Source organism: Mandrillus leucophaeus, unplaced genomic scaffold (assembly GCF_000951045.1).
Source record: "Mandrillus leucophaeus isolate KB7577 unplaced genomic scaffold, Mleu.le_1.0 Scaffold282, whole genome shotgun sequence".
NCBI lineage: Eukaryota > Metazoa > Chordata > Mammalia > Primates > Cercopithecidae > Mandrillus > Mandrillus leucophaeus.
This window is the reverse complement of record NW_012102943.1, coordinates 3108886-3234071: the sequence shown is the minus strand read 5'-3', so window position 1 is coordinate 3234071 and position 125186 is coordinate 3108886. Positions and strand designations below refer to the sequence as shown.

General features: G+C 41.4%; 1 protein-coding gene across 1 annotated transcript; it reads right to left on the bottom strand.

The window, feature by feature from the left end:
- Nucleotides 1-18994: 18994 nt before the first annotated feature.
- On the bottom strand, nt 18995-80731 carry SH3TC2 (SH3 domain and tetratricopeptide repeats 2). The gene is made up of 17 exons (XM_011985392.1): nt 80528-80731; nt 69702-69800; nt 65390-65517; nt 62031-62136; nt 60186-60329; nt 58903-59104; nt 58065-58138; nt 55721-55916; nt 48977-49110; nt 46112-46153; nt 44295-45989; nt 44007-44187; nt 30831-30981; nt 28525-28647; nt 26802-26952; nt 24509-24705; nt 18995-22538 (listed from the first exon to the last, which is right to left on the bottom strand). The coding sequence occupies exons 1-17, from the start codon at nt 80577-80579 to the stop codon at nt 22347-22349; spliced, it is 3867 nt and encodes a 1288-aa protein (XP_011840782.1). The 5' UTR covers nt 80580-80731; the 3' UTR covers nt 18995-22346.
- Nucleotides 80732-125186: the final 44455 nt, after the last annotated feature.

The following is a 125186-nucleotide window of genomic DNA, read 5'->3' as shown; positions in this document are numbered from 1 at the left end:
CCCACCAACAGTGTGAAAGTGTTCCTATTTCTCCACATCCTCTCCAGCACCTGTTGTTTCCTGACTTTTTAAGGATTGCCATTCTAACTGGTGTGAGATGGTATCTCATTGTGGTTTTGATTTCTAGCAGGTATTTTAAATATCTCTTGCTAGTCTCATCTTCTGGGATCTAATCTGTGGCTACGCTTTACTTAATTTGGCTTAAAGCACATGCTGTATAAAATATGTCCTGCTAAAAGCATTTTGAGTACTGTATTTTTTGTTACTTTGCTTCATTCATTTGTTTGTTTGTTTTTCAAATTGTCACTTACCATTTTTAGTACAAATTCCTTTTAAAAATCTCCCACCTTGTCTCTCCGAAGAGGGGCACTTGGGTGTCATGAATACACCTGTGGCCTGAGATATGGTAATGGAGGGAACAGACCAGGTTCTGAGTGGATGAAAACAGCTCAAAAGGAGATAGCAAGGAGCACAAAGAAAAAATTTACTGGGAATAGGAGCATCCTGTTAGATGCATGCTGAACCCCTGAACTCAGTTTATCCAGGTGGAGGTCCCAAGAAACCAAATGCAGCTCCCTTTTTTACAGTTCTGCATATGTGGGAGCTAAATTGCATATCGGTTTCATCTTGCTGAAATGCACATTCCCCTTCCAGTAACAGCAATCTTGTTTCCTATTTTGGGGTTTCCTTGCCCCCACCTGTCCCCCATTAGCTCCTGTCTGTGTTCTCTATCCCTGAATTCAGATGTCCCAGGCTGGTTAAACAATGGTATTCTACTTCCCTGTCACAAATGGCCATCATGTCCAGAGCTTTTGTCCAAAGTGCTAGGGAATAAGACACTCTTTTTTCTGTTCCAGTCAAACCCAGGGGAGAGGGAAGATAAGATGTAAGCTCCTGGTCACCACCTGAAACTGCATGAAGCTTAGGAATGAACAGGGAAAGCACATCCAAGAGATGGTGACATCTTTGAGGTACTATCAACCTGCCCCTGGAACCAGTGTGGTTTTTAAGTCACTTGAACCAATACATTTTCTTTAAATTACTTAAGCCAGTTTGAGTTTCACTTTCTGTTTCTCAAAGTGAAAAGAACCTGCATACAGCTTCTTGTACATGAATATTGATATCTCTTCACAGATTTGGGATGTTTTCAGCTATTATTTCTTTAGATAGGCTTTGTGTCCCTTTATCTCTCTCTTCTCTTTCTGAAATTGCATATGTAAATATTAGTTCTCTTCATGGTTTCCCATAGATCCCATAGACTTCTTTTATTCTTTTTTCTTTTTGTTCCTTCAACTGGATAATTTCAAGTGTCCTATCTTTTAGTTCACTTATTCTTTCTTCTGCTTAATTGAACCTACTGTGGAAACTTTCTATTGAATTTTTCAGTTTATTCATTATACCTTATAAATATATACAATTGTTATTTATCAATTAAAAATAAATTTTAAAAGGAACAAATGCCATATAAATAGCAACTCCACTTGACTTATAGTGACTTCCTGAATAACTATATTGAGAAAAACCCTGGGGCCTTGTTTGGGCTCAAGACTCATGAGGAAGGTATGCAGGAAGAGGGAAAAGGTGAAAATTGAGCATTCCTTGACTAAGTCGAAACCCCTGACTCAGTCTTCTGTCTCACTCTGGACCAGGCAATGCTTCATATATCTCCAAGGCTTGGTCTTTCAGGTTAGCATATAGGAAGGAATTTGTCAGCATGTATCCCTGAAGGGTAAATGTCCACATTTGCTTAGATGTTTAGTGGGCGTTCCAGCCCTCAAAGAGCTGTGCTTGATGCCATAAACAAATTTGTGCCTAGTGTCTGACCTAAGAGAACGTATACTCGGAAGGAGAAATCTGCTCGTACATCACCTTGAAGGGTAGGTACTCCACTCACTTCTTTGACCTCAAACAATTTGTAATATGCAAATAGTCAAAGTGAGCAATGACGCCAAAAAGCATAATGGATTAAAGAGGTACCATTTACAAAGTGTATAAAGCAGGACAGGAAGCAAATCCTAGGGATCAAAGCAATGGAAGATTACTCCCATTATTTTTAATCTGGTTTTCATGGTTCCACCAACCTGGGCAAGTTAATCTGGTTAACTGAGACTCTTCTTGAAAGAACTTTTATTGGTTCTGACCCCACTTGACATCCTCAGAAAATAAACACTGAATAATAATGAGCTACTTTTCTGGAAAAAACAAAAAACTATTCACTCAAAGCACTTAAAATCAAAACACACACAAAAATATATTACTACTCGTTTGAGGGTATCCTGTTATGAAGGTATAATTTAAATATAATAAAATTCATTCTCTTTTAGTTACAGAGTTCTATGAGTTTTGGCAAATGTATTCAGTGCCATCACTACTACAATTAAGATATAGAACAGCTCCATCACTTCAAACAATTTTCTTGTGTCTTTTTTCATCAATTCTTCCTCCGACTCACAGCACAAATCTGTTTGCTGATCCTATAGTTTTTAAAATGCCATATGGATGATATACAGTATGCAGCATTTTAAGTCTGACTTCCTCTAATTAGCGTAATGCATTTGATATAACTCCAAGTTGTTGCATATATTGGGTATTCATTTCTTTTAATTACTGAGTAGTATTCCGTTGTATGAATACACCATAGTTTGTTTATCCATTTCCCGGTTGGAAGACATTGGGTTGTTCCAATTTTTGGCAACTATGAATAAATCCACTCTAAACATTTGTATACAGGCTTTTGTATACATACGTTTTCATTTCTTTGATATAAATACCTAGGAGTAGGAATTCTGAGTCATTTTGTAAGTGTATGTTTAATTTGTAAGAAACTGCCAAAGCATTTTCCAAAACAGCTGTTTCATTTTGCATTCCCAGCAGCAATAGCCACTTTTATTTTTCAATGTGTAGAATGTCATTTTATATAGATTTGGCACACTATCACATCTCCATTAGGGCTCAAAAGACTTCACGTCTGTGTTGGGAGCAAAGTAACCTATAGATATCACTCGATCATTTTTCTGACATGAGACTTACAGAGCATCATCCCTAGGGTGATTTTTGAAAAACACATAAATGCAGAATGTTGGTGTTTAAAAGGAAATTATAACTCACTAGTTTAACATCTTTAAGCAGGGCTGTTTTGATCCAATTATAATCAATTATCACTCACAAAGGCCCTGCTTAATAGCCTTATTTTACTGCCCATGTGAAATTGGGTATGTTACATAACTGCCTTAAACCACAGTTTCTTCATCTCTACACGGTTTTTGTAAGAACAAGAGAAAAAAATGTATCTGAAATCAGAAAGCAATTAAACATTGTGCTAATTAGAAAACAGACATTGCTAGTGAGTGTTCTTAAAACCTAATAGCACAAATCATGTGATTACTAAATGTTAGAACTAAAAGAACCTTAGAGATCTTCCATTAGGTCCCAGCCCTTAATGATAGACTTAGTGAGAAAACAGAGGCCCTGGAAAGCCAGGGTCAGATAAAGTTACTAATGGCAAAGCTAGTTAGAGAATTCAGAACTTCTGACCCTCTGCTCAGGTCTCTCATTATTCTGTACTGCTCCCTTCTAAAGGCTGGTTTAAACAAAACTCAGACATAACCAGCCTTTAAACAATTACACCAGGTCAGTCCTCATTATGATTGACGACCACCCAACTTAAAGTAACCCCACTCACTCCCTATTACATCTCCTTGTCTTACTTTTATCATAGCACTCATTTTTCTGCTGTCTCTCTGACCCTTTGTGAGTTAAGATCTGCTGGGGTAGCAACCTCTATCAACCACATTGCTTAGAACACAATCAGTTCTTAATAAATGCTTGTTGAATTATCATTTTAAAAGTGAACTTCAATTAGATTATTCATACTCAACAGGTTTGACTACATGACAGATACTTTTTTTGACAAATTATTAAGCCACTTGTTAGGGTGACTTGTAGGCATCATAATAAGCCAAATCAGAGCATAAGAATTGCTCAGTCAACCAAATGTGAGGAGCCTAAATCCCATTCCCATGCTGTAATCTCCCAGTCCTGTTCTGTCTTGCTCCTCCAAGGGACACGTTGTATAAACAGCATCAAGTGTTAACTTGTTAAAACAGTTACACCCAGAAAATGTTAAGATTATTTAACAATGCAATAATATGAGGTCATATCAAGAATTCCAAGGAGAGGCAGAGTTTTCAAAGACTCCAATTCAATGCCAGGGAGCTATTGTTTCTAAAATGATTTTTGGAAAACGAAATATTAATTCTCCAGCTAATGTATTTCATGGTAGTTCATTGTGCTTAATTTTCTAATCTGAAATTCTTTATTTTAGATCCATTTCAAAATCATCTTATTAGTCTCACACTTTAGAAGAAATGTGTAAATCAAATGCTTCTAAATTTAATTTGATTTAAATTATATTTTAACCACTGTAATCCCTCTGTGGGGAGAGGAGAAAAAGCACATTTTTGCCAATGGTCTTTTTTCTGAACAAAGATTGGTTCTATCTGTCACCATTGGGAATGTTCAGGAATATTCTCACTGGATTGTAAGTGCCGAGAGGACAAGAACTTTATGAGTTTTTTTCATTGATCTATTGCCAGGCACATAGAAGGAATCTAACAACTATTGATTGAGTACATAAGTAAATTTGAGAAGATAAGATGTTGAAACTCTCCCAGGCCTTATTCAGAAGAGATCAGGCTGAGCTTCCAGCTAACAGTTCTATCCCACAGCAGACCTGTGTGGTCTTTACATCTATAGTCTTGGGCATATTCCATAAGACTTCCACATGTTTGACTGGGTTTCTCACCTATAGCATTTTCAGAGAGGCTCACTATGTACAAACACTGAAATAACTAAGTGCCAGGAATGACTACAGAAACAAGGGGAAACCTTATAATGAGTGTGGTGGAGTGATTCAGTGAAGATCATCAGATTAGGATTGAGAAGAACAAAATTGTGGTCACTCTCCCACCACTTAACAAGTGTGGCAAGCTCACCAAGTCATGTCCTCACTCTAGGCCTCATTCAAAATCCGTGTGTGTGTGTGTGTGTGTGTGTGTGTTCTGTAGATTGTGAAACTTCTCATCTGAAAATCTCCACTCTGTGGCCCAGAGTAAGTTTACATAGTGAGTGCACCCAAAGGTGAGCCATCTCCACTTTGGCCACTTCTCCAGATGCCCACAAGGAAGTGCTGAGAATACTGTTGTACCTCCTCTGGCCAAGGACAGAGTCACGTCATCTGCCCACTTGGGGACAGAGAAGATGACTTGCCTAATATCTTTCCTGCATATCTTAAGGACAAGGCTGGGTTCTTTTGGCCTCACTGGGTAATAAAAACTCTATGCACGCAGGCTAGAAGTTGAGTGGTGGAAGATTCAAGAGAACAAGATAGATTTTCTGAAAAGTGGGTAACAAAGCATCTTTACTCCTTTTCCCATGGACATGAAAATCATTATCAAAAATCCTACCCCAGATGGGAGTGTTATCCAGTCTTGTAAAGCTGCCTTACTATCTAGTCCCCAAGATAGCCCCAAGTGAACCTGGCTTCCCAGTGCTCATGCCATTGAGTAATCCCCTCCTATACCAGCTCTAGGCTGGCCTTGTGTAACCAATAAAATGTAGCAGATGTGACACTGTGTGACTTCTGAGGCCAGGTCATAGGAAGCTTTGCAGCTCCCAGTTTAATCTCCTGGAATGCTAGCTCTTGGAATGCACTCTCTTGGAACTCAGCCACCATGCTGTAAGAAGGCCAAGCCACATGGAGTGGACATGGCTCATGGCTCCAGTTGATCACAGCCCCAGCTGAGCTCCCAACCAACCGCAAGCATCAATTGCCAGCCCCGTGAGGAAGCCATCTTCGACGCCCAGCCCAGAGGAGCCTTCAATGACTCCAGCTCCAGCCATTATGGGACTGCAACCACAGGAAAGAACCCAAGTGAGAATTGCCTGGGTGAGCCCAGCCAATCCATCAGATGAACAGATGATAAGCTGTTTTAAGTCAGAAACTTTTGGGGTGGTTTGTTATGTCACTTGTTCCATCTTATGCTTCAAAAACATGATCCCCATAACTTTAATGTTCAAGGGTTATTGTTTTGCTTTCTTCTTTGGATTTGAGATGTCATTTCCAAGCAACCCTTTCTCTCACTCAAAATGTTTCCTTTATCTGGTCTAGTTGTGCCCTACTGAGCCCAAACATGAGTGAAATAAAAAAACAACCACCAACCACACACTCATATAACACACACAACACACACAAAACAATGTCTTGGATTGTGGAAAAATTTGCTATTGTCATTGTTTTTTAACTTATTTTCTTCATATTTCTTTGAGTTCCTTTTGGAGTCACTGAATTCCCTTTCTGAGTCTTTTTTCCAAGATTACAGGCTCAAGTCATGGTTTTAAAAATAGCCATAATATATTAACAACCTATTACATTCCAGTCACCATGCTAACTTCTTCAGACATATTAACTCATTAATTTTACAACAACTTTGCAATATAGGTATTTATTATCCCCATTTTACAATTGAAAGAGCCATGGCTCAGAAACATAAAGTGATTCGTTAATGCCACACAGATACTAAGCACTTTGAGACAAGATTTGAACCTAGGTCTACCTTAACCAGCATAAATGTGGCTGAGGAATATCTGAATTCATTCACATCCAGAAATCACATTGTAGTTGTTGAATCCTTTGGCAGGAGCTATACCTGGATCAGAGAGCAAAAGGAGTTCAGCAGAACTGTGTACCTTTGAAAATCACTCTGAAGGAAGGACTTACATGTGAGTTTTGGGGATTGCAAAGTATTGACATTTTCAGACTAACTCTGTATATTGCTACAGATGTTGGTACAATTCTGTATTGTTCAGTTTGCACTGATAATAAGACAGTCTGATAAAATCTTATGCCATCCTTCCAGAATATGAATACTGGAACCACTCATTCAAGGGGATCTGGAGAGTGACAAAGGATAGAGTGAGTCACACAGACCCAAGAGCTTCAACAGTCTGGAACTCAGAACAGCTGGAATGAACTGGAAGAGAAGAACTACATAGCAACCAGGGCATTTAGGAAATGTCCCTATGAATCAATCCATCTGCACTGGGGAAAAATGAGATACATAATGGAAAAGAATGAGTTCTTGGGGTGTGGGGATACACATGTGTGTGCACATTTGTGTGTATGTGTGTGTGTTTGATGCGGTGGGGGCTGCTTCTTTTCTAGGAGTCATTTGCAAGCAACCTCTCCTCTCACTCAAAACGTAGCTCCCTTAAGCCAGTTTTCCCTGCTTTCTCTCATAGGTGAACCATCCTGGGGAAACTGAGATAGCCCCAAAGTAGATTTCATGATGGTATGCTCTGGGGTGGGGTGGGCTGCTCTGTTTTGTTCTCTGATTTATTCTTGTCTCTGCTTGCACTTGCAGTTCCTTTCTCCTACTAGGACATTGGTCATTTAAAATATATTCATAGTAAGATGACAAACAGTTCCCCTTTAGAAGTACAGATATATGGCTCTCTGAGCCTTAGTTTCCTCATCTGTGTATATTCACACCTCCCATCATAAGCAAGCTGGCCTTTGTCAACACACACACATACCCACACAATGTTGTGCTGCCACGTGGTTCATAGGGGAGGACTTGAGGGGAAGACCAAGTTAACCTAAAGACAACCATGCTGATGAAGCCAAGTCAGGAGTGAAAGGAGATCAGAGCAGCTTGGTGGCAAAGAGCATGGGCCCTTGGACGAGATCAACTGAATGCAAATTCTGCCCCTGCTACTCACAAGCTATTGGACCTCAAACAAATTACTGAATTCTCCAAGACCTCGTTTCCTCACCTATAAAATGGGCATGTTAATAATACCACCCTTGAGGTTGTTGTGAACATAGAAAATGAAATCCTGCATTCAAAGAATTTAATCCAATACTTTATATCTCATAAATGCTCAGTAAACATTAGCTGTGTTATTTATTATAGAGTACAAAGAATACAAAATATAAGCGCAATTATATATTAAATATTTGCAATAAGCAAGGCCCTGAGTTAAGTATTCTAAGTACATTACCTCTTTTCATTTTCAGAGCAACTTTGTAAGGCAAGTTCTAGGATAACCCATTTGACAGGTGAGAAAACTGAGACCCAGAGAGGTTAAGTCACGTCTCCAAGGTCCCAAAGCTGCCAAATGTCAGAGTCCAGGCTATCTGACTCCAAGCCTTGAGGTCCCAGTCAAGTCCACAAACTTCATTTCCCAAAACCCAGAATTAGATCACTTGTTGAACATCTGTTGACACTTTCCAGGGGACTTTCAAAACCCCAATCCCTCAGAAGCCCCAAAACCTTTAATATCACCCTTTAAAACACCAGGAACATTCACAGCAAAAGACCAATAACTACACATGGGGTAGAAATTAACATATGTAGAGGACTGTTTCTTCTCCATACAAAAGCTTTTACCCATGTACCACATTGGGTGTGAGAGTGAATATACTGTAAGAATACTGTACTTCCTGCAGCTGAAACCAGCAGGGCAAAGAAGATGCTTTCAGTAGAGTAATGTGTACCCCTTGCTGTGCTCTGAAGAAGAGGGTCAATTTCTTTGTGGGGAGTAGCAACACATATCATCCCACCAGCAATAAAATCCACAGTTCCCTTGGCAACAAAGCTAACTTTAGCCATATGGGCTCATCCTGTATTTCCCAGGACCCAGGAGTCTTTGGAAGTTTCTTGAGTGGGCTTCCACCTTAGCTTTTGCTTTCTGTCAGATAATACAGCGGTTATGTCTGAAGGTTTTCCCCCAGGATCTCCAGTTCTTTTAGTGGTGGTAACATCAAGCAGTCTCCAGACATTGCAGCTGGGTGGTTGAAATGCTTACTCTGGGAGGGGTAGCCAGTCAGCTGGGGTCACAAAAGCCTTGTAATTAGAATCAGTGTGACTAATTTCCAGGTAGAATGACAGGCTCTTACAAACTGCTTTTGTAGAAATTATACTCACTGGTGTCCAAGCAGCCCTGAATCACTCTATACTCACAACAGAAACAGCTGGTGTCAGAGAACTCTACAAATATGGCAGATCATCACATGGGACTTTATCCGTGGAGGTGAGCTCCTTTTGCACTGGAAGCTGGTATGTTGATGATGTCATGGTGGCTCAACTTTCTTGGTGTCTAAGGGGAGTGTCAGAGAGCAACCCTAACATGTGTTGGGTGACCGTGGGTAAGGCTTTCCCTTTTCTAGTTCACCTTTCGTATAATAACAGAGACTGAGCTAGAGGGTCTCCAAAGCCCACCAGCTGCCACTTTGTATGACACAAAGTTATCAGAACATGAATTCAATCATGAGGTAATAAGCGGTAACAATTGAACATTTAGCTGTTTCATCCAACAGCCATATGATGTGGTTATCATTAATACTCCCATATTACGGGTACAGAAATGGAGGCCCAGAATGGTTAAGTGCCTTGCCCAAGATCATGCACAGAGTGGGGATTTTTACCCAGGTAGCATAATCCCAAGGTTTATGCTCTTAACCATTCACAATATTAATGAAAACACTAAGAAACCAACAATGCATACACAGGGTTCCAGATCCTACTTTTCTAGATGTCTCCATTTTTATCCATAAACAGTGTGTGTGTCAGTTCTCAGGCATCACCTGGAGGATACATATATAACACCTACCTAAGCCCTAGCATGTCAACCCTGGACAGGTCCTGACAGATTAAAGAGGCTGAGGTTTTTAACTCATCATCCTTGGGCGTGCATTAAAGGGTCCATGAGCCCTTTGAAAGTATGTGTAAATATGGGTGTGCATACATAATTCCAAGAAGAGATTTCATAGGTTTTTTTTGTGTTTTTTTGTTTTGTTTTGTTTTGTTTTGTTTTTAGATTTTTGAAGGGGTCTATGAACTTTTAGAGCAATCTTTTGACAGTTGGTAAAACTGAGACCTCAGGTGGGAAATGGACTTGTCCCATTACACACAAGGAGTGACAGAACTGGGTTCAGACCCCAGATCACCTGACCCCAATCCCACTGCTCTTTGACTACATCACATGGAGCTAACTCATCCCTGCAACATGCACCAAGAGTCTTCTAGGATTAAACTGCTGGGTATAACGTGCACAGCTCATAGGGTTTGGGAATGGTTTGGAAAATCATCATGCTTCACATATATCATTGACTTTAACCTTGGGCCTCTGTATCTCGTCATTTCTTTGAAGTTTGTATCATTGATAGTTACCCCTGATCTGCCACTCTGCCCATCTTCTGTGAATGAAAACTTAGCCCACAGTGTTTCATTCAGATCTGGTCTAGTGTGCCTTTACCTGGCCTCACTCCTGGCTTCCATAGATGCTTAATGTGATTAGGCATTTGTCCCTCACTGTTTTAGTTGAAATAATCAGTTCAAAATAAAACTGACAACAGCTAACCTACATAAAGAATGTGTTAATGGGTAAACATTCACAGGGGAATAAAATTATCCCAATAAAATTCAAATCAATCAAATATGAACCAGGAAAATTTGACTTAGTAGAAACAAAATTACAATGGAAAATTCACAGTGGCAGAAGCCAAAATTTGACCCAAATAAATTATTGTCAATAAATTACAAGCCATCATTGTAAAATTTCAAATGCAAAAGAATTAATCTCCATAAAATGATTTTGATAAAATAAAAAAGAAGATAGAGAAAGGTAGAAATTGTTTAACCACTCTGTATTGAACATTTATCTTGGAGTAAAAATGATTGAGTAAGCATTAATTAGGAAAATACTTTCTTGAGAAAAATTCAGCTATTATTGGTGTTTTTAATGTTGTACTTATAAGCATGAGTCAAAACACCCTCAGCAATAAATCACAGAGGTCAAAATATCTGCCAGACTAAACATAGGTTCAAAATGACAGCTCCAATAAAGGGAGGTCACAACTTCCTGTGCCTGTGCTTGGTAAGTGATGGAGGCAATCATTCGCAGATGATGCTCTGACAAGGGACGCAGACTGAGACCATCACTGTCATATGTTCACTTGAACAGCCAAGCGTCTAGCCCAGATTACATTCCTCTAAGCATGCCTTAACCCCACAAGTTCAACAAAGAGGTGTTCATTAACTTCTTCACCCAAACAAGTACTCTTCTGAAACGTCTGTCAGCACAATAACAATAATAGCCAAACTTATATAACATGGGCCAGGCACTTTACATATATTTACACATTTGATCCACACAACAGTCTCATGAGATAAGTACTATTATCATCTCCATTTGCCAGTGATGAACATGAAGCACCAAGACCTTAACAACTTGCCTGAGGTCACACATTTGATAAGCAGTGGAGCTGTTCAGTGGTACCACCATGCATCCCAGACAGGATGTTCAGGTGAACAAGATCTTTCTAGCTTAAGTTCCATAAAATTTATCTAAATTTCAGCTGAGGTTTTATGAAATACTTGCAATATAGATAAGGCTTGGACTGGTGTCCTGACACTGCCACTCTCTATCCACAGGACTTTGGGTAACAATTAATCTCTTAACCTCTTTGAACTCATTTCTTCACATGTTAAGTGAATAATTATACAATACAATTACTTCTTGCAGGTAGGAGAAATTAAGAGAAGTCAATGATATAATAAGAGTATAACCTTTAGTACAGTGTTTGAGGTATAAGTGCTCAAATCTAAGCTGTGATGGTAAGAATAATAGGTAAGTTTATCAGAGGATTCTGACTTGCCCTGGAGCCCATAGGACTTCTGAAGTCAGGGACTGTCATTATCTTGCTCACTGGATTGTGAGTTTAGCACATAAGAGGTGTTGAATATTGGTTGGTTGGTTGGTTGGTTGATTAGTTGGTTGGGTATGTGGGTGGTTGGGTGGTTAGATGCTTGGTTGGTTGGTTGGTTGGTTGGTTGGTTGGCCGGTTGGTTGGTTAATTGGCTGGTCGGATAAATGAATGGATGGATGGATGGATGGATGGATGGAAGGATGGGTGGATGGATGGATGGATGGATGGATGGATGGATGGATGGATGGATGAATAGATCGATGAATAGATGTATAACCATCTGCCTCCTTTGTCTCAGAGGAGCTAAACTCAGACTTTTCCTCCTAGTGCTTTGCATATATGCATCCAATCTCCCCCAAACAGACTGACAGATACTCAAGGGTAAGGATGAGCTTTTTATCCTGCATCCCACAATACCATGAACTTACGATTTCCCCAAGGAAAGAGACTTGGGATTCTGAAACAATACTCTGGACCACTCAGGCCTCAAAATACCTTAAAGGTACTGCTTATCCCCTGGCTCTTTATTCCATAGAACATTCATCACTGAAGGTATTTCCTGTGGTATTTGGTGCAATACTGATTATATAAGCCAAGGTCCCTGCCCCCTAGATTTTCTATCTCCCTCCTCCTTAAGACAAAGGGAAACATTCAAATGTTCAAAAGAGAAATATTTATCTTGAAGATCCTAAGTTCTGAAAGAGAAAACGTGTAACTAGAATTACATAATTATGTAAAGCACTGACTTTTCAGGTCAGACAAAACTGGTTTTGAATCTCTGCAAACGTCTGAAGTACTTTGAACCTTGATTCCATCACCTGAAAAGGGGAGATAAGGTCACTTTCTTTGGGATCATTTGGAGGATCAAATCCTATACTGTGGGTAAATTACTTACACAATGACCATGACAGCTTCAGTAAAAGACCATGATTATCCCTGGCCAAACTACTATCTGTTTGAAAATTAAGAAAAGACCTACCACATCTATAGCAACTTATTCTAAACAAACAAAAATGATGCTTATTATTCTCAATAAACTTTTGCTGAATACCTGCTATACACGTAAGCCGCCCTATCACCTGATTTCTCAATCACTCATGAGCAATAAGTAGTTCTATTATAGTTTTAAAACTTTCTCCCTAAAGGTCAAAACCCAAGCCCAACATTTCATTCCTTTATTTTTTTATTCACCCATTCAACAAATCTTTATTGAGAGCCTGCCATGCATCAGACACTGGGCTGGGCTCTGGAAATACAGAGCTGAGTGGCCCAAATGAGATTCCTGCTTTCATGGAACTCCCAATCTAGGTGGTGCACATGGATTATTTAAAAATAAAAATAAAAACTTACTCACATAAAGTATACTTTTAAACTATGATAAGCACTTTGAAGGAAAAGTACAGGGACAAATGAGCACAAGCAAAAGGGAGATGCTAAAGACATGAGGAAAAAGAAAAAAGAGACAAAATGGCCAGGCGCCATGGCTCACACCTGTTACCCCAGCACTTTGGGAGGCTGAGGTGGGTGGATGATTTGAGCCCAGGAGTTTGAGACTAGCATGGGCAACATGGTGAAAACCCATCTCTATAAAAGCTACCAAAAAACAATTAGCTGGGCGTGGCTGTACATGCCTATAGTCCCAGCTACTCGGGAGGCTGAAGTGGGAGGATCACCTGAGCACCTGAGTCTAGAAGGTCGAGGCTGCAGTGAACCATGGCCACACCACTGCACTCCAGCCTGGGCAGCAGAGTGAGACTCTGCCTAAATGAGAGAGAGAGAGAGACAGAGAGAGACAAAGACAGAGACAGAGACAGAGAGAAACAGACAGATGGACTTTACACAACTTTGAAAGAAAGAAAAGAATGCCACAGGACTTGGAAGAGGATCAGAATATCAGTTTGTATAAGCTCTTAGGCCTTTAAAACAACTGGAAATGAAAATCCTCCAAGTAATCTTTCTGTTTGCTATCCTTTCTCTCCACCCACTACAGCCCCAAAGCTACATGTTCTAGAACAGACAAAAGTTTTTTGTTTTGTTTTGTTTTGTTTTGTTTTGTTTTGTTTTATGAATAAGTAGCTTTTTGGTCACCAGGATTATCATGCAGCTGTTATTTCAGCTTAGCCCGTGGCAACTCCCCTGAGAAGGAAAGCAGATGTAGCCATTGTCACTGCTTGCTCTCTGGTACAATATTCAAAGAATTCAGGGGCATTCCTGTGAATGTCTCTATGAAGTAGATGTCAGATATATCCCCAGATGAACAAACATCAGAAGTTCTCTATGTGCAAGAAAGTTCAATAACAACAAAAAGTCACCTTCACACATATTTGGTCTGGGCAAGGAAGATCAAGTAGTTGAGAATCATACAGATCATGTTTAAATATGGTCCGCTAGATTTGAAAGGTTAAAATAAAACACAGAAGCGAGGTATCTATTTTCAAAATCCTTTTCATAGATAATGTCATAATGTGTGACCCTAAATAAAAATACAGTAAAATGAAAGGTTAGGGAAGTAGATAATTAAGCATTTCTGAATACTGAGTGAATAAAAAAGTGCTACTATCAACATTTATGCATAAGAAATAAAGCATCTCTAATGAACATGGGCTCTTCCCAGGCTATTTGTTTTGTAACACATATTTGGAGGAGAAGGATGATCCTAACAGCTTTTTCCATGATGTCAAAAGTAGGCTCTTCTCTCATGTCCATGATCTTTCTTCTGCTACCACCACTGGAGCTATGGGTACTATGATGGGTGAGACCCACAAAACTCCACCTGGCTGCTTCCCTTGCTTCCCTTCCTCAGATGTCCATAGTCTCCTATTATTGGCTCTGGAGTCTCTTGCAAGTTTCCCTCATTCACCTTACTCCCAACCTGGAATCTTCTTCAAAACATAACTTACAGATCTTATAATCTGTTTTGACCAATCACTACTATAGGTCAAAGCTTTCTGTTCCTCCTATTTTCCATTTGGGAAATACAGTCTCTCTTTTTTTCTAGGCTAAGTTACCTGACTGTGGTCAACAATAACACCAGTTTTTTGTTTTTTTGTTTTGTTTTGTTTTTTTAAGACCTCCCGGAAAGTCAGTTCTCTCTGATCCTGTTCTAAAGTAACCAATTTTGATTGATTCAGTTACACCAGAATCACTGTGTTGATTTCAGCCCAGTATTTCAGACTGATGAAACAAGTTTTAACCTAATGCTCCCATTGATGATCATATTAGTGATAGCATTTCTCTCAGAGATGTGTCACCTGACAGAAACACAATATAATATAATGGTTTCATTTTCTAGCTCCAGTATCAGAGAGACATGAGTTCAAATCTCACCTTGGTCACCACTAACTGTGGACTTAGTCAAGCCACATCAATTCTCTAAACCTCTGGAGATAAAAATAATAGTAACTACACCAAAATGTTGTTTGATTACATGAGAGTCATGACAAAGGTTTTGCATAGGACTTTATGCATAACACACATTCAACCTCAACTATTATTTATTTTGAGATGTACACATTCTCTGGTCTCAAAAAGAAGTAAGATATCCATCAAATAATACATAGAAAAGAACGAAGGCCAGAGCCCTCCCGCACTTTTTTAGAGACCTCCCTCCAGGTCAGTACTTTTCAAACTACAGGTTAATGAATGAGAAATTCATTTGGTGAGTCATACATTTGATAGTTTTTAACTAGAATAGAATGCTAATGAATAGAATAGAATAGAATGAATAGAACAGAAAAATGAATAGAATCGAACAGAACAGAATGTATCAGTGCATTTCTCTATGTTGCTGCATATGCACAAACATATGCACATGAGGATATAACATAAACTGCATTTCTTACTGTGGGCCACAACAACAACAACCTAACAACAAAAAAGGATTTGAAAGCCACTACCCTCGTCTGATTCAGAGCTATTAATATTAAACACATTCTTTACCAATGGTATACTATTTAGGAAGACATCACTGCCCCCTACTGGAACTCTTGGATTTCTCACAGAAAAGGACAGCAATCGATTAGCCTGTCTTTTCATTATCCATGTGACAACCATCCTCTCACCTACCCTGTCTGGAAGCTCACCTCAAAGAGCCTCATCCCTCAAGCTAGTGTGATGCCCTGGACAAGGAGTCAAAGGCAGCACTAGAAGTGGCATCTGGGTTCTCACCTTTAAAATCGTTTTGAAAGCACAGCATCCTTCCCTCTCACCTGCCTCACAGAGTCTCTGCTGGGAAGCCAAGCCAAGCAGCCCCATTGCGCAGTTCTGGCCACGCATGTTATTCTTGATCCTGCACCATGGCAGCTGGGGAGAATCCTCACCCCCTAAGCAGCCACTTGTCTCTGTTTCTCTGGGGAGAAACACCCCTTAGAGGAAGGTGAACGAAGTGCACATTCCCAGAGCCAGCACTTCCAGCAGCCTCCATCCTCAGGTCCCCTGAGTTCTGGAATAATCAGACAGAGTTGGGAGAGAGGGGATACATATCAGGAAAGATATGCCATCCCACTGAAGAGGGAAGACCGCCAAGTGAAAGGCCCAGTAGCAAAGAGCACCCCTAACATACACACCCTCCCACTTACGGTGTGGGAGCCAGGAATAGATGTGCGTACTAATAATCTACTCAGTTCTGCTTCATTGTGACAGCTACCACCAACTGAGCATTCATACCAAGTCATCCATACATCTCATCTCAGTTAAAAGTCTGAGCAGAGGAATAATCGAAGCTTAAAGAGGTAAAGTAAATTGCTCAGGTCACTCAGTGATGAAAAGGAGAAGGAGCTTCAGACCCAAGTGTCCCTGAATGTAGGATCAGGATGCCCGGCCACACCTCTAGGTTTGGCTGCACTTCTCAATGTCAAGGCTTACATGCCCCCAAAGATGAATTTGCTTTAGCCATTTCCTTGTCTATGACATAAATAAGTCTGATATAATTCCGACAGAACTGGGCTCAGGGAAGTTAATTAATTTGCAGTACACACAGCTAGTAAGAAACAGATTCTAACCCAAGTATGCCCAACTCCAAAACACATTCCATTGCCCCCACCTGAGCTGCCACCCGAGTGAGTGCAGAGCCCCATTCCCTTGAATTTCTTCCTTCTTTGCCCCTGTCCACACCTCTCAATGGGAGCAATTAAAAGAGGAAAAGAGACCAAAACTGTCAAGGTCATGAAAAACAAGGAAAGGCAGAAACTGTGATAGACCAAAGATGCATAGGGAAATATGGTAACTAAATCCAATGTGGGATCAGAAGGAGAACATTAGTGGGGAAAACTGGTGATATCTGAATCAAGGCTGGAGTGTTTCGTTGCAATAGCCACCTCCACTGCTGCCCTAATCCAGTCTCATGCTGCTTTCAGAATCATCTTTCCAAAGCACAAATCTGACCATGTTTCTTTCAACTGCTTATAACCCTTCTATACATTCCCTTCAACCTCCAGGTAGAATCCAAACCCTCTTTGCTTCCCTGAATCTGCTCCAGCCTCACTGCACTCACTGCTGTTCTCAGAAAACATTACGCCCTGTCCACCCTCTGGACCTTTGCTTGACACATGCACTGTCTGTCAATAGCAACCTGCTGGTCTGCAGTTAGAATTAAGTAGGTATCCTTTTCAGAACTCAGTTTGGATGTCACGTCCTCCAGAAAGCCCTTCCTGATGCCCGTAACCCTGTCTGGGTAAAATCCCTTCCCCTCAGTACCCGTAACATCCTGTAATTAACTCCAATCACAGTGCTTCTGATACTGAATCATATTACATAATATATCATTTGCCCCTTTCCTGTCACCCAGCTGAATCCCCACTTCCCCGCAGTGTGTGCCCAAACCTGGCATTGAATGACACTGACCCTCATCGGAATGAGCTCAGTCCTCCTCCCTGCTTAGTCCATTTCTCTGAGTGCCCAAGGAAAAAGTGGTTGGTGCTAGTCTGTCATCTACACTCTCTGCCACTTATTAATCTCTCTGTTTTCAAACAATGCCAGATAAGGCCTAGACTGGGTGCTTGCAATGAGCAACATGACCTAGCTTGAAGTTAATGCGTTGTTTTATTTTCATTGTATTTGCCGTTATTTACAGAATTCTGTTTATGGAAAACAATACAAGTTTTTCTTCTATATAGACTAGTCATCCTTTATACAAATAAGTTAATATGGCCGGGCGTGGTGGCTCATACCTGTAATCTCAGCACTTTGGGAGGCCAAGGTGGGCGGATCACGAGGTCAGGAGATCGAGACCATCCCGGCTAACATGGTGAAACCCCGTCTCTACTAAAAATACAAAAAAAATTAGCCAGGTGTGGTGGCAGGTGCCTGTAGTCCCAGCTACTCTGGAGGCTGAGGCAGGAGAATGGTGTGAACCCAGGAGGCAGAGCTTGCAGTGAGCTGAGGTGCGCCACTGCACTCCAGCCTGGGCAAGAGAGTGAGACTCCGTCTCAAAAAAAAAAAAAATAAGTTAATATGAGTAAAAGAAGTAAATCAATTTAGAAAATGTTTTGTAAAGGCTCTTTGGTGCATATCATGATAAACGCATGCATACATACACACACGTGTACATATATACATACAACTGTGAAGGCACCCCAAAACAGCAGAAATCCTGTCATTTGTACAACTAAGTCCTTGAATCATGAGACCCTTGCCTCAACTACCGCTGTCTTTGCCACTAACTACCAATGTGTCTGGGAGAATGTTACCCTTCTGTTCCTCAGTTTACTCACCTGTAAAAAGAAGAGAATATAATTGGGCTATACAATTATATTATTTCATCTCTCCAATACTATTTCTCATCCTGTTCATACAGTATAAAAATAGCACTGCTGAAAAACCCAGAGGTGAGGTTCTTTTATCAGAGGACAAATATCTGAGATGTGCAGAGGTTAAGTGACTTGCCCAAGGTTGCACTGCAATCTAATGTCAAAATCAAGACCAAAATCCAGGTTCCCTTTAGTGACAGGCTTCCTGATCCCTCATCCTAACACCCTCCATTTCTGCATATTCCCTTCCTCAAATAAACTTCTGCCAAATGAGGTGCATTATATTTACAAAGAGGAAGAAAATGAACACACACGCATACATATATATACACATGCACAATATAAAGGCATCTTAAAATAATGGAAACGTAAATAAGAAAAGGACAAAAGCAATATTGGATTTCAAAGTGTTAATACTGTTGGACAGGGAACTAGTATACCTGAAAGCTGAGAAAACATGTTACAGGGTTTTCCACAATGTTGCAATGCCCTCCTTGTTCTTTATTTAAATTAGATGTAAGGAGCCAGCAGCCACACAGCCCATATAAGTTTTGAGGGAACAATTAGAATAAAGAGGGTAACTAGATCATCTTTGGCTACGATACACTTTTTTTTTTTACAATGTTTAAGTAGAGACCAGATCCAATCACCACTTTACTCTCTGCGGATCATGAAAAAAAGGTAGCATCAACATGTTTCCAAAGGGAATAGTTGGCTCACATTTTAAAAATGAAATCTTTAAACACTTTTTAAAAGAGTTTTAGCAAGAGATTTACATATAGAATGTAGTAATTGCAATGATATCACACAATGTTTTTCTTATTTTTAAAAAAATATAGTCTTACCCTTGTCTTTGGAAACATGCTGAACATTTTGATAACTGACCTGGATACAGGTAAATTCATCAGATTTACAGGTAAATCAAAGTGCACAGAATCGGGGAATTTTAGCTAAAATCTCCAGTGAAATGTAACATGAATAGACACAATGCTCTTCACATATGTGTGTATGTGTATGCATATGCAAATGCATATGTATATTTGCAGCAGTTGAGAAAGATCTGTCCAAATAGAAGTTCAAGTCAGAAGACACAGAAGTTTCCATTAATTATATAGCTCAATGGAAGCCAAGGACAGATGTGGTTGCTGGGGAGAGGAAGAATCAAATTAAGTATAGTAACATCCCTCTGTACTCTTCACCCACCAGCCAATGTCAAAAGCCTGGTGCAGTTATGGAAATCGCTCTTTCAGAGAAACAGAAACAAATCTGGCCAGAGGAGAGTGAGTGGTCAGTGGGAAAAGGGAGGGGATCTGTAACCTGAGTCAGATAGGGAATGGCCAATGGCATGGTTTCCAGGGCTGTGTGAGCCTTCTTCAAATATACGATGTGTAACTGTTCTGGAATGCGTGTGCCCCTGACTGTCTCCCAGGAATGTTGTTGAAAGGACTATGCATGGGAGATTAGACTGGATAGTCTCAACCACAACATCCCTCCCAGCTTGGGGCTTTTACAGCTTGTGGTAGGGGCAAAACCGCATCTATTCTGCATGGTAGTGGATTAGATAATTTTACTAATTAGACAATTAGAAGCTTCTCCTTCCTGGGAATACTCTCTAGAGTAGACAGCCTTTCGACAACCAACCACATCTCTAAGAGAAAATATGTGCCAATACGTAGATAACCTTGATGACTAGAAGATACAATCGTGGCTCAACTCACCACTCCCATCTCACCCTGCCATATAACTAACCATCTGGTCAGTCCAAGAAGCTAGAAATTAAGGGCAGATGGTCTGATAATAAAAGCTAAACTGATGGGCATCAGATGCAGGGAATTATGTCTGGTCTCCTTGTGGTTCACACAAGGAGCAAGGGTGAACCACCTGCACCAGGCTTGCTTGAGTTGCTTGATAAAATGCATGTTCCTGGGATATATCCCAGATATACTGAATCAGAATTAGACATAGAAACCAGGAAGTTCATGTTCAACAACCTTACCAGGTAATAGGTATGCACACTATCTGAGGGTTCTTACCCTGCAGTGGTGCTTCCCATATTTCAGGGTGCATTAAAACCACCAGGAAAGCTTGCACAAGCCAGGGTTCTGGGATCCAGAGATTCTGATTCAGAGACCATAGGTGGGGCTGCAGATTTTCATTTCAATCTCACAGGTGATGCTGATGCTGCTGGTTAGTGGACCATATTTTCAGTTCGCTATCTTAGAGAATTCCTGATTTCGTTATCAAAGAACTCAGATACTGTGGTAGGTCACTTCTGAAATGATCCCCAGTGATTCCTCACCATTTGGTATTCAAGCTGTTGATAAACACCCTCCTCTTGTGGGAGCTGGACCTAGTGACTCACTTATTATGAATTGAATAGGCAAGACTAAGGAGATGTCACTTCTGTGATTAGGTTATGGAAAGACAGTGACTTCCTTCTCTCCTGCTCACTCTGGTTCTTGCTCCTCTTGTTTGCTCCCTCTAGTGAAGCATGGTGCCATGTTGTGACTGCCCCGCAGAGAGGCCCACGTGGCAAGTGGCTGCAGGAAGCCTCTGGCCAACAGCTAGCCAAAAAACTGACTCCTAACAACAACTCTGTGGGTGAGCTGGGAAGCCCATCCTTCTCTAGTTAAAGTTGAGATAACTGCAGCCCTGGCTGATTGTAGCCTGTGAACCACCCTAAGCCAGAGGACTCAGCTAAGTCATGCTTGGATTCCTGCCCTGCAGAAACCATGAGATTATAAGCATTTCAGGCCACTCAGTGTGCTATGCAGTGATAGGTCATTAATAGAGATGCTTTGCAAAGCAGCTACCCTGAAATCAACAAGATGCCCTGTAGTTGGGTGTGGTGGCACATGCCTGTAGTTCCAGCTACTCAGGAGGTTGACACTGGAGGATCACTTGAGCCCCAGAGTCTGAGGTTGTAGTGAGCCCTGACTGTACCACTGAACTCCAACCTGGGCAACAGAGGAGACACTGTCTCAAAAAAAAAAAAAAAAAAAAATGACATGTCTTGGTATTCTCACCCATCCTTCAAGTCCTCCATCTCATCTGTCCCCATTGTGGATGAGAAAAAATGTGTGTGTAAATGTAACTGGACAATATTTAATCATATATACTATTTATATGTAATTTATGCCATAATTTTCTTAACACTCAATTTCCAAGCCTTGGCTCTTAGAAAGCTTCCCTGGAGCTTGTTATGTGGGAGCACAGCCTTATGGCAGGAGGAAGATAGTGAATCCAAGTCGGGTTTCGTGCTATCCATCTGGCCATTCTGAGGCTGTGTCTTTTGAGCTAAGAGCCTGGTGAATTCTCTCCTGCCCATCTCTGTGAGCATGAGGAGTGATACACACTTTGGTTCTGAAGAAAGAAATGGAAAAAACTACAGGTTCCTCTGCTGGCAAGCGGAAGGGGTCTTTCCCTGAGAAAATTGGTGAAGAGCACAAATTCCAATCGGCTTGGCTTTGCACCAGTGCAGTGACTGATTTCCTCACTGGGGGAGGAAGGAAGGTTCCTGGAGGGCAAGATTCCTCATCTTCTCCAGAATTATGTATGGAGAAAGTGCTTTTCAGAGGCTGTTTGTGTGGAAGGCAACAGTCAACTGGTAAAGACTCCAGATGCAAAGCTTGGAACCAGGAATTCTCATCGCTGCACCAGCAAATCTTTCTGTGACCTGCAATGAGCCTTCCAGACTTCATTCTTCTCATTGTAAAATGAGGGGGCTGGGCCAGGTAATGACTCGGACCCTCCCAATGCGTATTTAAGAGCCTAGGGCAGTGGGGTCAGAGTCTGGCCATGCCAAATGTCCAGAGACAGGACAGCTTTTCTCAGAGGGCCAGGCCACCGCCACTCAGCCACCGTGCCCTCTCTGAGGAGCACCCAGAGGGGCTGCTGTGCCACAGGGGGCTCTGGCAGATGTTGTCCAGCCTGCTCCTAATGGTGTCCTGAAGCTCGTCGTCACCCAGCAGGACCGCTGCTGCCAGGGCCAGCAGGAAGTACTCAGTGGCATCATGGGCATCCTAACCCCATGATGTGGGGCAAAGACAAGACAGCATTAGCAAACACTTCCAGGACAGGCTAGGAGGCTGTGCTGGCCCCTCTAGCTTTTTTTTTTTTTTGCCCAACATCCCATCCCCATCTCCTGCGTCCTTAGGGGAGCTCCTCTCTCCCTCCACTGTGGTCCTTGGAGCACTGCTAATCACAGTGCCCTGCACTCCAGGCACAGAGGTGGTCCCTTGCTGAGGCTCAGCCAATCATGAAACATCATTGCCCTGGGCACGGTGCTTCAGGGATGTGTACATGACCCAAACTTGGCCTATATCTGCCACTCCCTGGGACTTTCCACTGTGTCTCAATAAGGAAAAAGGTCCCTCTGAAGTGGCAGGTTCAGAGGTGGACTTAAACTGCCAGTAGCTAGAAGGGGAAAAGGCCAAAAAAGGAAGCAAAGTAGAAACATACAGAGTCAAGAAATACAATGAGAGGTGGGGAAATCCCTGATGACAATTGAGAAACAGGATCCAGAGCTATCTGCAGTTAAATTTGTAGCTCAGCTTTCACATTCTTTGAGCCAGTAAGTTGCCTTTTTTGCTTAAGGAAGTTTGAATTGAGTTTTTCCCTTTACAATCTATAGAGTTCTTGGTTGACATGATCAGATCACACACTTTGTCCCTGAACCACTTCGTGGGAGCTGTGGGGCAGAGGCAAGATGGCTCTTCACCATCTTGAGGGTCCTTCACTAGCCCCTGGACCTCCCTACTTGGTAAAGATGAGAAACAGATGCTTCTTTGGGTGAGACTCAAAAGGCTGCCTGGTTTCCATTAACCCTCATAAATCAGTAATTAATTCAGGCCAGAAGCAAAGCCTGGCAAATAAGAAACGGACAGCAGAGCTGCCCTGAGGGTTCCCTGGGGGCCAAACACAGGACTGACTCAGAAACCACTATATTAAGAGATTAAGGGTCGTGCTTCAGGGGACAGGGACCTCTGGTAAAAGGAAGCCAAATCTAGGGACATAGTTTGAGGGTCAGGGTTGTAACAGAGACTTGCAACCAACACAACTCTAGAAGACACCAAAAATATAAGAAGTTCTGGGATGGGCATGATGGCCTACTACAACTGTAATCCCACCATTTTGGGAGGCCGAGGCTGGCGGATTGCTTGAGTCCAGTAGTTTGAGACCGGCCTAGGCAACATGACGAAACCCCATCTCTACAAAAAATACAAAAATTAGCCAGGTGTGGTTGCATGCACCTGTGGTCCCAGCTTCTAAGGAGGCTGAAGTAGAAGGATTGCTTGAGCCCCAGATGCAGAGGCTGTAGTGAGCCAAGACTGAGCCATGCTACTCCAGCCTGGGCTACACAGCAAGACCCTGTCTCAAAAAAATAAAGCAAGCAAAAAAAGAAGTTCTAGATTCAGCAAGCAAGAGAAGCAGGGCTAAAGCCCTCTTAAGATCTAAGTATACTTAGTTTAAAGGCCCCATACCTCATTATCTCAAACATGTTAATATGCACCCACATTTCTCATAAAATGTTCTTTTATATTACTTTATAAGAAATGAGTTGCAGTTGACTAGCTGGTCTGTAACATTTTATGGACATGCTCTTAAGTATTCATTTTAATCTTCATTTTAGACCTTAGAGTTGTTTTGGCGTCTTGTATATTTCCATAGGCCCTTGAGAGACTCACAGGCAATGTGCCTAGAGTATCTGACAGATAAAGCAGCCACAGACATGGTGACAAGGCAAGGAGAAAGAGGAACCATGGTCTATTCCTCAGCGAAGATGGGAGCACCTTTGAGGTCTTCAGCTGGGCTAACTGGAAAGAGCCTCCATGTCCCCTGTAGAGCCACTCCTCACCCAATGAAACAAGACTCCTCATCTTGGCACTCTGGTTTTCTCAGCTCCACCCCAAAGGCTCCTCATTGTCTTTGCGTCAGGAAGGAGAATGGTTGGGTAGTGGCTCTCAGGAAATCTTGGAAGTCTGGCTCTTACCTTCAGCTGGCAGAAGGTGAGTCGGCCCAGGCGATAATACACCTTGGCATAGTACAGGGCCTCCTTGGGACTCTGCAGCCAGGGTGGACAGAGGGACAGGGTCTTCAGGTAGCAGTCCTCAGCCATCTCATACATGTGCAGGGAGTAGTACACTGTAGCCAGGCGGTGAAAGGCCACCAGCTCCTGCCTCCGATCTCCTAAGAATTGGAAGACTGAGAGAGATACCCTGCAGCCAACACTTTGCAGCATTTGTTCACTCATTCATTCCATAAAACTTTTTGAAGGTCTACTAGATGTCAGGGACTGTGCTGGGGCATAGGGAATAAGACAGAAGAGGTGCCTGTACTCATAAAGCTTATTGTCTCACATGACAGACATTCCTTAAATAATCCCACAAACAAATGTAACATTACACGTGTCATAAATGCTACAAAAGAAAATGCAGGGCTCTATGAGAGTGACTTAGTAGAGGATGGGTGCTGGTCAAGGTTTCCTGGGGTGATTCCCAGAAGAAAATTGTCTCCTTATTGCAGATGCTACTGTAATGCAGGATTCTGGGAAGGAATTCTTCTTAAACCCTTTTACTGGGACATGGTGACAAGTCTAGCTTGATGGCGTAGCTAAGAATTGCAATGAATAGCTGTGTGTAATAAATGTCTTCCTCACACACAAGTCTCTCTCTTCAGAGAGCTCTCTTGGGTACCCCCATGCAGCAGTCTCTGCTTGGCCCCGTTACCCATTGTCAGTCTCAGATAAGCTGTAAACACCTGTTCACCCTTAAACCGTGCTTTAGAATGTTGGTTTCTAATGGGTCTATTACTTGTTGTTTGGTGGATTTGTTTTAATACAGAACGAACTTTTACAGGAAACAAAGGCTTACAATCATGTCTTTGGAATATTTGCAAGGTGACTGTTGGATACCATCTAAAAACATCACTTTAAAGCTTCAAAGAGCCAAAAGCCAAAATTAAAAGAGAAAATCTTAGAGAGAGAAAATTCTCTGATATGGAAAAGTCAACCACGGGGGAAGTACCTATAGAAAGGATGCATGCAGCCTCCCTTCAGCTCCCGACCAGTGAGAGATAAAAAGTGCTCAGAGGAGCTGCCTGGGGCCTCCAAGGCCTTTCCTGAGATTAGCACACAGTCACTCAGATGAGACCTTATGCAATAAGGAAAAAGGTAGGGAAAAGACAGAAGGAGCTCTCAAGAGTGCAATTAGACACAATAAAGTCCAGTATCATCCACATCCGATGCCCTTGAAAATGCCCAGAAGTCCCTCCTGGAATCATCACAGAATATTCCATTTACCCTTACATCTAATCAAGGCTTCTCTAATCAAACCTGCTTTTCTTCAAACACCAACATTCAAGATGAGGGGTTTTTTAATCTTTTTATTCTGCCATTTATCTGTTCTGATGATTTTTTTTTTTTTTTTTTTTTTTTTTTGAGACAGAGTCTTGCTCTGTTGCCCAGACTGGCATGCAGAGGCGCAATCTTGGCTCACTGCAAGCTCCACCTCCCAGATTCACGCCATTCTCCTGCTTCAGCCTCCGGAGTAGCTGGGACTACAGGCGTGCGCCACCACGCTCGGCTAATTGTTTGTATTTTTAGTAGAGACGAGGTTTCACCATGTTAGCCAGGATGGTCTCCATCTGCTGACCTCATGATCTGCCCACCTCGGCCTCCCAAAGTGCTGAGATTACAGGCGTGAGCCACCGCACCCGGCCTCTGATAACTTTTATTGTTTTCCACTAGCTTTTGACATAAACACAAGATATTCAGCTATGTTCTGACTTAGGGTAACGGGAACCTGACCTTCATTTACATTTTAGCTTCATGGAAAAATGCACTTTTGACTAAAAATTAACTAATTTAAAATTTAGGGCGCAGTCCTTTTGCAATGGGAACATAGCCTACACAGAGAATAAAATACCATTTACTTTACACTTGGGGAACAGCAGCAACTGTAATATAATAATTAGTGTGGCACAGGCAACACTTACCAAGGACTTACCATGTACCCAGCATTGTGCTGTGGCCGTTACATGGATAATCACTGGTCTTCATAACAACGACCATGAGGCGGGCACTATTTTTAATCCTGATTTGGTGATGACAAGCTTGAGGCTTACAGAAGTTAGGCAGCTTGCTTAACTAAGGTATCCCTGACAGTTGGCCCTGGGATTTGAACCCACACAGTCTGACTCCAAAGCCTGTGCTGTTATTGCTTTGCTGTCTATCCTTGACCAGTCACCTCTCCCATTCAACACACCCGACAGTGAAGACCACCAACCTGTGACTGTGCTGAGCCTGGCGGCCAGGGTGGCAAATTCCAAAGCCTTCTCATAGCCTTCGAGGCTGATCTGCAGCTCTGTCAGCTTGTTGAAAATCCGGAGCTCAGTTCTCACCGCCTTCAACCTCCTTGCTAAAGGAACAGCTCCAGCCTAAGAACAGAGGCCCAAGGAACCTTAGTCTAGCTAGGAATCATCAGTGCATACCATAGCTAGGAGGCTTATCTTCTACAGGCAGGGGTTGGGGGATGGCAGTGGACTAAAACAAACGGGGGTCAGCCATGTTTCCTTGTGTGCCTTTACTCAACTCTCTCCTGGACCTTGCTCATGATGTTTTGCCCAGATCTTAAAGAAGTAGAGGGCATTGGGCCTCCTAAAATTGGGGAAACCTGGAGCAGAAAAGGGAAGTGGCTTTTCCCAAGGTCACGTGGAAAGTCGTTCCCTTCTCAGCTGTGTGCTCTCAGCTGTGCATCCCTGTGGATAGCATCCATGGCGCTATCTATGAAGTACACATGAGTACACACAGTGTGGGAATATCTCAAAAAGTGGTCATTTCTATGTTTTTATTATGATAGAATTTCAGGCAAATCCCTTCATCTTTCTGAACCTTAGTTTTCTCATCTACAAAATGCATATGAAAATAAGCCCCCCAATAGTCAGAGATGCGTTCCCTGTTCTTCTCCACCCAGCTCAGTGCCTGGCACAGACTGGGTGTTTGCTAACGTTTGATGACTGAATAAACAACTGAACAAATAAATAAATGAATATCTGAATGAATAAAATTTTAGGATCAAATTAGATAATGAGAATTCCTAAACTTCAGTCAGTGATGAAAAACAATCACAATCTTTGACATATCCGCTTAATATCTGGACATTCATTTAATTTGTGTTATTCTTAACATCAACTCTTTTTCTTGCCTCATGCGTTGCAATACTATCTGAAATCATAGGTTTAATGAGCTCACATTATGTTTTTCATTTAAAAAGATATATTTTTTTTTTTTGAGATGGAGTTTCGCCCTTGTTGCCCAGGCTGGAGTGCAATGGTGCTATCTCAGCTCACTGCAACCTCCGCCTCCCAGGTTCAAGTGATTCTCCTGCCTCAGCCTCTCAAGTAGCTGGGATTACAGGCAGGTGCCACCATGCCCAGCTAATTTTTGTATTTTTAGTAGAGACAGGGTTTCACTATGTTGGTCAGGCTGGTCTCGAACTCCTGACCTCAGGTGATCCGCCCACCTCGGCCTCCCAAAGTGCTGGGATTACAGGCGTGAGCCACTGCGCCCGGCCTAAAAAATATATTTTAATACATGCTTATTAAAAATATGATCAAACAAAAGCACTCATCTACATAACCCTTTAAATAATCTCCCACCGCACTCCCAGTAGTAAGTGCGAAACACTGGTAAACTCGAAAGTGTGCTGCAAACTGTAAAGTACCATGCACCCAAGAGTTCGAGATGGTCTTGAACTCCTGGACTCAATTATTTTGATGTATTATCCCAAGAAGGATAACTTATCAAGCCTGAGAATGACTAAGTTTATCAGAACCTTCCCTGAGCTCCCGCTAGATTGAAGAGAGGGTGAGTAGGTGGGCACTGGACAAGAAAGAGAAAAATGAAATACAAGCAAGAGAGGAGAAGAGGGACCCAGGTCGAAGTCCAGCCTGACCCTGCCCATGCCTGTGCCAGGACTTGTCCCAGCAAACTGCACAGCTTGGACTTACTCTGTAGTACTCTACTGCATGATGCCTGTGGCGGGTCCCATTGAAGAACACATCACCTGCTTCTTCATAAAGTTTGAGAGCCAGTAAAGGCTCCTCTGACTTCAGGGCTGTCTGGATGGCTGCCTAGTGGGGACAGAGACAGCTGTTAAAGGCAGAGAGGAGGGCTTCCAGACCTCCACAGGACTGGCAGAGCTAAGATGCAGACCACCTAAATCAATTAATCCTCTGCTAAAGTCCCCCAAATCCTAAATTGGTCTTCACACTCATAAGGCTGGTAAGAGGACTTTAGAGATTCTCCAGTCTGGCATTTCCTCATCCTGGTATGAGAGATTGCTTTTGGTGGTGCTAGATTATTTTTAATGGTATATAGAAAAACATTTTGTTTTACTAGTTAAGTATTTATTTTGATGTGTTTTAGAAAAAAAAAAAAAACTAATAGTGCATCCAACCTGCAACTTTAGATAGTATTGTGTAGAATAAGGCTAAGTGTAAAAAAAAGCTACATTGATTTGATGTTGAGTCAAAGAAGAAGAAGTAAACAATGGTATAGATGGTACATGTGTATAGCAAAACCATGAATTTAATATGTAAATAACTGAAATGGAAAAATAATGATCCAGTTCAACACCTTACACTTTCCAGATGGAGATAGTGTGGCTCAGAAAGAAAATAGAACCTCCCCAGTTTCACGCCAATAGTCACTGGCAAACAAATGTTGGTGTCTTCCATCCCAATACCCTAGCCTCCAGAGCTTCTTTATCTCTAGCAAGCTATTTTGGATTGCATCTACACCAAATGTGCTAAGGAAGTTGAAGAGTAAAGAATATACTGCTGCATCTGCAGCAGTTACAGGATCTCAAATAGCTTCAGGTCCAGAATGATTCACTTCCATGGAAATGACCCTGCACAACATCAATTAGGTGGCAGCCTGGGATTGGGTGAGGCCTGGGACCAGTTCTGGCCAGTGAACATTTCATCGCTGGGGCAAGACGCTGCAGTTGCTGTGTTATTGCATGGGCAGCTACAGAGAGGGGGCCAGTGAGATGGAATCCTGGAGTCAGGACCACCAAAACAATGCACAATCGGAACAGTGCCCTCTGGGCTTCAGTATCCCACAACATGAAAGGAGAAGAGTGAATTGTCTGCTCTCCGGAAATGCTTTCAGCCCTTAAATCGCAAGGCAGATGGCATAAAGGCTGAGAGTGAAGGCTCTACGTCACACTGTGTGCAGTTCTCAGCTCCACCACTTACCAGCTGTATCACCTTGGGCAAATTACTCAGCCTCTCTGAGCTTCATCTGTAAAATGGAAATTATAATGGAAACTCCTATTGCATTTATAATGAGGGTTAAACTACATCATGCAAGTGAGGTGTTTAGCAAAGTCTCCCGTACATAGGAAGCATGCAATCAGTGTTATGCAGCCATTATTAAGTCTCAGTAGAAGTGAATTTGTGCAAGTTTATGTGCTAGTATAAGGAGAAGTAAAAAGAGAGAAAACAAAACATGGGAAAGAAACATAAATTGGTACATTTTTGTAGAATTAAACATCTTACATATCATCACAGTACAATATTGTACAGATAGTAATAAAACACTAAAATATCATGTATTAAACATTTACTAAGTTCTGAGCACTTAATAAATGCTTACTATGCATTTACTACTACGCAAGTGCGATATATAAATTTTTGTTTTACTAATCCTTATGTTAAAAGACAGCGTTCAGTTCCCCCATAAAGAAACTGAATCCCAGAGATGTCATATGGCAAGCCCAAAGTCACGCAGTCAGTCCATATGTAATGGCCCTGGGATTTGACTCTAGGCTTTTCTCTCTTCAAAGCCTAGGCTTTTAACCACTACACTGTACCACATCTCTGATATTAAAAGTATGCAAACCAAAAAAAAAATAAGAGAATAATATTGTTAATACCCCACATACACACCAACCTTGCCTCAAACTGCAGCAAAACCCTAAAGTCAAGGTGTATGTTGAGCTTTGGAAAGACGGGTATACTTAATGGGACAAATGACGTTACAGGTGATATGTCAGTCTCCCCTCACATTCTCCCAGGGTGCACATGTATATATGGGTCTCAGCGACTGGCCCTTTGCTACCTGTACTCAGCTTGCCGGACCACCCTGGTTTCCACCACATGTTCAGGGAGCAGCCCAGTGTTGACCCCCTCTCCACGGGCTTAGGTGAACATCATTCCTCTCTGGTTCCAGCTGGTCAATTTGGAGGGTACAGCTGCCTCCCCATATGACCCAAGTCAACAACTCCCAGAGAGCTCTGCAGGAGGCCTACCTGCAGGTACAGCTCCACCAGCTCGTCTTCCTGCATGAGGTAGTGGAGTCGCCCCGCCCCAAGCCAGGCCTCGGCAGCCTTGTCTCTCTCCCCCAGGTCAATGAAGATACGCAGGCTCTCCTTGATGCATGTGAGTGACCTCCTGAGAGACCTGGGGACAGACATGAACTTGTGAGGTGCTAGAGCTCAAAGGGCCCTCAGGGTCCACTCAGCACAGAATGAAACAGAAGCTCTGAGCAGGAACAGCCACGTCCCACATCACACAGGGAGGTGGGCCTGACTGAATCCCAGCTCTACCCCAATCAGCTGTGTGACTTTGAGAACGTACAGGATCCTTCCTGCTTTGGTTTGCTTACCTGTAAAACAGGCCTGTAATTGTGCCCACCTGAGCAGATTGTTGTGAGGATTAAATGAGATAAAACTAGAGTGCTTAGAACAGTGCCTATTACGTCCTTGGCCCCTGATGAATGTTTAAAGATCACTTATAATTATTATTATTACTGATGCATGGTCCATCAACCCTTTGACTGCTCTATAACCTTTTTTGGTGTTATGTTATTGCAATGGTTTGTCTCTGTCCCCACCCAAATCTCACCTTGAATTGTAGCTCCCATAATCCCCACGTGTTGTGGGAGGCACCCAGTGGGAGGTAATTGAATCATGGGGCCATTACCCGCATGCTGCTGTTCTCATGATAGTGAGTCTCACGAGATCTGAAGGTTGTATAGAAGGCAGTTCTTTTGCCATTTAAGATGTGCCTTTGCTCTGCCTTTGCCTTCAGTCATGATTGTGAGGCCTCCCCAGCCATATGGAACTGTGAGTCCATTAAACATCCTTTCCTTTATAGATTACCCAGTCTCAAGTATGTCTTTATTAGCAGTATGAGAATGACCTATTACAGTTACTAACACAAAGTAGACACCAAACGCATACCTATTGAGTGAATGCATGAATGAGTGACAACAGTGGTAACTTTAAGTCATCAGAAAGATTTTGATGTTTTGTTTATAAAGAAAATCAAAGCAGGGTGAAAGTTTTAACAGGTTGCTGCTTAACGGGTGCCCTTTAATTATTTGGAAAATTGTATTTTGTAGAAAACTCTCCCTCCACGACAATGGAGGGACCAATGAAGAAATGAGACATAGGTAATATATTTTCTCATAGACGATTCAGTATTCAAAAACAAGGAAAGAACACTGTGCATCATCCAGATAGTAGTTCTCAGTCCCAGAAACAACTAGAGTCACCTGGAAGCATTTTAAACTTGTACACTGCCACACTCTTTCCCAGTGTGTTGCAACGTCGTGATAGCCTGAGCACCGGGCTCTCAGAGTATGGCTCAGGCACAAGCACTGTGTCTAAGTTCTCCATGTAATTCTGTCGTGCAGTTTGGCTTGAGACTTGCCAATCTAGTCCAATATTCTTATTTTATAGAGGAAACAAGCCCAGAAATGGGAAATAACTTACATATGTTTGCACAGCACATTAGGGGAAGATCCAAGGCCAGAACTCCCTTCTGAGTAGCAGCCTAGGACTCGTCCCATAACACTCATATTTCCTAAAACATGATTTGTGGCCCACCTGCATCAGCATTTCCTAGGGACCTTATTTAAAGCACAGAACCCCCACCCCAGAACTACCTCAGACTGACTAAAAAAGATTCATTACAGTTGCAATCCAGGAACCTGAATTCCTGAGACACACCCAGGTTACACTCCTGCATAGCGAAGTTTGAGAACCACTGCAGCAAACCACGCAACTCTTCCCAGAAACACTGATGATCATCAACCACATCTGTGGACACTTAAGTAGAAAGTCCTCAACAAACGTGGTTACCACTTGATCACAGACCTCTCAGCCGCCAGGCCCCTTTGTGCACCATGAGGGAAACAAGCATTGCTCTCAACTCCTAAGGCCCAGATCCTTATTGGCAATGAGGCAGCTGTTGGCCTTCTGGAGAGAGTGCCAGGCACTTGGCCTTTGTAAGAAACAGAAAGAAAAAACTCAAGCTTTCTCTTCTGCCCTGCTCTTAACATGAGATTTATTGACATCCCAGATGGGCCCTGGCCACCCTTCCACAGGTTTTAAAATGTGAAACTTCCTCTGAGAATGCAATGAGCTCAAAAACTCCATACCATGCTGCAGTGATCACCAACCTCCTCGGCTCAGCTACAGTAACCACAGGCATCTTTCACTATAGGAAGCCCTGCCCTTCTCTCCCCACTTTGTACCCTGCAAACTCAAGCCGGGTTCAGATTCAGCAGGCCTGACCTCCACAGCTCTCCTCACTCTCACTGGAGCAGTTGATGAGGATAAGACCCATAAATCTCATCCTCATCCTATTTCCTGCTCTGTTTTTTTATATTACCATTTACTGTCCTGGGATGCCCTTGGGCTACTACAGTTGTTTTCTCCAGACCTTCAGGGAACAAGATTTAGGTTATTACAGACAGGCCAACTAACAGAGCCAGCATTTGCTTCTTGTACTTTCTCCCTCTGAGTTCATTATGACTGTGGAAGAGAGGAGATCTCTATTTCTTTCCAAGAAACACCCCATCAGGGGAAGGCGAGACTTACGGAGACCTGGTGGCTTACACAGCACCATTGAGACTCCTTGCAAATGGAAGATTTTCCAAAGGCACTGCGTCTCACCAAGACTTGCCCATGATCTATGATCTCCAGTAAGAAACAAGTGCTTTCGTGGTCTAAAACTGGGCAGTAGTCCAGCTTCCTTGGTTCCCTCCTATCACCACTCACCCCCATTACTTTACATCTGCCAGTGGCCAAGCAGTGTCACCTACCAGTTGAGCACCAGATGGCCCAGCATGCCAATTCCTCCAGCCACCACTCGCAGACTCTAGGTTTGGTTTGGCTTCCAAAGCCAAAGAAGCAAGGAGCACTGCTGGTGGGCCAGCACTGCGTCAGCCTTGTGTACTTCTGGGTCTCCTGTGCCTGTGTTCCAGCATGTTATCTCCTCTCCTTTCCAGTCTTGACTCATCTCTTTCTCTCATTTTTCCTGTCCTCAAGTTCAGTCTCTGGGGCTAAGTCTTTGTTTCTTCTTCCCTGCCTGAACATCAGCCACGAGCCCATGGCCAAGTGACCCCAATACACCTGCATTTCCAGACTTCCTCTTACCACCCCCTGCTGGGGCTTCCCGGATCCCTGCCCTGCCTGAATGAGTCTGTCTGATCTCTGTCCAAAGCCCAACCTCTGCTAATTGATCTTGTCCTATTTTTATGATAAAGATGGCCAAAAACTGAGGACTGACTCTGTGTGAGGCATTGGATATATACTTTCAGTAGGCATTTTCTCATTGAATCCCCACAGAAACCCCAAGCCATTAGAATTCTTAGTCAATTTTGCAAATAAAGAAATCCAGTAGGATGTTGTTGTTTTGATCTGTCTTTTGAAACGTATCTAAGTTTTCCTGCACGTTTCCAAAGCCTTATTTTGATGTCTCAACTGCTTTGTCTTCTAATAGTAACAATGCAGTATTATTACCGGACATCTATTGAGCACTTAGTGTGTACTAGGTACTTTACATGCAAAATCTCATGTAATCATCACAACAGCCCCAAGAGATCAGTACTATTATTATATTCATTTTACTAATAGAAAAAAAAAAAAAAAAGACTTGGTAAGGGTGACTATCTTGGACCAAGTAATAAACCCTGTTTAAAACAGGATCTAACTCTCAGAGTCTGACCCAGACCCTTACATTTACACCCTCAAGCAGTGCCTAATTCCTGGCTCAGATATCAGCACTTGGGAAGACTTTTGTTTCATTTACCACTTTAAAAATCCTGATGTTTTAAAAGACATAAGCTATTTTAAACCTTGAACAAAGTCTCCTCATGTGTGAAACTGGGGTGGTAGTGTACATTATAGCCTTGTGATCAGATGAGGACATTTCAGGAAAAGCAATTCTTTCCTTATTTACAACAAAAATGAGGAAAGAATTGCTTCTGTGTTAGGGATTAACATATTAATTATATTTTTTAAAACATAGCACTTTTTTCAGTTCCAGAAAAATAAGAAGCATAAATATAAGAAGAGAAGCCAGGAGCAATGGCTGCTAGGCTACTGTTGTATTCACATGCACAGAATTAATCATTATTTTGAGAGGACCTATTATACACAAGGCATCCCTTCTTTCTAAAAATAATAATATGCACATCCTTTGTGGCACTTACCACAATTTATATGATACCTTTAGTGGCTATTTATACGTTTATTTTCTGTACCATTCTGTTATTGTGAGCTCAGGAACTATTATCACCCTTGTTCAGTTTTTAGCACAGTGCCTAGGCGATAGTAAATGCTCAGTAAATATTTGTTGAATTGATTTAATAGATTTCATAGAGCCACGGAGTTCTCACGGACCCCCATCTGGCTCAGTTCTATGGCCAGTCTGTGTTGTGTCACCTCAAGACAGAAGACAAGACTCCCTCAGATCCCTCCCATTGAGAGATTGCAAGCCTTTATCAAGCTAAATTCTGTAGTTGTCCCCTGGAAGGCAGAGAAGGCATGATCCTGCAGATATTACACAAAGGGAGAGAAAAGTGTCCCAGAGTAAAAACCTGAAGGCTGGGACAAAGTCTTCAATATCTGCCTGTGCCCCACCAGCAACCACCCCCCTCCCCAACACACACACACCATAACCCACTTCTAAACCCTAGAGAAAATCTTTCAAACAAGAGAAATTAAAATCAGTAAAAAGGCAACATGAGATCGTAAAATTGAGAAGTCAAGGATCTGAGCTAGTACCAATGAAACCAAGTGGTGAAATTGTCTGGACCCTCTGTGTCAGGCAGGGGACAGACTGATGAAAAACGAGGTCCCTCCATACAATTCTACAAGGTTGCACTCTATAGCCTTCCATACCTATTTCTTTTGTCTAAGGCAAAAATTATTGGCTGGGTGGACAGAATACATAGAGTGCTTAAGACTATGCATTTTAGATCAGGAGTTGTTAAACTATGGTCCATGAGCCGAATACAGCTTTCAATCTGCTTTTGTAAATAAAGTTTTATTGGAACACAGCCACATTTATTCATTTATGTATTATCTATTTTCATACTACAACTGCAGAGTGGAGTACTTGTGGCAGAGATCATATGGCCCACAAGGCCTAAAACGCTATATGATTCTTTATTTAAAAAGCTTGCTAACCCTGCTCTAGATTCACACTGTTTGGATATCAATCCCTGCTGGGAAGCCTCATGCAAGTTGTTTGGCTTCTTTAGTTCTCAATTTCCACAATTCTGTCTACTTCACAAGGTGGTCCTGAGAGTTACATATGGCTTAGTAAACAATGCATGCACACTGAAGGCTATTATGGCCATCATTTTCACTATGGATGTTCACTGTACAGATCTGGATGCCCAATGTAACCCCTCGCCCCCATGCCTACCAACCTCAATATCTCCTTCTAGGGAAGAAGTTGAGTCTTCATTGCACCTATGTTAGTCCATTTTCCCACTGCTGATAAAAACATACCCAAGACTGGGTAAATTATAAAGAAAAAGAAGTTTAATGGACTCTCAGTTCCATGTGGTTGGGAAGGCCTCACAATCACGGTAGAAGGTGAAAGGCACTTCTCACATGGCAGAAGGCAAGAGAGAGAATGAGAGCCAAGCAAAAGGGGTTTCCTGTTATAAAATCATCAGATCTCATGAGACTTATTCACTACCACGAGAAGAGTATGGGGGAAACCACGCCATAACTCAATTACCTCCCACCAGACCCCTCCCACAACACATGGGAATTATGTGAGCAACAATTCGAGATAAGATTTGGGTGGGGACACAGCCAAACCATGTCACTACCCATAGCCAACTGATCACCAAAACCTATCTGTTAAATCTACAAAATGTCTTTCAAATGTGTCCTGACCTCTCCATGCCTACTGCTATTCCCTCCACCTAAAACCTACCCTTCTCCACTTTTCAAAATATTACTTATCCTTCAAGGGCCTCCTCAAATGCTACTGCCTTGATAAAGTCTTCCCTGACAGATCACCCCCCTCCTTTGCTTGAAAGCATTGTCTTCTTTCCCTCCAAACCTGCCCCTACAGAAGCCTGCCGCTTCTTCCAGTGAACACTTCCTGCTTTTGCTTGCTGTGGCTTTGAGCTTTGTGAGAATGCAAATCCCTAGAGGGGAATTTAGTTGAAGAAATCTGTCCATTACATCAAGACCCACTTAATAAATTCCTCCTAAGCAATCTGTGCCAGGAAAAAAATTGCTCCAACAGACACATGTGTTTATGTTCTTTTGTCAGACAGTGAGAACCTCATACAGCTTTCCCCTTTTTACTCAGCTACCAGGAAGCTTAGTGCTAATTTACAGTAACCACCCCCAGGTACATAGAAACACCCGTTTATCTGCATCTGTAGTTGGTCTTTGTTCTTTTATATTTTTTTTAAGTGTTCTGTAGGAAAAGGTGATTTACACATGCTAAATAAATACAGCATCACAGTATGTTTTCTTCGTTGAACTGGCCATTCTGCAAAGGGACAATGACCTTATGTGTACAGGGGTTTCCTCTAACACCTAAAGTATTTCCCAATCTTCCATTCAGTATCACTCATATTAGTGGTAAAGGAAAAGTAGATATTTATTTCCTCCCAATTGTACAAATAGTAATCTTGGAGTTTAAAACTATAAACTATTCAAATTAAAAATCATAATCTAGATCAATTTACAGAACAATGGAGTAAAAATTTCCAAAAATTTACTCCTCTATAAAAGCAATGAGAACAGGCAATAATTATCTAAATAAAATTTTTCAGAACTCTGGATATTAAGCAAAGGTTTGCAAGGAGTGTTTATTCAGGAAAACGGCTGAATCTTGTTATGAAAGTGAGCTTCATTGCTTTTCAACTTGCCTTAGAGACATCTTGCTTGTCCCTAGCTCTGTGGTACACTTAAAAACAAACAGCCTCACAATAATGGTAGCTGGAAAAACCAGCAACCTAGCAACCACTGAAGGAGACAATGAGCTTGAAATCCCCCAAAGTTCCATCCCCAGGGAACTGTTACTGTTTGATCTGTTTGGAAGTTCCCTGGAAGCCTCTGCTCACAGGGCTTGTTTTCATTTAACCTCACTCAGAGCTCACTCAGTGAAGAACAGCCTTTTCCCTGAGGCATATGTCAAAAATAATCAGCAGCAATTGTTTAATATGGTCACTGCCTTAGGTGGTGAAAACATTCAGAGCAAACAAGAAAAGGTCAAAAAAAACCAACACACACACGAGAGGAAAAGTTGGGAAATGAGAGGTCCATAAAAAGTCTTAAAAGTTCTAACATATTCCTGGGAATCTAGAAGACCACATGCATGTGCAGGGCTGTGGGCATGACCAGGAAACGGCTAAGATTTTTATTTTTTAAAAAAAAGCTAATTATTATCCCAGAGTAACCATTAAGAAAATAACTGAAAGAAATACAGGATAAGAAATAACAAGGAAATTAAAATAATATACAAGAAAAAATCTATTTAACACAAAAGAATGCAGTAATGGAGAAACAGAAAAACAAAAAGATATAAGCTATTAATATAGAGAAAAAATAGCAAAATTGCAGACATAAATCCTGTCTTACTTGTAATTAAATGTAAATGTATTAAACACTCTAGTTAAAAGACAAACATTGAAGAACAGAGAGGAAAGAAAATGTTTCTACTATATGCTGCCTACAAGAGACATACTTTAGATTCAAAGACACAAATAGACTAAAAGCATAGACCATGTTAACAGTAATCAAAGAGAGCTAGAGTGGCTATGCTAATATCAGATAAAAAGATCAAAATTGTTATTAAAGACAATGAAGGACATTTTATAATGATAATAGACTCAATCCATCAAAAAGGTATAATTATAAACATACATACAGCACCTAATAACAATGCCCCAAAATACATATAGAAAAAGCTGACAGAATGGAAGGGAGAAATAGACAACTCAACAACAATTAGAGATTTTAATAACACACTTTCAATAATGGATAGAAGAACTAGACATAAGAACAACAAGGAAATAAAAAAATTTAATTAGACCTAAAAGATATTTATAGACTACACCAAACAACAGAATACACATTCTTCTCAAGTTTACATGGAACATCCTTCAGAATAGACCATATGTTGGGCCACCAAACAAATCTCAGCAAATGTAAAAAGAATACAATCATACAAAGTTTGTTTTCCCACCACAATGAAATGAAATTAGAAATCAGTAACAGAAGGAAATTTGGAAAATTCACAAATATGTGAAAATTAAACAACATACTCCTAAATAACCAGTGAACTGAAGAAGAATCACAAAGGATATTAGAAACTACTTTCAGATGAATGACAATAAACACAGCATACTGAGATATATAAAATGGCATAGGCACAAAACTCAGAGGAACATTTACGGCTGTAAATGCTTATATTAAAAGAGAAAAAGATCTCAAATCAATAACCTAATATTCTACCTTAAGACACTAGACAAAAAGAACAAAGTAAACCCAAAGCAAACAGAGGAAAGAAAATAATAAAGATGAGAGCAAAAATACGTGATATAGAGAATAGAAAAAAATCAATAAAGCCAACATTTAATTTGTTTAAAAATTGTTTTTAATGACAGATCTTTGGCTAGTCTGATCAAGAATAAAAAGAGAGAAGAGTCTCAGGAATTAAAGTGGACAATACTACCAACTTTATAGAAATTATAAAAAGATTATAAAAGAATACTATGAACAATTGTGTACCAACAAATTAGTTAATTTAGATGAAATGGACAAATTCCAAGAAAGACAAAAACTACCAAAACTGTTCCAAAAGAAATAGAAAATCTAAATAAACCTATAACAACTAATGATATTGAATTAGCAATTTTCAAAAACAAAACAAAAAAACTCCTTACAAAGGTAAGTCAAGACTTAGAAGTCTTCACTGGTGAATTTCATCAAATGTTTAAAGGAGAATTGACACCAATCCTTCACAAACTCTTTCAAGAAATTGAAAAGGAAGGAATATTTCCCAACTCATTCTATGAGGGATCAAGAAGTGAAAAGACAAACCACGGGCTGGGAAAAAATATTTGTAAATCATATATCTGATAAGGGACTTGTATCCAGAATATATAAAGAATTTTTACAACTCAAAAATCAAAAGACAAACAACCCAATTTAAAAAATGGACAAGTGAATAGACATTTCTTCAAAGATATGCAAAGGGCCAGAAGCACATGAAATGATGCTCAATATCTTTAGTCATTAGGAAAATGTAAGTCAAAACCACAATGAGATACAGTTTCACTCCCGCTAGGATGACTAAAATTTAAAAAGACAGACACTAACAAGTGGTGGTGAAGATGAGAGACATTGGAACCCTTATGCATTGCTAACAGGAATGAAAAATAGTGCAGCCACTTTTAAAAACAACCTAGCAGGTCCCCAAAAGTTTAAATATAGAATTATGGTGTGACTCTGTAATTTTGCTCCTAGGTTTACCCAAGAGAAACAAAAACACTTCTTCACACAAAAATTTGTTCATGAATGTTTGCAACAGCATTATTCATAATAGCCACAAAGCAGAAACAATTCAAATGTCCATCAACTGATGAAGGAATGAACAAATGTGTCATATCAGTACAACAAAATATTATTCGGCCATAAAAAGTAATGAAATATTGATACATGTGACAACATGGATGAACCTTGAAAACATTATGCTAAGTGAAAGAAGCCAGACACAAAAGGACAAATACTGTATGATTCCATTTATATCAAATGTCCAGAATAGGCAAATCCATAGAGACAGAAAGTAGATTAGTGGTTTCCAGGGTTGAAGCGAGGTTGGGTAATGACGAGTGACTGCTGATGGGTACAGGCTTTCTTTCAGGGGCCATGAAAATGTTCTGAAATCAGATAGTGGTGATATTCACAACTGTGTGAATATACTGAAAACTAAATCGCACACTTCAAAAGGCTGAATTTTATGGTGTGTAATTAAACCTCAATAAAACTGTTAGTACGTAGTTCCAGATCCAGCTCAATTCAAGAAACTCTTTAATAAAATTTTTGAATAGTCGGTCTCGTTTGAATACTTGTAAAGGCAACAAGCTCACTCTTACACAGGGCAGACTGTTCTGTTTGTGGGTATTTGGATTGTTTTTTCTAACCACTGAATTCCCCAATACCTACCACAGTGCCTGACACAATGGAAGGGCTCCCATAGTGTGATAAAATGTTGGATTGACATTTCACAGTGATATTTTTAAATGAAAAAAAGCAAGTAAGAGAACAGTATATTATGTAATAGAAATTTTATCTTGATTCCATTTATGTAACTAAAACATGTGCATATTATATTTAATATATCTAATATTTATTTAAGATAGAAAATATGTATCATATATAATCTTTAATATGCATGAAATATTCCTTCATGGGTATTTTAAAATCTTTAAGTAGTTACTTCAGGAAAGTATCAAGGAAAGGGAAGTTGGAAGGGAACCTTTATTTTTCACCTATAACCTTCAATACTAGTGTAACCTTTTTTTGTTGTTGTTTTTTTCCTTTTGAGACACAGTCTCGCTGTGTCACCCAGGCTGGAGTGCTGTGATGTGACCGCGGCTTGCTGCAACCTCCGCCTCCCAGGTTCAAGCAATTCTCCTGCCTCTGCCTCCCAAGTAGCTGGGATTACAGGCACCCACCACCACGCCTGGCTAACTTTTTTGTATTTTTAGTAGAGACAGGGTTTCACCATGTTGATCAGGCTGGTTTTGAACTCCTGATCTCAAGTGATCCACCTGCCTCAGCCTGGTTAAAAAGGTGTAATGCTTTTTAACCTTAAGCAACTACATAATTTTAGAAAAAACTATGTTCCTCACGAAGTAGAATATCAAATCTCTGATATTCTACTTCACTATATGTAATTTGGTTCTTTATCAGAGGAGAATCCCTAAGAAAAGACACACCGTGTTCTGTGGCTAATACTGTATAGGCCAGTGTTCTCAAAGGGCTGTTGGAATGGGCAGCTGAGGTTCCACTCATGGCACTGCGGCTACTGTGCTGGTCACTAAAGACCAAAGAGCCTGCCTTCAAGCTGCAAACACCTTTCTTTCCTTACCTGAGCCCTAAGCAAAGGAGCCAGGGACTCCCCCACACAAAGCTCCACCATTCTCCATCATAATCATCAGTAGCCGTGTCAGCATATAGCTTCAGCTCAAGGACTGTGAGCTAGTGGACTAAGTTACTCACTAATGACTTGGCTACTCTAAACACACATGCACTGTATGTCTCTTCTGTGCCAAGCTCTGTGCTAGACATAATGTCTGCCCACAAGACCTTCTGAACATACTACAAAGTCTTTCAACCCCTAAAAGCTGAGGTCTCTGATTTCAAAGGCACCCTAGAAAGCCCACAACTTTAAGAATCTGCACCAAAAATTCAATACACTTTGGAAGCAGCAGGAATTCTAGTATGAATATTCAGTGTCAGAATAGCATAACTAGCTGGTCCCAGACTCAACGTTTTACAGCTGGAAGGTACCTGATTCAACTTATCTTTACAGACAGAAGGAGACCAAGAGGAAAAGTGACTTATTTAAGGATACATTATTAGGTCATGGCAGGATCAGGAGCCCAATCCTACAATACTTCACCATGAGCATATGACTATGTCATCTCAATAGTTAATTCAAGCCTGCCTTCTGGATCTTCTCCAGAAGCATTCAGACTCCTAGGGTGTCCTAGAATTAAAGCAGGGTGGAGCTGGGGCCTCCTGACTCCTCACATGCTGCATGGATCCAAAGCTCCCTCCCTGGGACTGAAGGCAAAGACAGCAGGAGGTTTGGAGGATACCTGATTCTTGTAAGAGAGGGAAAGAGTGAAGGAGAGTGAGAGGGAGACAGACTGGAGGAGAAAGAGAAGGGGGAGTGGAATTCATTATCTGATTATTCCTTATCTGATTGTCCAGGTGCACACAGTTACCATGTTGCTTAGAAATGCAAAAAAAAAAAAAAAAAAAAAAAATTTCATTTAATTATCTTCTCCTCAACCACCTCTCTCTCTGCTTAACAGTAGCGAATTTACAAGCTATTCTGTATGCTGTATTTTAGAAGTCATTTATAATTATGAATGGAATCCTGCAAGGCAAATCTGTTGCAAAGTGAACTTGAAGATCCTGCAAACCATGCAGGATTTAATGGAATCAATTTAAGGCTTGTTACAAAGCAGAACTTCAGTCTGCCCACTGGCAAATGAGGATGAAGCAGCATTAGACCAGTGAAGAAACAATGAAGAGAAAATAAACAGAAGATGGCAAAATCTGCAAGTGATAATAATGTGAATACCAAAGGGTTAAAGGAGGCATTTGGGTTAAACTGTTAAGTTTTGATTTCTTTTTTAAAAAATGAGGATTTTTAAGGTAGTGCTAAAAAATCAATCACAAAACAAAGAATGCCCCATTGTGCTGTCACATAATTTTGTCAGCACAATTAAGCCAAAAAGTCAACACTCCTTTTATTCCATGTTTATTCTAAGACTTAATGCATAGTTGAAATTATAATCTAAATATTCTTAACTAAAAGGTGAAAACACACTTCATTTCATAATCTACAATTTCATTTTAAAGGTAAGTTCCCAATAAAAGTTTTTTTTACCTTGATATTTTACACCCCTGCTTTCAGTGGGGGTGTCCTTTCTTTAAAACCAATTGCCCTCGGTAATGAAGACCTCCTGAAGGTTCCTCTGTCCTTGGTATAACTGCCACTTCTCTGAATTATGCACCCTCAGCCATGATCCCATGATAGGGATAGGGTTATAGAAACACACAAGTAATAGTGGCATAGTTAACATTACTGAGACCTACCTATGTATCAGGCACAATTATGAGTGTTTTATGAGCATTAACTCATTTATTCTTCACAATAACACTGTAAGATAGATGCCATTATTATCCTCCTTTGGCTGATGAGGAAACTGAGACATGGGGAAATTAAACAGTTTGCCCAAGGCCACACCACTAATAAGTGATGGATGCACTGTGGTGGCTGCAGAGCCCTTGCTCTTTTGCACAGTGCCCCTCCTATACCGTGTACATTTGGACTTGGCTTCCTGTGGAAAAGAACACTGCTTCTCCCTAAGGAAGGAAAGCTACTTCTAGGACAGTTCCTGAGCCCTGACTCACCTGGCGGTGTTGAGGTTCCGATAAAGCTGCCCTAGGGACTCCAGCAGCCTCCCTTCCATCTCCCGGTCCCTGAGTTGCTGAGCCAGGGCCAGCCAGTGCTCGTGGTAGGTGATACATGCCTCAGGATTTGGGGACACAGAGCTGTAGAAATGGCAGAGGGATTTGGTGGCCTGAAGCTGACCTGAACACAAAGCAGGAACATGAATGAGATGACTTGTGATAGGAAACAGACAAAACTTGCTTCAACAGTTTTCTCTATAGCTTCCCAGCAGCATGGGACATACTTACTCTTTAGGTGTCGATGCCTTAAGCCAAACAGCAATGCCGTTTCATAACAAAGAAGGCCATGGGTCAGCTGGTGTCCAGACACCAGAACTTGGGCCAACCAGAGAAACACCTGTACTAATTCCATGTCTGTCTCCTTACTGGCCTGAAGTTCACAATAGAGTCGTACAGTCTGCAGGAGATAGTTTCTGGCTGGATGCTGAGCCCAGGACTTAAGGCTTAGGTGGCCAAGATTGGCCATAGCCACTGCCTGGTTACGCACATCTCCCACCTCCTGGGCTCTGTTCAAGGCCCGAAGATAGCTCTTGGCTGCCCTGTTCACCCGGCCTTCACCTTGGAGTGCAAGTCCCAGGAGATTATAGACGACTCCCCTTTGAGTGAGACTCTCTGTCTCCTTCAGGGAGCCTAGCAGTGGCTCAAGCACATCCAAAGCCTTCTTGGCCTGGCTGGCTAAGAGATAGGCCCACGCCAGGCAGAGAGAAGACTCAAAGGATTCCTGCTCACCGAGCAGCTGCCCTAGCACCAAGGCCTGGCTCAGGTAGTGGATGGCACCGTCAGGAGACCTGTGCTGGAGGTACACTTTGGAAAGGATGAGACACAGGGCCCTCTGGGTGCTCCGGTCTGCTAGTTCCTCACAGGCAGCCAGGGCCTGTCTGAGCATTGGGCAGGCCAAGGCAGAAACTTCACCCCAGCCTGGGGAGGGAACGCCAAGGAGCTTGGTTGTGTTCTGGAGGACCAGGTGGACCTGCCAAATAGGAAGAGACATCCCTTGGGCACTCTGGATACCATGTTGCTGGACGGAGGCCACTGCAAGGTGTGGAAGATATTTTTTGTCATACAGAAAACTCAGAACACTAGCCACAGCCTCAGAGGCAGGAGGGTGTCCAGAGAGGAGCTGCAGGCGCTCGGCGAAGGGCAGGACTTCCTCGTGCCGGCCTAGGCTCAGGAGCAAGCGGATGGCCAGAAAGCAGGCCCTGGCCTCCAGCGGGCTGCTGCCCACCACGATCCCCTGGCGCAGCACGTAGGCCACTACGTCAAGTTCATGCTTGGCACTAGACTCACGGTCAGGCAGGCAGGCCAGCAGGGCACCTGCCTTTTCCAACAGGGTGGAGCCTTTATGTCTCAGCCTCTGCTTCAGGTAGATGGCAGCCAAATTGATGTACAGAGCGGCCACCAAGCATAGGTCCTCAAATGCTCCATTGAGAATGTGGATGGCCTCCTCAAAGTACACCCTGGCCTGAGAGAGTTTGACCTTCCTGACGCTCAGCCGGCCCAGGAGGAAGCAGAGCCGGGCATGGGCCCAGGTCATGTGGCTCTTCTTGGCCCACTTTCTTGATGCCTCCAGGTAGGCCACAAACTCATCCTCCTCAGAGAAGCTATAAAAGGAAGAAGTGAGGAAAGAGAAGGAGAAGTCATAGAGACTCTTAAAGTGGTCGGCATAACCCTCATGATCCAGAAAAGCCAATATGGGGGTGAAGTTCTCAGCCTCCTCCTCCTGATCAGTGCTTAGGTCCATGAGCAGTTCCGGGTCATCAAGGTCATCGGGCTCCGGCAGGTGATAGCTGTCTGAGGTGGCCGAGAGGAGCTCCTCCTCCAGGCTGGAGTCCTCAGAGCTGCTGGACTGTCTGGAGCCCACGGCCTGATGCTCCTCCCAGGCTCTGCCAGGCCTGACCTCCTTGAAGCCTTCGGGCTGGGATGCTGTAAGGACAGGCAAAGTTGAGCAACCTTGGGCACCTCCACCTAAGGTGGCCGCTCTTGGCAAGAGGACAGAAGTGCTGTCCTCAAGGATGAATGTCAGGTTCAGCATGATCGCTACTCACCACTCAGATCATTTGGAGGATTCTGGATGGATTCAAACCCACCTAAGTAGAGATGAAGAACAGATCTGGTGTTAGGTCAGGATGGGCCATCAGGCCCATGCCTCCAGGTGTACCCCAGACCAGTAGCCCCTTAGGAGACTTGGCATTTAAGACCTTCAGTCATCATTAAGGAACAGGGCAGAATTATCCTTTCACCATCATCTTAAGAGCTGCAGGGGCCTAATCATCTTGTTTAACCCATGCACTTTACAGTTGGGGACTAAGGTATACGTGAAACTCAGAGCCCTAGAAGAAAAGCTGGAAACACAGGCTGTATGTCAAGAGGTGTGGGTACTGTAAGGGGATGGGGGGTGGGGACAGTGGAGGCTGTGATCGAATCTGAAGATCAGAGAGATGCGGCTCCCAAATCTCTCAGCGAGTTCACGATGGAGTCAGGACACAACTCCCAGCACAGAGCATGTGGGAGCACATGGTGCTTCCTCCCACTCCCAAATGTATCACATCCTTGCTTCTTCCCTCTCCATTCATTCATCATTCATCCACTTGTCAGACCTTGGTTCCATGTATCCATTCGGCTGGACACTGTGTTTGTAAAAGCGGCAGGGGCGAGGGGCCAGAAGTGAAGGGCAAATAAAAAGGAGCAAGGATGCGTCTGAGGATGAAGTAGAGGATGGGAGAATCTGGAGTGCAGTTTTAGACATTCGGGGTTTGAGGTACCTGCAGGAGCTCTAGGCAGATCATGATGTAGGTCTAGAGCCAAGGAGAAAAACTGAGACTTTGCAAACACAGGTTTGTGACCCACAGCACGTCACACATTGCTGGCCAGAGTCCCAGGACTAAATGTGATCACACAGGTGAGGCATGTGGGGGAAAAGAAAAGCAGTAAGGGGAGTGAGGGAGGGGGAGTTTGTTACTAAGCCTGAGCAACTCACTGGCAGCCAGTAGCCAGTGAGGGAGACTGAAAAGGCACAGTCAGAGAGAAAAGGGGGTTACAGAGACCAAGGTGACTTAAAACATAGCCACCCAATGCCACCAAGTACAACCGGACTAGGTAAGAACCAAGAAGACAGCTTGGGTTTGGCAGTGAAGAAGTGACCGCTGTTAGCTAAAACAGCCTCAGCGGAACTGTGGAGTGAAGGCTAGCTTCACACTTCACAGGATGGCAGCTGCTCGAGGGAAGATTCTACCTCTTCTTAGCAGAGAAGTAACAACTGTCTGTGCCACCACCCTGAGTTCTCCAGTGAACTTTGAGGACCAGCAAGCCCCTCACCAAGTCAAACCTTTTCCTGCTGTTCTCCAGAGAGGGCTTCTCCAGAGACTGTCATTGCAGAAACTCCAGATCTGCAACCCCCAAAGGGTAGAAAGCCCCGCAGCTCAAGATGGAGAGCTGTAGAGCTTGGCTAAGGAGAGCTGTTCAAGCCCGCTGGCCTCTCTGATGTGCAGGGGCACATGACCCTCGTGGGCCACCTCTTCTCTCCTGGCCAGGACACCAGGAGCATGAGTGATGCGCAAGTTTACAAAGTGGTGACCCCTCTCTAGGAGGAAGAATTACAGAGGGCCATCCTTCCCTAGGTGTAAGCTTTGGGGAAGCTGCAATTTACCAACAAGATATTCTGCTGCTTGCCTTGGTGCTGGGGCAGCCTGCACAACCCTAAGGTGCAGACTGCACGCTGCAGAGCTGCATTCCTGATCTTTGAGTGAGAGGCAAGTGCTGTCTGGGGCCTCCTCTTGCATCCTCCCCACCACTGGACCAACAGCTGGCAGAAATCATGATCCAAGTCTGCACCCCAGGCCTTCTCCCCAAGGAACACTGCTAGTACACCTCAATTTTCAGACATCAGGCTCCCATCTACTAGGCAGTGCTTACAACTCTAGCTTCCTGCTCAACCTCATAAGGCAGTGTGAGCTGCTTGTGGCTTGTGGCAAGAAAGCTCTGCTAGGACAGGGTGCTGATGCCTGAGGCAAATGCTTTCACAAATGCTCTTTATGCACGGACAAAGCTCTCAGCTCCCCGCTCTACTCCTGGGAGATGGCCCGAGGGCCTTTTCAGCAGAATCTCTGACTGTATCCATAAAATATGGATCATCTAATCTGGCTACACAGGAGCGGACACAACGTCACCCTCGATAAAGAGATGGGAGAAACAAAAATTCTTCCTCAAGTCACCATCAATAAGAAAATGTACTCCCTGACACAGAGCAGCAGGCCTTTCTCAAAGTAAGGGAAATGCATATCATTCATTCAGTCAGTCTGTCCTTCAGACACTGCTGAAAACTAGTCAGTTTGTCAGAGGAATCTTTCACAATTGTTGAGATCTGATTCTGTGACATAGAAAACATCCAAGACTAACACATCCAACAATTCAGTGTCATTTTGTGTAGGGGGAAGTGTGGTAAAGTGGATTGCTCTGACTAGCAGTTCTCATCCTAGCTCAGGCACTAATTCTTTGAGGCCTGTTTCCCAATCTGTAATGTGAGACAAGCAATCATCCCTTAAGGCCTTTTCACAGCGGTAACATTTGCAGCCCCACCCAAGTCACCGGGGGCCTACTTCAGTCCTAGAAGGTACCTCAGCCAGGACTCAGGAAGTTCTCCTTTCCCATGATTAGGAGGGAAGACCCAATACAGCCGACCACCCATGATATAGGTAAGTTGGTTTCATCATGTCTCATAGTTCCCCTGCAACCCCAGAATTACCTGGAATCTGAAGTGAAATGCTGCTAATCAAATACGATTCAGGTCATCAACAGAATAGTGGTCATGGCCACCCAAATTCATGAATAGGATTAGAATACTCCTGGTTAGGGACACTATCTTATTCTTGAGGACCGCAGGCTTTTGAAGGTGTCTGAGGACCAACACTCACTGAGCCGGTATACAGATGTGATGTCAGTGCGAGCAAGAGTGTGGAGGAAGCTGCAACATTCAGTCTGCTTATCACTTCCCAGGGCCAACAGGGAGCATCTCTCCTCATCACTGAAAAAGGCAAAGTTCCTGCTCCTGCATCGGGGCAAAAAACGTAGAGACAGATTAGTACAAGGCTTCAGACTCCATCTCCTCTTCTCTAGGATGTAGTGGAGGATGCAGAAAAGCCGTCGAGCCATCTGCCCGTAGATGAAACTGGATTCCTCATCTCACCGTTGCATACTGTATTTATACCCCCAAAAAAGAAGAGCTATTGCACATCATGCTGGGAGAACTGAGGGGTATGGTTGTCCGGTAGGTCAAAGTGGGGATGAAAACACCCCTCCTCTTAAAACCCCATCTCCCAAGAAATACAAAGCCCCTTCTCTCAACCTCTACCCATTCTTTGAGACCCCATGGTACCCATCTTTAATGGAAGAAAAAGGAACTGATTGCTCTAAATGGAAGTGTTGAAAAGGGACCATTTAAAAGGTATATTTGTCCTTAGGTTATTTCAATAAAAAGTGAGGGACAAGTGACACAATCTAGAGGAACAATGAAGAAAATCTGACCATAGTCAGAGGAATCTTTCACCATTGTTAAGGTCTGATTCCATGGCATAGAACAACAGTCTAGTCAACATTAAGAGGATTGGAATCACTAAGGGAAAGAAGTGGGTAAAAGGAAGATCAGGGGAGCTGAAAGAAATGATTATAAACAATAGAGATCTTGATACTCATGCTGTTGTATAAACTAACTGTTAAGCCTAATTTGCTCACTGGAGATTTGTTACAGAATTGAGTAATTTAAAAACTAGAAGTGCCTTAGAAGCTACTGGATTGCATCTAGCTGAACAATTTTTTAGGTCACTTTTAGTACTAAAAAGAGAATGTTTTAATGTCAGAACCCATTTTTAAAACAAAATTAACTTGGAAACCCAGGAGTTGATAGTAGCTAATACTTTGGAAGGAAGTGATATGAAAAACCAGATACTGTTATTTTATTTAATCCACACATTTGCCATACAAGGCAGGTACTACTCTTATCCTTTTTACAGATGAATAAACTGAGGCACAGCAAAATGAAGTTGGTGGTTAGGGAGTGGTAGAGCAGGACATAAGAACTTCTCTAGTTAAAGCAGTGTTCAAGGAGGGGATGGGATGGGGGTACTGTAATCAGCCATTACCATTTGTCCCCATAACTCAGGTAAATGTAGTTTGAAAGCCCGTGATGAGAAAACTAATAATAGCACCACACTTACTGGGTCCCCATCTCCCTGGGCTGGTCACTAGATTCTCCCCAATACCATGGAAGCTTCCAATCTCAAAACAGCATGTAATTGAAATCTACAACTAAGTTCAATTGGGGTAAGTTGATTCCGAAGTTTCATAGATCTCTTCAGTTTTACAATGTATTCCTACATTTACTATTTCATTTACTGTTGATAACAACTTATGGTGCAGGTTTTTTAAATCCATGTTTGTAGATTAAGAAAAGGATTCAGAACGGTTCAGTGACACGCTAAGAATTGCATGGCTAGAAAGTGGTAAAGCTGAAACTAAAACTGAGGTCTTCTACCTCTGTGTGCATTGCCTCACAGCATCTACTAAAGTCCTGAGTTCCAGGACAACTTAGAGAATTTAGAATTTAGAGAAAGGCCAAGAAGCTTAACAAATTGCATTTGAGATTTCCAAACATGAAAACTGGGTTAGAAGAACATGGCAAAGCTTCTGGCAATATGGCATGTTGAAGGGCTCTAAAAGGGCCACTTTCCTCCATATCTACAGAAAAATCCTGGACAAAATGTAACAAAGATGAATATTTTAGTACATTCTTTAAAGAAAGAAAGGGAAATCACTGGAAGCCAGTAACATAAGCAAAAACCAAACCCAGACTGGCAGGTAAGAGCGGATGGCCCAGAGCCCCTGGTGGTTTCAGCTGGGACTTTGGCCTTCAAAACTGGGGTTGACCTTCTAATGCCCACCCCAAGGACAGGAGATGTGACTCAGACCTGCCTGAAGCAGGGAGCCAAATTAAACTCCCTGCAGTCTGAAAGGGTTCAACTGCTGTAAAGAGCAGATTGGAAAATTTCTTCCTACCTGCCGAGAACACAGTTTTCACCTATTTGAGTTCCTGGAAAACATCAAACACCTAGGCTTATGCCACTGGGACGTGTGGGATCTGAATTTCCACTACCTGGTGTTGCTACCATGTTCCAGGAATTAACAGTAAAAAATCAGTCTTGGATCATTACTTCCTAAGGTTCCAGGAGAAGCAAATGCAAAACCTAGTCAGCAAGGTTTTCCTCAGTCCAGGATCCATATAAAGCCCATCTTTTAAAATGTTGAAAATCAGTTCATGTAACAAAAAATACAAACCATGCAATAAAATGAACTATTCACAAAGAGAGCTAACAGTGCACAAATAACTATATTAACACTAAAAAAAAAACTAGAAATGACAATAATCTGAAGAAGAATTTATAAGAGTGATTAAAAAGGTGAAATAATTAGAAAAAATAGAAGCTACAACGAAAAGATGGAACACTGTGAGAAGAAACAGCTATATATGAAAAATAGCAAAATACAAATCCTGGAAAATGGAAAATAAAGGCACAGAAATAAAGAACTATGTGGGTGGGTTAAACAGCAAGTTTAGTCATAGCAGAGGTGAGAATTAGTGAAACTGAAGATTATGTCAAGAAAACCAATCGAATTTAGCCTGGTGTGACAAACATAAAAAAATATAAAAAAACTAATTAAGCAAGAATGAGGATAGAATAAGTCCAACGTACCTGTAATAGGAATTCCAGAAGAGAGACTAAAAAGAATGAGAGAGAGGCAATATTCAAAGGAAGAAAGACTGAAAATTTTCCAGAACTGAAGAAAGACATGAATCTTCATATTGAAGAAACCCACCAAGTCCTGAGCAAAATAAATAAAAATAATATCATTTTTAACATGATGTCCATTTCTTTATGCTTACAGGTCTTTTGAAGTTGTCTATTTCTCCTACGCCTCCTTTCTTGGTTTAATTACTATTGACAGTTCAATTTCATGGAATGAATTAAATATAAAAGATAACATCATAAATTAATGAAATAAAAACAAAGAAAGTAGAAGAAAATAATCAAGGCAAATGTTGTCATTAATGAAGTATCATTATAAAAACAAAAACCAATAAAGATGGTCAATGAAAGAAAAAATGATTCTCTGAAAAGACTAACAAAATGGACAAGGCCCTGGCAACATGGATTTGCAATTTTATATTTAAAGTTATTTTTTCCTGCAAACTTTGAAGATGTTATGCTATACCTAGCTAAATTATCATTCAAGAATATATTTTAAGTATTATATATATTTAAGACAGGCCAAGACTCAGGACTGACAGTATTTATAACCCACAGATCTTCACTGAAATAGCTACTAAAATAGATACACTGTGAAGAAGAAGGGGACAACCTACTGTCAATATGTAATAAAATATATTACACGTAGACACAGCATGCAAAGAAATGGCTATGAGACCAATGGCAAAATTATTAGTAGCAAAAATAGATGCCACAAGAAACTGAATTATAAAGACACAGGCAATATGAAGAATAAAAGAGGGGATGTAACAAAACAATGTTTTCTAACTGTAATACTATCAAATACTAGCTTTTTTCCAATGTTCTTTTTTCTGGTTTTGAGTACATTAATTTATCAATCTTACTTAGTTTTTAAATTTAGGCACGTAAGTATACACACATCCTTTAGGGAGTAATATACAAGCACAAAAAGAGAACCTACACGGAGAAGATGGAGACGTCAGCAAAGGCTGAATTTCTTCTCAGACCCTGACGCCCAACGAACATAGAGAAAGAGTGACACCCAGTGGCCAGTCGGAAGGCAGCGTGCAGAGACTTCAGCCGCTTACTTGCGTGAAGTTGGGTCATTCCTCTGAGCTCAACACCCATGTTTCGGTTGCTGTGATTCAAGGAGCTCTGATATCTGGCGAGTGCTTTTGGGGATATGCAAGGAGCCGGTTCCCCTCTTCTCCTTGTGCCACCCCTCCCTCCCTGTTTGCTGGCTCATTTTCCCCTTCTGTGCCAAATGTGCAACCTCTGGTGCATTGGGTCCCACAACTGACCAGGCATGGGAGAATGTCGTAGTCCACCTCACACAGCACGGGGGACACTGTTCTTCAGTGTGAGAGGACCCCTTACAGCTAAGCCAGTGAAAATGTGATGACTGAATTAATTCAGTAGTGCTGACTTACTGTCATTTGAGGTAAATTAGCGTGAGGTGCAGAAGTCCAAATAGAAGTTATGAAAATGACACCTGTCCCCAATATCGTATTAAAACTGCCTCTCCAGATCACCACCCACAACAATGGCAATGACACAAACAACAATAAGAACAAGTGCCTGTGGATCATACACACACACACACACACACACACACAGTGCCAGGCACCATTCTAAGGTATTTGTGTGTATTATTAGCTCATTTACAGTCACAGCAATCCTGTTAGGCAAATGCTAACATTTTACACATTTTACAGATGAGAAAACTGAGGCATGGAGAGATAAATGTATGTGTCCAAAGACACAGAGCTGGTAAACCAGTGGAGGCACAAGCTGTACTCACATGGTCATGAAAGCCTTTTGGGCAGCCTGACTCCAGAACTCTGTAAGTCATTTAGCTACTGTGCTTCCGGAAGACCTCCCAATGGCCAGTCCCAAAGGCCTTTCCTCACTTGGCCCTGCTGTGTCTCTCTGATGACAGCACAGGTGTCAGCCCCACCTCCCCCACAGCTTGTTTCTTCCTCTCTGTGGCTCCTCTGTCTCCTCTCTGTGCTCTCTCTTCTTCCTCTGCTCTGTAAATGGAGGCATCCTCCAGGGTTCTTCCCCCATTCCTATTTTCCATTCTCTTTATTCTTTCTCCCTTTCACTGGGACTTCTCACCAGAATGTATTGGATTTAATGTCAGGATTTAAAATCACGAGGACATTTAACCAGAGTTCACTGGATATAATGTCAGGATTCTAAGGTTCCAGAGGGAAGGCCTTGGGTTCAGCCCTTTCACCTCTGGGGTCCTCAGTTCCCCCTGCGGTAACACGAAGGGGTGGCTCAGAGCAATGTTCTCACCTTGGCTGCCCACCAGCCACACCTGGGGTGCTTTTATCAATACCATTGCCCAGCCCCCATACAGACCAGTTACATGACAGCCTCTGGAGGGAGAACACAGGTATCCATATGTGTAAAGCTCCTGGAATCTTTGACTTCCTGTCCACTGGTCCTCAGCAGTGGCCTCTCCTCTCCATTCTCACCATTTTCTAAGTGCCACCCTGGGCTTCTCGAGTCTCCTGCCTCCAGATTCCCCCTGATGATGCACACCTACCCCGAAGCCAGGTTTTATTTCCTAGAGAAAAGGTCCAGTCACACAATATGTCACTCTTGCTCAGAGACATGCAGTGGCTCCCCATTCTCTGCCGGGCTAAGGACAGGGCCCTGACACAGACATTCCCAGGTTTCCAGAGCATGGACCCACCTTTGCCGCCCCAGTGCCCTTCTGGTAACTTCCTCCCAACTACATGAGTCGTTCTTCGAGCACTGACTCACTTTTCTGCCTATGACCTCTTTTCCCATCAACATCTGTTGAAATATTTTACATTGTGCAAATCTTAATTCCCATGCCACCTTCTTCATGAAGTTCTCTTGATATCCTTTTCTTCCTTACAAGTCCCCATAGTTCTCCATCCCTCTCCAGGAGCTCAGTGAGTGGTCTTCCTTGTTTATGGTTATTTGGACTCCCACATTTCTACATGGAGAAAATAACCTTCTGTCTCCTCTTCTCCCCATGAAGGGCAGGGCTTACACAGAGCTTCTGCCCCTTGGTCTGCTCTCTTCATTGGCTATTTCCCACAAGAGAAAGAATTTCAGTCTCTGTTCAGATCCTTAGACATTTCTTGGACCACATTTTCCCAGTGTGGGGAGCTATGTTGTGCCAATGTTAGGAGCCAACTCTCCCTTTCCCTGTGTACTTCCTGCTCCCAGGCTTTCGACTGTTTCCTATCCCCACGTAGGAAGCCCACTCCAAAAAGATGGGGCAATACCCCATATCTCTGTCCTTCCATGACAGGGTAGGTGGAGCAGGCTGGCCACCTTCTCCTGATTGGCCAGGCAAATGGGTCTGCTCCTCGGAACCAGCCTTTCTGGGTTCAAGGCAGAAAAGAGTAAGAGAAGCACTCTGCCCTCCTAGCCAATGCTGAAGTCACACATTAGCATTCAGCTTGACAGCTGAATGAGTGAAGATCTATATGAGACCTACCTCCCAGCCCTACGTGGGATCAGCACACTGCCCGTCTATTATTCCCCGTGTGTGCCCTTCCTCTGAAGGGGCCCTGTGGTTAGACAGGGTGGGTAGCAGGATCCAAGCACCAAAACCGCACCCTCAGTGCTTAACAGCACGCCCTTTGTCTTGGAGTTTTGCTTCCTTCCTTGCACAGAGGAAGTCCTCAGTGACCACCTGTTAAAATAAATTGAACTGATGCATTCTCTCCTTTCTATCAGTCTCTATATCAACCTTGGTGTCAGAATGTGCTTTTCTGGCTCCATGTTACCAGGGCACCCTCGAAGCTCAACTGCAAATCTGCTCAAAGAGAGGAGGGAACCCTGGGAAAGGCAGCCCAGCTCCAGGATATGCTCACTGTCAATACTCACATTGGGGAATAAGAATCAGGATCTATGTTCCTGGTGGGGACAAAGCCCATTTGTCCTGAACTCGTCGACTTTCCAATGAACCACTGAAGCCCAGGTATGACAAAGCCAATGATTTCAATGCTTTCTCCCTGGTAGAAACTCAGTTCATCCTTTTCTTCTGGCTCATAACTCTTCATGGCCTTACAGCGTCCTCTGCCTGTGGAAAATAGCACACAGATCAGCTACAGAAGACATGAACAGATGAGCCTCCCATCACCTTCCAATGCAATAGAAAATGAGGGATTCCCAGACTTTAGAATGTCAAGGACCAGTAACATTTCACTCCTCTCCCCACCCCAAAATGGGCAGGAATGACTCAGCACAATTGGCTTTTCGTTTTGCCAATCTAGGACATATTTTTAAAAGAACTACAATCCACTTTCACCGAAGAAAAGATGTCTTAACAAACATAAAAAAAGATATTCTCAGATAGTGGATATGCCTTAAAAATGAATAAACGTAGCTTATGGGAAACTGGAAAGCTCGCTGTATTGTCCTGGTTTGTCTGATTTTGCAACTGTCATGTAAATGCTTTGTCATGGTTGGCACAAATCCACAGACCAGTGTGTGAGAACCACTCGACCAGAGAAGCTTTCCATGTCCTTCCAGCTCCCTTGGCCTCTATGACTCTCAGTCTCCCCAACTGTAAAACGGGGATAATAAGAATACCTGCTGCTTATAAATATTAAAAAGAATCAAAGAGATACAGTGCACAATGCCTGGTACCTGGTCAACCCTCAATGAACATTAGCCTCATTACCACTGGTGGAAAAGAAAGCTGCTAATGACTTAGAAGGATCCAAAAGACTCCCTTTCTGACTATGGTAATTACTCAAACTGATAAATTGCCTAGCTAAGATCTAGCAATGACCTTTTGATAAATGTTTTTCTGTCCAGTTTACAAAGTACAATCTGCATTCACTTTCTCAGGTCTTCCCAAGAGCCTCAAAGGGCAAGGAAACGATCAGAATCCCCTTTTCCCAGATTACAGAGGGAGAGAGGGTACGTGATTTGTCTAAGGATCGCATGTGTGGCAAAACTGGGTCAAGAACTTAAAAGTCTTCCGACTGCTGGTTAGCCTCTCTATGAATCCTGCCCTGGTGGAGATAATGGCTTTTATGTGTCTTAGTTTCGATATTTGCTTTAGCTTCTCTGCTAAAGCTACTAGCCTATTTTTTCTGACATTTTTGGTCAAGTTTCTAGTTTGTGTTTTCAAGATCAGAAATTCCCACTGTTCTATGGGTTGATGAGATCTACCACGTGTTAAATATCTACATTGTATAAGAAACTGAACAGAGTGGTCTATGGATGTCATTTTGTTTGGTTCTCATAACAACATTGAAGTTGGTTTTATTGTATCATTTTACTAATGAGGAAGTTGCAACATAGGGCAGGTGGATTGGCCAAGACCACCTTGGTTTTAAGTTGGGGAGCCAGAATTTGAACCCAGAACTGACTTCAAAGCCTTGCATTCTAACAAGTCTGAACTGCTTTAGGAAGCCAAAAATCTGGCTTGTCATCAATAACTGATTAGATCTGATGTCTTGGTTCCATAATCCTTCTATTTCTTTTTTTGTGTTATTTGGGTTTAGCACTTATAAAATTGTATTTTGTGGTAGGAGTGTGTGGGAGGGGGGTGAAGGGGAGTTCTATGGATGAAGATGAACAGAAGGTATTTCTAGATGTCTAAAAAGTGTTGGACTTCATTATCCAGTAGATACGTATCTACACTACTTACAGATATGTGTGTGTATACACACATACAGAGATTATTTAAATTGTGTGTGTGTGTGTGTGTGTGTGTGTATAATTCATTTATTCAACAAATTTTTACTGAGTACCCTTATGTGCCAGGCATTTCTACTCTTCCTAAATTCAAAGTTAATTTTACAAAACTCCAAGGGAAATTAGAGAATGTTTTGACCAGAGATTGAAACAGGCAGCCCACAGGCTGCATTTGGCTCATAAAACATTTAATTTGGCCCACAACAGGCTCTTTTTTCACTCATGTATCTTAAAATCCATAATTGTTCCTGCCATTCCCTAACACCTTCCATCCAGGCCCCCTAGCATCTGTGTGTCCTGCCCACACCTGCAGGCATTTGTAGCTGCCCCCTGGATTGAGACCTCTCATTTCACAGGCAGGGAAAACCATGTGCACAGACAGAAACTGGCTTCCCTAAATCCAGTTCCTAGCAGAGACAAAACAGAAATTCACATCAACTGACTCTAAACCTGCAGATAAAATTGAGAGACAGGACAACATTATCTCCCTAACAATACTATGTTTTTGACTCAGCCGTACCAATCTGATAGGAGCCTGTCCAATCCCTCTTCCTGGAAAGGCCACAGCTTCCTGGATAATTCTTTAGGAACCACCTGCCAATGAAAATATGGGGTTTGCAAATACGGATTTCAAAAAATTGCAACAAGGAACAGAACAGTCCATCATTATAATGATGATGATGAGTATTGTTTTTTCTCTTATTTAAATGATAGCAAACGTTTATTGAGAACTTACTTTTTGCCAGGACATGTGAAAAGGTGAGAAGTTAGCAGACCTGGGATATTTTGTGACTCCGAAAGTAGTTTGTCAGTTAAATAACTAACGAACAATCCCTTCACATTTGAACTGTCGGATTTCTGCCAGAGCCACACACAGGTCCATGGTGTGAGGTAATGTTTACTGTCAATCTGTATATTTAAGTTTATCATATCCTCCAGCAGGAATTCTTAAACTTTAGTGTGAAAAACATCTCCTGGGAAGTTTATTTAAAATGCAGATTCCTAAACTCAACCCCAAGAGAGTCTAAGGAGGCCCAGACAAGTGGTCCCCAGTCCATACATAGAGAAACACTACATTGGCAGTCATGTGGTATATTTGCTCCTAAGTACAATGCCCATCTGAAATTTAGAGTTGTTACAATGCCCATCTGAAATTTAGAGTTGTCTCCAATTTCATCAGATTGTACAAACCTTGATTGTTAAAAAAGAAAAGAAAAAGACAGAAAGATAAAGAGCCACCCAGAATCTGTTCTCTCCTCCACACTGTGGATGCCCATATCTGAAAGCATGCCTACTCTGTTCTGTGCAGACCTCAGTCTGCTCTGGGACTTGCTCCCAGGAGGCAGATGGCTACTCACTGGTGGAAAGGGAGAGGCAGAGGCTCCAAGGCTGACACCAGTACCAGGCCCCGCTGACCTGTCACCAAGGACACGCCTTCCAGCTCGGACCCTGCTTCTGCCATCTTCACTGAGATTAACTCATTCTTGCAAAGTGTCAAGCACTCCCCTTCCTTCTCAGCTGGTGGAGTCACAGAGCACAGGGCTCTGCAGAAGAAGTGGCCTGTGAATAATGAGAAAAGCGATGGTTTTCCAAGGAGTAGCAGGAAGTGAAAAGGGATTATCACACGAAGTAATGTTTCTATCCAGAGCTGGAGTGCTTTTCTTCCTGGCAGTAAAGCAGACATTTCATGGGGGAGACAGTAAAAGAGGCCTTATGATCCCAGGAAAGCTGATACCAGGAAGAAAAAAGCCATTGAGAGGGAATTCAGTTTAAACAGACACCGACATTTCTAATAATCTATGAGAAAAAGGCTTAATTGGGACTTTATCTTGAAAAAGGGATGAAAACTTGTGAAAATATGTTTATATTGAACAGAATTTCATTTATTGTTGCAACCTCATGATTAAAATTAGAACCAAAAAGGAATTGATTAAATTAGTTTGGGTGAATATAATTACTCCAATAAGTTTTATAATAGCATGATATTAAATTTTTTCCTTCATGCAATATTTGTGTAATGCAATCCTAAGAAGAATCCTTTTTGCAAAAATATCATATGCAAATCTGGCTCTTTCCATGTGTCTGTGATGTCATCAGGCTTATCCACCTCATAGTTGTTAACTGGTAGATGATAACCTTGATGGGACTCTCACCTATAAACAGATCAAGAGGTGCTCCAAGAGGTTCCTCAACATCACCTTCCTCAATCTCATAAAAAACTTCAAGTTTTGCAACATTTGCAACTTTATTTTACAATCAAATTTTATCACATGTTTGGAAAAGTGTTTCTCGATTTTGGATAGACATTAGATTTACGTGGAAAACTTTCCAAAATATGCCAGTGCCTGGGCCCCGACCTTTAGAGATTTAATGGGCCTAAGTGGAGCCCTGATATGGGTATCTTAGTAAAACTCTCCAAGCAGCTCTAATATCAATCAGTGAGACCGACCAGCACAGCTGTTCATGTAATGTCGGTGTTTAACTGAGAGGAATGTTCAAAGTACTATTATAACAAGTGGGTTCATTTATGAATATTCCATGTTTCAATGATTTTTCCCTCCCTTCGTATCCTGCTTATTTCAGGGCCACTGGTAGCAAATATCTGAATAAGACCCCATCCCTACCCTTATGCTGCACTCACCTTCCTGTATCAGGAGTCCCAAGTATATTGTTTCCAGGTGTTTATCATCTACAGACACTTGGATCTCCGTATCCTCCACCAATATGCAGTTGAGCCAGTATTTGTGGTCAAAGAGGAGATGTTCCAGACACACGGATACATAGCCTAAGAAGTCAAGCCAACAGGATTTCTGAACAAAATGATTTCTGACATAGCTGAGCACAGAAGAGAGTGAGAAAATTCCCTCCTGAGCTTGATTCCCAGACCACAAGCCCCAACCTGCCATTTAACCGGAATTAAAACAGCATAAGAGGGAAAGCTAGACATTTTCTAGAATGAGTTGAGTCTTCTCAACTTCTATTGGGAAATACAAGTCATTTCTAAATGTTATTTACCATTTTGACATATTGTGGGTTTCCATAAATGCGTAATGAGATGACCAAAACCAACTGCCTTTTTCTAATATATCCATGGAGGTCTCCAAGTTTACAGTGTTGACTATGGGGGTTCCTAGTGCCCCCTTAAAGTTCTCCAGACCTGAGGTTCAAACTACTGTGCCCCTGATGATGCAGTGGCTGAAGAGGTGCTACATGGTTCCCCCTCAGTGAATTTCAGGAGTCCGGATTTGCTTCCACCTACCAGCTCTGACCCTGCCCCTCCTCCAATGCCCAGAAGATCTCTCTGGTAAACGCAGACTAAAAACTATGTATATTATAAAACTCTAGTAATTATACATAGTATTTTAAACATGGCCATAAACATGACTACTCACATACATTGCTTCTCTTGAGCCTTCTTCTTTTTCCTAAGATGCAAAAGCCTGTCTGTTTCCATCCTGACTATCCATTGTGCTGATCTAGGCCTTATGTATCTTCTATAATTGCACTTTTGAACTTTAATGTGCACACAAATCACATGGGGATCTTATTAAACTACAGATGCTTAGTGAAGGTCTGAGATAGGGTTGAGCTTCTCTTTTTTTTTTTTTTTTTTAACAGATCCCATGTGCTGCCAATGCAGCCGGTCTATGGAGCACAGTTTGAATAGTGAGGATGTCTGATCGTCAGGAAGGAGTTGTGTAGTGTGGACAGCAGATCTCCAGACCATAAGAGGAGAAGTTATACCCTATGTCTTCCAGTCATGAGTCGTCTTGACCCTCCACCCCTGCACAAAATCTGTCCTTGTGTATGTCGGCATGGAGCCCAGCATTTTCTGAGAGATATAAAACATCCATCAAATTAGGTGGCCTCTTGTTTTGTTTGGCTTTGCTTTAACTTCCCTATTATAAGTTTTTCTCTCTGGAGAAGGCAGGTGAACCATTTCCCACCACAATGGAACTGATGCTGCATCCCAGTGTCCTTCTTTACCTTCTAGAAAACCCTGCAGCCTTAGGATGCTATAAGCAGATAATTTCCCTATTTCTTTCTTTAACTCTTTTCCAAATACATGCGATAACACATCTGGAAATTTGCTGTTTACTATGTTGAGCAGCTACTTTGATCTTACTCAAGATTAATTCCCTATAGTTTAAAACACACACACTAGCACCAGGTTCACATCTATTTCAGTACTTTGAACTTAGTAGATGACCAATAACTGTTTTCCAGTTGACTGGTTATCTAATAAAAAAGGATCTCCCTGGACACAAAAAAAGCAAACTTCTTCATATGGCATTTTAGAATAATAGTTAATATTTGCTTTAGATTTAGTTTGAGGCATTTTGTGATATTTCAAAAGTTAATCATCTTTTTTTAAGGCTCTATTTCTCTTAATTACCAGAGCCACACCAATTCCTTAATGTCAAGCCCTACAAGTTGGCTAAACTGTGGAGGAGGTCATCCTCCACCTGCTGGCTTTGTATCATACCTAAATTAAGGTACGTGGAGAACTTCCAAATTTCCTCCATGGTCTTGAAGGTGATGAGAAACTGGGACCTCTGAGACTGGATACTGACCAACCTTGCTGAGAGGTCCTACGTAAAGAAAACAATAAGTCAGCCTGGGATGACAGAAGTGTCCCATTAGCAAGCTCGTATACAGACCAAATACTCTGTATGAACTTCTTGATTATGGCATTGATTTTTACATCACCAAAAAATGGAAACAACTTAAATATTCATCAATAAGAGATTGGCTAAAATAGAGTACAATTTATCCATAAAGTGAAATATTGTATTATACAGCCACAGAAAAGAAGAAAGAAGCTCTTTGTGTACTGATATAGGCTCCAGATATAATACTGCTATACAGCAGCAGCGAAAAGAAGCCAGGGAATAGAACTATGTGCAGAGAATGCTACTTTTTGTGTTAAAAAAAAAAAAAAGTGTATGTGGGAGGATAAAGGAGGATGATTCATAGAAGGCATCTTGAAAGCAAATTTGATTGTGAGTCTATGACTAATGATTATTTTTATTAATATAAAGCTGAAAACAGAAAAACCAAGACACACAAAAATAATCATCCCAGTCCTCACCCCTAAAAATCATCAATGTTAGCACCTTCATGTAAGAACTTTGAATCTTTTTTCCTACACGAGTTTCCATACAACTATTTCACATACATAGAATCACATTGCATAAATTATTTTGCAATCTTCTTTTGCTGCTAAGCAATATTTTGCAGAGCATCTTCCATGTCATCACATAGTTTACACCATTCTTAATGGTTACATAGGCCATTGTTGCATTAACATAATGCATTATTATCATTTCCTTATGGTTTTACGTTTGGATTGTTTCACATTCTTTAAAATCCTAAATGGTACTATGATAAGCATCTTTATAGCTAAATCTCTGCGCACATTCTTAATTGTTTTAACAAGTAATTCTAAGAAGTGCAATTAGAAATGCAAGGATATGCACATTTTCAATCCTAAAATGCAGTCACCCAACTGTGCCCCAGGAAGGCATTCCAACTTACATGCTCATAAGGAGAGCGAGAGGACTATAAGCCTCTTGGGTTTGTTTTTGTTTGTTTCTTTGTTTCTTTGCTTGTTTGCTTGTTTGTTTTTTAGAATCTTGTTGTGTCGCCAGGCTGGAGTGAAGTGCAGTGGCGCAATCTCGGCTCACTGCAACCTCTGTCTCCCGGGTTCAAGCAATTCCCCTGCCTCAGCCTCTGGGACTACAGGCACCCACCACCACACCCGGCTAATTTTTTGTATTTTAGTAGAGACAGGGTTTCACCATGTTGGCCAGGATGGTCTCGATCTCCTAACCTCATGATCCACCCACCTTGGCCTCCCATAGTGTTGGGATTACAGGCGTGAGCCACCGCGCCCAGCATGGGTTTTTTTTTAATACCTAAAAAAAAAAGCAGGTCTGAATCACTGCCCAGACTTAGTTTTCCCTTACATCTGTTGTTTGTTCAAGCCTCTGGAGTTGACTATAACAAGTAATGGTCAGAACATCCCTCCACCAGGTCAGGGGCTGTCATCAGTACCAACTCCAGGAGCCCTATCATGAGGGAAACTTAGAGGCAGAAGAAGATAGAAGAATCCAGAAGAAAAGCCCCAGTTCAGTAAAATCAGAACTCTGGGGTTCCTTCTGCCATACCAAACCCCAGGAGGCCCCAGATCCATCATTAGGGAAGGGGTGCTAGGTAAAAATCAACTTATAGAGAATTTACTACATCCCTGGCACTTCACCCAGAGCTTTATGAGCAATATGTCATTTAACTCCAACAAAAGTCCTATGAAAAGAACGCAATGACAGTATTTAGTCCATTCCAAAATGTGCTTTGATCACATTTAACCACTTCTGAACTAAAAGATAAGGAAGTGTGTCATCAACCATAACTGGAAGCATTTGTTTTCTTTTTTGGAGGTACATAAAATAACAGTGCATTTTATAGTCAGTGGCATCTTAGATCTAATGAAAAATGACATTATCCCTGTTGTATATTCAAGGGGGCCAAGGCACAGAGAGGTTAAGCAAATTGCCCAAGGTCACCTTCAGGGAGTACGTTGCAGAGAACCTTGATTAGATTTCAGATCTAGCTGACTCCAGACCTCAACTTTAGCCCACAAGTTTGTCTGACTCAAGCTTCAGCCCAGCAGACCAGCTCTCTCAATCAACCCTGCTCCTGCCATACCAAATGAGACTCAAAATAAAGGAAAATCTACAGTACCAATAGCAGCCAATGTCTCCCAGCTCCTGAATTCCAGGTATTAAAAAAATAAAATGAAATTCCAAAAAACGTAGCTACTATTTATAGAACACATATCACCAAACACAATGCCAAGCTCTCTACTGATACCATCTCATGTTTTCCCCCTGAAAAACCAGACTTTATCTTTTTCTGCTGCATGACATTTAGACCACCTTTCTCTTTCAGTTTGTACCAGATTCCTGCAGAAACTGTAAAAAGTAACTAGAACATATTAGTTTATTATGTAAAGTAATATTATCCTTTCCCTACCTCTAGTCGAAACTATTTTTTTCCATTTCTGACTTTAGTTCTCCTCCTTAGTACATCCTAAACCGTAAATAATTTGATCACACCCTTCTTTCTTGGTTTTAACAAATGAAGATATTATCTACCTACTATGAAAGATGAGAAATTGGTTTATTTACTTTATTGTTTTTTTCTCCTCTCACCCAAGTATTTATAAGGTATTGTTGTTTAACTGGCAATCTTAGTACTTTAAAAATATATACTTAGTGGTTACCAGGAGCTGAGACATGGGGATAGTGGGAGTTATTGTTTAATAGATGTGAAATTTCAGTTTGAGATGATGAAAAAGTTCTGGAGGTTCATAGATTGTGAATGTACTTAGTGCCATAGTGAATTGTACACTTAAAAAATGATTAAAATGGAAAATTTTATGTTATGTATATTGTATCACAGTAAAAAAAAGAATTTGAAATTATCACATTAGAAAAAAAGTATGCTTAATGAGGTATGTATTATAACAATTACCATTCTATATAGGTTAAGTAACTTGTCAAAGATCACACAACTAACAGAAGATTTAAAACCAAATTTTCTCTGACTCAGCAACTCCAAGTTACCCCATTCAGAGCTCCTGCCCATTCCTCTCCACTCCTGTGCAGAGAATGTGCACGGAATCTTTCATTCATTCAGTCTATCTATTAGATGTTTTTTCCGAGGGCCTACTTTGTTCCAGATGCTGTCTTGGGTGCTAGGGATCCTATAGCAGACTGACACCGTCAGCACTCAGCATTCACCTGTTTCCTTCATGCATTCACCTGTTTCCTTCATGCTCACCTTAAACAGCATGCGCACCTCCTGGTCCTCATTCTCCAGCGCCCAGAGCCGCCTCCGAGCAGCTTCCTGCAAGGGTCCGTTTACACACCTCCTGGAGCGGCTCTTTACACAGAAGGAGAGTGTCAGGTCTTAAAGAGAACAGAGAGAGAAGGATCAGGCTGTAAATAGAATAAAATGGAAGAAAGAGTTAGATAAACCCACAGTGTTTCCCCTACATGTATACCTGAACCCTCAACTGGTGTCCTCATTAGTTACAGATGAGAGGGGTCTTAACACTCCTTGGAGCACCCCTTTAAATGGTCCTCCCTAGAGGAAAAACACGTACTGAACCCAGGGGGGCTCTGGAATCGCAAGAGTTGATGCACTCACGTTGGTTATTTCTGCTTTGCACAGGGTTTATTCCTACACTGCCTGTCACTGATGTGATGGTGCTGATACAGGACCAGCTAGGACATACATCACTCCCTGTGAATAACTTGTGAAAGTTTAGAATCAATAGGACTTTACTCATATTTAAGGAAATGTACTTATATGTCAAATTATCTTATGTAATAGACATATACTTTGTGCATTACACATAAACACATACACATAAACATAAACACATTACACATAAACGCATTTTCTCTAACCTGTTTTTTCTGATACTGCAATTATTAATGTTTGTCAGGGTAATTAGTTAATGTATTAAAGTCTACCTTTAATTTCTCCAAAATGCACATTCATTGAACAGATACTCATTGAGAGCTTTCTGTGAGCCAGAAGCTGTTTTACGGGCTTCTCAGCAGAGAACAAAACAGGCAGTCCCTGTTCTGATGGAGCTTGTATTCTTCTTGGTAAGTGAGTAACTACGCAAGAAATTCCACAAACACAATAGTTTCAGATGGAGAAGAGTGCTATGAAAAAAAATTAACGGGGTCAAGTGACAGAGAGATGGAGTGCTTGAAGTCCTTTGGATAGTGTTGTAGAGAAAAGTCACACTGAGGAGGTTCATTGTATAATTGCACTTTGCAATGTGTCTTCTTTAGACAGTAAGCAGCAATCCTGTTAAGAATTATTCAACACAATAAACCAATAAACCGAGAAGGCATTGGAATAGATCATCACAGAGGTCTCACTTCCAGCCTCAACTTGCCAGGACCATTTTAAATTCCTGAGTACATTAGAGATGACCCCTATCATGCTGGCCTGAGTTCACAAAGCAGCTGTGGACTTCTACCTTTAAAAGGCTTATCTTTAACCTAGAAGTCGTGAAAATGCTGTGGCTGCAAATGAGCTCTTCTACGACATTCCCAAATGACCTGACTTTGATGTAAACTTCACGTGGGTGTTTGTTCCACTCAGTTCCTCCTAGGCTTGTCCTCTAATCTCATGCAATCCCCTTTTCTTCAGCAGCCCCCATCCATCCAGGCCTCCATCTGGTAGCCTCATTGCATGCTGAGCTCTAGGAGGAGGTACGGCACAAAGATGAAGCCCAGGGAGGGGTCATGCAGGCTCCAGCTCAAGACTGGGCTCTGTCCCTCAGTAACTGTGCCACCTTAAACAATTAATCGCCTCTCTGTGCATGGCTTTTCCCTTTAGCAAAATGGCTTTTATGGTACCCATCCCACAGGGGTTTTAAGATGTTTACTAGACTGGGTGCAGTGACTCATGCCTGTAGTCCCAGCAGTTTGGGAGGTCAAGAGAGGAGGAGAGATTAAGCTCAGGAATTCAAGACCAGCCTGGGCAACATGCCAAAACCCTGTCTTCTGACAAAAAAAGAAAAAAAAAATTAGCCAGACATGGTGGCCTGGGCATGGTGGTGCATACCTGTAGCCCAGTTACTCAGAGGCTGAGATAGGAGGATGGCTCGAGCACAGGAGGCTGAGGTCACAGTGAGTCAACATCATACCACTGCACTCCAGCCTGGGCAATGGAACAAGACCCTGTCTCAAGGGAAAAAAAAAAAAAATTCTTCCTAAATAACATCGTGCATATAAATCTTTTTACTCAGTGCCTGGTACATGTTAAATATTCAATAAACACATTAAGCATTAGCTGTTGCCCCTCCTCACCTCCCCATCACCAGCAAGTACTGCTCATGGCTGGCTGTCCTTAGATGATCATGACTATTAACCTTGGCAATAACTGATTCTATGATTCCTTTCTATGAAACCCATCTCATCCATCCTTCCAACATCTGGTCCACAATACCCATTCAAATCTCTTAGAGTAGCCCCTGCTGACTGACAGTCAGGGCCTTAGGTGTGAATCTCCTTGCCATGCACATGAATCCATGAATATGGAACTCAAAATACCTGGACTTAATTAAGCAGACTGCTCTTGAGATCTCAACCGTGAGAACTGATACTTAGGGCAGAACTTCTGGGCCCACAGTGGGATCCTGCAGTGCCCTCTGCATCACTAGAGCAGGGAGGAAGTCAAGCTCAATATTGTTTTCATGAAGTGGATTGTGCCACAGATTAATCCTTCTCAAAGTCAGTTCTGTAATTGTGATAATATGTCTGACTGATTCTGTCTGCAACTGCACTGCATTAAGGAGAGGTTGGCAGCTACAGCCATCTCCCCTTCTTACTCCGTGACCTTCCTGGAAACAGCATCAGGGTGGAAAATGCTGAAAGATGGACAAGTTCAGCCCGAGGTCAGTTCAGTTTCACCTACAGATACCCTTTGTTCACTGGCCTTCATGCATTGATAAGGCAAAAGCTGACTCTACAGAGCTCATGAAACAACAGATGGTAATTCAGGTTTTTTCGGGGGTGGTCCAAGCTGACAGACAGATAAGCAGATTAACACAGTATCAAGAAACAAAGGGCAAAGTTTTTCTCATTGTCAACCAAGAAGTTTGACAGAATTTGAAATCGGGCCTACGGCTATACCACCCTGAACACGCCCGATCTTGTCTGAATTTGGGAAAAGAAAGAACCTGGTGTGACATGTATATAATATCTATTTACGTGGTCTAGATCCTTTAAATATTTATAATCTTTTTCACAAGTCTATATTTTGTGTTACAGGGAGAGCTACATTTTTGGAGGGTGAAGGAGAGTCGTGGGTTTTGAACAAGGCCCTTCCTCATCATGTGTTAACTGTGTCGTGGTGAAGTTATTTCCCTCTCTGACACTCTGTTTCCCATCAGCTAAATGGAGATTTGGGCGCTTCCACCTAGCAATGGGCAAGCAAAAATGAGAAAAACATGTGAGGATCATTTGGCATGTGAATTGCCCTTTAAAATGGTCCCATCTACTGTACAACAGAAATCAAGTCTTCTACAGGTTTGTCCTCAGAGTTTCTGGTACAGAGTTCAGCTGAGATGCACCTTTCCTCTGATGACAACTTTCTCTTTGCAGGCTTCATCAATGTCTTTCAAAGGGGATTTTGTGAGAGGATGTGTATTAAGAATAAGATTTTTTTCACATTAATTTCAAAACTTTTTCTGCTTCTGAAAGATTCATACAGATGCCCTTCTGCTCAAGCCAATCTCACTTCACATATTCATTTAGTTATTCACTTATTTAACAAATATTCACTCGGAACCTACTACATATAAAGTACTATGTCGAGTATCATATAGAATGTAAAAGTGGCCTCCACATATTCATTCAGCCATTCATGTATTCATTTATTTATTTATTTTGAGGAAAGGTCTCACTCTGTTACCCAGGCTGGAGTACAGTGGTGCAATTACAGCTTACTGCAGCCTCGACCTCCCAGGCTCAGGCAGTCCTCCCATCTCAGCCTTTCAAGTAGCTGGGACTGCAAGCATATGCCACTATGTCTGGCTAATTTTCTGATTTTTTTTTTTTAGAGATGAGGTCTCACTCTGTTGTCCAGGCTAGGCCCCAACTCCTGGGCTCAAGTGATCCTCCCATCTCAGCCTACCAAAGTGCTGGGATTACAGGCAAGAGCCACCGCTTGCTGCCCATGTGTTTAATCATCAAAGATTTTCTGAGCAGCAACAATGTATGAACAACTCTTTGAGGTACCATGTTGAATATAAATATTTTAATTACCCCTATCTCTCAACACCTTCAAATCTTAAGTTATGATATACTTTCTTTAACAAAGCAAGTAAGTATGGAGCTCCTAATAAGTGCCAGATTGTGAAGAGCTTTGAGTGACAGCTTGAGAAAGTTAAAATTAATTTTGTAGGCAATGGAGTGCAACAGAAGATTTGTGAGCAAGCAAATAGCATAGTCAAAATCTTTTCATCAAAAGGGAAAGAGGGAGGGGCTCTTTAGATGGGAGAGATAAAGAGGTTACTGCAATACTCAGCATGGAAGAATAGGGCTTGTCTTTGGGATTTGGATACCTGGATTCATGTTCTGTGGTAGAAAACATTTTTCCTTGTATTCAGATGAGGCTGTACACTCACTCGATATAGTTGGATCCTTGGAAGGAGTTTCTTTACCTGTAGAAGATGAAATAAAAGGTCATCTTAAGAGTGTAAGGAAGTTGGAAGCAAGTTATAAGCAAGGCTGCAGTTTTTGTCAAGTGACAACTTTTTTCCACGATTAGTGGCATGGAAGAATTCTAATTGTTATCACCATTGCCTTGTAATTATCTAAGCTATTATCAAAGAACTGTCATACATGCCATCTCAATCCAGCATCAACCTGGGTATGCCCATCTTATTGAAAAGCAGATCCCTATTCACATATCAAACTAGGTCTCATGGCTTAGAACACTGAAGGTGCTCAATATACATTGAGCCTACACAAGTCATCACAGATCTGACTACAGCAAGGCTTAAGGTTCAATAGGGGCAGATAATGGAAGGGCTGGAGTGGAGACAGACATTGGCATCATTAGGGAGACAATTGGGGTGTGGTTGTAATGACCCTGACATGTATAATTGTCCCCAACTGTCCTTCTGTCTGACCATTAAATAGGGTCCTGTCAGGACTCTCTTTCTTCCCAACTCTCTGAAAAGTACTGTCTTCACAATGGTAGAAGTGGAGTAAAAAGAAGAAGAAAGAAGATCAAGACACAGGCTAGGGCTGGGGAGGAGGAAACTTTGATGGCAGCGAGTTGAAAAGAAAGAAGATGGTGTGCCTATAAAGCAAAATGAAGTAGACACAGTGGGAAATGTCAAAAACATTGCTGTAGAGCATGGGTCTCCTTTATGGCATCCCCAAAATACAACAAGGAAACTCAAGTCCTTCACACATTAATTTTAGTTGATGGATTCTGTCCTTTTCTTCCATAAACCTGTTCAAGAACTGTACTATGGAGTCAGAATGTGATAAGTATTACCTGGTCCTGAAAAGCAGAGTTAGAGAACCTTGGCTCAACCACTATTTGTGAGTCACTCATTGAATTTGCTTGTAAAATTGTGCATCAGAGCCAAAGAGGCCTACCAAGTTTTGCATACTGGATCTGTGCTTCTAATGATACAGCTCAAGAATGCAACAGGGGTGGAGCAGTCACACTCACTTCTGGTTAATGTTGAACCTAAATTCTCATATTGCTGCTAATAGTCTGTGTCTCCATTCTGTGTCTATGGAGGGGGATTTTGACACTCAAGTTGGGGACCTTCCATTTCTTCACAGTGGGAGCAGTTAGCACTGTTTTGGGTGATGTACATGAAGAATGAAGTGGATTTCAGCTGGAATAGGCAGAAGCAGGGGCCTGTCAGCTCTTCATCCAGTAAATCTTGTTAGCTGTTCAGTGCTGAAAGCTAAGCAGCTTAGCTGGAAACCTGGCAGCAATGAGCTACAGTCGAACAGGATCATTTTTCAGTTCTGCCCCGAGGAAGCAAAAGCAACTGCAGTAAAAAGGCACTGGCTTGGGAATAACAAGAAATGAGAATGAGCACAAATCAAATCTTCCCATACATGAGTTCAGTGACCCTGGGCAAGACACTTCACCTGTCCACTCTGTGAGTTTTCACTTTCCCCACTTACAAATGAAGGATTGATCTAAATTAGTGCTTTTGAACCCCAGCTGCCTATTTGAATCATCTAGGTTGCCTTTTAAAAATATTGCTTCATCCCAGCTAAAAAAAAAAATTAAAACAATTGGACTCATGAAGAAAAAGAGTAGAATGATGGTTACCAGAGGCAGGGAAGGGTGTGTGTGTTGGGGGAAAGTAGGGATGTTAGTGGGTACAAAAATGCAGTTAGATAGAATAAATAAGATCGAATGTTTGATAACACAACAGGGTGACTATAGTCAACAATAATTTATTGTATATTTGAAAATAACTAAAGGAGTATAATTGGATTGTTTGTAACAAAAAGAAAGGATAAATGTTTGAGGCGATGTGAATTACCCTGATGTGATTATTACCCATTGTATACACCTATATCAAAATATCTCATGTATTGCATAAATATATACACCTAATATGTACCCACAAAAATTAAAAACAATAAAAGAATAAAAAGAAAAAATATTGCTTCATCCCTAGAGATTCAGATTTTTGTAGTCCATAGTACAGCCATAGATCTTTTTTTTAATAATAAGTTCTTCAAATGATTCTAATTTGAGCCAGTGTTGAGAACCATATGTCTAGATTGGTGCTTCTGAAACTTTATCGTACCTATGAATCACCTATGGATATTGATAAAATGCTGATTCTGCTTCAGTATTTGAAAGCTGAGGTTCTGCATTTCTGATGTTTTCACAGGTGATACTCCTCCTGCTGCTCCCAGGACCACACTTGGAGTGGCAGCCTGCTTTCCTGGGACAGAGTTTGACCATAGACTACAGCAAACCCACAAACATCTTCTTTATTTTTTTCTGGCCCACACAGTGAATTTTTAATTTGAACTGCTTGACATCATTTAGAAATTGAAATGTTCCACATAACCCAGATGCTTGGGTTTGTTTCGAAACGTGGAAGATCTGTAGCCCAGGAGTCTCATTGTCATATGGCAACAGTCAGCTGGGGCTGAGTGGTTGCTGTCGCTCTATAGGACATTTGTTCTCCAGCCACCATGGTCCCCACCCTATTCCATCGCTCATTTACACCCAGCCCTGGCAAGTTTGCGAGTGTGTCCCTGCTGTAGAGTTCTCCGAGAAAATACAATAACCTGACAATGAGGGCTTGTGTGGTGAGCCCACCTTGAAGAAGGGAAGTCAAGGATGGGGACCCTGGCTTAGGGAAAGGGTGCATAGCTTTTTAAGGATTTGTGAGGCTTAGAGCAGAAAATTGCAAGGTTTTGCAAAATGTGATATGTGAACTGTCTGTATCAGAATTTTTTAGATAATTGTTTTTAAAAAGATGTCTATGCAAAAAAACTTATAGAAAATATAGAAGAACATCTGTATGACTTGATGTTGCCAGTGGTTTCCTAAACAGTACGGAAAAAGTGCTACCTTCAAAAGGAATAATGGATAAATAGTAATACATTAAAATTAGAAACTTCTATTAATCAAAAGATGCAATTAAGAAACTGAAAAGCAAGTGACAGAGTACAAGAAATATTGATCATACATATGTATAGTCATTAAATAATTCAAACATAGAATATATAAGGAATGCCAAAAATCTTTGAGAAATAGGTAGCCAGCCCACCAGAAAAATGGGCAAAAGGCTTGAATAAACTTTTCACCAAAGACAATATTCAAACAGCCAATAAATACATGAAAATTTTTTTCACTTCATCAGGGAAATGAAAAGTAAAACCACAGTGGAACACAACTACACAGACTGGCTAAAATGAAAAAGACAGATAAAGCCAAATGTTTGTGAGGATATAGAGCAACTAGGATACCTAGAATATACTGCAACTAGAATATACTGCAAGTGTGAAAATAAACGGAAGTTCTATCTTTGGAAAACTGACAGTGTCAATTCAAGCTGAAAATATGCATGCACTAAGACCAAAGACAACCACTAAAATATTCAGAACAGCACTGTTTGTAAGAACCCAAACTTGGCCACAATTCAAATGTCAATTTACAGTAGAATGAACAAGTAAATGATGTATGTATAATATATAATTAAACCTTAATCCAGCAAATCGGGCACTGTGGCACATGCCTACAATCTCAGCTATTTGGGAGGCTGAGGCTAGAGGATCGTTTCAGCCCAGGAGTTCAAGCCCAGCCTGGACAACATAGCAAGCCCCATCCCCCAAAAATTAAATAAATAAATAAATCCAATACAACAATGAGAATGAATGAATTACAACTGTATAAAACAATATTGATGAGTATATTCACTTGTGAAAAGTCACCACGCTGTACACATGATTTCATGCACAATTCTGTATAAATGGTAAATTTTTTTTAATCCTCTTAAAGCCTTTACTGACCTCAACATTCTTTTTCTTTTTTAACTTTTATTTTAGGTTTTGGGGTACATGTGAAGGTTTGGTTCTTAGGTAAACTTATATCATGGAGGTTTGTTATACAGATTATTTCATCAACCAAGTATGAAGCTCAGTACCCAATAGTTATCTTTTCTGCTTCTCTCCCTCCTCCCAACCTCCACCTTCAAGTAAATCCCAGTGTCTGTTGTTTTCCTCTTTGTGTTTATAAGTTCTTATCATTTAGCTTCTACTTATAAGAGAGAACACATAGCATTTGGTTTTCTGTTCCTGCATTAGTTTGCTAAGAATAATGGCCTCTGCTCCATCTATGTCTCACAAAAGACATGCTCTCATTCTTTTTTATGGCTGCATGGTATCCTATGATATATACGTGTTAATGGTACATTTTTATGAAAAGTTGAATTTTAAAATATTCCTGGAGCCCCTCTCTACCTACTCTACCTTGAAATATCTAGGAGTAGAGTCCTGAGGTGTGCATTTTTAATTAGCACTTTGGGTATTTCTGATGTCTTCTAGAGCGTGAGACTCCTCAAACCAATTCACCAGAGGCCTCAGAACCCATGAGCCAGAAGGGCACCTCTCTGAGAAACAATGAGGAAGCTGGAAAAGTAGAAAGCATTCTATAGGATTGTCTGTTTACAGAATTCTTTTACACATGGTGTTATATTTCAACATGAAGAAGTTTGAAAACTTGATCTGGACCTTGAAAAAGAACCAGAAATGATTCAAGGCAACAAAAAACTGTTATATAGAATAAATTACCTTAGGAAAAAAAGTATGACTTTTATAACTGAAAGAAAATAAACCAAAAGGTCTATAGTAGTTATCGCTGAGTCATTTTAACAATCTTTTTGATACTTTCATCTACTTTCCAAATATTCTAATTTTTCTTTTTTATAGGCACATTAAAATATTAACTGAAATATATATTTTTTGAAAAATAAAAGTTTTGTGTATTAAAGATGATAAACAACACAATCTGCTAACAATACAGGCTGCTGATTAATAATTGTTTTAATATTAATACTTTAATCTACTATTTCAATTTCAGCTTTGTCAATTGACCAGGTAATGTCAGTAATATCCTTTTTATCATATTTTCTTCTTCAGTATAGAACGCAGTCTAGGGTCAAGTATTACATTTAGTTGTCAAATGTCTTTAGCCTCCTTTCATTGGGAACATTTCCATATGATTTTTTTATGACTTTTTTTTTCTCTAATGACATTGACATTTTTGAATGATAAAGTCCCTCCTCCACCCTTCTTTTAGTTTTTCTTCAACTTTTATTTTAAGTTCAGGGGTACGTGTGCAGGTTTGTTATATAGGCAAACATGTGCCATGGTGATTTGCTGCACAGATCATCCCATCACCTAGGGATTCAGCTCAGCATCCATTCATTATCTATTCAAAAATATGGAACACTTCACAAATTTGCATGTCATCCTTGCACAGGGGCCATGCTAATCTTCTCTGTATCTTTCTGATTTTAGCATACGTGCTGCCAAAGAAAGCTCTCTGTTTTTCAAATATTCTGTAATTGGCATGCATTTGTTTTCTAACACTGAAGGCAGGTAGAGAAGTGGTTAAGAACAAGTGGCAATCAGACAGTCCTGGACTCAAACCCTGGCTTCTTCATTAATCATGTGATCCATGTGAACCCAGTCTATGTAGTCTATGTGGAGCTGACTCTCTCCGTAGCTCCAAAAGTGAGCACGTAATTTAGGCATAATTCAACTGGGTTATGCAGTGCCATGGCCACATGGTCAAAGTTAAGCCAGTGAGAATTAGTTCTAGGACCCTCATCAGCACACTTAGCAAAGACATTTCTTTTCACTGCACTAGAAGTTATGAATACGACAGCCTGGAGCTGTGGTGCCCACCACAAGGAGAAAGCCCACCTGACATTGAGTCCAACCCATAAAAACAGAGCTTAGGAAAGATAGCTTTCTGATAACATCATCTGAACACCTTGATTTAGCAATATCTGAAGAAAAAAAAAACCTAGACTTTGATTTATTAATCAATAAATTGCTTTTGATATAAGCTAGTTTTATTTTTATTATTATTGATCAGAAAAAGTTACTAACCCTCAGTTCAGAAAAACATTGAGATTTATTTGTAAACCGCCAAACTGGTTTCCAAAGAGGCTGTCATATTTTGTATTCCCACTAGCAATGTGTGAGAGTTCTAGTTGCTCCACATCCTCACTAACAATTGATGTTATCAGTCTTTTTAATTTGGGCCATTCTAAGTATGTAGGCCATTTTATCTGATTGTTTCAATGTGCATTTCCCTAATGACTTATGATGTTAATCACTTTTTCACATGCTTATTAGTCATCCACATATTTTTTATATTGAAGCGTCCATTCCAACATTTTGCAATTGTTATTGGATTATTTATCTTATCACTACTGAGTTGTAAGAGCCTTTTTTTTTTTATATTCTTGTTCTGATATTACTCCCCAGTTGATGGCTTGCTTTTTATGTTCTTGGCAGATGTATATAAGTGGGAGGAAAGCAGGATAGGGTGGGAATGAGCTTTGTACACACATGGGATGGTAGAAGCCATCTGGCGCATGCTGGGGAGGTGGGTAGTTGTGGGACTAAAATGGATAAGTATGGTAGGGTCAAGATGGGGAGCACTTTAAGGCAGGCAGGGGTGTTTGGAATGGATACAGTAAGCAATGGAGAGATGTGAAATGTTCTTGAGCATGGCAATGGTATAACAAAAGTGAAAATTCTATTTGGGTAACATGGGAAGGATAAGGAGAGAAAAGCACAATAGGCAGGGAGCCAGCTGAAGAGGTGCTGTGAAAATCCAGGGAGGTGAGTGTGAGAATGTGGGGTGTGGCCCTGGCAATGAGAAGTGAGGGCATAGAGTGAATGGGGCTATATTTTAAAACAAGAAAAGAGAAGGCATCTTGACATATTGAATATGAGGGATAAAGATGGGGAAGAGGCAAGAATTGCAGAAACTGAGTGAAGGAGGGGATTTAAAAGATCACCTAGTTCCACTCCCAATTTTACTGTTGAGAAACGAAAGGCCCAGAGAGGAGTCGTGATTTTACTGAGGTCGCACAGCAAGTTAGCAAGAGAGCCAGAGGCCATCCAAATCAGTGGGTAGGGACTTGCCATTCTCACTACATTAACCTGACCTCAGAACTCTAAAGTCTCGGGACTCTGATCACGGAAACATCTCACAACTTGCTGAAAATGAGAATTCACCTTCATTTCTCCTCTCTCAGCCTCTCTGTGCTCCTACCCACCCACCACCATGCTCAACTTTAAAAAGAAGACTAAACAGTAAACATTTCTCTGCATGTTTTTTTTTTCCTGTACCCACATTTTTTTTTTTTTTTGACTTAACAAACCTACCATCAGCAGTTTTTATGATGTAAACCACTTTCTCCTTGTTGGGATGAGTAGCATGTTAGAAGTACAGCACATCTACCCACATGAATATATCTTACATTATAATGTTTAGCAAAAAAAAAAAAAGATGCATCATGATATCATTTTGTTTAACTTTTAAAGTCTGTAAAACAATTCTTCGGAATGATTGTGAGCTCATGAATATGTAGTGAAAGCACATAACCATTGAATTCATGAAAGTTATTAACTATGTGGAGAGAGAAGGGGAATGAGATTGGAAAGAGATATCCAGGGGCCGCTAAATATGTTTGTGATGTTTTATTTCTTCAAAAAGTAAGAGAAAGAAAAAGGTAAAGTTCTGAAGATAACGTGACATAATGCAAAAATTTGTTACAGCTAAATGGTGGGCTAACTATTCTAATATCCTCTATTATCAGTATGTTTTACATGCTTTACAAGGCTTTTAAAATTCAAAAGTGAAGCATCATTTACTATTGTCAGCATTCACCCTTGATATCTTGTTATTATACTGATGATTCACATCTATCAAAAAGGTTAAAAGGAAAGTTACAAGCACCAGTGATCAACAGAGGTGAATGTATCTCTTCCACATCTTCTGTTTAAGGGCATAAATCTGCCAAATTTCTTCAAACAGGCATTGAAAATAAGGGAGAAGTGCTAGAAGCTTTTCGATCAACAAACTTTGACATGGCTTTCTCTGTGATCCAAAGTGAGCAACTGTAGCTTATTAAACAATGGCAAGAAACAACTTATAGATAGGGTGGGGAAGTCAGAGATGATAGCAACGGATCAGAACCTATCCTCTCACCATGTGCAGTCCCCCGAATTAGGGGACTTATGTGAGCAATTGAGAGCCATCCCAGGGAACAGATGCTGCAGGCAGAGTCCACACGTAAGAATGCAGGTGCCTGGAGTAGTCAGAGTCAATGTTCATTATTGTGTCACTCCACGCAAACCAGTCTGGCAGCTGTCCAGTGCTCAGTGCTATCAAGAGCCTTCTCCTTTCCTGTGTCCATTAGCCCTGAGGACTCACTGTTTTGGTGTCTGCTGTTAGCTCCCACTTAAACAGACACAAGGCAGAAGCACCCCAGGAAACATGAGCACAGACTTCTCCAGGCCAGGATGGAATTAGCAGAAACTGATGTAAGAATGGTCCATATTAACTAACAATAAAACAGCCTGTAGTTACCGAATGGTTACAAAAGCCAGACCCTGTGCTAAGTCCGTGAGAGGAATTATTCAATTTAATCCTCACAAAAGTTCCATGGGATAAGTACCACCATTAGATACAGTTTACAGCCAGGAAAACTGAGGTTCAAAAAACATGAGGGCCTTGTCCAAGGTCACACAACAATTAAGTTGCTCCAGGATGGGTCTCATACTTTGTCCCTTTTCTCTAAGATAAATAGGGGAATCTGGAATGGGAATATCCAGATCAACTGGACTTGGACCTACAACACCCACATCAACCTCGCTAGGGAAAGGCCCCGACACATACAGGGAATAATATGGGGGAATGGCATGAAAAGTCTCGAGGGAGATACATAGCAGGCTGACTCTTGGTGAAAAGGTGAATCCGAGGTGCCAGCCAGCAATCAATGGCAAAAAGAAGGTGAAAGAATAAAGTAATTGAATGATAGTGTTATTATGATTTTGACTTTTTTCAATATTGTTTTTTGTTTGTTTGTTTGTTTTGAGCTGTGTAACTCTGTTCTACAGGAAATCTTTGGCTGAAGGACAGATGTCAACTAGAAGCAGAGCCGCTCTAGGTAAGGATGAGGGAACATGAGCAGAGCTCTCTGAGACACCTCTACACTGCAGTTTACAACCCTAAAATTGTATAGATGACCATATGGAGGCCCAGAGAGAGAGCGAGATATACTAGTCATCAAAATGCAATTAACAATGGTTAATTTTATTGTGCTCAACTAACTGTGCACCAGGCTGTTTCACCATTTCACATGCAGACTTAATCTCCACCACAGCTCTATGAAGAAGGCATTATCATGTCATAAAAGCTACAGATAAGGAAAACTGAAACACAGAGGAATTAAATAAGTTGTCAAGGCAAGTAAAAGAACCAAGATCAAATCCAGACACTTTGGCCTCAAAGACCAAGTGAGTAGCCAAGATGACACCTGCCTAACTAGAGCTAGAGGAAGTCAGATCTAGACCCCAATCTCCGACTTCCAGACCAGTGGTCCTGCATGTCTCCCTCCATGCTGTTTCTGCTCTCATGGGGCACAATGACAATAGGACTTAGTGGGAGGGACTGAAAAGTGTTTACATCTGAGAAATCTGGAGAAGCGAAATTGTTCATAGATTAAGTCGTGCCTTTTGTGCCAAGGGCATCGTTTGGGGTTTGTTTGCTTATAGTTTTAGGTCCACAGGTTGCCTTTTTCTGGGAGACACTCCCTGCTGTAGGTGCCAAGGTGCCTAGATGAAGACTTCAAGCAGAGGAAGCAGAATATGGTTGTTTGAGTTCACTTCACTGACCTCGAGTGCCTTCTACAAGCCCAGGTCATAAGACTATAGAAGAAAGTTGTTTGTTAGAAAGTAGAAAGCCCTCAGCTAGGGGATGCTCCTTAGCTCCTTCTCTCAGGAACCATGGTGGAGCCCCAGGAAGACACACAGTTCTAACAAGGGTTAGGAATGATTCCTTGGAGCAAGGTTCCCCTATCTCCCAAGCAAGCCTCCCCCCACCAATCTACCCCCACATTTCCCCAAAGCCACCACTCATCCTGATAAACACCACACAAGAGAACACAGTGCCCTACCTTCATTCTCCTCTGAGAAAAAGAAGAAGGTTGCTTCAGGGAAACCAACCAGCCTGGTTGGCCTGGAACTGACATATCCCAGCAAATTCCTCAGTCCCAGGCAAACCATAATGGCTGGTCACCCTAAGTTACTCTCCCACGACTTGACAATTTTTTAGAGCAACAACTCTCCATTTCCTCAACTTGATGCCCACACTCACACACACACTCACACACAAATCACACTGTAATAGGTGGAGGCAGGAAACTGCCTGTTTTTCTCCAGTAACAGCAACCCTGACAAAAATAGGCTTGAATGACTAAGGCCAAGTTTATGACCACCTATAGGCCACAGAGGAACTCACTGCCTGAACTTTCTTCCTGTCCTGGGGGATCTCGGGAAGAAAGGAAGGAAGGGCTTAGTCACACCCTGGGAGTGGCAGCCAGGAGCAGTGCTGCTCAGCTTCTGACAGGGCGAACTCAAAGCCTCTTTCTTCAGGAAAAAAATAGATGCTTCCAGGCTTTACTCCCTTTTTACAGAGCCAGCATGACAAACACCCAGGGAGGAAGGAGAGGCAGCCAGAAAGCACAACCATCTCCCCATCTTTGGGAGAAAAGTTTCCCCAACCCAGCAGGTCCCTGAGCCTCCACTGGACCATCCACTTTGGCCAAGCCACAGGCCAAGGGCCCCCTGGGAAACTCACCTGGGCCCCGGGTCAGACTCCGCTCCCTGGGGATGCAGAAGCAGCCACCCATGTGTATACCATCCTACCCCGGCCGAGGCCCTTGAGAACACCGGCCAGAAGAGTGCTGCAAGGGACAGCCTCCCAACGGTGTCCCTCCTCCCGCCTCCTCCCTGGCACACGAGGGACCGAGGCCTGCTCAATGCACAATGCAGCCTTTGATATCCCGGCTACAGCAGGAGGCCCAGGGAGGGTGGGAGGGGCAGCCTAGCCCAGCCTGCAGGCCCACAGCTCTTGCACTGTCAGGCCTGGAGAACAGGGCTCCTCCCTGCCTCTCAGCAGATCGCCTCATGCCTATCAGCCTGCAGCACATTCCTCGCATTCTAGGATTGAGATACACAGTTTGGTTCTTGTGGGGGCAGCCAGGGCGGGGGAGGAGGGCAGAGAACATCCCAGAGATCAAGACTGCTGTTGGCTTTCTCCCTCCCTGACTGACTTGGCCCACACTGACCGGCCTGCCACCCCTTTACAGTGATCTCCACCCAGTCTCTCTCTGCAAAGGCCTCCCTTGGCTCTCTGATAAAGTTGGAGCTGTGGGTGCAGCATTTCACTTCGACCTAGCAGCATCAATGAGCCAGCTCCTCACTAGTGTGCAGGAAAAGAATCCAGGAGATCACCTGATGAAGCCCAGCGTTTGAAGCCCAGCGTTTTACAGGTGAGGGGATGGAGAACCAAATACATTAAAGGATGGGGAGAGGTTGGTCAATAGGTACAAGGTAAGAGTTACATAGGAGGAGTAAGTTCTAGTGTTCTGTTGCACAGTAGGGGAACTATAATAATGTATCATATATTTCAACATAGAAGAGAGGATTTTGAATGTTCTCACCACAAAAAAAAAATGATGTTTGAGATGCTGGATATGCTAATTACCTTGATCTGATCATTACACAATATATACATACATTGAAATATCATATTCTAGCCTATAAATGTGTAGAATTATTATATGTCAATTAAAAATAAAACAAAAAAAAATACAACAAGACTATAGGTATGCATGCAAAACTGGTCCCACCAGACTAACCTCTTTCCCATTTCAGATAGGCAGTGGAGCAGGGGAATCCAGTTGATACTGTGGCTAAATTTCAGAAAACCTCCCATGAGATCTTGCAAAGGAGATGGAGAAAATATGGCTGAATGCCAGCAAGGCTGGACGGAAGCATGACTACTCTAACAACCAAGCTCAAAGAGCACTGCTCATCCAATGTTTCCTTCACGCCTAGAGCAAAGTGGTGAGAGGACCCTAGTGAAAGGCCCAAGGAATAGGAGGTGTGAGCCAAGAGAAGGTGGAGTCCTGCCGGGCCTGTGTTGCAGGCTCTTTGGAGGCTGAACTTGAGGTCAGTATCACCAACATTTTAAGGAGGGCAGCGTCCCAATCAAGTTTATATTCTGAGAGGAGCAGTTGGGTGACCAGGTGAAGAATGGCCTAGGGGTCAGTCCCACCGGAGGTCAGGAGTATCCACGTCACACACCAGCCCAGCCCCAGAGGACAGGGTCTTGAGCCTGTCTCTGAAGCGCCACTGTCATCTTCATGCTTACTCATCCTGAGACACAGTTTCCGAATGTTTACTGTGGGCCAGGCTCTCACTGTACGTTATTCTATTCAAATCCCGTAACAGCCCCATAATGTAGGCATCATTTCTACTTTGTAAGTGAGGAAACAGATAAAGAGGAGTGTATAACTTGTCCAACTCCTTCCCTTCTTCCACCATTTATGAATGTCAGAGTCAAGACTGAGCCAGGTCTAGTTGATTCCACAGCCCAGAAGGATCACGTTTCTGATACATGGGATACATTGTGGGTTCTCCCATGACTGCTAGGACACACAATGAGAAAGGCCCAGGAAGGAGTGAAATCTCTGGAGCCAGCTAACCATTTACGCAAAGACCCTGGGCTTTGATATGACCAGGTATGCAGATATGCAGCAATTGTAACATCCAGCAAAGAGATGAGAGCTGGAGTGGGGAGTAGAGTGCAGGAGGGATGGGGTCTCTGATCACATTGCCACCGGGCAGGATGTTTTCTCTGTGCAGGTCTATTTAAAGTATCTACTTCCCATACAGTTTCTCATGTGTTTCCCTTACCGAAGCACAGTGTTTTTGAGTATGAATTAGAATGTTTTCTTGGGCCCACAATGAAAGGACAAGAGTTTCTTTAGAAAACAATCACTTAAAACTGGGATGTGCATGAAAATCAGACAGTGATGAGAAGTCCCATGCTCTAACTTACACATGCTGACAGATGTGTAGACTTATCATTGCTCCTTGGCTGGTCTGCACACCACTCTTACACAGGTACAACAACAATCAGACTATAAATGATCAAAACCAACTACTGAAAGGATCCCAGGCCATCTGTCAGAGATGACACCCTAGGCAGTTGGCTGAGACACACATTATGGCAGGTCTTAAATGAATAGTCCATTCTGGATGAAGTCATGGCTTCCCTTAAGATGCAAGAAACTAGTGCTGTTCTGCTCCTGGGTAGCCTGATGAATTGATTAGAGCAAAGAAATTTCCAGCAGGAGCAAAGGCCCTGAAGTAGCAACTTGCTTAGCATGTTAAAGGAAGTGTGGCTGAAGGCTAGTGAGGCAGGCAAGGGCACAGAGATGAAGTCAGAGAAAGCAGCAGGAGACCAAACGGTGTAGGGCCTTAGAGGTCATCTAAGGACTTCAGCTTTTACTCTGAATGAGGTAAGAGCCAATGGAGGACACTAAAAAGAAGAGTAACATGAATGACCTCTGGTTGTAAAGGCTCAGCCTGGCTTACAGGCTATAGATGGAACTCCAGATATGCAGCAATTGTAACATCCAGCAGAGAGATGATAATGGATTGAACCAAAGTGCTACTGGTAGAGGTGATGAAAAGAGTTTAGGTATTAGACATATTTTGAAATAAGGGTGTATTAGTCAAGGTACTCCGCAGAAACAGGACCAATAAAAGTTGATAAAGATAAAGAAAGAGGAAAAAAAATTAACTAATCGGCTCCTGTGAGGGTTGGCAAATCTGAAATCCACAGGGCAGGCCAACAGGCTGGAGACTCAAGTAAGAGTTGCTATTGCAGACTTTAGACCAAATTCCACAGAGCAGCAGACTAGAATAGAAGCTCACACAAATTTTCCATGTTGCAGTCAAGAATTCTTGAGAAGAATTTCTTCTTTTTCAGAAAACTTCAGTCTTTGGTCTTAAGGCCTTCAACTGATTGGAAGGCCCCCAATCAGTTGGTGGGAAGACCCACGCACATTATAGAGGGTAATCTGCCTTGTTCACTGTCTACTGATGTGAATTTTAATCATATATTTTAAAAAAAATACCTTCAACATCTATTTTGTTCTTTGGTCAAACAACTAGGCACCATGACCTAGCCAAGTGAACACATGAAATTAACGATCACAGAGAGCCATGAGGATGTGTGGATATATAGAATGGATGAGAGGGAAAAAATATATACTCTGGAGCCGTTCTGATATTTTTTACCTGAACAACTGAAATAATTAAATACTTATTGAAATGTTAAATGCTAGGAGAAAAGAAGCTTTGTGAATTGAAACCAGGAGTTCGGTTTTGTATATGTGATATTTAATAGTCCTTTAGTACATGCAAGCAAATGTAGAGAAAGCAATCTGGAGTTCATGGAGAAGTTAAAAGCTGAAGGTAAGTATTTGGGAGTTGTCACTGTGCAGAGGGTATGTAAAGTTAGAAGACCAAATAAGATCTCTTAAGGGAGAAAGTGGAGGATAGAATACAAAGGATAAATCAAGAAAGAGCCCTACAAACACATTAATTTTTATATGAATAAGTAAAGGAGTAGAAACCAGCAAAAGCGATAGAGAAAGAGTGGGCAGTGAGAGGATATGCACCAAGAGCATAAGATGGTACAGAATTCAAGTGAAGAAAGTGTAGGAAGAGCACCTGCAAGAGCAGAAGGTGATTAACTATGTCAAATGCTGCTGAGAAGTAAGATGTGCACAGAGAATTTACCACTGGACATCTTGGTAGAGCAGTGGAGATAAAAGCTAGATTGGGAAAGCTTCAAGAGTATATAGTAAAAAAAAAAAAACGGTGGAGCTCCAACCCACCTTCAACTCACCACCATCACCATCATTGCCATCATTATGGAATACCTCTTGTTTCCTTAATATTTGCTTGGTGTTCAGGGGTTACAAGCTCATATGTCTGCAAGAGCCAGGCAACTGATGGAAATGAGTGAGCTGGCCAGGAAACAAGTGGCAGCTGATCCCACTGTAATTGCCTGATGGATTCTTTCTGCCTGCTGCACAGAAAAAACCAATTCACTGAGACTGGTATTGCAGCAAAGAAAACCTTTCATTAATGTGAGGCCAGCCATGTAGAACAACCAGGGTTATCGCTCCAGTCAATCTCCCCGAAGACTCAGAGTTTAGGTTTTTTCAAGGATAGTTTGGTAGGCAGGTTGGGAAGGGGTGGGTGCTGCTGATTGTTTGTGGATGCAATCATAGGAACGTAGAAAATAGTCCTCATGCACTGAGTTTGTTTCTAGATGGAAAACACAGGACAGGTGAAGTCATGAGTCTGGGTGGTGTCAGTCAGTTGCAAGAATGTAAAAGTCTGAAAGACATCTCAAAAGACCAATTTTAGGTTCTACAATAGTGTTGTTACCTACAGAAGCAATTGGGGAAGTCACAACTCTTGTGACCTCTGACCACATGACTCCTGAGCAATAAGGAATTAGAGAAACTATACCTACATTTTAGCAGAATTCACGTCCCTCCCATAATCTTAATCTTATGGCTTTTCATTAGTCTTACAAAGGCAGTTTCAGCCCCCAAACAACGAGGGAATTCATTTTGGGGAGGGACTGTTATCATCCTTGCTTCAAAGTTAAACTATAAACTAAATTCCTCATATGGTTAGCTTGTCCTACACCTAGGGATGAGCAAAGACAGCCAGCCTGTGAGGCTAGAAGCAAGACGAAATCAGTCACATTCAACTTCTCTCACTGTCATAATCTTCGCAAAAGCAGTTTCACCGGCATCAAGGTTGGGGCAACAACAGGGAGAGGTGTACCTGTGGGGCATGGTGGGCACTGTTCTGTCTAAGAAGCAGCCCTTGCTAGGCTTTGGGCAATGAGGAACATGGTGCAGGACAGGTCTGTGTAACCAGACATTCTCGTTTGTCATGGAAACCAAAAACCCAGATTTGTAAGTGAGGCTTCCTAATGTTTAAATGTTTATAAGTTATAGGAGGCTAAGGCAGGAGAATTACTTGAAACCAGGAGTCCGAGACCAGCCTGGGCAACATATAAATACCCTCTCTCTAAGAAAATGCTAAAAGTAAATAAATAAATAAATAAATATTTATAAATTATTTCGAAATATCTTTCAAAGCACTGCGTGGGCCAATACCTCAGGGCAGACAAACTTGCCTGCAGACCAAACCCAACCCAAGGGCCACCCACTAGTTTGCCATTTCAGACATAAAATTGAACTGTTTCCTTAGAAAATGTGTAATCTACTTGGAGCAATCATAAGTTAGGTACTATAATTCCAGGGAAAAACTGAACATATCCCATTATCAGTTGAACTGTGTCCCCCTGAAAAAGATAGATTGAAGTCCTCCCCCTCTGAATCTGACTTTATTCAGAAACAGACTTGTGGTAGATATAGTTATTTAAGACGAGGTTATACTAGAGTAGGGCGGGTCCCTAATCCAATATGATCTTATAAAAATGTGCTTATAAAAAAAACAACCTGTGGGCCAGGCACGGTGGCTCACGCCTCTAATCCCAGCACTTTGAGAGGCCAAGACAGGCGGATCACGAGGTCAGGAGATCGAGACCATCCTGGCTAACACGGCAAAACCCCGTCTCTACTAAAAATACAAAAAAAGTTAGCTGGGCGTGGTGGCAGCGACCTGTAGTCCCAGCTGCTCAGGAGGCTGAGGCAGGACAATGGCATGAACCTGGGAGGCAGAGCTTGCAGTGAGCTGAGATCGTGCCACTGCACTCCAGCCTGGGTGACAGAGCAAGATTCCATCTTAAAAAAAAAAAAAAAAAAAAAAAAAACCTGTGAATAGACAAGAACACACAAGGAGCACTCCACGTGACAATGAAGGCAGAGATTGGAGTTACGTAGCCACAAGCCAAAGAATACCAAGCATTGCCTGCAAACCACCAGAAACTAGAAAAAGACAAGGAAAGACTCCCCCTACAGGTTTCAGAGGGAGTACAGCCAGGCTGACGCCTTGATTTTGGACTTCTAGTTTCCAGAACTATAAAACAATCCATTTCTATTATTTCAACCCAGTTTGTGGTACTTTGTTAGAGTAGTCCTAGAAAACTAATACAGATCCCAGAAGAGATAAGAATACATCATTTATTCAACAAATTGTTCAGTGAACAAATACTTATTGAGCACCTTCTACACCACCTAGGCATTTATCTAAGTCTAGAGGATACATCAGCAAGGAAAAAAGACAACATGTTTCCCTCATGTAGCTTTCACATTCTAGTGAAAGGAGAAAGGCAAGCAACATAATAAATAAGTAAATTATACAGTGTGTTAGATGGTGGAGAGTGTTATGGGAAAAAAAGGGTCTGCCACAGTAGAGGGGCTGCAGTTTTCAGAAGGGCAGAGAGACAGAAGTCATCACTGAGAAAATGACAACTGAGCAAAGACCAAAAGGACATGAGGGAAGGATCCAGGGGCAGACAGGGAGAAGAGCATGCCAGGAAAAGGGAAGAGCAGTGCAAAGGCCCTGGGGCAGAAGGGTGCCCAGCATGATAGAGGAAGGGCAGAAGAGAGTGTGACTTGAACATGCTGAGAAAGAGGTAGGAAGCAGACATCTTCAAGGTCATAATTAAAGAAAGAATGAAGAAGGAGCTTCATTACAAAACTGTAGGCAGACTTAAGGCAAACCAGCAAGTATGATGAGGCACTCCAGGGCTAGAAATAAAAAGGCCACCAATGCTTGGCCACTATAACATCCTTAGGCCTGAAGGCACAAGAGGAGGGGTAGCTAGTGGAATCTAGAAAGAGCTTGCTGCAGCCAGGGCCCGGGGCCAGTGGCTGTGTCTTTGATAGAGGAACATAGCTATGGCCTAGCCAAGGTCACGAAAGGAAAGGGGCCAGCAGAATAAATACTCCATCCTCTCACCTTCCATCTTCCCATGACTGAATATAACTGGAAGCCAAAGAGTAAGAGAGCTTTGGGGGCACAGCACAGGGTAGAGAAGAATACAGAGTGGGCTCCGAAGGATGACTGAAGATTGACCAGCACAGGGAGATTTGCAGGAGATGAAGTCAGAGAGGTAACAGGGGCCTGGGTATGCAGAGCTTGCTAGATCATTTTATGGATGGTGGCTTTCATTTGAGTGAAATGGCAACCACTGGAGAATTTTCGGTGGAAGAGTGATAAGACTTATGATTTGGAAGAATCACTCCAGCTGCTGTGTTGAGAATAGACTGCATGGAAAAGGACTAGAGTGAAGCAAGGAGACTGGCAGGAGGCTATTGTGGTAATGCAAGCAAAAGTGTGTCTGGACCAGAGAGTCGGCCTAAAGGAAAACAAAACTGAGGCAAACTTAATATAAGTAGAGAGTTTATTTGAGCCAAGTTTGAGGACTGCAACCCAGAATTATAGATTCAAGTTGCCCTGAATATGAGCTCAGATTAGCAACAATTACAGTTGGGTTTTTAAAGGAAAAGCAGCAGCAGTTCCTAAGTTATTTACCAAAAATTTACATTAAAATAACATAAGCTATTTATTGGCCATACATTGTTATTAAATTCCAGGAAAATGAAGATTATGGGCGAGGCAGCTAGTCAGGAATAAAATGCCTTTAATAATGGACCCAGGGCGTGGGTGCAGGAGACATTACTGAAGTCCCATACTCATGTCTCTGAGCCTGATAAATTTTGCATATCTCACACAGCTCAGATTGTTCTGAGCTATTTTTCTTTTCTTAAAAATAATGTTAAACTAAATTTGGCCTAAGGATGCCTCCATATTTGATTTCTTATGTTACAAACTATAACCTAATTTAGTACATAAACTAACTGAAACTAACTTGGGTGTATACTTTGTAACAAAAAGCTGAGTCTCAGCCAATCACAGCAGCAGAGCTTCAGTCAATTAAAGGTGGCCAACTGATCAAACCATGATCAAATAAGGCAAATACTGAGCTGTAACCAATCAAGCAGCCTCTGTACCTCGCTTCTGTTTTTCTGTCCGTAAATGCTGCCTGCTCAAGTTGCAGCCTGGAGCTCTCTGAAACTGTTCCTGTTCTGGTGGGGGTGGGGCAAGAGTGGGGGGTGCCCAATTTGTGAATCATTCTTTGCTCAATTAAATGCTGTTAAGTTTAATTTTTCTAAAATTTTTTTCTTTTAACAGTAGAAGCAGTGGAGGTGATGGGAAGTGGTGAGATTCTGGTTTATTTTGTAGGTTGAAGCAGAATTAACTGTTGCATGAGATGTGGGGTATGAGAGAAGGCCTGAGCACCTAGAAGGATTGGGGGTGCCATGAACTGACAGAGGTTGTGTAATAGTGTGATATAAGAAGAAATACATGGTGGGCATGGTGGCTCATGCCTGTAATCCCAGCACCTTGGCCACCAATGCGGGACCATTGCTTGAGCTCAGGAGTTCGAGACCAACCTGGTCAATATAGTGAGACCTCATCTCAAAAAAAAAAAAAGAAGAAGAAGAAGAAGAGGAAATACATATTTGGTGTCTGTCCCTGGTTGTTGAGATAGAGCTCCTGAAACTTTTATGATTTCCTAAGTGACAAGATCACCTGAGGCAGAGCTCCTAAATCCCTTGGAATTTCCTGGAGGACAGGAGCATCTTTTGTTCTAAAGGTCACTCTTGGTGGACTCCTTAATAGCCTCATGATGGGGGCTGGTAGCCAGGGGAATCAACCATGTGATTACATTGGAACTTTCAAGCCCCCATGCCCTGACCTCTGGGGAAGAGAGGGGATGCTAAAGATGAGCTAATCACCAATGGTCAATGATTTAATCAGTCATGCTACATAATGAAGCCTCTATAAAACCCCAAAAGGACAGGGTTCAGAGAGCTTCCTGGCTGATGAATCAGTAGAGTTGCTGGGAGGGTGGCACACCTAGAGAGGGCATGGCACTCTGTGCCCCTTCCCACATACCTTACGTTATGCCTCTCTTCCATCTGGCATTCATCCACATCCTTTGTAATGTCCTTTATAATAAATGGGTAAATGTAAGTCAGGTGTTAGTCTGAGTTCGGTGGGATGCTCTAACAAATTAATCAAACACAAAGAAGGGATCATGGCAACCCTTAATTTACAGCTAACTGGTCAGAAGTTCAGATCACAACCAGGGACTTGTGGCTGACACCTGAAGTGGAGGGCAATTTTGTGGGACTGGGCTTCTAAACTGTGGGATCTGACACTATCTTTAGGTAGATAGTGTCATAACTGAACTGTATTATAGGACACCCAGTTGGTGTCTGCTGGAGAATTGCTTGGTATGTGAGGAAAAAAAAGATACATTTTGGTGAGAAGCAATAAAGTATTCTCTACGCTGTGTTGAGTGTTGTATCGTGTGTGACAGTAGGAATAACAGCTTGTTTTTCCTATTGTTACCATTGGCACTGGATCTATTTCATATGGGGGTCAGGAGGAGGCCTGCCAGGAGAGCGGCTTGGCTGAGTGGGCAGGTGAGGCGGAACTGTTCACAAGTCTGGTTAGGGAAAAGTCTCTATGGAAAATACGAACTTGGGAATCATCAGTAAATAGATATATATTTGATATGAAAATGAAGTTAGCACTTCTCAATGGGAAAAGCAAAGTTTTCTGGAGGAGGTGGCATGTGATTGGGGACATTGAAATATGGGATTTTCATAGAAATAGGTGGCAAGACAATTCCAGATTAAGAAAGAGCCATTATCAATGCTAGGATTCTCATTGAGGCTAGTTTAGGGAACACTTTTTCAGTCTGAATGAGCAGAAGACTGATTTTGGAGGGAGCCAGCGGCAGAAATATGAGCAGAATATCAGCCTTGTAACTTCCTGTACACACATGCATCTATCTACGAATTCATCAGACACCATTGGTTACCTTAAAAACTGTGTTTGTTGTGGACATTAACAACAACAGTCATAAACGTGTATTGAGCCCTTATCATGTGCTCATGTGAAAATTCCTCACTTAATATTCACCCCCAACTGAAAATAAGGAAAGTAAGAGTCAGTGATTTGCTCCAGCTCTGTCTGCTTTGGCAGGATTGGAACCAAGGCAGTGTGACCCCAGGACTTTTGCCTTACCACTCAGCTCTACTTCTTTGTCAGAAAAACCAAACCAGGCATCTGTGGTGGTGGAGCCCGGCAGCTGTCAGAAATATAGACTACTAAGTCTTGGGCAAGGCGTTCTCCCAACTTTCTTCTGTATGAGATGTGAAACATGCCCTCTCCAGGGGTCAACTGAGGAACTAGCAGTGGTAGGTCCAGGAAAGAAGGTAGGGCTGCTGACCAGGGCTTAGGTTACCAAGCTGCTGACTCTGACTCACCTGGGAAAACTGACTGGCATTTAAAGCATCCACTCCCCATTTTGTGTCTCCTACAGGCAAACCTGGGGTCAAGGACAGAAAACCAAAGCATCGCCCTGGAAGGTTAGCACTGAAAGTGCCCTTGAATAGTAATGTGTCTATTCCTCTACTCCTTACCTCCTTCAAACCTATTTAGGACCATAGTGGCTATGTCCCTTGTCCTACATTTTCTTGGAAGTTTTGTGACAAATCCTATACTAGAACTCAAATATGAGGACTTTCATGTTCACTGTGCTTCCACAAAAGATGCTAACATGAATTAGTTCCTGTTTTGAAAGGAATAGTATCAACAACAAAAAGGACGTCCACTCAGAGACCCCATCCGAAGGTCACCAACATCAAAGACCAAAGGTAGATAAATTCACAAAGATGGGGAGAAACCAGTGCAAAGAGGCTGAAAATTCCAAAAACCGGAATACCTCTTCTCCTCCAAATGATCACAACTCCTCACCAGCAAGGGAACAAAACTGGATGGAGAATGAGTTTGACGAATTGACAGAAGTAGGCTTCAGAAGGTGGGTAATAACAAACTCCTCTGAGCTAAAGGAGCATGTTCTAGCCCAATGCAAGGAAGCTAAGAAACTTGAAAAAAGGTTAGACAAATCGCTAACTAGAATAACCAGTTTAGAGAAGAACATAAATGACCTGATAGAGCTGAAAAACACATGAATTAGTTCCTGTTTTAAAATTAGGTTTCCTGGTGAGCAGGCAGGAATAGAATCGTGTGTGTGTGTGCATGCATGTGTGTCTGTGTGTGTGTGTGTGTGTGTGTGCGCCAAGTTCACGATCCAAGCCCAGGACTGACACTCCCTACCACTCCCAGGGAAAGGAATTTCTTCTCAGCTCAGCTTGTCTTTCAGGAAAATTTAGATTGTAGGCATCTGACCCAGTAAATGGGATAGGAAGGAGAAGCTCTCACCATCCAGTGAGTCCTGCTTAGGTGTCTTTCCTGGAGAAACACTCACACCTGTGTAGCAAGAGGCCTACGCAAGGAAGCCTACAGCAGCATCACAAGAAGTAGTGAGGAGTGGAAGGAACTCAAATGCCCATCAATACAGGAGTGATTACCCAGCGGTTAAAATGAATGAGGTGGGTCTTCATAGAGTCAAAGAAAGATCCCTGAGATATTACGCACAAAGAAGGAGAAGAAAAAACGTTGGCAATACAATGCATACAATATGATCCCATTTGTGAGAAAGAAAAAACATCCCAACCATATGTGTGTGTCTGTGTGTGTATGTAGAAAGAAGATCCTCTTGCCTGATGATTTCAATGGATTTAATAATTCCACAATTGTGCATTGAGTGCCCTCTTTGTGCTGGCTTGTGCTCCATAAGGAAATCATCCAGCAGGGAGCAGGGTAGGCAACATCATTGCCCTCCAGTAGCTGGATAAGGGAGGGATAAATCATGCCTGAGCCAGCAGAGCATGCCCGACCCCCCAGAGCCTTAAGCAACCCCATACCTCACCCCTCAGAATCAGAGCGTCAGCCCAGGAGAGTAGCCACAACCCCAGCATTCAAGTCTATGTATCACCAAGCCCCTTGTGGATCCGGAGACTGTCTCACCAGAGCAGCTGCACTCCTGGTGTCTGAGCAGATGTGGTGCTCTACCCCCTAGGGAAACAGTCTTGGCTGTGTTATTTCACCCTACCCTATGGGCTGAGCAACTGCAGAGCTCTATCTTCTTGGATGTGAACCAGCCCTCTGGAGTCGGAGCTGCTGAGGTGTTGCACCTCCCCAAGGTGTTGAGCTATCATTGCACTGCACCTCACCTCCTAGAGCCCAAGCCACAACTGTGCCCCTCCATTCCTAGGAATTCTCCGCCACTGTACCTGGACTCACACACCCTAGGCCACTGTTGTGTTCCACCTCTCCCGAGTCCAGAGTCACCATGATGTGCTGCTTCCTCTCCTGATGCCTGAGTTGCCACTGTACTCTGTTGGTTCTAGGCCCAAGTTTCTGGAACACTCCTTCCTCCCCAGAGCCATACCAGAGCTGTGCCCTGGCCCCCAGCATCAGAGTCACAGCTACATACCTGACCCCTGGGCCCAACCTACTGGGAAGTGCCTCAGAGTAACAGTCCTCTGTTTAGTGGGAGAGCTTCATTCACTCGTCACAGAGAGTGAACCTGCAGCCACATTACTGGTTCTACAGTAGTACAACAAGACATTGAAGCCAGGACCCAAACTCCACAGCTACTCCAAGCAGCTGTGCTCTGGAACACAGCACCACTGTGGCTACCTGTGGCCTGTGTCAGACCCAACACCAAGAGGGATCCCCTCAGCTACTTCTTCCCACTGTGGGGGAAAAAAATCAAGAGGACCCCCCTAAAGACTTTTCCACTGAGTTCTAACAACCTACCCTGCCACCACTGCTGCTAGAAACTCCTGTAGCCTTAGCCACTGAATCAGCTGCAGCCATCAATGATGTCAATCACAACTGAAAAAACCGCATGGAGACTGTTCTACTGCACCCACCTGGAACCAGAGCCAACACACTCTGACCAACCTAGGACTCATATGCCAGCGAAAATCTTTCCCTATGAAAGCTACTCTAAAATTGGAGATGACTATTTCATCAGAGGCACAGACATCAACACAGGGACACAAGAAGCATGGAAAAGAAGAAAATATGACACCATCAAAGCAGTATAATTCTCCAGTAACTGACCCTAAAGAAATTAAACTTCACAAATTTCCTGAAAAATAATCAAAATAATGATCTTAAGGAAACTCAGTGAGATACAATAGAATACAGATAGAAAATTCAATGAAACCAGGAGAACAACTCATGATCTGACTGACAAATTCGATAAAAAGATAGATATCATGTTAAAAGAATCAAACAGAAGAATTCTTCACCTCCAAGATTTGAAATTAAAAAAATACAGTTGAGAGCTTCAACAGAATAGATCAAGCAGAAGAAAACGTCTCTGAACTTGAAGACAAGTCTCTTGCAATAACCTAGTTTGAAGAAAAAAAGGAAAAAATTGTAAAGAGGGAAGAAAGCCTACAGGATTTATGGGACACCATTAAATGAGCAAATGCTCACATCATGAACTTCAAAGGAAGAAAAGAGAAACACACACACAAAGTTTATTTAATGAAATAACTGCTGAAAGCTTCTTAAGTCTTGGGAGAGACATGGACATTCAGATCCATGAAGCTCAAAAGTCACCAAACAAATTTATTCCAAAGGCACATTTTTATTAAAATGTCAAAATAAAAGGCAGAATCTTAAAAGCATCAAGAGAAAAGCAGCAAGTGACATAAAGCGAATCCCCGTTGGACTATCAGTGAATATCTTAGCAGAAACTTTGAAAATCAGGAGAAAAATGGGATAATATATTGAAAGTACTGAAAAAAAAAATGCCAGCCTGGAACACTATATCCAGAAAGTTATTCCTCAGAAATAAAAAAAGAAATACAGTATTCCCCGCTTCATTACTATAATGATGGTATGTAAATCTTTCCAATTGCTAGTATGAAGATTCAAAGTTAAAATGGTCAAAATAACTACAGCTACAATAAATTACAAAGGAAGATACAATATAAAAAGATGTAAACTGTGACAGCAAAATTATAAAAGTCTTGGGTATTCATATGCAACTAAAGTTAAGTTGTTATCTGTTTAACGTAGTCTATCACAACTATAAGATGTTTTAGGTAAGATCCATGGTAACCACAAAACAAAAAGGCACAACAGATACACAAATGAGAAAGAGAAAGAAATCAAAACGTAACACTACAGAAAATCACCAAATCACTAAGATAGACAATAAGAGAGGAAAAAAGAAACAAAGGATCTACAAAACAACCAGAAAACAATTAACGAAATGGCAGGAGTAAGTCCTTATTTATCAATAATAACTTTGAATGTAAACAAATTAAACATTGAAATCAAAAGAGACAAGCTGGATGTGGTGGCACAAATCCCTAATTCCAGCTACTCAAGAGAGTGAGGTGAGAAGATTCCTTGAACACAGAAGCTTGAGACCAGCCTGGACAACATAGTAAGACCCCCATCTCAAGAAAAAATATGACATTGAGTGGCCGACATAGAGTGGGTAAAAAAAAAAGATCCAACTATATGCTGTCTGCAAGAGACCTATTTTAACTGTAGAGACATACATAGGCTGAAAGTAAAGGAATGACAGAAGATATTCCACGGAAATAGCAACCAAAAGAGAGAGAGCTTGCTATGCTTATATCAGATAAAGTAGACTGTAAGTCAAAAACTGTTACAAAAAACCAAAGATCATTATTAAATGAGAAAGGAGTCAATTCATCAAGAGGGCATAACAATTATAAATATATATTCACCTATCATTGGTACACCTAAATATATAAAGCAAATATTAATGGACATGAAGAAAGAAATAGATAGCAATACAATAAAAGTAGGAAACTTTAATACCTCACTTTCAATAATAGATAGTCAACCAGACAGAAAATTAACCAGAAAATACTGGACTTGAACTGCACATGAGACCAAAATGGACCTAATAGACATATATAAAACTTTCCATCCTAACAACAGGAGAATATACATTCTTCTCTAGTGCACATGAAACATTCTCCAGGATAGACCACATGCTAGGCCACAGAATAAGTCTTAACAAATTTAGGATGATTAAAATTATATCTAGTACTGCTTCTGATCAAAATGGTATGAAACTAGAAATCAATAACAGGAAGGGTCTTGAAAATTCGCGAATATGTGAAACTAATCAACATGCTCCTGAACAACCATAGGTTCAAAGAAAAAAACCAAAAGGGAAATTCAAAAATGTCTTTAACAAATGACAATGGGAACACAACATATCAAAATTTATGGAATGCAGCAGATGAAGTTCTAAGAGGGAAGTTTAGCAATAAATGCTTGTATTAAAAAAGAAGAAAGATTTCAAATAAATAGCCTTACATTATACCTCAATTATCCAGAAAAAGAAAAACAAACTAAAATCAAAGTTGGCCGAAGGAAAATTAATAATAAAATTCAGAATAGAAATAAGTCAAATAAAGAACAGAAAAATTATAGAAAAAAAAAGCATAAGAGTTGGTTCTTTAAAAAAAAAAAATAGATAAAATTGATAAACCCCTAGGTAGACTAAGAAAAAAAAAGACTTAAAAAAAGAAAAGTAACAACATTACAGCGAATGCCTCAGAAATTCAAAGGATCATAGAGACTATTATGAATAGTTACATGCGAACAAATTGGTTAACTTAAAAGAAATCAATAAATTCCTAGAAATAAATAAACTACCAAGATTGAATTAGGAACAAATAGAGAGATTGAACATACCAATAACAAATAAATTGACTGAAGAAGCAATTAAAAGCCTTTCAACAAAGAAAAGCCTAGGACCAAAATTGCTTCACTACCTAACAGTCAGATAAGAATTAATGTTGATATCTCTTAAACTCTTTCAACTAATTTTTAACAAGGGCACCAAGAGGACACGAGGAGGGAAGGATGGTCTCTTCAACAAATGGTGATGGGAAAACAAACTTTAACATGCAAAAAAACTGGAATTGGACCCTTATTTTACACCATACATAAAAATCAACTCAAAATGAATAGGAGACCAAAAAGTAAGATCTGAAACCATATAATTTTAGAAGAGAACACACATAAAAAGCCCCTTGACATTGGTCTTGGCAATGAATTTTTGGATATCACACCAAAAGCTCAGGCTACAAAAGCAAAACTAAATAAATGGTGCTACATCAAACTGAAAAGCTTCGTTATAGTGAAGGAAATAATCAACAAAATGAAAAGGCAACCTATGGACTGGGAAAAAATATTTGCAAACTGTGTGCCTGATAAGGGGTTAACATCCAAAATTTATGAAGAACTCTTATAACTAAACAACAAAAAACAAATAACTTGATTAAAAAAATAGACAAAGGGTATGAACAGACATTTCTCTAAAGAAGACATAAAAATGGCCGAAATGTATATTAAGAGGTACTCAACATCACTAACCATAAGGGAAATGCAAATTAAAACCACTATGAGATACCACCTCACACCTGTTAGAATGGCTATTACCAAAAAGATAAGAGACAATAAATGTTGGTAAGAGTGTCAAGAAAAGGTAAGCCTAGTATACTATTGTTGGGAACGTAGATTAGTAGAGCCATTATGGAACACAGTATGGAGGTTTCTAAAGAAATTAAAAATAAAATTTCCATATAACTCAGTCACCCTTCCTCTGGGTATATATGCAAAGAAAATGAAATTACCACTTCCACTGCTGAGTGTGTTAGCTCATGTCTGTAATCCTAGCACTTTGGGAGGCTAAGGCAGGAGGATCACTTGAGCCCAGAAGTTCAAAACCAGCCTGGGAAACATAACAAGACCCTCTCTCTATAAAAAATAAAAAATTAGCCAGGTGTGGTGATGCCTGCTTGTAGTCCCAACTATTCTGGAGGCTGAGGCAGAAGGATCAACTTGAATCCAGGAGTTTGAGTCTGCAGTGAGCTATGATCACACCAGCCTAGGCAACAGAGCAAGACGCTGTCTGAAAAAACAAAAAACAAAAAGGAAGTAGCCACCTCATAAAAATATTCACACCCACATGTTCATTGCAGCCTTATTCACAGCACCTCAGATAAACAACCTAAGTGTCCATCAATGGACAAATGGATATAGAAAATGTAAATATATATGTATATGAATATTATTCAGTCTGAGGAAAGAAGGGATTATTCTGCTATTTGCCCCAACATAGATGGATCAGGAGGACATTTTGATAAGTGAAATAAACCAGACACACAAAGAAAAAAATTGTGTGATCTTACTTATATGTGGAAACTTAAAAAAAAAAAAAAAAAAAAAAGGCCAAATATACAGACCTGAAGAATCAATATTGTCATTGGTCTCAGTGGATACCATGGGGAGAGGTATGGGGAGATGTCAAAGGACAAAAAGTAGCCCATGTACAGAATGAACAAGTCTAGAGAGCTCATGTACAACATGACTGTAGTAATAAAATAAAAGTAATATTGTCTTCGGATTTTTTGTTAAATAGATTTTAGCTGCTCTTATCACACATACACAAAGAATAACTATATGAAATGATAGATATGTTAAGCTGCCTATAGTAACCATTTTACTATCTGTATATATCCCATAAAATCATGCTGTAAACCTCAAATATATGCAATAAAATGTATTTTTTAAAAAATATGAAAAAAAGAGGAGATGAAGAGGGCAAAAGAAAAAGAAGAGCGGAAATTCTAATGTAAGTAGGGTGTATCGGGGTGCTCTTGGAAGAGAGGCCCAAGGTGCCTCCTAGGCTGTTATACTCTTGACCTGGCTTGAGAGATGGTCCCTCATCCTGAGCATCACAGCAGATACCAGATCTCAGTGCCAAACACAATCTCCATAGCAACTCGGAAGGAAGAAGAAAAATCAAGAAGCATTTTCTGTAACAGGCATATTCCAGTAACTGAAGGTCCCTCAACTCCCCAGTTTCTTGATGGCCTTCGTAGAGCACTGCCTGTAGCTGATTATAGCACCCTGGGGAAAGTAACTTTATACTACCAGTATCTTCTTCTGGAACAGACTGTCATGCAGGAGTTGCACCATCTGCATGAATGTGGCCACCCTCCAAGTATGACCTCTGCACTCTCACCTGCCTGATGAAGTGCCTCCATTCACCCAGCAATCTGTTCAGGGGGCCCCCACTCTTGCTGGGAGCCTTGGGTAATAGCAGAGGAAGCCTCTTCTCTTCTTAAAGGTGACACACTTCTTTTCATCCAGTCTAGCCGAGAGCAGACTGAAGAGTTACATGGATTACATGGAATAACATACCCTTCCCCCACAGCACTTCCCGGTCCTTGGGCTTGTCTTCCCCAGGGTGGAGAAATCAGCCAGACAAGCTACTATCCAAGAGGGTAACAGAAATCTTACCAATACTTGGATGTGTTTGTACCTCTCAGTGGTCAATTTGGGCATTAGATTTGTGGTCAGAAGACTTGAATTAAATCCTAGCTCTACTGGGTTTGATTTGTATGCTCTTTGGCATATTTCCCCCTTTATAAATAACAATAACAATACTAATTAAAGAAAGATAGCAAAAAAGGTAATACCTCACTAAATAATGGGGAGAATTTGAAAAGGTTTATTTTTTACTTGTGCAAGGTTCGTGTGCACGGGCGTACACATGCAAACACTGTTCCACTTGTCTTAGGTGTGTTCTTCAAGCATCTGGAACACATAGGTCTATGGGGAGGAAGGGGATCCAGGTGAGCAGAATGTGCCAAGCAGTCATGACAGAAACAAAATCTTAGTTTCAATCCAAAGGCATATCCAGAAATACCACTGAGCAAAACTGCATCCACCTGTCCTCAAAGATAATCAGAAAGATTCCTTTCAGATTCCTAACATCTGTAACTGTAAGAAAATACAATTTGTGTTGTTTTAAGCACTAAGTTTGTGGTAGTTCATTATAGCAGCCATGGGAAATTAATATACCTGGGAACCAGTAAGGTGTAGATTTTGATCCTGACAGGTGGGAAGGGGCCGGAAGATCTGCATTTCTAATGGGAGCTTGCCTGTGGTACCTGTTCCGCCGGTCTGCAGACCATACTGTGAGCAGCAAGACCACAGGCAACTCCACCTGCAGCCCTTCCTTCAATGACTGGAACCTCCAGTTAGCATAGCATGGGATCAGGAACCCTGCAGAGCCCATAGTTCCTTACTTTTGACTGCCTGAGCATCTGTCCCATTGAAACTGGCATGGATCTCTTACCAGGCTTTCAGTGTCACCTTCCCTTTTGTTGCCCTCTGTTTATTTACTTCACGGAGAATAATCATAAATGTGGGTTTTTGCTTATTTATTTTCCCCCTCCTCATATTTCTGCCCCCACCCACTCTGCAGCAAGTGCCTAGCACAGAATATGTACTTCTATGTAAATAAATAAATAAATACATGGATGAAAGATTGAAGGGTTCCCTTAGGTTTTTTTCAAATACATGTGTGCCAAAATCTCTCACAACTTATATTTGGTTTTTTGTTTCATTTTTATTTTGAGACAAGGTCTTGCTCTGTTGTACAGTGGCATGAACACAGTTCATTGCAACCTTGGCCTCCCAGGCTCAAGCGATCCTCCTGCCTCAGTCTCCAGAGTAGCTAGAATCACAGGTGCACACCACCACACTTTTTACATTCTTTGTAGAGATGGGGGTCTCTCTGTGTTGCCCAGTCTGGTCTCAAACTCCTGAACTCAAGTGATCCTCCTACATCAGCCTCCCAAAGTGCTGGGAATACAGGCATGAGCCACCACACCCAGCCTACATCTTATATTCACATAACTGGATTTTTCTTTAAGCTACATAATTCAAAAGTTTACATCGATCCAAGGAGCTTTATCTTCTCAGACTGGGCTGTGGCAGATGAAATCAATTTGAGTATTGATTCTTCCCATCCATGTTCAAGATTTCTTCCCAGATTTAAAAAGCCTGCTCTAGTAGATTAGTCTCCTAGAAGCAGACTCTGAGAAGAAGAATGACAGGCAGGAAATTTATGGGGATGTGCTCTTGGGATCCACACCAGTGGGTAGAGCGAGAGAAACAACATCAGGCAGGAGGAGTTGCTGGGCAGCAATACAAATCCAACAGAGGCCTCGGGTGGTTCCTACAAAGTGCTCTGGAGTGGGTGGGCCCTTCAGAGTTCCTGAATTGAGGTCAGGGGGCCCGACCTGTTCACACCTATAACAACCTATCATTGGAGTAAGGCTGCTTCAGAAGGGACCATGCCCAGGAGATTGTTCTCTTCAGTTCTAGGCAAGCCCTAAAGAGGAACTCAGCTGAGAGCTGTCAACCTTGAAAGCTTCCAGCAACTAGGGGATAATTGGGTCCATCCTGATGTGATGGGAATGTAGGCAGCCTCCACAATATTCTGTATGCATGCCTGTTTTTTCAGCCATTTTGTGGCAGGAAACTATTAAATAAGTCCAGAAAAGAGATGTGTGGCACACTGATATGAACAAAAGAGAAATAGACTAATGATGCAAAGGAGAAGGACTATATATAGTGAATATATATATTCACACTATATATAGTGAATATATATATGTACACTATATATATATATAAAAAGAGAGAGAGAGAGAGAGAGTGTGTGTATAAAAAAGCTAGTCCCCTTTCAAACAACTTCAGCCCTATCCCAAGCTCAGAACCCTCTCTAAAGGCAATCACTGGTATTTTGGAGTGACCTTCCAGATCTTTGGCTCTATATTCTAGACACATGCATATGTGATCCCATTTCTGGAAGAAAGATTATATATATTATATATGTGTGTGTGTGTTATATATATCATATATCATAATATATAATATATAACATATATATGATGTATATGATATATAATGTGTATAACATATATACACACACATCCTTAAGATAATATTAATCACATAATAATCAAACATATCCATATATTCATACAATATATCATATTATATAATTACAAATATATAATTACATTATAGTATAATATATTATATAATGTATATTAATTTGCACACCCTTCATGCTTGATTTCACTGGAATTGCCCCATGTTGTGAAAATGGCAACTCTGGCTTTGCCTGTTTAACTTGATTTGTCACTGGGTCTTTCAAGTGAGAAAGATGGGAGCTCTTCATGGAAAAGAGAACTTTACTGAGGGCAGTCCAGATGGCAGCCTGTGAAGGGTGAGGTCCATGGGTAAAGCTGGCCCAGAAAGATTTTCTCTTTCCTCCTGCTAGAGGCAGTAAAGTTGTGTCTCAGTGTTTTTGGCACATGGTTTTCCAACATCTAGGAATATTTTCCTCTTTCCGGTGGGAGTTGTATCTCCTTTCCTGTAATCTAAACAAGTTCAAAACAAACTCCTAAACAAAGGGACTCTCTGCTCCATGGTTCTCAACTCCATTCCCTTGAGAGGCAGGAGCCGAGATTCTACTCTTCTGATTACTTTCCCAGGTGAGCCCCACAGAGAATCCCACCCCAGGCCTTCCTCTTGCACCTTGCCAGTGGCCACCAATTGTTATGAACATCCTCATGCATGTAGCATTTTACACCCTTTATTTATGCTCTCATAATTATGCAGGGAAAAGAAGATTGTTTTCCTGATAAAAGTTATTTGGGGACTTTCGATGACCCGAAGCTCACTGAATGGTCTTGCCTAAGACTGGAATTGATCACCGTTCAGCTGGATGAGATAAAATGAATCCTAGACAAAGGACATTGAGAGGCCCACATTTAAGTCCTGATTCTGCCCCTCTGCCTCATCACGAGGCTGAGAGGCTGAGCAGCTTATCCAAGGGTGCATTCATCGATTATGAAATGGAAACATAACCTCTGTCCTGTGTGCTTTACAGAGTGGATATGAGAGGAAATTCAAAAGTATTTTTGGAAGCATTTTGTTAATTTTGAGATGCTGGGGACATCATCAAAATGAAAAACTTTTGTGCTTCAAAGAACACCATCAAGAAATTGAAAAGACCACCCAGGAAGACAATATTTGCAAATCTTATATCTGATACAATATAGAATATATAAATATGTATAAACACACATATCTATAATATATAAAGAATTCTTACAACTTAAAAATCAAAGTAAAAATAACCAATTTAAAAATAAATAAAAGATCTGAATAAATGTTTCTCCAAAGAAGATATATAAATGGCCAATAAGCTCATGGAAAGATGATTGACATCATTAGTCCTCAGGGAAAACCACAATGAGATACCACTTTATACCCACTAAGATGGCTACAATCAAAAGGCCCGATAATAACAAGCATTGGCCAGGATGTGGAGCAATCAGAACCTTAATACAATGGTGATGGGGATGTATAATGGTGGAGCCACTTTTAAAAACCAGTCTGTTAGTTCTTCATCATTGATATGGTTTGACTCTGTGTCCCCACCCAAATCTCATCTTGAATTATACTCCCATAATTCCCATGTGTTTTGGGAGGGACCCACTGGGAGATAATTTGAATCATGGTGGTGGATTCTCCCATACTGTTCTTGTGGTAGTGAATAAGTCTCACGAGATCTGACAATTTTATCAGGGGTTTCTGCTTTTGCATCTGCTTCATTTTCTCTTGCCGCCACCACATAAAAAAACGCCTTTCATCTCCTGCCATAATTCTGAGGCCTCCCCAGCCATGAGGAGCTGTAAGTCCAATTAAACCTCTTTATCTTCCCAGTCTCTGGTAGGTCTTTATCAGCAGCATGAAACAGAGTAATACAGTAAATTAGTAACAGGACAGTGAGGCATTGCTGAAAAAATACCTGAAAATGTGGAAGTAACTTTGGAACTGGGTAATATGCAGAGGTTGGAACAGTTTGGAGGGCTCAGAAGTAAACAGGAAAATGTGGGACAGTTTGGAACTTCCTAGAAACTTGTTGAATGGCTTTGACAAAAATACTGATAATGATATGGACAATGAAATCCAGGCTGAGGTGGTCTCAGATGGAGATGAGGAACTTGTTAGGAACTGGAGCAAAGGTAACTCTCGTTATGTTTTAGCAAAGAGACTGGTAGCATTTTGTCCCTGCCCTAGAGATTTGTGGAACTTTGAACTTGAGAGAGATGACTTAGGGTATCTAGTGGAAGAAATTTCTAAGCAGCAAAGCATTCAAGAGGTGACTTGGGTGCTGTTAAAAGCATTCAATTTTAAAAGGGAAGCAGAGCATAAAAAGTTGGAAAATTTGCAGCCTAGCAATGTGACAGAAAAGCAAATCCCATTTTCTGAGGAGAAATTCAAGCTGGCTGCAGATATTTGCATAAGTAACAGGGAGTTGAATGTTAATCCTCAAGACAATGGGGAAAATGTCTCCAGGGCATGTCAGAGACCTTTGTGACAGCCTCTCCCATCACAGACCTGCAAGTCTAGGAAGAAAAAATGGTTTTGTGGGCCAGGCCCAGGGTCCCCATGCTGTGTACAGCCTAGGGACTTTATGCTCTGTGCTCCAGCCACTGAAAGGAGCAAACATAGAGCTCCGGCCATGGATTCAGAGAGTGCAAGCCCCAAGCCTTGGCAGCTGCCACATGGTGTTGAGGCTGTGGGTGCACAGAAGTCAAGAATTGTGGTTTGGGAACCTCCGCCTGGATTTCAGAAGATGTATGGAAAGCCTGGATGCCTAGGCAGAAGTTTGCTGCAGAAATGGGGCTCTCATGAAGAACCTTTGTTAGGGCAGTGCAGAAGGGAAATGGGGGGTTGGATCCCCTACACAGAGTCCCTACTGGGGTACTGCCCAGTGTAGCTGTGAGAAGAGGCTCCCCATCCTCCAGACCCTAGAATGGTAGATCAACCTACGGCTTGTACCATGTGCCTGGAAAAGCCACAGACACTCAACACCAGCCTGTGAAAGCAGCTGGGAGGGAGGCTGTACCCTGCAAAGCCACAAGGGCGGAGCTTCCCAAGACCATGGGAACCCACCTCTTGCATCAGCGTGACCTGGATGTGAGACCTGAATTCAAAAGAGATCATTTTGGAGCTTTAAAATTTGACTGCCCCACTAGATTTCAGACTTCCATGGGCCCTGTAACTCCTTTGTTTTGTCCCATTTATCTCATTTGGAATGGCTGTGTTTACCCAATACCTGTACCCACATTGTATCTAGGAAGTCACTAGCTTGCTTTTGATTTTACAGGCTCATTGGCAGAAGGAAATTGCCTTGTCTCAGATGAGACTTTGAACTGTGGACTTTTGAATTAATGCTGAAACGAGTTAAGACTTTGGGGGACTGCTGGGAAGGCATGATTAGTTTTAAAATGTGAAGACATGAGATTTAGAAGGGCCAGGGGTGGAATGATATGGTTTGGCTCTGTGTCCCCACCCAAATCTCATCTTGAGTTGTACTCCCACAATTCCCATGTGTTGTGGGAGGGACCTGGTGGGAGATAATTTGAATCAGAGTGGTGGAGTCCCCCATACTGTTCTCGTGGTAGTGAATCAGTCTCACAAGATCTGATGGTTTTATCAGGGGTTTCCACTTTTGCATCTTCCTCATTTTCTCTTGCCACCACCATGTAAAAATCACCTTTCACTTCCCACCATGATTCTGAGGCCTCCCAGCCATATTTAACGGCAAGTCCAATTAAATATCTTTTTCTTCCCAGTCTCGAGTATGCCTTTATCAGTCAGCAGCATGAAAATGGACTAATACAATCGTGTTAAACATAGACTTACTATTTGATCCAGCAACTCTACTGCTAGTTTTGTATCCCTAAGAAAAATGAAAACTTATGTTCACACAGAAACTTGCACATGAATGTTTATGGTAACATTATTCATAATAGCCAAAAGGTAGAAACAACCCAAATGCCTGGTAATGGATGAATAAATACAAATGTGGTATATGCATACAATAGGATATTATTCCCCAACAAAAATAAATCAAATACCCATACATGGTACAACATGGATAAACCGTAAAAACATTATGCTAAATGAAAGAAACCAATTACAAAAGACCACATGCTGCATGTATGATTCTATTTCTTTGAAATGTCCAGAACAGTAAGATCTATACGCACAGAAAGTAGTTGCTTGGGGCTGGGGGGTATGAGGGAATTGAAGAGTAATAGCTAAAGGGCACAGGGTTTCTTTATGATATGTCACAAATGTTCTAAAATTGATTGTGATGATGGTTGTGCAACTGTGTGATTATACTAAAAATCACTGAGCTTTACAATTTAAATAGGTGAATTGAGAGCCTTCAAGATGGTTGACTAAAGCCAGCTGGTGCTTGCCTCCTCCACAAAGAAGAACGAAAATAGAGTAGAACACTTTGAATATATCGTCTAAGAAACAACATTGGCATTCAACTGAGAAATGACAGGAAACACCCAAAGTAAGGAAGGAGAAGGAAGTCAGGCAGTCTGCTTGGCCAGGATTGGCGGGGAGCCTGGGGAGGCTCCACAATGCAGGAAAAGGATAAGTGAGTGACTCCCAGAGGTCAACATTTCCACTACAGACTCCTGCATCCTCTGCATAGGAAAGCCCTAGACCCTTGCAGTCTTCAAGACTAATATCAAAAGCTGCCTGAAGATCACACAAAGGCATTGTTCCAGAAAAGGAGCTCATGCTGGGCCCCACACACCCCAAACCCTAAGCAGTGACAGCAAAATGCCATATTGAGAGCCCAGCTTCCAACAGACCACAGACTCCAGGGCTGAAGAGTAAGCCATTAGCAAAACTCCACTGCCCCCACAATGAAGCCTCTGCACATTTTCATGTATCGCAATGACAAACCCCCCTACCCTCAACAACTGCTTATGGCTGCCGCTGCCAGGATTCAAGCATGAGCAAAATGCATACTCCCCAGTCACCTGCATATGGCTCCTGCCACTAAAAGCAACCCTGCCCCTCCCACAACCCCTGAGCAGGCCTACAGTGCAGCCACTGCAGTCCCCACCTGAACATTCTGCCTTGGCCTGGAGATCACCCCACCGCTGCCGACCACAGCCAGCACCTGCAAGCCCCACCAGCAGACCTAAAGGACAGAACTGCGTGGCTCACTCCACCACCCAAACTTCCTAGTGCCAGAGCACACAGTGCAGGGACCTGGAGACTGCCTAGTCCAGTCCGTCACCATAGGCACTTAAGCACTTCTCCCAGGGGCCTGAGGTGAGGCTCATTCGGCCTGCCACTGCCACTGCAGTTGACACTCGCCCACCCATGCTACCAGTGGGCCTAAGGCTCACCCTGCCTCTGCCTACCACAGCTAGTACCTGCAAGTACCCCTGGGAGGACTAAGGACCACTTTGCCCAGCCTTGCTCTGCTCCCCCACCACCAGCACCAGAGGATGTGGTCCAGAGACCCGGGGAACTCCCAGCCCAGTCCACCATTGTTGGCACCTGAGCACTCCTCCTGGAAGCTTGAGTTCAAGCCCACCCAATCTGCCATTACCACCACAGTGGGCACACACCTATAGGCCCAGGGACTGGCCCACCCAGCCCATCACAAGTACAGACCATGTAGGATCCAGAGATTAGTCCATCTACTGCTACTACAATCACCCATGCCATGACCATTGCCCAGGGGCCTGAAAACCCACCCATTTGCCTGGCCCAACTCTGCCACTACCAGCACCTGAGAAAGCCACCTGGGGATCCAAAAATTGGACTTCCTGGAACCACTGAAACCAGTGCCAATATATCCCATCCTAGAGCCCAAGGACAGGCATGCTCAGCCCACTACTGCCACCATAGAGGCCTGAAGATAGGACCACCTGGCATTGCTGTATCCAATAAAACTTTGCCACAGTTTCCACTCCACTAACAACTGCACCCTAAACCACTCAGGAAGTCACAGACACCACTGACAATGTTTACAGCTGAAGAAATCATATGGAGACCACACTACTGCATACATCCAAAAATCAATGGCAAGGTGCCCAACCCAACCAACACTATAGATACATCTTCAAAAAAGTATCCTCCCCTATGAAAGCAAATTCCAAAAATTGAAAGAAACAACTGTTACACCAGATGCACAGACATCAGTGTAAAAACATATGAAACATGAAAAAGCAAGAAAATATGACACCTCCAAGAGAACACAGTAATTCTCCAGCAAGAGTTCAGTCAAAAGGAAATCCATGAAATCTCACATAAAATACTCAAAATAATGATGCTAGAGTAGGAGGAAAAATGGCACCTAGGAGGAAGGACTAACTTGCAGCTCCACTTGGATGGACAGAGCAGTGTGTGGAGACTCACACTGTGAATGTTTGCTCCAAGAACCACCACAAGAACATATGAGGGAAACCAAAAGAATTCACAGACCCTTTGAAAGAAGCAGCTTGCTGCTGCAAACTATGAATGGGGAAAATCTGCCTCCAAACACACATCCTCACTGAGGAACATGAAAACCCAGATAATTGAAGAAGGATTTAACCTTACCTAGAGCTGAAGCAAATTTAGCAAGCCAAGTGAAATATAAAAGTAGAAGAAGCAGCAGGAAGAGCCTGTAGGCATTCTCAGTCCCCAGGGAAGCCATTTCTGACTTTATCTCACAGGGGTCCTTGGGGGAAGGCAGCCAGTGGAACTAGGGAAGGGCCACAGGCTATAGGAGGCTTCCAGCTGAACTATGTAATAATTCCAACCAAGTGCGAATTTTCTTGGGCAGAATCTGAGGGCTAGCAGGGTGAATGGAAAGTGTAGAGATGAGCACAGAAGTCATGGAAGGCAGGGAGGGTCAAGGCCTGAAAGCACTGCTTGCTTTCTCAGCAAGGAAGCTTGTAGCCTGAGGCAAGATCTCAGCCCTGCACACTGGAGGCCTGGATATAAATTCAGCTTTATGGAGAGTATGGTAGGAGTGAGACTGGCTTTGCTAGCTGCACAGGAGCTGGGTGAGACCTGTCACTGCCAGCTCTCCCCCACTTTCTTGGCCAACTGTATAAAGCAACAGAGGCAGCCATAATCCTCCTTGGAACATAACTCCATTGGCCTGAAAACCACACTCCCATCCCCCTCAGTGGCCATGGCAAGGCCTGCCCAAAGAGAGTCTCAGCTTAGACACACCTAACGCTGCCCCCACCTTATGGTCTTTCTTTACCCACCCTGGTAGTCAAAGACAAAAGACATAAGGTCATGGGAGCTCCATGGCCCCAACCATCACCAGAGAAACCCAAAACTTATCCAAGTGACCTTAGGACAAGTTTGTATCCTCCTTCTACTAGCACAGCTGGTGCTCTGTTGAAAGTGCCACCTCCTGACTGGAAGCCAATCAACTCAAGCCATTAAAGCAACCCATAACAGAACAGCCCTACTCCAAGGAAGGAGAAGACAACAGCCAATTCCACCACCTAAAACATCCTGGCTAACCAGAGGTCCTGAGTCTATCCATATTACAACTTTACTGCTAGCATAACCAGCATCCAAAAAAACCCATGCACTAAACAAAAGTACAACCAAGGACTCTTACAGAATCCACTTCACTCCCCTACTACCGCCACCAGAGCAGGTGCTGGTCTCCATGGCTGGGAGACCTGGACTAGACCCAGAAAAGCAATAGCAGTCACTGCAGTCCAGCTCTCAGGAAGCCCCATCCCTAAGGGAAGGGGGAGAGCACCAAATCAAGGCATCACCCCCTGGGACAAAATAATCTGAACAGCAGACCTTGAGCCCCAGATCTTTCCTCTGACACAGTCCACGCAAATGAAAAGGAACCAGAAAAAACAATTCTGTTAACATGACAAAATCAGTTTCTTTAACAAAAGATCACAGTAGCTCACCAGCAATGGATACAAACAAAGAAGAAATATTTGAATTGCTAGAAAAAGAATTCAGAAGGTTAATTATTAAGTTACTCAAGTAGGTACCAGAGAAAAAGTGAAAACCAACTTAAGCAAATTTTTAAAATAATACAGGATATGAACCACGATGTCTTCAGAGAAATAGACATCATAAAAAGCAATCACAACTTCTGGAAATGAAAGACACACTTAGAGAAATACAAAATACATTGGAAAGTTTCAACAACAGACTAGAAAAAGTAGAAGAAAAAATTTCACAGCTCAAAGACAAGGCTTTCAAATTAACCCAATCCAACAAAGATGAAGAAAAAAAGAATAAGTAAAAATGAACAAAGCCTCCAAGAAGTTGGGGATTATGTGAAATGACCAAACTTAAGAATAACTAGTTTCCCTGAGGAAGAAGAGAAATCTAAAAGTTTGGAAAACTTATTTTAGGGAATAATTGAAGAAAACTTCCCTGGCCTTGTTGGAGACCTAAACATTTAAATAAAAGAAGCTCAAAGAACACTCAAAAAATTCATCACAAAAGGATTATCACCTAGGCCAGGGGCAGTGGCTCACACCTGTAATCCCAGCACTTTCAGACACCCAGGCAGGTGGATCACCTGAGCTCAGGAGTTCAAGACTAGGCTAGCTAATATGGTGAAAACCCATCCCTATTAAAAATACAAAAATCAGCCAGGCATGATGGTGCACATCTGTAATCCTAGCTACTAGGGAGACTGAGGCATGAGAATCACTTGAACCTGGGAGGCAGAAGTTGCAGTGAGCCAAGATCATGCCACTGCACTCCAGCCTGGGTGGCAGAGTAAGACTCTGTCTTCAAAAATAATAATAATGATAATAATAATAATAATAAAGGTTATCGCCTAAACATATAGTCATCAGGTTATCTAAAGTCAAGACAAAAAAACAAATCTTAAGAACTGTGAGGCAAAAGTATTAGGTAACCTATTAAGGAAAATCTATCAGATAAACAACAGATTTATCAGCAAAAACCCTACAAGCTAGAAGGGATTGGGGTCCTATCTTTAGCCTCTTTAAACAAAATAATTATCAACCAAAAATTTTGTATCCAGTGAAACTCAGCTTTATAAATGAAGGAAAGATAAAGTCTTTTTCAGACAAACAAATCCTGAGATAATTCACCACTACCAAGCCAGCACTACAAGAACTGCTAAACAGAGTCCTAAATTGTGAAACAAAACTTCAAAACACACCAAAATAGAACCTTCTTAAAGCATAAACATTGCAGGGCCTATAAAACAGTAACACGATGGGGAAAAAATGTATTCAGGCAATAGCTAGCACTATGAATAGTATAGTACCTCACATCTCAATACTAACACTAAATATAAATGGCCTAAATGCTCCACTTAAAAGATACAAAATGGTGGAATGGATAAGAATTCACCAACCACGTATCTGCTGTCTTCAAGAGACTCATCTAACACTAAGGACTCACATAAACTTAAGGTAAAGGAGTGGAAAAAGATACTCCATGCAAATGGATCCAAAAACTAGCAGGAGTCACTATTTTTATATCAGACAAAAGAGACTTTAAAGCAACAACAGTTTAAAAAAAAAAAAAAACTACAGAGAAACATTATGTAATGACAAAAGGACTAGTTCAACAGGAAAATATCACAATCCTAAATATATATGCACCTAACACTGGAACTCCCAAATTTATAAAAAATTACTACTAGACCTAAGAAATGAGATAGATGGCAACAAAATAATAATGGAGGACTTCAATACTCCACTGACAGCACTAGACAGGTCATCAAGACAGACAGCCAACAAAGAAACAATGGACTTAAACTGTACCCTAGAACAAATGGACATAGCAGATATTTACAGAGCATTCTATCCAACTACTGCAGAATATACATTTTATTCATCAGTGCATGGAACATTCTCCAATATAGACCACATGATAGGCCACAAAACAAGTCTCAATAAATTTTTAAAAAATGGAATTATATCAAATACTCTCTCAGACCACAGTGAAATAAAACTGGAAATCAACTCCAGAATAAACTCTCAAAACCACACAAATACATAGAAATGTAATAACCTGCTTCTGCATGATTGTTGGGTCAGCAATGAAATCCAGATAGAAATTTAAAAATTATTTGAACTGAATGATAACAGTGACACAATATATCAAAACCTCTGGGATACAGCAAAAGTGGTGCTAAGAGGAAAGTTCATAGCATTAAATGCCTACATTGAAAAGTCTGAAAGAGCACAAATAGACAATCTCAGAGTACACTTCAAGGAACTAAAGAAACAAGAACAAACCAAACCCAAACCCAGCAGAAAAAAAGAAATAACAAAGATCAGAGCAGACTAAACAAAATTGAAACAAAAAATACAAAAGATAAATGAAACAAAAAGCTGGTTCTTTGAAAAGATAAACAAAATTGATATACCATTAGCAAGATTAACCAAGAAAAGAACAGAAAAGATTCAAATAAGCTCAATTACAAATGAAATGTGAGATATTACAACCGATACAATGGAAACACAAAGATCACTCAAGGGTGCTATGAATATCTTTATGCACAAAAACTTGAAAATCTAGAGGAGATGGATAAATTCTTGGAAATATAGAACCCTCCTAGATTAAACCAGGAAAAAATAGAAACTCTGAACAGACAAATAACAAGCAGTGAGATTGAAATGGTAAATTTTTAAATGGACAACAACAAAAAAGTCCAGTCCCAGATAATTCATAGCTGAATTCTATCAGACATTCAAAGAAAAATTACTACCAATCCTACTGAAACTATTCCAAAAGATAGAGAAAGATAGACTCCTCCCTAAAGCATTCTATGAAGCCAGTGTCACCTTAATACCCAAAACAGGAAAGGACATAACAAAAAAAGAAAACTATAGACCATATGCCTGATAAATATAGATGCAAAAATTCTCTACAAAATACTAGCTGACTGAATCCAACAGCGTATCAAAAAGATAATCCACCATCATTAAGTAGGTTTCGTACCAGGGATGCAGGGATGATTTAACATACACAAGTTAACGAATACAATATATCACATAAGAAGAATCAAAAACAAAATCATATGATCATATCAATAGATGCAGAAAAAGCATTTGACAAAATCCAGCATTCCTTTATGATTAAAACCCTCAGCAAAATTGGTATAGAAGGGCCATACCTTAAGGTAACAAAATCCATCTATGACAAATCCACAGCCAACATTATACTCACTGGGGAAAAGTTAAAAGCATTCCAAGAACAGGAACAAGTTAAGGATGCCCACTCTCACCACTTTTATTCAACATAGCACTGGAAGTCCTAGCCAAAGCAATCAGACAAGCGAAAGAAATAAAGAGCATACAAATTGGTAAAGAGGAAGTCAAACCGTCGCTGTTCACCAATTATATGATTGTATACCTAGAAAACCCTAAGTACTCATCCAAAAAGCTCCTAGATCTGATAAATGAATTCAGTAAAGTATCAGGATACAAAATCAATGTACACAAATCAGTAGCACTGCTATACACCAAAGGCAACCAAGCTGAGAATCAAATAAATAACTCAATCCCTTATACAAGAGCTGCAAAAAATAAATGAAATACTTCGGAATATGCCTAATCAAGGAGGTGAAAGACCTCTACAAGGAAAACTACAAAACACTACTGAAAGAAATCATAGATGACACACACAAATGGAAACACATCCATGCTCATGAATGGGTATAATCAATATAACATAATCAATATTGTGAAAACGAACATACTGCCAAAAGCAACTGATAAATTCAATGCAATTGTCATCAAAATACTATCATCATTCTTCAAAAACCTAAAAAAACAATCCTAAAAGTGGGATCCAGCAATCCCACTACTGGGTATCTACCCAGAGGGAAAGAAGTCATTATACGAAAATGATACTTGTACATGCATGTTTATAGCAGCACAATTTGCAATCAGAAAACATGGAATCAGCCCAAATGCCCATCAATCAATGAATGGATGAAGAAAATGCGACAGATAGATAGATAGATAGACAGATAGATAGATAGACAGATAGACCATGAAATACTACTCAGTCATAAAAAGGAATAAAATAATGACATCTGTCACAACCTGGATGGAATTAGAGACCATTATTCTAAGTGAAGTAACTCATGAATGGAAAACCAAACATCGTATGTTCTCACTTACAAGTGGGAGCTAAGCTATAAGGATGCAAAGGTGTAACAATGATACAATGGACTTTGGGGACACAGCGGGAAGAGCGGGGGTGGTTGAAGGATAAAAGACTGCACATCAGGTACGGTGTACATCAGGTACGGTGTACACTGCTTGGGTGATGGGTGCACTAAAATCACAGAATTCACCACTAACAAGCTTATCCGTGTAACCAAAAATCACCTATTCCCAAAAAAACTATTGAAATAATTAAAAATTACTTTTTAATTTTAAAAACAAAATAATGATGTTTAAAAAGCTCATTGAGATACAAGAGAATACAGAACAATAATACAAAAAATCAAAATAAATTCAGGATATGAATGAGAAATTTTCCAAATAGATAGCATAAAAAAGAGTCAAATGTAAACTCTGGAACTGAAGAATTCATTAAATGCAATATGAAACACATTTGAAAGCTTCAACATTAGATGTTACCAGGCAGAAGAAAAAATTTCAGAACTTGAAGATAAGTCATTTGAAATAAACCAGACAGAAAAAAATACAGAAAAAAAGAATTTAAAATAATGAACTAAGCTTATGTGACATATGAAACACTGTCACATGACTAAATACTCAAATTTTCAGTATTCTGGAGGAAAGAGAAAGTGAAAGGTTAGAAAACCTATTTAACAAACCAGTAGCTGAAAACAGTCGAAGTCTAGCAAGAGATTTAGACATCCAGATTAAACTTGCCACTTAAAATAGATAGCCTGGCTGAATGGATTTAAAAAAACATGACCCAACTATTGGCTCCTACAAGAAAATCATCTCACCTGTAAAGACATATAGACTGAAAGTGAAGGGACAGAAAATGATATTCCATGCAAATGGAAACCAAAAGTGAGCAGGAATAGCTATACTTAGATAAAACAGTTTAAATCAAAAACAGTAGAAAGAGACAAAGAAGGTCATTATGTAATGATAAAGGAATCAATCCAGCAAGAGGATATGACAGTTCTAAACATATATTCACCCAACACCAGAGCACCAGCATATATAAGGTAAATACTATTAGACCTAAAGGGAGAGATAAGCTCCAATACAACAACAGTTGAGGACTTCAACACTCTACTGTCATCATCTAGATGAGAGATCATAAGACAGATCATCTAGATAGAAAATTAACAAAAAAAAAATCGGATTTAAACTGCACATTAGACCAAATTTTCCTCACAGCTATTTACAGAATATTTTACCCACAGCTACAAAACACACATTCTTCTCATTAGCACACAGAACATCCTCTAGGAGAGACCATATATTAGGACACAAAACAAGTCCCAAAAATTTTTTTAAATTAAAATTATATCAGCCAGCTGCTAAGACCATAGTGGAATAAAACTGGAAATCAATAATAAAATGAACCTGGGAAACTATTAATACGTAAAAATTAAAAACATGCTCCTAAATGACCACTGGGTCAAGGATGAAGTTAACGGGGAAGTAAGAAAATTCCTTGAAACAAATGAAAAGCAAAAATCGACATACCAAAACCTATGAAACACAGCAAAAGTAGTGCTAAGAGGGAAGTTTCTAGCAATAAATGCCTACATCAAAAAGTAGAAAGTTTCCAAACAATCTAAAGGATGCACCTCAAGGAATTAGAAAAGCGAGAATAAACCAACCAAAAATTAGTAGAAGTAAAAAAAAAATAAAATAAAAATCAGAACAGAACTAAATGAAATAGAGGTGAAAAAGCTACAGTCAATGATACCAAAAGTTATTTTTTGGAAAGATAAACAAACTCAATAAGCCACTAGCTAGACTAACCAAGAAAAAAAAAGCAGAAGTCCCAAATAAACAAAATCAGAATGGAAAGGAAAAATTACAACTGATACCAAAGAGATACAAAAGATCATCAGAGACTGTTATGAACAACTATATCCTGACAAACTGGAAAACCTACAAGAAATGGATGAATTCTGGACACATACAACCTACCAATATTAAATTAGAAAGAAATTAAAAACTTGAACAGACCAATAACAAGTAATGAGATTGAATCAGTAATAAAAATCTTCCAACAAAGAAAAGTTCAGGAATGATGGCTTCACTGCTGAATACTACCAAACTTTCAAAGGAGAACTCACACCAATTCTCCTCAAACTATTCCAAAAACTTGAAGAGGAGGGGACTCCTTCTAACTCATTCTACAAGATCAGCATTACCCTGATATCAAAAACAGATAAGGATGCAACAACAACAACAAAAACTACAGGCCAATACCCTTGATGATCATAGATGCAAAATCCTCAGCAAAATACTAGCAAATTGAATCCAACAACACATCAAAAAGATAAACACCACAATCAAGTGGGATTTGTCCCAAGGATACAAGGATGGTTCAATATATATAAATCAAAAAACGTGATACATCACATTAACAGAATGAAGAACAAAACTCATACGATCATCTTAATAGATGCAGAAAAAGCATTTGACAAAATTCAACATAACTTTCTTATAAAAACTCTCAGTAAACCAGGCATTAAAGGAACATTCCTCAACATAATAAAGGCCACATATAACAAACACACAGCTAACATTACACTAAGAGGGGAAAAGCTGAAAGCCTTTCTTCTAAGAACTGGAACAAAACAAGAATGCCCACTTTTACCACTCCTATTCAACATAGTACTACAAGTCCTGCTCAGAACAATCAGATAAGGGAAAGAAAAAGCATCCAAATTGCAAAAGAGGAAATCAAATTGTTCCTCTTTGCAGATAACACAATCTTATGTCTAGAAAAATCCTAAAGACTCCACCAAAACACTCTTAGATATAAATAAATTTGGTAAAGTTACAGAATACAAAATTAGCATACAAAAATCAGTAGCATTTTCTACACACCAATAATGAAATACTTGAGAATAAAATCAAGAAGGCAATTCCACTTACCATGGCTACACAACAAATAAAATAAAACTAAGGCATGGTGGTTCACACTTGTAATTCCAGCACTTTGGGAAGCCAAAAAGGATTGCTTGTGGGCAGAAGTTCAAGAACAACCTGGCCAACATAGAGAGGTGCCATCTCTACAAAAAAAAAAAAATTAATTTAGCCAGGTATGCTGGTGTCATGAACTTGCAGTTCTAGCTACTCAAAAGGCTAAGGTGGGAGTATCGCTTGAGCCTAGGAGATCAAGGCTGCAGTGAGCTATGATAGCACCATGGAACTCCAGCCTGGGTGACAGAGCAAGACATTTGAGTCACTGTCTCAAAATGTATCAAATGGGACTATATATTAAACTAAAAGTTTCTGCACAGCAAAGAAAACAATCAACAGAGTGAAGAGACAACCTGTTAATGGGAGAAAATATTTGCAAACTATTCATCTAACTAGGGACTACTATCCAGCATATACAAAGAATTCAAACAACTCAATAGTTAAATATTATAATAATAATCACATTAGAAAGTGGGTAAAATGCATGAATAGACATTTCACAAAAGAAGACATACAAAGGGCCAACAGGTATATGTGTGGGGATTTCTCCCCACCAGCAACCAGTCAATTTTCCAGCAGATTATTCAGCTAGGTGTTCTCTTACTCAATCCAATTCTGACACTATCTACTCATAGATTGTATCAGATCCCATAAGGTAAAGGCTCAGTTTCACAAGACTGTGTCCACTTCAGATACAAGTCACATTTCCTAGGACCTCCTGCTTGGGTTTCATTAATTTTCTAGAGTGGCTCACAGCACTCAGGGAAACACTTTGCTTATGTCTACTAGTTTATTAATAAAGCATATAATAAATGATACAGATAAATGGACAGATGAAAGACAGGGCAAGGCACGTGAGAAGGCTCACGGAGCCTTCATGTCCTCTCCAGGCATAACACCCTCTAGAAACCTCCACATGCTCAGCCATCCAGAAGCTCCTGAGCCTAGTCCTTTTAGGTTTTTATGAAAGCTTCATTACATAGGCATAATTGATTAAATCACCATTGGTGATCAACTCAACTCTCAGCCCTTTGCCCCTCACTTCTCCCTAAAAGTGCGGAGCTGGAGCTGAAAGTCCCAACCCTCTAGTCATGCCTTCATGTCCTTTTGCCAACCAGCCCCCACCTGAAAATATCTAGGGACTTAAGACACTTTTATCACTCTGGAGATCCCAAGGGGTTTAGGAATAGTATGTCTGGACTTGGGGACCAATATAAAATACGTATTTCATAATGCGACAGCCTCATGCAGCCAAAGAACTTTGAAAAGAGCAAAATTCTTTAGACCGTATCATGCTGTGTTGACGCAAAGTAGCAAACATAAGAGGTAATATTTGCTCATTTTTGCTTAAACCCCTATCTGTGATGAAATGCAGCTCTCCGGAAGATGCTTTGAAGACAAAACAGGATAGAACACACACTGCCTCCACATCTCTTGCCTGAGTCACTATATTTCTTAAAAAAGAAATGACTCTGGCCCTTGTCTTTACTTACACATAAGATAACACCTGCCAAGGTTAGGGATTAGGCCCCTGCAAACTATAATCAGATGTGCTCTTGTACTCATTTGATGTGATTTTGCATGTGCCGAATCCCCAACACCTGTATAAGCAATGGACTAAACACTGCTTTGGAGGTGTCTGACAGAACCTCTCTGAAAGCCTCCTCCCAGCATATGTGCCTCAGTCTATAGACCTCAGTAGGATTTCTAAATAAAACTAACTTTAATTCTTTAAAAGCTTGCTTGTGGTTTTCTTTAGTCAATGGTCACGTCACATGTTTTTATCTGCACGCATTCAGACACATGTAGGCTGTACTTTGCCTGTTGCTTCTCGATTTTGCCAGAAAAATACTACCTTGGGAGCCCCTGTCTCTCTCAAAGAGGACAGAAATGAGCAGTGATCAACTATTTTCCCAGATAGTAAGAAATAAGAGGACAAGTGACCAGCTCTGGGCTTCATCTCTCTGGAATCCTGAGGAACTCGAGGCTTGTTAATACCATAACACTGAGTATTCCTGAAACAAGGAAAAATACTTTCAAATTTTTTAAGGTAAATATGGCCTATAATGTTGAATACTAAAAACATGAATAGTAAGAAAAATGCCATTCTAGGCTCACATCTTTTTTTCAAATAAGCAGAGGGTGTGAGTACACTTGTCCCTCAGTATCTGTAGAGTTGGTTCCAGGACCCCTACAGATACCAAAATCCACAGATGCTCAAGTCCCTGATAGAAAATGGTGTAGTGTTTACATAAAACCTATGCACATCTTTCTGTATGCTTTAAATCATCTCCAGGTTACTTATAATACCAAATAAATGTAAATGCCATGTAAATAGTTGTTACACTGTATTGTTTAGGGAATAACGACAAGAAGAAAGTCTGTATACATATTCAGCATAGACTTGACCACCCTTTTTTTCCTGAATATTCTCAATCTGCTGTTGGTTGAATCCATGGATGTGGAAACCCCAGATATGGAGGGCCAACTATTTTGTGTCCTAGAGGCACTGGATTATGCGTTGACCTCATTTTAAGGGTTAAGCAAAGAGAGCAGGATGAATGGCTTTGGGAGACCCTAACACCTCCATCAGGGGAAGTGTTTCCATTCATGAATACTAGGTGGGATACTGCAGGGGGATTAATCACAAGGCTCTGTGGTTGGATCATCGAGATACCTTGTAAAACTGTTAAGAGTAGAAATCAAATATTTGTGATATCACATGTCATGTAGCCTATGGCTAAAAAGAAATCAATTACTAATACAACCAACAACATGGATAAATCTCAAAAATATTATGCAAAGGGGAAGTAGCCAGTCACAAAAGAATACATACTATGTGAGTCCGTTTGTATGAAGTCCAACAGACTGAACTAATATTTGGTTGCCTCTGGAGTGGCGATGCACACAAGAGATGATATTCATTGGGAAAGGGCATAAGGGGATTCTCCAGTGATAAAAGCTGTCCTCTGTCTTGATTGTGTTGTTGAAATATGGAGATATACACTTGAGATCTGTGTACTCTACGTATTAGAACGCTTTCTGCTGTTCAATGGCTCCATCCAATCTATCTCACTTATGTCAACAGATTGGTATCAAATAAAACAGCACCTGTTATTTTATTATTAAATGCTTTACAGTTCGAAAGCCTGCTCTCCAACTTATTTTGTGCAAGTCTTTCCTTGGCCCTGATGTTCCAGCTGCACTGGCCTCCCTGAACTCACCATGTGCTTTCCAGCCTCAGGACCCTTGAATGTGCTATTTCTACATCTGGATTGGTTCTTACCTCTGGTTTTCCATGGCTGGGTCTCACTCATCCTTCCAGTCTTATAACTGAAATATTTTATCTTCAGATTACTTGTCCCCACCTCTTGTACATTTCCTTCATTCCACTCTCTTACTTTGCAATTATATATGTATTCATTTACTTTATGAATGGTAAGCTGGTCTCTTTTTAACAGTGAATCTTTAGTGCTGAACCATACCACATATCTCATTATTTACTGAAAAAAGAAATATGTTAGTCAACATGTGCGTCAGGGCATAAATTTTGTAACCTAGTTTTAGTGACTAAATTGCATAATTCATCCCTGAGTCAGGCCTCAGCAGCCTTGTTTTTCTCCCCGGGCCAATGAAGATACACAGGCTTTCCACGACGCAGGTGAGGGGGGACGCGGACTTGAGAATTGTGAGGTTTGAGGAAGCCTCAGAGATCACCTACCATAACAGGAAACCAAGGGTTTGGAGGGAACAATCTTGTTGCAGATCACACGGAAAGATCAGAGCCTGGTTTGAATCTTACCTCTGCCCCAACCACTTGTGTGACCTTGAGAAAGTGAAGATCTTTTTTGTGCATTGGTTTCCTCATCTGTAAAATAGGGATATAATTTTACCTGCCTCAGAAGATTGTTGTGAGGATTAAATGAGGCGGTAAAACTACAATGTTTAGGACAGTAAATTGTATGTAATATAATATTAATAAATATTAGCCATTATTAGTATTATTTTGCCCTGAACTCTAGTCCAGCAATCTTTCTACTTCTCTATGTCACTTCTAGAGCAGACACCTAGCATACAATAGATGCCAAATAAATATTTGTTATATAAATGAACAATGCTCATCCATAATGGTGACTCTAAAACATAAAAAACAAAATTTTCTTCTGATTCTTTTGCTCAAGAAAAAATAAATAAATAGAGCAAATGCTTTAAAAGAACGGCATTTAGGTTGGGCGTGGTAGCTCATGCCTGTAATCCCAGCACTTTGGGAGGCCGAGGCAGGTGGATCACCTGAGGTCAGGAATTCAAGACCAGCCTGGCCGACATGGTAAAACCCCGTCTCTAAATGCAAATCAAAACTACAATGAGATACCATCTCACACTGGTTAGAATGGCAATCATTAAAAAGTCAGGAAACAACAGTGCTTCAGAGGATGTGGAGAAATAGGAATACTTTTACACTGTTGGTGGGACTGTAAACTAGTTCAACAATTGTGAAAGACAGTGTGGTAATTCCTCAAGGTTCTAGAACTAGAAATACCATTTGACCCAGTGATCCCATTACTGGGTATACACCCAAAAGATTATAAATCATGCTACTATAAAGACACAGGTACACATATGTTTATTGTGGCGCTATTCACAATAGCAAAGATTTGGAACCAACCCAAATGTCCATCAATGATAGACTGGATTAAGAAAATGTGGCACATATACACCATGGAATACTATGCAGCCATAAAAAAGGATGAGTTCATGTCCTTTGTAGAGACATGGATGAAGCTGGAAACCATCATTCTGAGCAAACTATCTCAAGGACAGAAAACCAGACACCACATGTCTGGTTTTCCCGCCACACTCATAGGTGGGAATTGAACAATGAGAACACTTGGACACAGGGTGGGGAACACCACACACCAGGGCCTGTCATGGGGTTGGGGGAAGGGGGAGGGATAGCATTAGGAGATAAACCTAATGTAAATGACGAGTTAATGGGTGTGGCACACCAACATGGCACATGTAGACATATGTAACAAACCTGCACTTTGCGCACATGTACCCTAGAACTTAAAGTATAATAAAAAAATAAATAAAAAGAACTCATCTCTACTAAAAATACAAAAAAATTAGCCGGGTGTGGTGGTGGATACCTGTAATCTCAGCTACTCAGGAGGCTGAGGCAGGAGAACCGCTTGAACCCAGGAGGCGGAGGTTACTGTGAGTTGAGATCATGCTACGACACTCCAGGCTGGGCAAGAAGAGTAAAACTCCATCTCAAAAAAAAAAAAAAAAGACTGATATTTATTAATGTATTCTTTACTTGTCTGTAAAATGCTCTTATGCAGAACTCTTCTTTCATGACAGGAATTAATGCAAAAGTGAAATATAAGGCAACACGGTATTGCACAGGCTGAGAATCTAGAACTTCACGGAACAGTGGACATCATCTAGATTAATAGTTCTCAACCGTGGTGCCAGGTATACTCTCCCAAAGCTATTTTATACATACATGTGCAGTGGGCTGAAATCCCATGCTAGTCTGAGGCTCCAGACTCTCTGGCAGCAAGATCCAGATTTCAGTCTTGGTCAGAGAGCTCCAAATGACTATTGTGCAAGCAGGTTTGCAAACTGATCTAGTCTAATGCTCTTATTTTATAAAGGAAACCTTGGGCCCAGAGATGAAAATGGACTTGCATAAGATGGCAAAGGACATTAGAAGACTTTCCAAAGCAAACATTTTTTTTCTCCAAAGTCACAGTCCAGATCTGTTCTCACAATCCTGAAATAGTTGTCATGATTAATGGTGTGCTGGTAAACCAGCAATCCAGAAAAAAAAGAAGACTCTGATTTGTACTATTTGCCAATTTCCATGGTATAAATACTATCACCATGGTTAATTTCATACTACCAATGTTTAAATAACCAGCTCACAAAATTCTTGTGTGTTTACTAACCAGATCTCAAGGGCGGGTACATGCTGGCTCCAGAACCCTGCTGTGACCATCGCCCATCTGCATCAGTATTACATCAGAAATCCTAGCCCTGTCTGAAACTGACTGAATCCAAATTATTACAGTTGCAACCCAGAAGTCTGACTTTCTAAGAAGCAACCTTGATAAAACTCATACAAGCCTAAGTTTGAGCACCATGCTGCATGGAATAACGCAGCAGTCTAATAGGTACACTGGATAGTCATGAGTTGATCCTATGAACCAATAGGAGGACCTTATCTAATGTGGTTATCATATCATCAAGGACAACCCAGCGCCTATGCCACCTTGTGCACAGTGATGGAAGCATAGCATTGTGTTTGACTAATGAAGCCCCAATTTATTTTGACAGGAAGACAGATGTCAGCTTTCCAAAGAAAGTGTCAAGCATTTGTCCCTTACAAGGACTGGGAAGAAAGAGCACACATTTTCCCTATTGCCCTGCCCTTGACATATTTATAACATCCCAGGACTGGCCATGACCATCCTCTCCCAAGTAACGGAATGTCAAGATGACTGCAGGGATTATGCTGTGAGTGGAAAAACATTATAGTAAGCCGAGGTGATCACCAGCCTCCCTGAGCTAAAATAATCACAGGCTTCTTTTTCTTAGTGACCCCTGTCCTACTCTCAGGCACTTTATATCCTCAAATCTTGAATAGAGTTAAGAGATTGGGCAGGCCTGGCCTATTATTCTCCTTATTTCCACCGGACATAAGACATGCTTTACATAATCCTGGATTTTTTATGCCAATCAAATACTATGAACGTCATCAAGCTGAATAGTGACCATAACCCCAAATTCATGGATGCCCTGAACTCTAATCCAGACTGAACCACCCTATTCCCAGTTAGAAAAACTCAATTAATCTTGATGAGCTTGGTTGGATCTCCAGAAGATATTAGGAATATAGAGTCAGCTGGTAGGCAGATGTTGTATCAGTCCATGAGCATCATGCCAGGTAAGTGGCACACTCTGACTTCTTGTCACTTCTATGATCCAAAGAGAGCATCTCACCTTGTCACTGAAAATGTAGAGTTTCTGCACCTGAATTAAGGCAAGGGGAAAAAATAAAGGTGCAAGCCCTGAGACCGTCCATCATCTGCACATCACGCTGTGTTGTGGCGAAAATCCTGGGGAGATCCTCAACCTTCACTGCTCACCACCAAACCCCGACTCATGCTCTCACTAGCTCATACTGCAGTCACACTTTCTAGTAAGAAGAACTACCACCAGCTTATCAATGGAAAATTGTGCTGAATAATTGCCGCGTGGGAATAAAAATACCTCTCCCAATAGCATCTTCTCTCATGAAACAAAGCGAAGCCCTTCCCTTAACTATTATCCTTTCGGTGAGACAACATAGACCCCACTCGCATGGGAAATGTAGAAGAGGTTGCCATAAACGTAAAAGTTAGAGAGGGACCATTAAATAAGATTCCTTTATGGCTAAGTGATTTCAGCATAACATCTAAACACAGGTGACACAAAGTTGAAGAACAAGGAAGCAAGGCTGGCTTCAGTCAGATAGAAGCTTGCATAACCGTTAAGACTTGATTCCATGACTTAGGACAAATTCACTGTGAATCATTAAGAAAATGTATAGCTGCTAAAGGATGGAAAGTAGGGTCAAAAGAATGTCAGGGGGCTGGAAAAAAATAATTATAAACAATAGAGATCTTTATACCCACACTGGTAGGCTTCAAACTTGGCTAAAACTAACTTTCCTACTATACAGTTGGCATAGAAATGAAGAATTTTCAAACCAGAATATCCTTTAATAGTACAATAGCCAGTGTAGAAAGTGTAGTGCTTTTAAAGCCATTTCTAGATCTAAAAACACATTGTTTTTTCATTCAGAATAATTATTTTAAAATAATACAACTTGGAGCTCAATAACCACAAGGATCACCTACTGAGTGATTACTTTGAACCAGGCACTAATCTGAATGCTTTCTATGTATTATCTCATTTAATCCTCATAACATTCCTGTGAGGCAGGCACTACCATTGTCCCCTTTTTACAGGTGGAGAAACAGGCATAAAGAGATGAAGTGTTTTCTGGGGTCACACAGCTGGTCTGTCATAGAGCAGGACACAGGAATAATTGCCCTGTTTAAAGCAGAGGAGAGGGCAGGGGTCTGCAGTCCTGCCACTGATCCTTCCCACGGTACAGATGACCCTGTTTGAAAACTACTAATAAGAAAAACAGAAAAGAAATAGAATTACTTAAGGTCAAGCCAGGATAAAGTGTGACAAACATGAATATTTTAATGTGTATTTAGCTTTAAGAAAAAAAAGGTTGGCTGGGCACAGTGGCTCATGCCTGTAATCCCAGCACTTTGGGAGGCTGAGGCAGGGAGTATTGCTTGACCCCAAGAGTCTGAGACCAGCCTAGGCAACATAGGGAGACCCCATCTCTACAAAAAATCAAAAACTTAGCTGGGCATGATAATGTGCACCTGTAGTCCCAGGTGCTTGGGAGGCTGAGGTGGGAGAATCACTTGAGCCCAGGAAGTGAAGGCTGCAGTGAGCTGTGATCATGCCACTGCAAGGTTCTGAGGGAAAAAAAAAAAAAGAGAAAAAGGAGAGAGAGAGAAGAGAAAGAGAGAGAGAGAGAGA

Bases quoted from the DNA above. Each gene is read 5' to 3' on its own strand.
- SH3TC2 (XM_011985392.1), bottom strand. From the start codon at position 80,579: ATGGGTGGCTGCTTCTGCATCCCCAGGGAGCGGAGTCTGACCCGGGGC. The intron at 55,917-58,064 runs GTACGGCTGAGT...TATTTTCCACAG, and splicing joins GACAGGCTCCTATCAGATTG to GCAGAGGACGCTGTAAGGCC. The intron at 46,154-48,976 runs GTGAGTGTTGGT...ATCTCTACTTAG, and splicing joins CACATCTGTATACCGGCTCA to GTGGGTTTGAATCCATCCAG.